Genomic DNA, 121,896 nt, shown 5'->3' on the forward strand with positions numbered 1-121,896 from the left:
CCCTCATTCTGATTGTTTTCCTGTATGTAATTCATCACTATTTGATATTATGCATGCATGTGTGCTCAGTTGTGTGTGCAACCCCATGGACTGTAGCTCTCCAGGCTCCTCTGTCCATGGAATTTTCCATGAAAGAATATTGGAGTGGGTTGCCATTTCCTATTCCAAGGGATCTTCCCAACCCAGGGATCAAACTCATGTCTCTTGCATCTCCCACATTGCCAAGCAGACGCTTTACCACTGCACCATCTGGGAAGACCATCTGACATTATAACATCTATTTATTTGTTCATTCCATTTTTATGTTTTTCTCACTAGAATGTAGACTCCTAAATGTCAGAAACTTTAGTCTGTTTTCTTAATTGCTGTATTTGCAGCACCTAGAACATTGCCCCATATATAATAAAACACTCAGGAAGCATTTTATTGAATGAAAGATGTTTCTTAATAAAGACTTCAAATCTATAAATACTGAAATGACTCTATTTTCTAATGACCCATTTTGAGCACAGCACAGGTTACCCTCTTTCCCAAATATCTCTTATTCATTCCACTTCATCCCACTAACTCCTATCCATCTTGAATTTAACTTAAGGATCCTCTCTTTTCCCAAAACTCCAGCCGCTCTGTGCTCCATAGCGCTTCACACATAACTCCTTCCTGTATGGAAGTCAACTGATGATGTGTCTGTCTCCCCCACAGTACAATTAATTCCTCCTGGGCAGGGCTGTGTATTCTTTAACTTTGTGTCCTTATTGCTTAGTAAAATATCTGACATATGGTAGAATCTTAGCAAATATCTGTTCATCAGAACTGTTCAATAAGTTTGAAGACTTCTTGCTACAGAAAAACTTATCAAGAGAAAAAAAAAATCAACCACTCAGACTTCCCTAAGCAGATTTAATAAGAATTTGGCAAAACATGATTCCTCCCAGCTCCTTCCAAGTTGTAAGAATACAAACAAAATTGTTCCTTGAATCATATATAATTAATGCAATGGTTATTAGAGCTAGATTATTTGTTTTAAATATGTCATTATGATGCAGTAAAGTGGTAAAAGTTTAGTGCTATAGATGTAATTTGTACATTGAGATCCATGAATAATTGATGCACACATCCTATTTATGACATTCTATAAAATTTAGAACATAATTTTATTTTAAATGACTGTAGAGATTTTAATATTTGTTAGTTTTTAACTTTGGATCATTTTGCTGTTGAATTCATGATCAGAGAAGCCAGGCTTAATGGTAAATGAAAAAAATTATTGCTAAATGAAAAAAAGATCCATTTCACATTGATATGCTTTATGGTGTAACTTGTAGCTATGTCTTATAAAGAAATGTGGAGATTCCTTATAGGAAATGGATAATTGGAGAGACAAGTTAATCCTGGAACTAACAAATAGAGAGCTTCCTTCTCAGGTGGCTAAGTGGGAAAGAACACACTTGCCAATGCAGGAGATGCAGGAGACATGGGTTTGGTCCCCGGGTCTGGAACCTCCTCTGGTGGAGGAAATTGCAAACCACTTCAGAATTCTTGCTGGGAAAATCCTATGGACAGAGGAGGCTAGTGGGCCCCAGTCCACAGGGTTGCAAAGAGTCAGACATGACTGAGCACACACACATAAGTGGATATAATAACCCATTAGGTGATTAGTAAAATCAAGTATTTTTTCTTAACTAGAGAAGTCTTTATTGCATTCATTTTCCATGTGTATAAAAGGTTTGTAGAAATTATGGTAACATTTGGACAAATGTAACTTGTCAGAGATACCTTCATTCTGTAAAAAATAAAACTTATTATCTGTGTATCTAGACTTTGTGTATCCCCTGGGAGAAGGCAATGGCAAGCCACTCCAGTACTCTTGCCTAGAAAATACCATGGATGGAGGAGCCTGGTAGGCTGCAGTCCATGGGGTCGCTATGAGTCGGACACGACTGAGTGACTTCACTCACTTTATGTACATGTATATATTCTGCAATACAGACATATATTTATGTGTCTATATTTATGCATAAGGCTTTCTCTCTCTATATATATATATATATATACAAATATATATACATATATATGTGTACATATATGTGTGTATATATATATATATATATATAGTATGGTTAATAACTATACCTCCCAGGGAATCATGACTTTTAGAAATCCTGTTCCAATGTGTTACTTACATTTCATGAATTGATTAGGTGTTTGTTTCTGTCTTCACCCATGCCAAAAGAACAGGCTTAAGACAAGGCAGCCAAACCAGATATGAGTTTACAAAATGCATTTGTTCAATTTATATTTGGATCTTCACCTAAAAATCAAAAAATCAGCCACCACCTCGTGGGTAAGTCCACCACAGAAAACTGAGCCAACTGGATATCATAATATTAACACAGATATCAATGCATATGAGTCTCTAAGGTCACTAAAACCAAATATAACTTAAATTTCTCTGGGATCTTGAGTAGGCATCAATCCCATTGACTCATCAATAAAGAGTGCTGTAGTGACTTCAGGTTTCAGAAAGTAAAGTGAGATACCTGGTACAATTCTGCCTTTGGGTGAAGGAAGAGGAAAGACGGGATATAAAGAAACAATTTTTTTTGAGGTGCCAGGTTTTCTTACCATTCTATCAAATAAGTCAGATTTTCTATTTTGTTCAAATTTGGAAAACACCATGTATATAGAATACAAGTTGAGTTGTGCAATTTCATGATAATTAGATAAACTTAATGCATCTGGGCCAAATGAGATACAGTCATCAGTTCATCAGTTTACAAACAATACGCTTAGGATATGAGTTTATTCATTCATTAGTTCAGTTCTTATTGATTATTGATGTAGTAGTGATGCTGAAGGCCAAATCACTGTTCATTCTTGCCATGGTTTCACATCTATTACAGAAGACAAGATCAGTAACTATATATTATTTTCATTTATATTTGGTTTATTTTTCTTCTGTGATACAATACTCCACATTTCCAACAGGAATCTTTATAGTTTTGCATTGAAAAATAATATTCCATCTAATTTAATGTAGCTTAGACCTATCAAGAAGAAAGAGCAAGAGGCCAACCTGCTGACTGACTAATAATTTTAGGCAAGGTCTCTTGGGGATTCAGTTTCTGTATGTGGCTAATACAGACCAGACATTTAGCTTTGCTTTTTGCTAAAATCAATTCCATCAGTTCATCTCAAGTGTGATCAAATTCTTGGGGAATTATTGGGTCTGGAAAAACCACAAGAGATGGGCATGCAAACCAGAGTATCAATTTATTTGCATGGTTGATGTACTTGGTGGAGTAAGCACTATTGATCAGGATAATGCACTAAGAAAACTGAATTAGAGATGAAAAACAGTTCCTCACATGCTCAGCCTTAGAATTATGGAAGTTAAGGATTCTCAAAAAGTATTCCATCCAGGTAAATTAATTGTTAACATAATATTTTTAAACAGCTTTACTGAGATATAGGCTTTCCTAATAGTTCAGTTGGTAAAGAATCTACCTTTAATGCAGGAGACCCTGGTTCGATTCCTGGGTTGGGAAGATCCCCTGGAGAAGGGATAGGCTACCCACTCCAATATTCTGGCCTGGAGAGTCCAGAATGTATAGTCCATGGGGTTGCAAAGAGTCGGACAAGACTGAGTGACTTTCACTTACTGAGGTATAATTCACATGTCATACAATTCATCCTTTTAAGGTGTACAACTGAATATTTTTACTGTATTCACCTCTAATTTTAGAACATTTCCAGCAACTCAGAAAGAAATCCTATACCTGTTATCAGTCATTATCCCATTCCCTCTTCCCCCCAGCCCTACACCTCGAGGCAACAACTAATCTACTTTCTGTTTCTACTGATTTGTGTATCCTGGACATTTTGTATCAGTGGCATCCTGCAATATGTGTTTCTTTGTGACTGGCTTCTTCACTTAGCATGTTTTCTTAGTTTTCCTATGGAGTATCACATATCAATACTTTTTTACCTTTTCAGTTCAGTCGCTCAGTCGTGTCTGACTCTTTGCAACCCCATGAATCACAGCACGCCAGGCCTCCCTGTCCATCACCAACTCCCGGAGTTCACTCAAACTCATGTCCATAGAGTCGGTGATGCCATCCAGCCATCTAATTCGCTGTCGTCCCCGTCTCCTCCCACCCCCAATCCCTCCCAGCATCAGACTCTTTTCCAGTGAGTCAACTCGTCGCATGAGGTGGCCAAAGTATTGGAGTTTCAGCTTTAGCATCAGTCCTTCCAAAGAATACCCAGGATTGATCTCCTATAGAATGGACTGGTTGGATCTCCTTGCAGTCCAAGGGACTCTCAAGAGTCTTCTCCAGCACCACAGTTCAAAAGCATCAATGCTTCGGTGATTTTTACCTTTTATTTCTGAATAAAATCATATTTTATGAATATACTAAATTTTATTTGTCTGTTCACGGCTGATGTATATTTGGGTTAATACTAATTTTGGGCCACCATGAATAATGCTGCTATGAACACTCACATACAAGTTTTTGGGTGAACATATGTTTTAATTTCTCTTGGGTATATATTTAAGATGGAATTGCTGGTTCATAGGATAACTCTGGGCTTTCCTGGTAGCTCAAATGGTAAACAATCTGCCTGCAATGCAGGAAACCCCAGTTTGATTCTTGGGTAGGGAAGTTCCTCTGGAGAAGGGCATGGCAACCCAATCCAGTATTCTTACCTAGAGAATCCCCATGGACAGAGGAACCTGGCAGGCTATAGTCCATATGGTCACAAAGAGTCAGATATGACTGAGCGACTAAGCACAGCACAGCACAAGTTAACTTTATGTTTAAATTTTGGGGGGCCTACCAAACTCTTTTTCAAAGGAATTGCCCCATACTTAATAACCATCAGCAATTATAAGCATTCTAATTTCTTGACATCCTCACCAGCACTTGTTATTTTCTATTGTTTATTAGTAGACATCCTAGTGGGTGTGAGGTAGTATCTCACTGTGGTTTTGATTTGCATTTCTCTAATGATTAATGATAGTGAACATTCTTTCATGCTTATTTGACCATTTCTTTCATGCTTATTTGACCATTTGTAGAGCTCCTCAACATTCAGAAAACTAAGATCATGGCATCCAGTCCCATCACTTCATGGTAAATAGATGGGGAAACAGTGGCTGACTTTATTTTTCTTGGCTCCAAAATCACTGCAGATGGTGATTGCAGCAATGAAATTAAAAGACGCTTACTCCTTGGAAGGAAAGTTATGCCCAACCTGGACAGCATATTGAAAAGCAGAGACATTACTTTGTCAACAAAGTTCCATCTAATCAAGGCTATGGTTTTTCCAGTGGTCATGTATGGATGTGAGAGGTGGATCATAAAGAAAGCTGAGGGCTGAAGAATTGATGCTTTTGAACTGTGGTGTTGGATAAGACTCTTGAGAGTCCCTTGGACTGCAAGAAGATCCAACCAGTCCATCCTAAAGGAAATCAGTCCTGAATATTCATTGAAAGGACTGAAGCTGAAGCTCCAATACTTTGGCTACGTGATGCAAAGAACTGACTCATTTGAAAAGACCCTGATGCTGGGAAAGATCAAGGGCAGGAGAAGAAGGGGATGACAGAGGATGAGATGGTTGGATGGCATTACTGACTCGATGGATATGGGTTTGGGTGGACTCCGGGAGTTGGTGATGGATAGGGAGGCCTGGCATGCTGCGGTTCATGGGGTCGCAAAGAGATAGACACGACTGAGTGACTGAACTGAACTTTGGAGAAATAGCTATTCAGATCTTTCGTCCACTTTTTAATTGGAGCATGTATTAACATTTCATTTGTTTTATTGACAAGCAATGTTATATTGTACAAATATACCACATTTTATGTATCCATTTACCAGTTGACAGATATTGTAGAATAATGTTTGTATTTCTATGCAGAATGTTGGTGATGTCAGCAGGATGGAGAACCAGGGAAGTGTGTACTATAGAAATTAGTTTCATGGGCCTAACTCTAAAAGAAGTAAAAGTGCCTGAAAGAACCCAGAAAATTTTATAATATGCAGCTAACATATTTAAAGTAGGGGGAAGGTGAGGCAGTCTTAGAAGTCTCTGCTCCCCTAAGAAGGTGAAGCCATCTTAGGCAAGGCAGCCAGCCTCTAGATAGTAGTTATACTAGAAGCCATGTGTTAGTTGCACTCTCTTTCCAGCTGTGTGTGTGCTTAGTTGCTTCAGCCGTGTCCGACTCTTTGGGAACCCATGGCCTATAGCCTGCCAGGCTCATCTGTCCACGGGGTTTTTCCAACAAAAATACTGGAGTGGGTTGCCGTGCCCTCCTCCAGGGGATCTTCCAGGAGGTGCATCTAATTTAAATCTGAACTTCACCCAATTACTGGAGAAACAACACCAAGGTACAATTAGCCCATTGCCCTTGGAGAAAAAGGACTGGCAAGCAAAAAGAAAGGTCAGGGTCTTCAGCAGGCAAGCTGAAATCTAGCAGATGGAGCATTATTGAGAAATTAGGCAGAAGTGAGACCACATCAACCAGGAAAAATGATCGAGAACAGAGATGAAGGTGGATCATCATTGTCGGGACAGTAGCCCAGAGCCCACCTCAGTCAAATTTAGTGATATTATTTCTATATTCTACCAGCTAGAGGGTGGAAGTTCACTACCTGTCTTGGTCAGACTTGGCTTTGGATCTGAAGTCTTGAGCATACATAGTAAAAAGCCTATATTAATAGCAACATGAAACAAGAGAAAAGCAGTGACTTCCAAGCCTCTGTAATCAAAAGATACAATGAACACTAGTTCATCTGTCTGTCAGTCTATCAATCATCCATCAATTCTTCTCATTAAAAGAAACTGGTAATTCCTCTTTTGAACCCTTTCTTTCAGCACTGGAACAGATTTCTGACCCTTTGGTCTAATACCAAAGCAAGTGGTTGATAGTGCTTAGATGCTATATTTTAGGCGGGGAGGATGGACCTTTAAATGTCAAAATCATCCCCAGTCTGCTAAGAAGATGCTACTATGAGAGCCTTACTGAGGGAATAGCAGGTTTTTGTCTCTTATCGCATGCTAATCCCTGGTCAGATGCTAAACGGTAGAATGTCATACCCAAATCCCATATAAATTGTTATTGCTGTATTTCTTTTACTATCCCTCCCCAATACTATATATTTATATTTATATAAGTTAAATGGGCAAATAAACTTTCAACTCGCTCTACAGTTTTCTTTACATAAGCTGTATTTCAGTCCTTTTCCTGATGTTACACCTTGAATATATTGAGTGAACTAACTCTGGAGACCCCTCGTTGTTTTGGTCAATGGTATTTTTGATAGAGACTTGGGATAAACCCTAATCTCACTGCTAATTATTTTATTCAATATTTAACCAAAATTATTATTTTTATCTGTATTGTGCTTGGTATAAGTCAAGAAAAAAATCCTGTCCTCAAAGAAATTACAGTCTAGGAGTAGCAGTGAAGAGGGAGACAAATAAATAGACAATGAAATGCCAAGTGATGAACAGGTAGATGCTTTAGAAACACAAAGAAGTACTTAACCCAATTCCAGAGTCTCAGACAGCTTTTGTAGAGGAAATGGCTTTCCCTAAGACTTGAAAGATGCATAGGCATTAGCCAAAAAGAAGGGGGGAACCCTGGTGCAAGAAAGAATGCCAAAAGGAACAACCTGTAAAAAAGCACTTCATACATTTAAGGGACTGTATCAAATAGCCAATCAGATTCTCTTTCTTGGGAAGTTTGAAGGCAGGTTGTGCAGAGAAAAAGAAGAATTCAAAGAATAGTGGTGTAAGCAGAGAAACAGAAACAGTTACAAAGTCATTTGCAGGCTTCAGAAAAAGAAGCAATAGCAGATGGCTGCTTCTAAAAGAACAGTGTGACCAAGTCACCAGAGACCTTCTTGTTGGACCGTAATCATCATTGCCAAACACCAGGTGTGCTGCTCTATTCTGAGGGACATCTGAAGTCTCTCTGTGCATCTGTTATAAGAGCCTACAAGAACTCTTTCCTTGCAGGAGACAAACCCACCTCAGAAATGACTGAGCAATGAAAATTTCAATAGTAGAACTTGAATCTGGGGATGGCTGAATGTAGTGGTTTAAATGATATCCCCAGAAACAGAACTCATCTCTTTCTCTTCATCTGCCAGCCCTGTTTTCCTTTCCATTGTCTTTATGTTTCCCTCATGCAAACTTCCTCCAAGTGGCCCCCACTAGTAGCCTCAGTTTTACATTTTACTAGTCAGGGGACCCCATTCTCCTAAGAGTTCCAGCAATAGCTTGGGTCTTGCACCTATCTGTGAACTGACCAGTGTGGCCAGGGACAGGTGAACCTTCTATTGCTCTATCCTAGGTCTGATGTTCACCTTAGATCAAGGTCAGACCCACCTACTCACGTGGATTGAAGTGTGGTTCCTCAGTGGAAAATAAAGACTCAGTCATCAGCAAGGGGTAAATGGAAGCTTAGAAGAGAGAAACAGCAGCTCCTTTCCATAAACTGTCCTTGTGTGTCCTTCCCTCCTTGTATATTTCAAACAAGTTTGCAGTAGCTGATGTCAACTCAGCACATTTTTGTGGGGTTATTTGTGGGTTTTTTATTTTTTATTAATTGTCTGCTCCTCATAGCCTAAAAATTCCTGGAAGAAAAATAATCATTTGAAAAATGGTCTTGTATAAAATAGGTTTTTACATGTATGACATGCAATTTGTAAATAGAAGTGGTGTAAATAGAAGAATATTACCCTTAAGCACATATAGCTAAATTAGCGAAGTGTAAACCAAACACTGCCACACTGCGTACCTGTGAAGACAGCATAGGCACAACCAGTTTTCAGAGCCTAAAGTAATTTAGGACTCCTCGCTCATCTTAAAGTTAACTGTATGCCTCTTGTTATAAAAGGATCATTCCATCGTCTCTGACTTTAAATAGACTAATAAAAATTAAATTGTCTAACTCAACAACTAAAGCATAGTTCAGTTCAGTTCAGTTCAGTTCAGTTGCTCAGTCGTGTCCGACTCTCCGCGACCCCATGAACCACAGCACGCCAGGCCTCCCTGTCCATCACCAACTCTCGGAGTTCACTCAAACTCATGTCCATCGAGTCGGTGATGCCATCCAGCCATCTCATTCTCTGTCGTCCCCTTCTCCTCCCGCCCCCAACCTTTCCCAGCATCAGAATCTTTTCCAGTGAGTCAACTTGTCGCATGAGGTGGCCAAAGTATTGCAGTTTCAGCTTTAGCATCAGTCCCTCCAATGAACACCCAGGACTGATCTCCTCTAGAATGGACTGGTTGGATCTCCTTGCAGTATAAGGGACTCTCAAGAGTCTTCTCCAACACCACAGTTCAAAAGCATCGATTCTTCAGCGATCAGCCTTCTTTACAGTCCAACTCTCACATCCAAGTAAGACCCTTTAAAAATTGAGTTGGCCTGGAATTCTAAAATTGTTAACAATCAATAGGCAATGTGTCAAGTTTGATAACAGAAATAATATACCAAGATTTAATCCTTCTGGAATTCAGAGTCTGTTAGCGGAGAAAAACAAATAAAACTACAAAATTATAGTACAGTTTTTAACTACAACAAAGACTGGTACCAGGTGTGTCTACAGAGGAAGAAGTAATTAAATACAGGAACGGGTGGTCTGGGCAAGGATTCCAGGAGGAGGTGATCACTAAACTAGATTTTGCCAGATAGATTCGGTAAGCGGCTCTGAGAAAAGGGCACTCAGGAGGCGGGCTGAGCGGGGTGCAAATCAAAACAAAGCCATGGTGCTGTGGGACAGTATACTCTTGTGTTTTACAAATTACTAGGGCAGGAATGGAAAATATGAGTTTAGGGAGCAGCAAAACATGACACTGGTATGACTAGCAGTTACTTGAGTGTCTCTTATCCAATCAGTTGAACAAGCCTATTGTAAGAATATTTCTGATGGTCAGAATCTAAACATTTGACAACAGGGCACTGATTAAATACATAGTAGAATATCAAATATGACCAAAAACGATGCTGCAGAAGGCCATTTAGTATTAGAGGAGGGGAGCGGGAAGGAGAAAGGGAGAAGGAAGGAAGGACTGAAGGAAGGAAGGAGGGAGGGAGGGAGTGAAGGAGAAAAGGAAAGAAGAAGAGTGAGAAGGGGGAGAGGAAGGAAGCAGGGGAGAGAGAGAAGAAGAAAGGGAGGAAGACAGGTGGGCGCCTGACTTAACATGACTTGCCAGAAATCAAAAGGCAGTCAGGTAACATCAAAATGGACCTTACAGTGAGTCTTCAGTATTTCTATCCTGATTTCTCTGTGAAAGAACTGCTAAGGGCTGATCCTAGAGCCTACCTTCCTTCTCTCTTAATAAGAGAACCTCAGTTTCAACTGGGGCACTGGGACATCTAGCCTAGAAAAACCAAAGCAAGCCTGTCCTTCCTGGCTACGTGCTCACTTTCACAAACTCCTTGGGTGATCTGGTGACTGGATTCTGGTCAATGACTTGGAAATAGGAGAGTGGGTTATGGAAAATATTTTTTCCTCCATAAAAAGAATGTGTTCCCTTTTCCAATGGAATCTTTTTCTTTCTATTATAGAGGAGAGAAAAGGCTTTTTTCCCTCTATCCTCCTAGGGTCTCTAACTGGGGCCCTGCATATTAGACAGTGAAAATACATGTTAATAAGAGAAAAAGAAATAGAGTTTATTAAGTATGTAGGCAGAAGAAATTCAGTGATGAGTAACTCAAAGGGGAAGTTAGAACTTGGTCTTATAGAGCATTTTCACAAAAACAATAAACGGGAAAAACCATAGCGAAAGAGGAGAGTGAAAAGGTTGGCTTGAAGCTCAACATTCAGAAAACAAAGATCATGGCATCTGGTCCCATCACTTCATGGGAAATAGATGGAAAAACAGTGGAAACAGTGTCAGACTTTATTTTTGGGGGCTCCAAAATCACTGCAGATGCTGATTGCAGACATGAAATTAAAAGACGCTTGCTCCTTGGAAGGAAAGTTATGACCAACCTTGATAGTATATTAAAAAGCAGAGACATTACTTTGCCAACCAAGGTCCATCTAGTCAAGGCAATGGTTTTTCCTGTGGTCATGTATGGATGTGAGAGTTGGACTGTGAAGAAAGCTGATCGCCGAAGAATCGATGCTTTTGAACTGTGGTGTTGGAGAAGACTCTTGAGAGTCCCTTGGACTGCAAGGAGATCCAACCAGTCCATTCTAGAGGAGATCAATCCTGGATGTTCATTGGAGGGACTGATGCTAAAGCTGAAGCTGCAATACTTTGGCCACCTCATGCGACAAGTTGACTCACTGGAAAAGACTCTGATGCTGGGAAAGGTTGGGGGCTGGAGGAGAAGGGGACAACGGAGAATGAGATGGCTGGATGGCATCACCAACTCTGTGGACATGAGTTTGGGTGTACTCCAGGAGTTGGTGATGGACAGGGAGGCCTGGCGTGCTGCGGTTCATGGGGTCGCGGAGAGTCGGACACGACTGAGTGACTGAACTGAACTGAACTGAACTGAACTGACTAGACGGACCTTGGTTGGCAAAGTAATGTCTCTGCTTTTTAATATACTATCAAGGTTGGTCATAACTTTCCTTCCAAGGAGCAAGCGTCTTTTAATTTCATGGCTGCAATCAGCATCCCCAGTGATTTTGGAGCCCAAAAAAATAAAGTCTGACACTGTCTCCACTGTTTTTCCATCTATTTCCCATGAAGTGATGAGACCAGATGCCATGATCTTTGTTTTCTGAATGTTGAGCTTCAAGCCAACCTTTTCACTCTCCTCTTTCACTTTCATCAAGAGGCTTTTGAGTTCCTCTTCACTTTCTGCCATAAGGGTAGTGTCATCTGCATATCTGAGGTTATTGATATTTCTCCCAGCAATCTTGATTCCAGCTTGTGCTTCTTCCAGCCCAGCGTTCCTCATGATGTACTCTGCATATAAGTTAAATAAGCAAGGTGACAATATACAACCTTGACATACACCTTTTCCTATTTGGAACCAGTCTGTTGTTCCATGTCCAGTTCTAACTGTTGCTTCCTGACCTGCATACAGGTTCCTCAAGAGGCAGGTCAGGTGGTCTGGGATTCCCATCTCTTTCAGAACGTTCCACAGTTTATTGTGATCCACACAGTCAAAGGCTTTGGCATAGTCAATGAAGCAGAAATAGATGTTTTTCTGGAACTCTCTTGCTTTCTCCATGATCCAGCGGATTTTGGCAATCTGATCTCTGGTTCCTCTGCCTTTTCTAAAACCTGCTTGAACATCTGGGAGTTCACGGTTTACATACTGCTGAAGCCTGGCTTGGAGAATTTTGAGCATGACTTTACTATCGTGTGTGATGAGGGCAATGTGCGGTAGTTTGAGCATTCTTTGGCATTGCCTTTGTTTGGGATTGGAATGAAGACTGACCTCTTCCAGTCCTGTGGCCACTGCTGAGTTTTCCAAATCTGCTGGCATATTGAGTGCAGCACTTTCACAGCATCCTCTTTCAAGACTTGAAATAGCTCAACTGGAATTCCATCACCACCACTAGCTTTGTTAGTAGTGATGCTTTCTAAGGCCCACTTGACTTCACATTCCAAGATGTCTGGCTCTAGGTCAGTGATCACATTATCGTGACTATCTTGGTCGTGAAGATCTTTTTTGTACAGTGCTTCTGTGTATTCCTGCCACCTCTTCTTAATATCTTCTGCTTCTGTTAGGTCCATACCATTTCTGTCCTTTATCGAGCACATCTTTGCATGAAATGTTCCCTTGGAATCTCTAATTTTCTTGAAGAGGTCTCTTGTTTTTTCCTATTCTGTTGTTTTTCTCTATTTCTTTGCATTGATCACTGAGGAAGTCTTTCTTATCTCTCCTTGCTATTCTTTGGAACTCTGCATTCAGATGCCTATATCTTTCCTTTTCTCCTTTGCTTTTCGCCTCTCTTCTTTTCACAGCTATTTGTAAGGCCTCCTCAGACAGCGATTTTGCTTTTTTGCATTTCTTTTCCATGGGGATGATCTTGGTCCCTGTCTCCTGTACAATGTCACGAACCTCCGTCCAGAGTTCATCAGGCACTCTATCAATCAGATCTAGTCCCTTAAATCTATTTCTCACTTCCACTGTATAATCATAAGGGATTTGATTGAGGTCATATCTGAATGGTCTAGTGGTTTTCCCTACTTTCTTCAATTTCAGTCTGAATTTGGCAATAAGGAGTTCATGATCTGAGCCACGGTCAGCTCCTGGTCTTGTTTTCGCTAACTGTATACAGCTTCCCCATCTTTGGTTGCAAAGAATATAATCAATCTGATTTCAGTGTTGACCATCTGGTGATGTCCATGTGTAGAGTCTTCTCTTGTGACGTGACGCGAGAGACGCCGGCCCCGGCGCAACGAACCACGCAAAGAGGTGCGGCCGTGAGGAGCTACCCCACGCCTGAGGCCAGGGCTGGCGGCCGAGAGGAGCTACCCCATGTCCAACAGGCGGTGGCTGCGCGGGCACAGGAGGGCCGAGAGGAGCTACTCCGCGTTCAAGGTCAGGAGGGGCGACCTTGAGGAGATACCCTTCGTCCAAGGTAAGGTACAGCGGCTGCACTTTGCTGGAGCGGCTGTGAAGAGATTTTCCACGACCAAGGTGAGAGAAACCCAAATAAGACGGTAGGTATTGCGAGGGGGCATCAGAGGGCAGACACACTGAAATCATAATCACAGGAAACTAGCCGATCTGATCACATGGACCACAGCCGAATGTGGTCCACTGGAGAAGGGAATGGCAAACCACTTCCGTGTACTTGCCTTGAGAACCCCATGAACAGTAACAAAGGGCAAAATGATAGGATACTGAATGAGGAATTCCCCAGGTCAGTAGGTGCCCAGTATGCTACTGGAGCTCAGTGGAGAAATAACTATAGAAGGAATAAAGGGATGGAGCAAAAGCAAAACCAATACCCAGTTGTGGATGTGACCAGTGATAGAAGCAAGGTCCGGTGCTGTAAAGAGCAATATTGCATAGGAACCTGGAATGTTAGGTCCATGAATCAAGGCAAATTGGAAGTGGTCAAACAGGAGATGGCAAGAGTGAACGTCCACATTCTAGGAATCAGTGAATTAAAATGGACTGGAATGGGTGAATTTAACTCGGATGACCATTATATCTACTACTGTGGGCAGGAATCCCTTAGAAGAAATGGAGTAGCCATCATGGTCAACAAAAGAGTCCGAAATGCAGTACTTGGATGCAATCTTAAAAATGACAGAATGATTTCTGTTCGTTTCCAAGGCAAACCATTCAATATTACAGTAATCCAGGCCTATGCCCCAACCAGTAATGCTGAAGAAGCCGAAGTTAATCGGTTCTATGAAGACCTACAAGACCTTTTAGAACTAACACCCAAAAAAGATGTCCTTTTCATTATAGGGGACTGGAATGCAAAAGTAGGAAGTCAAGAAACACCTGGAGTAACAGGCAAATTTGGCCTTGGAGCACGGAATGAAGCAGGGCAAAGGCTCATAGAGTTTTGTCAAGAGAATGCACTGGTCATAGCAAACACCCTCTTCCAACAACACAGAGGAGCCTGGTGAGCTACAATCCATGGGGTTGCAAAAGAACTGGACACAATTTAGCAACTAAAGTATAACAACTGGGCAGAATTCATGGATATAAAAAAAAAGTTATAGTCCCTGAGCCAAAAAGTGTAATACAAAGCGTCAAGATACGCACATATGAACTAACCAGAGAACAATTACAAAACAACTTACAGTATGACTCAGTGCCAACTAATGCAGCACTGATGGGAGTCCTCAAGAATCAACCATTGCTAACTTCCTCCTGGCAATACTTCTGGCCAATCCAGCTAACACAATGAAATTTTTAGGCAAGATGTGACAGTGAGAGAAGATTCTCATCTCAAATTCTTATCCTTTTAAAACACAGTACTGTCCCTGTTTAAATGCCCCTACAGGGAGGGCCTGGCGTGCTGTGATTCACGGGGTCGGGAAGAGTCAGACCCGACTGAGCGACTGAACTGAACTGAACTGAACTGAAGACCTTTCACTCAGAAAGGAAACAGACTATCAAAAAAGCATTGGGCTGGACCCTGGGTTTTAGTCTTGGTAAAAGCTCTGAACAGCTGTGGGACATCACAAAGTTTATTTAAATATCTGGCATTTTGATTCCTGATTTATAAATTAGAGTAATGATTCATTTAATTTACTGAGCCCTTAATAAATGAATGTTGTTTTAGGTGACAGAGATTTAGCAGTAAAAAAAGAGGCAAAGTCCCTGCCCCCAAAATCAGTAGAGAGACAATAAACAAATATATCCTCTAACAGAATGCAGTAGGAAGTCTGCTGGAAACACATAAAGCAGGCTAGAGAGGACAGGAAGAATGACAGGTGAAGGAGCAGGGAGCTGCTATTGCATATCAAGTGGATGAGAACACGTCTTTGATAGGAAGGCCATATTTCCTTCTCCTTGTGGCCTGAAGTGTATATATGTTCATGTGTCTGTGAACACATTGGCCCGCTTCTCCAGGGTCAGAGGAGAAGAAGTCAAATAACTGAAAATATGTCAAAAGTGCTTGGTAATTTACTCGGCAGTATGTAGACATAAGGTATTGTTATTGTCATTATAATTTCAGGTTACGTCTAAACTCCATAACTTGACATTTAAGATGCTTTACAAAACAATTTTCTAATCTACCTTTCCAGCTTTATCTCCACTCCCCTGTATAAACCTAACTTCCAAATAAAATTTTCACTTTAATTCACTTGGCAATTAATCATGTAGCTAATCACATTGCTTCTCCTATTGTTTCTTCTGTTCAAACCCTTTATTATTCTCATTTCCCACAAACCCTGTGTTCCTAATGATATTTTAAACTTGTGTATGTCAGTCTTCCTATAAATTCCTTAAGGTATTCAATAATATGATTTGGCTTTGCTTCATGTACTGGCATACTATTTATCATCACTCTGATAGTTATTATGCTTTGGAATATAGTGTTATACTCAATTTTGTATGGGTTTTGAACTGGTTTATTCATCATGGAACAACGTACCTTTGAGAAGCAGGATTTTTTTAAAAAATTCTGTATTGCTAAAATGAGCCTATAACTGTGGTTAGGACTTGCCTTAAGGACTACCTCAGTTCCATTCAAACCAATAAGCACCTCCTAATCCTGTGTGTCCACTTCATGACCACAATCCTAGCCATCCTTTGGCTTTTTCAAGGCCTTGGGGTTTCTCTTGCCAGTATACATTTGTTATTGTCTCTTGAATGACTTTCAAGTGAATTTTTATATTGAAAGAACTTCCCAGCAGTCTGAGAAATCAAGCTGAAAAGATGGATGAGTAAAATATAGTAGAAACTATAGGATAAGTACTAAGTGAAGCTTTGGTAGACATAATGATCCTACCAAAACAGCTAATCCCTGGAACCCCTGATTATGTTACCTTGCATCACAAAAAGGCCTTTGCATATATGAATAAATTAAGGATTTTGAGATGGGGATATTATTCTGGGTTATCTGGATTAACCCAAAATAATCACAAGAGACTTTATAAAAGAGGGATGCAGGAGAGTCAGAGTCAGAATCAGGGTAGAGGATAAAAGAGGTCTGAGTGATGTGGTCACAAGTCAAGAAAGGCAGGTCCCTCTAGAAACTGAGCAAAGAACAGTAAGGAACAGATTCTCACCTTAGAGCTTTCAGAAGGAATGCGTACCCCTGATGAACCTTTGATTTTACCCCCATAAAACCAATTTTCAGGCTTTGGACCTCAAAAACTATAAAATAATAAATTTGTGTTGTATTAAGCCACTAAATTTGTGTCAATCTGTTATAGCAACAGGAGAAAACTATTGCAAGAGACCTGGGTTTGATCCCTGGATTGGGAAGACCCCTTGGAGAAGGGAACAGGAACCAACTCCAGTATTCTTGCCTGGAGAATCCATGGACAGAGGACCCTGGCAGGCTACAGTCCATGGGGTCACAAAGAGTCAGACATGACTAAGCGACTAACAGGAAACTAATACAGTAGTTTAATAATTAAAAAAAAAAAAAATGCCCTGAGCTAGGGACCTGTCACAATCTAGCCCTTATCACATGTTTTTAGTTGTGTAATATCAGGAAAATTGCTCTACCTCAGTTTTCTTTCCTGTAAAGTAAAATTATTCCTGCCTTACAGAGTCATTATGAAGACAGATGAAATCATTCATATGAGCATTTTGTAAAGTATTTTGTGTTATGTAAACAGGAGGTATAAAACTTTAACTTAAGGCTTTCTTAACAAGGGTTGGGTATGAAAGGAAGACACCCATCCTTATATGTTACATCATAATCATTCTCAATAACCAACATGTTATTTTAGAAGTGGTAGAAGTAGCCTACTGCCGGGATGGCCAACCAGCACACTTGTCACAAACTTTTCTCTATTAACCAAACTGGACACGGCTAATGGGCTTCCCTGCTGGCTCAGATGGAAAAGAATCTGCCTGCAATGCAGGGGACCTGGGTTCAATCCCTGGGTTGGGAAGATGCCCAGGAGAAACGAATGGCTACCCACTCCAGTATTCTTGCCTGGAGAACTCCATGGAGGAGCCCAACAGGCTACAGTCCATGGGGTGACAAAGAGTCAGATACAACTGAGCAACTAACACACACACATAACATTCTTTGTGCAAGAGTCAAGACACAGCCTTAGACTCCTTCTTAACCTACCTTTAGGAAGTTGCAATCAATCATCTTGAGCTGGCATAAAGGAAGAAATTTATTACAATCCCTGACTTAGTGGTTTAGAAAGTTTGGGCCCTTGGCCAGCGGCACAAACAACCCCCTGTGAACTTGTTAGTAACCACAGATCCACAGGTCCACCCCAGGCCTACTGAGTCAGAACCTACATTTTAACAAGATCCCCAGGTGATCCCCATGAGTGAGAGAATCTCTTTTGCAGTGTTTTGAATTCCAGTTATGCAGTTACTACTGTGTGACCTGAAGCAAAGTGTCTAAATCATTGAAGCTTCAGTTTTCTCATCAGTAAAGTGGAGAATATCACTTCATTGGGTCCTTAAAAGAATTACAGAGGCTGCATATAAGGCATTTTGCACAGTGGCTGCCAACGAAGTCGGTGAACATTACCTCTTTTCAGTTTCATTTGCACCATCTGCAGCTGCTAACCACACTACACACCCATTCAGTGTTGCTGGAGCCACTTTGAGTGGACGCTTTCCAAAGCCATCCATGCCCAGCAGAGGGGAGTTGGGACGGCAGGGGGCAGGGGGCAGGGACACTGTCAGCAATGCCATCTCCAAATACGCGGGGTATCATACTTTTTGCAACACCGAGGAAACCTCGGATGGTCTCCTTGGTTTCAGATCTCTGCACTTGGCTCTACTGGAAACCGTGTGCTGGAGTCAAGACACAGCCATGGAGTCTGGTGACCTGTGGGTGGGAGCGAGGGCCAGAATTCCTGCGGAACTGCTCTGGGCCCCAGCCCTCTATCTTAATCTCCTTCTGAACTTTCCACCTGCTGCCGGTCTCCTTGCAGCAGCACCGCAACCCGCCAGCGGGTGCCCGGCCGCCCCCTGGACCGCAGCAGCCGCCGCCGCAACCCCTTCCCGCGGGACGGAAGGCTGGGCGGGGGCGCGGCGGGGGCGGAGCTCGGCGTCCTGCTGCCGCCGCCGGTGCCGCCGGTGCTTCGGCCGCCGCTGTCTGCGCTCCTGCCGCCCCTTCCTCGGATGCTCCGGCAGGGCAGACTGCCCGGCGAGGACAGATGGGCGCAGCCCGGGCCTGACGGACGAGCAGTCGGGGACGTGAACTCCCACCTCCAATTTGGCTCCGTGCCGGGCGGCGGCGGCTGCAGTCCCGGAGTGTGGGGTGGCCCCCGCGGTCTCCGCCCGGCTCCTGCGCGCCGCCTCTGCTCTTTGCATAGTAATTTCAGTTCCTGCTAGCACCCGGCTCCCTCCCGGAACAGGTCTGAAAAGGACCGCCGCTCCCGAGCCGCTGAGGCATCGGTGTGGCGCCGGGAGCCGCTGCGTGTGATATGCGACGGGAAGCCCTCGCCAAAGCGCAGGCAGCGGCCCCGCCACGCCGGAGACAGCCGGGCAACAGCAGGTAGGTGACCGGCGGCCGCGGGAGGAGACGCCCCCGCGCCACCCCTGCCCATCCTGCAATCCTGGGAGACCACAGCTTTGCGGTGTGCTCGGTACTCATGGGGGATGGATTCGGTCCTACATTTTGCCAGGTGATCCTTTTTGCCTGTTGCTCTCGTTCCCATCCCGTCCTGAGATCCTTTCTCGCAGGTGATGAATTTCTCGGCAAGGTCATTGCTCCCTTAGGCTCTGGCTTTGAAGGTAAACCGGCGAAGACGCCTGTTGTTCTTGGGAGAGGGGGATTTGCAATCAGGTCTGCACACTGTGAATATCCAAATAGGGGTGCGTGTGTGTGTGTGTGTGTGTGTGTGTGTTTGGCAATACTACACAGGCATTTTTCTCATTTTCCTACACTTACTCCGTTAAAGGTCAGCATACTATCGTTATATATAATATACACGCGTTTGTATGCGTGTGTATACACACATTACATATATAATTTTTCTTGAGATAGGCAGAGAGAAGGGCAGGCAGAGGTTGATAAAGGGAAATCATTGTAGAGACCTGTTCAACATCTAGAGGTGAACTTTGAAACCACATTAAATCAGGGTAGACTAGAGGCTATAAACAGTTCTTTGGAGATGGATTTTAGAAAAGAAATCACAGTGAAAAACACTGTCAACCAATACACACAAAAGATCCGAACGCCATCCAGGCAGATCGAAAAGATACAGGCAAAATTTCAGACGCAACAATGGGCAGTGAAAGAGTGGGGAGAAAAAGAGGGAGGAAGAATTTAGACACTGGAAAGTGATTTTGGCTGGCAGGAAGGCAGCAAAGTCTGGTCAGGTTTAAAGTGATTTTTAGAGGGGCCTTGGGGGAAATCTTGGCTTGGGGTGTAGGTAGTTCAAGGTTAAGATGATGTAAATGTCCTGAGAGTAGTATAGGTAGTGGGGAAAAGGTAATGGTTTGGAGGGGTAGGGGAGAAAGGAAGCTCTGAAAGTCATCGAGAAGCAACCACCTTTATTAAGGTATATACTCTTCTTCCTGTTAGAGCCTTATCTATTAATAAATATTTTTCACACCACATTTGTTAAAGATCCACTGGATCGTGTTTTCATTTTGTTTTTGCAAAGAATCTGGGTCACGGTGGGACTGGAGGAAGCAAGTGTTTACAACACCAGCAAGATTTGGAGAGAGAGTTGATTAAGGCTTTAGCTTCATGAAATATTTACACATCTCTTGCGTGGGCTTTTGTTTGCTCTTGTTGGTAATGCTGCATATTTTACTTTGATAATGCTTTGAGTATACTTCTTCTGAATGTGCTTATTTTCCAGTTATAAACTCTTCTCTCTTTTCCATTGTGTTCACCACTGGCCTGCCCTGAGTAGCAGCTGTGGGAATAAAGATATATGAGTCACAGCATAAAGAAGAAAATCTTCTCTGTTGCTATCTGGGAATGGCAGGAGTTTGTATTAGGGAATATTCTTTTCAAATAGGATCGCAAAGAACATTTTTCAAGAGCTTTGCTGCTTTTAGTTTGTTGGCAGGGTGGGGGGTAGGTTGTTGATTCATAAACAGAAAAAAAAGTAGTAATTGCCATGGCAAGCCTAGATGTTATATCACTGGAATTTATTCTGGAAATAGTGCAAAGGAACTTGTGAAGATACATGTGTGTGTGAGATTTCACCTAATCACTAACTAGACTATTGAAAATGATGAGGACAAAATCGCAAGTGCATAGCTTCATGTGGGAAATGGAGATCTGAGGCTTGGTCAGAACTCCCAATTGGAGGTCAGAGTGGGTTCCAACCAGCCGGTTTGTTTTTTTTTTTAATTAATTAATTTTTTTGGAGGCTAATTACTTTACAATATTGTATTGGTTTTGCCATACATTGACATGAATCCGCCCCGGGTGTACATGTGTTCCCCATCCTGAACCCCCCTCCCACCTCCCTCCCTGTATCATCCCTCTGGGTCATCCCCGTGCACCCGCCCCGAGCATCCTGTATCATGCATTGAACCTGGACTGGTGATCTGTTTCATGTATGATAATATACATGTTTCAATGCCATTCTCCCAAACCATCCCACCCTCACCCTCTCCCACAGAATCCTAAAGACTGTTCTATACATCTGTGTCTCTTTTGCTGTCTCGCATACAGGGTTATCGTTACCATCTTTCTAAATTCCATATATATGTGTTAGTATCCTGTATTGGTGTTTTTCTTTCCGGCTTACTTCACTCCGTATAATAGGCTCCAGCAGTTTTAAAATCTGAGTGATTTTTTAAAATTGCCTCAATACACTTGCCCAATATCCTTAATTATTTGTCCCTTCAAAATACCCTTGTTTGTGCCCTAAATAAAGTTGAAAGAATGTATTAGACACAGCTATCCTTCACTATATGAATTTCCAGTCACAAAATCTGCACCCTTCAGGGAAACACTAAAATCATGGTCATAGAATCATAAAGTCATGCATGATTGGCCTTGGAGGGTCAAGACACACAATTCCAGTCCCAGATCACACTCAAGCTTTTTCAGTGGCCGTTCTTTATGCGGTCACTTGTTGATTCATTTATGCCTTCTCCATATTTTTATCCTGAATCCAACATGGCCCTAGATTGTAGAATAGAAGTCTCAGCCTGTAAAACTCGGGAGGGAGGGAGGAAGAGCTAGTTAAGTGCTCCGATGGGAAGAGCACAGGGTGCTGTGAAAGTCACATTGTGGGAGAGGAGAGGAGTAAGGGCAGTCCCCAGGGATCTGAAGGATGAAGAAAGAGGACAAGGAGGGGCATTCCTTGTATAGGGACCAAAATATACAGAGGCCGAAGAAGAACGAGTAGTTCTAGGTGGCTGAGAACCTGAGGAGAGGAAGATGGAAAGATGGGGATAGAGAAGGAAGTGGATCCATCTTCAAACTGAAGTCCAGAAGAGCTGTTAACTCCTTTGATCCAGATGAGTTAGGTCAGTACATTCACACTGAGGCTCTGTGTTGTTCACATTACCCAAGTTTATCTCTTTTAAATGTCTGGAAACCATATTTACCTGAATTTACAATAGCCTGATTAAAAGGGATATGTGTCATTGAGAAAGTCAGAATTCTCTGTGCCTAAATTTCTTCATCCACGAAATGTCTACCACCTATTGTGCATATTGTGAAAATAAAAGAGAACGAGGGAATGGAGATTTGAGTTTTACAGAAATTCAGGGAATCTTATCTTTTGACCAGCAGTGCTGAGGGCAAAAGAATGGAAAATACTGTATATGCCAAGCATTTAATTGTCCCAGATGACTCCAAAAGCCAAAAAAAAAAGTAATGCAAGAAAAGTCAGAGGCCAATGGCCACAGATAATTATAATTTTTTTTAAGTAAAGGAAATATATATAGCAGTCCCAGAGTAATCAACTGGTCATAACCCACTGTGAGGTCAGTTTACTGGGTCTGATAGCATTTTTATTTTAAAAAAACAAAATGGAGTAAAACAATAGAAGGGTGAATAAATATTGTTCTTGTAGTAATATATGTGTGTATGTGTGTATATATATATATATTTATTTATACACACATTACCCTACTCCAGTACTCTTGCCTGGAAAATCCCATGGATGGAGGAGCCTGGTGGACTAATGTCTGTGGGATTGCAAGATCAGACCCAGCTTAGTGACTAAACCACTGAATAGCAAACTTGTCTTGAGAAAGGCAAGTCATCATAATTTACCAGTAAACTCATGGCAGTAAAGTCAGAAGACAGGGAGATCCTTGGGAACTAAATTAATTTAGAAAAGTTCAAAGTGGAGGTAGAACTTAAGGTAGTTTATGAAAGATGGATGGATCCAGGTGGGCAGTGAGGAAGAGATGGTGATATAGGAGGAGGAAGTAAAGAAGGAGGTGGGGATATGAGAGATTTATTTTAAAATCGTTTAAAAAAAGAAAAAACATGAGTATCAAGGTGGGGGGAGAAAATAACAGCAGAATTTCTGTTTAGACTAAAATACGACTCAAAAATTGTTATTTATTTTCTATCTAAGATTTCTTTTCTCAGTCCTACTACTTTAAGAAAGCTAGACAGAAAGGCCATAACATCAGTCACTTATGTGTTATTTTCTGCCATATTTTTTATTTTGCAATAATTTACTGGCTAAGCCTTGCTTCAAATGAATTTAATAGTTGAACTACTGAAATTATATGACACACCACAGTACAGCATGATTATTTCATTTCTCAGAACACAAATATAGTCTTTGGCACAGAGGGGCAAGGGTGATCAAGTGATTGTCTTACAAGGAGCAAACCCTGCTTCTGTTCTCAACACTCTTCTTTCCTGAGTGCCTTATAGGTGTAGCCTCCCATGCTCAATATTGGCAGCTCTGTGAAGATGAATCAGACCACCTGATACTCAGAATCCCAAAAGGAAGGGCAGAAACTGCAAGACTTTCTTTTACAGTTGCTCTGTGATTTGTCCATCATTTTAACTAAATCTGTAAATATATGTGTATGCATTTTGAGAAATTAACATCTACTGTAGCTAAACAGTTATTTTAAGAAGATAAAATCAGAGAAGAAAGTGCATTATATGTGTTTCTGAAAACTTTCAGTGGACTTCTCTCAGCTCTTGCTGTCTTTCCTAAGCAATAAAACAATCTTAGGAATTTGACATCCTCTTGAATAAACCTGTACCTTTAACCAAAAGAACCACTGACAGTTAAAAATAGAGCCTCATGTGCTTCAATTAGTTGATTTGGAAGGCAATCAAATATGGAAATTCACTTTTTATAAATATGTCTCGGACTTCTCTTTCATCTTTCTCCACTTCAGAATGTTTACATTAGTGATAATCTAACTTTTTTGCATGAGACAAGTCTGGTGTAATAAAAACATGCAGAGGCCGCATTTGAGTTGAAAAGGCATTTGTTAAATTTCATGGAGGAAGACATAAATATATACATATATATACATACTGTTACAATTCAAAGTACTGTCTTGAATGCCAGTGAGAAAAATTTTCACAGCTTTTGATCTGGGCATGTTACAGTTGGCAATACAATAGCAGCTTTCTAATTTTACATGCCTGTAATTAGACTGACATCTTTATTTTGAAGCTAGCAGCATAACTGAGGGCCTGAATTATTATTTCCAGTCAATAATAACTGACCCTTAGCTGGAGGCTTAGATGCTGTGACCTATGGAATCTGAATCTGTAGGTAGGGCTTAGAAATCTGTATTCTATAGTAGTTAACAAAGGATTTCAATAGCCAGTTGTGGACACTCCTGTTTAGTGTCCAGCCTTTACTTATAAGGAAGAGGAAAGATTACAGATGAGTCCCAGAGAAGTTAACAAATTGTCCTAAACCACTGGGGCAAAACAACCTAGACCCTCTGCTTTCTAATTCACTGATTCTCTGCAAAGGGGAGGAGGAGCAAGACCTGAAGTGAGGGTCTGAAGGGCTCCTGAGTGGTTCCGTTCCGTTCCATCGCTCAGTCATGTCCGACTCTTTGCGACCCCGTGGACTGTAGCCTACCAGGCTTCTCCGTCCATGGGATTCTCCAGGCAAGAATACTGGAGTGGGTTACCATTTCCTTCTCCAGGGGATCTTCCCGACCCAGGGATCGAACCCAGGTCTCCCGCATTGGAGGCAGACGCTTTTAACCTCTGAGCCACCAAGGAAGGGGGAGGGAAATCCAATTACTCCTGCCTCCTCCTTCCTGGATTGTGAGATCTTTGTCTCAAGGGTCTAATGAGGCAGAAAAATTTTGAGGATCTACTGTGTGATCTGAGACCAGGTACTTTCTTGGCCTCACAAATCAGATTCAATTTTAAAATGTTAATTCTTGGGTCCTAAACCTCGAAGATCCCCAAGCCATCCCTAGGAAGATTGCTTTAGTCAGTAGTCACTGCCTGTGACATTAGCAGAACCAAGCAAATCCTGAAAAACCTCAAGACTAGAGAGTGAAAATCTGTAACGTCACAAGCACCTTCAGGGACCTCAGGACTGTTGCTAATTCAGTAATGGAAAGCTGGACAGAGACCTCCAGAGCTCCTTAAAAAATCGCATTTGCATATACTAATTTTCTGGAGGGAAAGGAGTTAGAGAGAATACCTTTATTTTTTTTTTTAAGCCTGAATTGCAAATGGTCCAACAAAGTAAGAGATCTAGTTTAGGGGGTATTAATCAAGATGGTTTATGTGGCTAGAATCTTGATTTTTTTTTTTTTTTTCAGAATATTGACTTCTAAATAGACTCAAATTAAGCTAACCATATTGTCTATGGGAGACTCTTTCTTTATAACATAAAACTTGGAGTAAATGAAATGCTTGAGGGAGTTAACTGTGTTCAGTATATTTTCTGAGTAATAAGAGCATCTTTTTGTTTGAATTCTTGTTGAAATTTTTTCTAAAATCTAATACCCTATGCTTGTGTGTCTGCCTTAATAAGGAAAATATGGCAAATATTATCAGGATTCAGAATTTTGTATCGCCTCTGGGTTTTTATTCTGAATTATATCTGTGTAGGACAGGGCTGCTGAATATAACATAGGATTTTTGAACTGTTTTTTATTCATTCTGATGTAAGTATGTTTTCTCATGTATGTTTTAAAAATGTTTGTTATTGTTCAAAAATGCAACAGATATTTGATTCATTGTGGGTTTTACTTTGTTGGACTTTGATCTTTGCTTTTGCTATTACATCATTTTGGAACACTTATTTCTTCATCTGAAATTAGTTTCTCAATCCCCTCAAAACATGGTTTAAAGCTCAATTAATTCAGCAACTCTCCACGCTTCTTTAGACCTGTTTCTAACTACTGTTTTATACATGAATTTGTAATTTATCCTTACTTGTGTTATTCTCTAAGCAGGCCTTCCTTTGAGTCCTATAAATGATTTCTCCTTGAAATAGGCAAGCAAAAAATGAAGTGACTAGAATTTTAATGCTGATGATAATTTTAATCAGAGCTAAGGTTGATAAATCGATGTACATTTCCCCCTGCATCCTTGAATGAGTAAAAATTGCTTATGACAGATGGGTGTGGAGGACTGGCCTTGTTTTCATGTTGAACAAGTTCTGAAAGCAGTCAGAGAACAGAAAGAAATCTGTCAGTGTCAGGGTCAGGGGCTAAGCTCTGACTGAGTGAAAATGCCTCTGCCTTTTCCTTTCACTTGGGGGATGATTTCTTGCCTGTATATATAGATTCTCAGAGCGGGAGAATCCTTTGTTGTGAGCATCTGAAGGGCCTGGTGTGCTTCACTTAAACCTCTCAGACAGTTTTAAGGATGCATGTGTGTGCTGTGTATGTGTGTGCTAAGTTCCTTCAGTTGGATTCTTTAGTGCTGAGCCACCAGGGAAGCCTAAGAATGTAGGTACTAGATCAGAAATTGAGAACTGGCTAGCAGGAAGATCATGTTCTATCTGATCTGCAGGTATTTCTTTTTAATTAAGCCAATATTTAAAAATAACATTTATTATAAAAATGAAACACCAACCGACACTCTCTAAGCCAGAGTTGAGTAACAGTATGTGCCTTTATTACATTTCAGACTTTATTACACTTCAGACCCCACTGCTCCCTATTGTCTCCCTGACGCTGAAACTGCGCATAATCCCTTGTACTCAACAGCTTCCCTTAATTGTGCAAGCTATTGATACTGGGTTCTCAAAGCCTGAGCTAGATGTTTTCTGAGTACCACTGAGTTCTCCAGTGCTCTGAGTGTGTTCATGAAATTGATGGGACTCTACAGAGTAGAGAGATTATTGTGCAGTGTGTATTTAATTCCTATACACGCTCGTGAGAATCTAAACAGTTCTCATCATCAAAATATGTAGATTCTGTGAAAGGGTAATGAACGCAAACTGAGTTGACCTGGTCTGTTAAGAACAGACTAGTGGAAATCTTTGTTTGCTTGCATGCTTTTTACGGTACCACATTAGAAAATATAAAACAAAGAAGCAAAAAGTTTGATCAGTTACAGTTTTACATTGGATTGCTTTATGTATTGAAGTACAGTTGAATTATAATATTGTGTTACTTTAAGGTATACAGTAAAGTGATTCAGTTATACGTGTGTGTGTGTGTGTGTGTATTCCTTTTCAGATTCTTTTTCCTTCTGGGTTATTACCAAATATTCAGTATAATTCCCTGTGCTATATAGTAGGTCCTTGTTGGTTAGCTTTATATATTTTTAATGCACCATATCTTTGTTTTATACACAACTCTTTCTGTAGACACTACACATGTGTAGCCTCCTGAAAGACCAAAGCATGTCTCAAGCTTTCAGTGGATGGTGTATTCTGTTTGGTAGACTGGGCAGTTGAGAATAAACTGTCAGGGTGGTATTGACTTGTATCCCAGTTTGTGACTGTGCAACTGAAGAAGGGTCACCTAATGATGGTAGTTGGTAATGATTCCAACCCACGGCTACAGCAGCCCAAATCTCTGTGCAGTCTGACCACTACACTGTGTGGAACTGCTCTGTTAATATGGCTGAAAATGAAGTGACCCTGTCAGTGTTGATTTATTCATGTTACAAATAAAAGCAAATGCCGTTTGGAGACAACAGGCAGAAAACGCAGGCAGATCCCTGAAGTAGAGAAAGCTCTTCCCAGCTCTCTGAAATCTCTCCTACTTTCTCAACTTCAGCTGCCACTCTCCTTCCTCGTGCACACTTCATGCCTGCCACCCCCACATGGTGCCTCCCACTTTACTTCTAAAAACATCCCCGTACCTAATTATTAATCCCAAAGTGTCAGTGCTTCAGCAGCTTCACTCCAAGAAGACAATGCTGAGAATAGCATCAATGGAAGCCAACAGAGGACACGGTGCCACATCAACTGTATGCGTCCTTGGGACAGAGTGTGTTTCCTTCTAGAATACTGTCTAAGTCTTTAAGTAATAGGCATCATATCCCCTGAAGTATATTGATAATATATATAAAACCAGAGGTGTCCAGTGACTTAAATTGACTTACACTAAAACTTTTATGTTCTCTTATGAAACTATCCTCCTTTTCCCCTGGTGGTTATTTTGACATTTAAAATTGCAGCGATGGGCTTTTAAAGATCATCCCTCTGGGGTTTGTGGCTTTTGAGTGCTGGGTCCAGGTCTCAGGAGGGATGATAAAAGTTAGTAATCTGAATTGGACTGGGTTGAGAGTACATCAGTACTTCCGTTTGGTAAATCAAATAAAAACATTCCTCAAACTGGAAATAGGAATTCAGTTAGGAGCTGAAGTACAGAATGTGAGAAGGGATTGGCAGAAGGCCCTGATTTAAGGAAGATGGATGTTTGGATCATTTAGTAAGTTGGATATTGAGTACTTTATAAGTAAGACCCTGTGCTATGTGCTAGGGATTCAGAGTTGGATAAAACGTAGTCTGAATTCTCAAATAATTCCCAGACTACTGGATTAGATAAATTTATTGCTAAATGTGGCTCAGCAAAGTGTCAGCGGGCTCTTTTCCTGGTCAGGATCTCCAGGAATTCCCCCAGTAGACTAACAACCAGGCTCCTTTCTCAGTCCCAACCACACACACCCCCGTGCCTCCCTCTTCCTTACTTAGGCCCTAGTGATTCAGATCACTTTCCGTCCATCTTCACAGCTTCACTACCTGTTCATCACACCTGGGTTCCTTTTTTCCCCAGCCAGGCCAGCATGAAAACTGGGATTCTTTCCCCCCTACTGTACTTCCTTCATGAATTTGAAAATAAGAACGTAGACACATGCATTTTCAACTTTATCCTGCTAAAAACAACTAAGAAACAGGGGTCACAAGAGTGACCAAGATGGAGTAGATAGAAGATCAAAAATCTTCTGAGTTTCTGCCGGTGGCTAGTCTGAATACTGTAGGGAGTTTCCTCCCCATGAGTACGTAAGAAACTCTGTGTAACTCCATCCCCTCTCTTTATTCTCTATTCAGGAAAATATCTACAAATGCAAGTGAGGTGAATGAGAATAACATTATTATATAAGTGACTTTATTAATCGAGATCAGCATAGTTGACATTAGAGAGAACTGCTTTAATTATTCTTTTAATAAATCATTTACTGTCATTGATACTTTATCTTTGCTCATAAACTGTTTGTGATACACTAGTGAATTATTAGATGGTTTAAAGGTCATGGTTTTAGAGTATTGCTTAGATTCTCAGGGATCACGTCCACCCTGGGGGAATGACTTTGAGTTAGATCATTACTGGGTTGTATACCCACTTGAGGGTACTGAAAATACCTGGCTGTTTTCATAGTTGCTTGGAAAAATGCCTCCTACCCTCATGCTGTCTTTTGTTTCTAAGGTGGTGCTCATCACTTTCCCCTGGTTTTCCTCTTCAGAATTACGACCCTGGAATTCAGATGATAATCCATGTCTCTGCAAAGCCCTGGTGAATAAGCCCATCTCTGTGTGTTTGCCCCTTCTTACAGAACTTCCTAGCCTTGTTGCCTAGAACGTAGTAGTGCAGGGAGAAGGGGGATGGTACCTGGATTACAGAACTAACGATGGTGAGTGGAGAGAACAAAAGGCCAGCCAGACCCGAAAGATAAGAGGAATTTCTGTGGGATAAATAGGAGCAAGAGACCAAAGGACCCACTCAGGCCACTTTGTCATCTTGGTTCCGGCGGTGAGAGAATGGAATACGTTTCTTTTTATCTATTTGCTTTCCACTGTAAGGAAGCTAAACATGAGCAGATTATGCTGTGCTTAGTTTCTCAGTTGTGTCCTACTCTTCACGTCCCCATGGACTGTAGCCCACCAGACTCATCTGTCTAAGGGGATTCTCCAGGCAAGAATATTGGAGTGGGTTACCATACCCTCCTCCAGGGGATATTTTCCCAACCCACGGATCAAACCCAGGACTCCCACATGGCAGGTGGATTCTTTACCGTCTGAGCCACCAGAGAAGATTATAGGTTGGTATAATTAATGACCTCCAGTTCTTTCAAAACTTCATTCTTTAGGCTTGTCTGCCAATAGCAGCTGCTAAACTCATTTCTCATTTAAACAAATCTATGAGGTTTGGACTTCCCTGGTGGCTCAGCTGTAAAGAATCCACCTGCCCTTGCAGGAGATGTGAATTCAATCCTCGGGTCAGGAATCCTCTGGAGAAGGAAATGGCAACCATTCCAGTATTCTTGCCTGGGAAATCCCGCAGACAAAGAGCCTGGCAGGTTACAGTTCATGGGTTCACAAAGAGTTGGACATGACCGGGCGACTACACAACAACAGAAGGTTTGTATAATACTATTATCTCCCCCATTTTGGAGAGGAGGAAACAAGTTAAATAACATGCCCAAAGTCCCTCAGATACTAAGTGATGGAGCTGAGAATCCAGAGTTGTCTAACTTCAAAGGCTGCACCCTTTACCACTATGCTATATACCTTGCCATATATTAATATGAACATTATTAATACTGTGGGTCAAAATATGAGGAATGGACAGGATTTTAAAGACTGCTTTTTCCTATCTCAGATTTCATTTTGTGTTATTTAAAAAGAAAATGTGAAAGCTTCTAGATCAGTGATAAGTCATTCTTTTAGCAAATAGGGTGAGCTCAAGGACAAACATTTTAAGTTAAAACTTCATAAGTCATAGTATAGGCAGAAAAATTGCAGAACAAAATGTCTTATCAGAATATCCAGGTGACATATATGTCGTACATACGTCTTTGTTTCCTGAAAGAAAAATGCAATATATTGCACACAGTCACATGTTTGCACATGTGCACATACACACATATAACAAGAAAGAAAACCGGGCAAGTCTGTGTTTAGCTTTTCCTCTGGACTTTGGACCTAGCAACTATTTATAGAACTAGTGTTTCCGTGATTGATGTTTTAATCACAGACAGTCATTTACTTATGAAAGTGAGCAATTCCTTATTATAGCTTGCCGCTAAGTGTTCTAGTTGCAGACTGAAGGATGAACAAAAGGTAATCTATGCACAGGAGGCCCCTTTGAGACTAGTTTCGTCTTAAAACTCTATTTCTAATAAACTAATGGTGCTTGACAGGAGGATGAGTATACATAGATTTGTCTGTTTTGAACATGAAAATTCACTCTGGTTTAAAGTCATGATTTCTGCTTTAATTTTTTAAGTATTAACAATAAGCAATTGATTTTTTTTCTAGTTAAAAACAAAAACAAAACAGAAGTCCCCTACAGGCACTAGGCTTATTGCTGGACTCTTACCATCAATCTGGAATGTCTTTACCACTTGGTGTCGTTTCAAAACCCAAACTTTGTTCCAGAGTGTGGCACAGTAGAATGCACTTCTTTTCAAAGTATAAGAGATTTCTACCAGTGACCTGTGAGATGATCTTAGATAGTAAACATATTTACTTTGTATTGAATAGTTATGAATTTATCTTAATAGAAAAATACTTAAATTTTAAAGTATATATTTTTAAATATGCTATATGAAAAATATATCACTGACACAACAAACCTGTGACTTTACAGGTACCATTTCCTGAGGCTTGGCTAGTATTTTTAACTAGTGCACCAGTTACATTCAATTGAGTGAAAAATATTAAGTAAAAAATCATGTAGATAAGAGGGCTTTCCTGGTAGCTCAGTTGGTAAAGAATCCACCTGCAATGCAGGAGACTTTGGTTTGATTCCTGGGTTGAGAAGATCCGCTGGAGAAGGGATAGGCCACCTATTCCAGTTTTCTTGGGCTTCCTTGTGGCTCAGCTGGTAAAGAATCTGCCTGCAATGCAGGAGACCCGGGTTCGATCCCTGACTTGGGAAGATCCCCTGGAGAAGAGAAAGGATACCTACTCCAGTATTCTGGCCTGAAGAATTCCATGGGGTCACAAAGAAAACTATTAAGTAAAATATTTTGTAAATTAAAATATTAAGTGAAAAATCATTTAGATAAGAAGTACATAAAACAGAAATCATGAGAGAGGTACACAAATCTCACAATCTGTGTAGGTGGTATATGAAACCATGTCGTTGCCCTAGGCATCTCAGATTCTCTCTAGAAATGAGAAGGTTGGTCCAAAAATCCCTAAGATCAACTCTAACTCTAAAGACCAATTACTTTTAACAGGCTTGCATTTTTTTCTTTCTCTTTGGGCCCATTTACTGAATTTTAAGTCTTTCAGCCTTTTCTGGATCTTAAAGACATCCTTATCTGGCCCCCTCCTTTGTCAGCGCCAAGCACTCATGCATTCATTGATTTATGCCAGGTACTCCTGGAACAAATATTCTATGGAGAATTTACATACTAGGTAATGTGGGCAAACAAAAAAGCTACGCAATTCTATACCCTTGACTTCATTCTTAAATGAGTATACATGTCTGTGGTTCCCACTAAAGTTAAAACCCTCAGAAAGGCTGGACTTCCGTCATAATCTTTTCTTTGTACTTCCTGAATGACTAAGAGATCCTCAATGGAAAGTCCCTTCATTGATAAAAGCACATTATCAAGGCTCATATTACAAATTTAAAACATGTGCTGTGTAAATCCTGAGTAGGATTATATATGAGAATAGACAAAAAGGACTTTCTATATTTCATAGCTAGAATGGTCTATTGCTTGGGCCATTTTGAACATGAAGGGAAAAATATAGTACTTTTTCTGTAGAGTAGAGGGTAATACAGAAAAAGTTGTTGGTTGTCTAGACATTTTTACAGGTCTGAGTGAAATGAATTTTAACACATCAGGTGTTTTTTAATTCAGTGACATTGAGGGAGGAATTGAGTTTCAGCACTGTTTACTGTTTTTCTGTGTAATATACCTCCAAACACGTGATGCTTAGTCACTTATCATGTCTGACTCTGCCACCCCATGGACTGTAACCCTCCATGCTGCTCTGTCCATGGAATTTTCCAGGCAAGAATACTGGAGTGGGTTGCTACTTCCTACTCTAGGGGTTCTTTTCAACCCAGGGATTGAACCTGCGTCTCCTGCGTTGATGGGCGGATTCTTTATCACTGAGCCACCTAGGAAGCCCAAACACATAGTTATGGTATAACTACTATTATCACTATTTTTCTTTGGGAATTTGTCCTTGAGAAACAGTTGAGAAAGTATTGAAAAACACCTAAGTGTGGTGAGTAGAAATTGTCACAAACATCTGTGTGATGTCAGTAGAGTTCTTTTATGCTTGCCAGCAATTCATAAGGTTTTCCTATACTGGTAAAAAGGATATAGCTGTGGTTTCCTGCTGGGGTTTCTATATAATAGTGAGAAAAGCATCAGAGGATCAGTTCGTTGTGGTCGTTCATGCACTGCTGCTCTTTTCTTTTTTGCAAAAAACAGGAAGTTGAAGTTTACTCTTTACTCAGTTCAATTATGTTTAATAAGGACTTACCCATGTCCTCCTCTATAGGAGGATATAAAGATGAAAAATGCCTTTAAAGACAATAAACTCTTAATATTAAGAAAAAGTAAAGAGGTTGATGCACATACATTGTGATTAAAAACTGTGAAATTGTTTTCAAAATTTTAATGTTTATGTTTTTTCTTAGCATATATAAGATTCCAAGTGTCACACTGAAACATATTTTGAAGAAACAGCTAGTTAAAAACAGGTAGTTTTTAATGCTAGTAATTACACCAAAGTTCAAATTATAATAGTTTCTTAGTTCTGTATTCTCTAGTGATAGCCCAAAATCTTGATTTCCTAGCCCAGTAATTTTGAGGGGAATTGGGCAGAAGAGCATATAGTCCAAGTCCTTTTCTCAAAGACAAAGTAAAATGATGTACTTATACTTAATAAATCAGTATGATTGCACTTAACACTATTATACATTTAAAAAGAAAGCCATGCACAAAAAGAATATTTGTAACTAAGTATGTATTCTGAATGGGGCTTCCCAGGTGGCTCAGTGGTAAAAGAATTCACCTTCCAATGCAGGAGAGGCAGGAAATGTGGGTTTGATCCCTGGGTTGGAAAGATCACCTGGAGGAGGGAATGGCAACCCACTCCAGTATTCTTGCCTGGAGAATCCCATGGACAAAGAGGCCTGGTGGGCTACAGTCCATGGAGTCACAAAGAGTCAGACGTGACTGAGCGACCGAGTGTGCATGCACATGTATTCTGAATAAAAATGATTTAATGGAAACTTAATTTTAATCAGTTAGGAAAGCAGTCCTATATGGTACTGAGCATACCGAAGAATTGATGCTTTTGAACTGTGGTGTTGGAGAAGACTCTTGACAGTCCCTTGGACTGCAAGGAGATCCAACCAGTCCATCTTAAGGAAATCAGTCCTGAATATTCATTGGAAGGACTGATGCTGAAGCTGAAACTCCAATACTTTGGCTACATGATATGAAAAACTGACTCATTTGTAAAAGACCCTGATGCTGGGAAAGATTGAAGGCAGGAGGAGAAGGGGACGACAGAGGATGAGATGGTTGAATGTCATCACCGATTCAATGGACATGAATTTGAGTCTAGGAGTTGGGGATGGACAGGGACACCTGGCGTGCTGCAGTCCCTGGGATCGCAAAGAGTCAGACATGAGTGAGCAAGTAAACTGACTGACCACAATGGTGACATGAAATAATGGATTTATTATATATTTTAGACCTTGCACAATTGTGGGAGCTTATAGAAAAGTTAATGAAATGTAGTTGCTTTTGCATCTGGTATTGGGTCTGAAGTCATCATAGGTTAACAGAGCTGCTGTGTATTGTGTGTGTGTTAGTCAGTCATGTCTGACTCTTTGTGATCCTGTGGATTGTAGCCCACCAGACTCCTCTGTCCAGTGAATTCTCCAGGCAAGAATGCTGGATTGGGTAGCCATTTCCTTCTTCAGGGGATGTTCCTGATCCAGGGATGGAATCTGGGTCTCCTGAATTGCAGGCGGATGCTTTGCCATCTGAGCTACTAGGGAAGCCCTAACAGAGCTGTTAGTGGGAAGAAAAGCTGGATGTTACGTGAGGACGGGTAAAGGCAGACTGGAAGCTATGTTGAACAACTGTCCCATCCAGCCCCAGTGGTCTGGGAGAACTGTGGAAGGAGCTGGCACTCTGCATTGCAAAGCTGTTCGTGTACCTGGCCCAGAAGGTGAAGATGAGGATCTGTGTGCTCAGTCATGTCAAACTCTTTGCGACCCCATGGACTGTAGTCTACCAGGCTCCTCTACCCATGGGATTCTCCAGGCAAGAATACTGGAGCGGGTTGCCATTTCCTTCTTCATGGGATGTGGATTTGGTGGGAGGCAAAGAACCACAGCCTGGCTGTTACTTGACTTCTCCAAGGTGAACTGGAAGATCTGTGCCCAGCATCTGTTGCACCACATTGCCCTTCTGAGAGCAGTAACACTACGGCTTCACTTCTGCCTTCCAAAGCTCACCTAGAGTTTCCTTGTAGCCAAGTGTAATGAAGAAACATTTAGAGAAGAGAATTCTGGAAATGGGTTTTCATCTAAGCTAAATTGGCAGCTGGAACAAAACCATCATGGAAACTAGTCAATAAATAGAGAAATGTCTAAGGTCAGATAGCCCTTTGTTTTTGAGCTCTGCGAGAATCCTTTGAACTGAAGGACTCAGGTTCCAGTCTGCTAGTGGATTATGTTTAAGACATTCTTTTCTATCTATACAAATTTTCTTCTGCATGCAACTATGAGTTGTTGGTTTACTTATACTCAAAGACTAAAGCTTCAAAATTAGTATCTATAAAAAAAAAAGTTCCTGGATTCATGTCATTTAAGCCACTGAGCTCATCACTTCAAAATATATATCATCTTGCAATGCAGAAGTTAATGAGATTAACTCAGCACATGGCTGGATGATGTAATGATGAACATATTTTCTGCCACAATAGATTCCAAACTCCATTTTTAGATTTCCGTAGGTGCTACAGAAGGTACATATAATATAATGTTACAGAAAAGAAAAGGCTCATTTAGAGATAAGCTGCCTTCTCCACCTCTTTGCGACCCCATGGACTATAGCCCATCTGGCTCTTCTGTCCATGGAATTCTCCAGGCAAGAATAATGGAGTGGATAGCCATTCCCTTCTCCAGGGGATCTTCCCAACCCAGGGATCAAACCTGGGTCTCCTGCACTGCAGGTAGATTACCATCTGAATCACCAGGGAAGCCCAATGTAGCGTGTGTTATTTGCCTATTGTTGCAGATCCCTGCACTTGGGTTAGGGTAACAGTGCACTGTATATACAAAGGTGGCTAAGATTTACTCCTTGTGCATGCTCAGTCACTTCAGTCACGTCTGACTCTTTGAGAGCCTGTGGACTGTAGCATGCCAGGCTCCTCTGTCCATGAGAGTCTCCAGGCAAGAATACTGGAGTGAGTTGCCATGCCCTCCTGCAGAGGATCTTCACAACCCAGGGATCAAACCCATGTCTCCTGCATCTTCTGCGTTGCAGGCAGATTCTTTACTGCTGAGCCAGTGGGGAAGCCCAAGATTTACTTCTTACCAAGAATAAATCTGTAATCTAGTGAGAAAGATAATACAGAGATTCAAGTGAGGGAGAGGAGCAAGTGTTTAATGTGGGCTTAATATGGAAATGGAAATATTCTGGTTCTAAAAAGGTGAAGTTTTAAAATACTGTCCCACACTATGCATCTAGAATGACAAGGATAAAACAAAAACTTGACAATACCAAGTGTTGGCAAAGATGTGGTATAACTGGAACTCTCACATGTCACCAGTAGGAATACAAAATGGTACAGCAACTATGGAACGTATTTTGGCAGTTGCTTATAGAGTTAAGCATTCAGTTACCCCATGATCTGGCACCTCCATTCCTATTAACTTAAGTGAAATTAAAACCTACAGTAACCCAAAGATCTATTTCTAGTGACTTTATTCATAATTGCCAAAACAAGACATACTGAAAATATAGCTCAACTGGAGAATGAATAACCAAACAATGGCACACTTGTGCAATGGAATACTATCCAGCAGTGAAAAGGAAGAAATTATTGATACAACCAACAGCACAGATGAATTTCAAATATATTATGCCAAATAAAGAAGCCAGTCTGAAATACCTCTGTACTTTTACTGTTACGTGACAATCTAGAAAAAGCAAAGTCAGCAGTGGAAAACAAATGAGCGGTTAAGAGTGGGGGAGAATTTGACTAGAAATGAATGGTCAGTAGTCAAGGACTTTCTTTGTGGAGTGATAGGATAGTTTTGTATCTTGACTGTGGTGGTGGTTATACAGCATTTATCAAAACTCGTAGAATTGTACCCCAAAAAAGTAAATATTATTGTACATATTTTTTTTATTCTTAAAAAATAAATTCAGCTTTGAATCATGGTCCAGAGTTTAGCATCCTCTTTGTTCTGAGATCAGAAAATCAGGCCATATGGAGAAGATGCTAATCCTATTCTCTGTTTATTGACATAGAAAAATGTGCAGACTGAACAGATTTGTGCTCTGATGTCCAGAAATCTTGGGTTAGTTTAGATCCAAACTCTCTTTAAATGGATAGAGGCAGGGATCATGGGGCCCTGAATATCAGCTAAGAATTCTGTTGCCAAAAATGCTGTTACATTAACCATATGGTGGATGTAGGTGAGGATGTTGTGCGCTTGCTGTGTCTTCTACCGGCTGTATGTGAACGGGCTATGTCCCTTCTCTCACCAATCGCACGTTCACAGACCCTGAAGGTGATTGTCCACTCTGATCTTATTTATTAAGGTCTTATGGGAAGTGCTACACTCCATGCTGTGAGCACTAATACTGAGCTACTTAGAGTCTGCATCAAAAATGGAACTTACAACCTAGGGTAAGAGATAAGACATGATAAATCCTGTAATAGTAATACAGTCTCACTGGACTGTGGCTGTTGAGAGACAGAAGTCACCACTTCCTGCCAGGAACATCAGAAAGGTTTACTTTGAGGAGAAGATGGTGTTTGTCCTGAACTTTGAGATTCTTAGTTCCTAAGGTCTTTGAGAAATGGGTCTTTTCTATCTTATTTACTAGTTTCCTCCGTATTTCATCCAGTCCCTGATACACTATGTTTTATTGATACATCAATGTTTTATAATTAAATGAAATAAAAGACAGAGGTGGAGAACACACACCTGGGGGAAATGGGCTGAGCACAGAAATTCAGGCAAATGCTTGAGAGATGCATGTTTGAGAAGCTGAGAGTTGTTCTGTCTGGATGGAGTATAGGGGGCTTGTAGAAACCAATGTGGTGAAATCAAAATGGTGTTGAAATCAAACTGGAGGTATTCTTCAGTGCATGTTAAATAATATGAACATGTTTCAGTATAGGAAGCCTCTGAAGGATTCTGAGCTGAAAGTGAAGTGATCAGTCTTTTAAGATAATGTCATTTGACAGTGATTATAAGACAGTGACTATTACTGATTATATAAGCTGTATTGAAGCAAAGTGAAAAAGCCATACCTGAGGCACCTATACCAGCTCAAGCATGACTTGGAGAGCTCAAGGGTTGGAAGATCGAAACTGGAAAACAAGAGTCAGAAGCCCTGGGATCAAGTCCTAACTCTGCTTCTAAGCTATGGTATAACGGAAGTTCCTGAAGCCTCAGTCTTTTTAATCTGTAAAGGTTAATGTAGAAATTACAAGAAAGAATATCTGTGGGAGCTTTGTATATTCAAAAGAGCTATATAAATGTGAGAAGTATTGTTATTTGAGTCTTGGTTATAGGAAGGAAAGTTGCAAATATTTCTGGCAGAGCTGTGACAGGAGTTGGGGACTGCATAAGTATAGGGAATGAGGGATCTGAAGCTGTCAAAACCATTCCAGGATTTTAAGCCAGACCTGGCTGGGTGACCACTGGTGCTGTTAATATGAACAGAGATGTCAAGAGGGAAAGTTCATTTTGGCAGAATGATGTCGAATATGGGATAGCCAAATTCACCATCCAGTCGCTATACCATGTTGAGTTTGGGATACTGGCATAACATGCAGGTCCACAGTTGTAAAATGTAGAAGGATGGGAGCGTGGGGAAAGTGGTGCCTATAAAGAAGTTACAGCTATTAGATCAGCACCATTAGATACCCTAAGTGTGAAAGAGATTTCCAAGGACAGGAAAGAAGAGGACTAAAGAGAAAAATTCCTGATAAAACCCATGTTGAAGGGTCAGAAAAGGAAACAGTTTGATCTAGGCTACAGGGACTGTCGAAAAGTGGAAATGAAAGTCAACTAGGAAGAGTGTCAGAGAGAAGGGTTCAGTGGTGAAAACCATGCCTGGAGTTCTCAGCAGATGAGGAATAACATTCAGTTTCCTTATTTTAAGATTGATAAAATAATAATTTCCTTGCTGGCTTGTTGTGGAAAATAAATAAGACTTAGAGCAATATCTTACACATAATAGTCTTAAAATAGGAGCTGTTATTACAGCATTTCTATTGCTATTATAAATGAAGTCTCTTTTTCAGTATCTTTTAGGAATTTTTTAAAAAATGTAATTACCCAGGTCTTGTGAGTTTTATGTGTGTCATGTTCCTTTCTAAAACATAAATCATAGGCTAAATTTGCAGCATAATTAACATCTACCAACCTTTAAAGTATAAAACCTAGCTATACCATCATTTAAGAAAAGCTCCATACTGTCCTGACAAGAGCATACTATTTTTCAGTGACTCATGAAGGTGTCCTGCTTGAAAAAAATTTCTTCCATCCCTGCCAAAGTTAAATCAAAGCAAAGATACACAGGTTAAGAACCTGCCTGTCTGTTTCCTGCTGCTGCCCTAATGTGAAATGTATCATTTATATGGAATTAATGCTATATTTCAATCCTGAATGTGGAAATGTAAACTTAGTTAACTCAGAAAATCACTAGTGAAGGGGAAAAAAATTAAAAGAATATCAGTTTGATATATACACCTTTATATGGTCTATGAATAAGTGACCAGACAGCATAGAACAATCATAAAATCTATTTGTACCATGCTGATTATTTTTTAGATTTTTACCTAAGAGACTGAGCATCTCTGCTTTGATTCAGGTAAAAACCAGTTTACTTTTAAAACAGGGGAAAAAAATCTTCCAGGATCACATCTTGTGTCTCATCTCAAACAGACACCTTGAAAATGTACGCTATTAAAGAAACAGTGAGAAAGCACAGAAGGCTTGGGGACATGGCAGTTACTCTCGGGAACACTATCCAAGGCAAGGAACAGGATACTGTATCTTTTAAGATCCTCAGGGCTCTGAAATTCACTGGCACAGTGAACATAAGTCCCTTGGTTTTCAAAGCCAGATGTTCTGGAGCTTGTTTTCCTGGTGCAGGACCCCAAGCTCAGCCCTTTGTAGGCTTGGACCCTTTGCTCCTTGGGGAGGACCTCTGTGATTGTGAAATTCCTTCCATTCATGGCTCACCAGTCCAGGGGGATGAGTCCTGAGTACACTGTGTGTCTGCTTCTCCTCCTCATATTGCTGTGATTTCTCCTTTGTGTCTTTAGTTGTGGAAATCTTTTCTACACATCTTCAGGTTGTTCTCAAGGATAGTTGCTCTGTAAATAGCTGTAAGTTTGGTATGTCTGTGGGAGGAGGTGAGCTCAGAGTCTTCCTACTCTGCCATCTTAGCCACTTTGTATGATTTTTGATTAATCATTTAAACACATGGAGTAATGTGCCATTGAATTTCAGAGCCATGAGGATCTTGAAAGATCACAGCATAATAGCCCCTTATCAGCTTCTCTCTGAGTCCTGGCACAGGCAGCAGTTTGAAAGAAGCCAGGGTCAAACCTACTTGATGATCTTGGAGAGCCTCCTGGAAAAACAGGAGGCAACTGGGACTCCCCCTGGGAGCCTTCTTTGGGAACTCATTCTACCAAGATAACATCAGCGCTGGCAATCACTATTTTGGAATTCTTTCTATAACCTATTGGTGCTAAGGACACAGCCATGCCCCCCAGTAGGCCGTGCCAGCCCCCAAAAGACTGTGTAGCACTTTATTTATAATGAAAAAAATCTGTATTTAAGTAGACCTGAGCAGCTCAAAACCACACTATTCAAGAGTCAACTGAATACACAATGGAATATTAGTCATCCATAAAAATGAAAGCTTGTTATTTTTGACCACGTTCATGGATCTAGAGATTACTGTGAAAAAAGTCAATAAAAAAGCAAATACTGTATGATCTTGCTTATATGTGGGAATCTAAAAAATGAAAGAAACGAAATGAAACTAGACAAATAAACAGAAAACAAATGGGTGATTGCTAGAGGGAAGGGATGCAGGGCACAAAATAGGTTAAGGAGATTAAGAGGTACAAATCTCCAGTTATAAATAAGCCACTGGGATGTAATATACAGCATAACAAAGATGGTCAATAATATTGTAATGGCTTTGTATAGTGACAGATGGTTACTAACTTGTGGTGATCATTGTATGGTATATGCAAATGTTGAATCACTGTGTAGTATAATTCTAAAACTAACATAACATTGTAGGTCAACTATGTCAATTAAAAAAAAAAAACTATGGGACCTCCCAAAGAAATTGATAACACCTTTTTGTCATCATTTGATATGAGTTGCTGCCCCAACACTGAAACCAGGCACATTTTCTTCTATATAGCAATCAGTAAAAATCAATCTTATCATGGAACCAGCTCATCCGTATTTCTCTTCTTTTCTCTTTTTTTTAAATTATGAAAGTATGATAACACATTTACAAAAGACTTGGAAAATACAGAACGAAGTTACATATAGTCCCACTATATATTACAATTATTTTTAAGTAAATAAATTAAGATCATCAATCTTTCTTGACTTGAGGATTTATTATGATTTGCTGAATTTTCAGAAACATCTCTAAATATACACATTTCTTTCTGTACTTTCATTCTACATTTTAGTTAGTGATTTACTTTTTACTTATTTAAAAGTATAGGGCTTTGAAATAATTTCTAGAATAAAATTCAATTTCATAACTTGGCACTGAAGTCTATTCATAATAGACTTGGGCCAAGAACCATATTTCCCAATGAATATCCCAACCCATACCCCATTTTCACACAACTCCCAGCTCTCCTCCTTTACATACTCTTAAGTTCCAGGCATCATGGACTGCAGTAAGTCTATAATTTCCCATCTTTGAATCTTTTCTTAGGCTGTCTCCTCACTACCAAAGCTCAACTTTAAAACCTCAACTAACATCTTTACCATGTGCTATGAAATAGCACACCATCCAGTTTAGTAAGTTTAAATGTGTAAGCCACAGTAGACTAATTTCTACTAACATATTACCCCAAAATGTCAAGGCTTAAGGACGTAACACTATATGTATTTCTTAAAATCTTTACCAGCACTTGTAAAAAGCCTTTCAAGTTTACTGTCAATTGAACATTTGCCCTCTCATACTCTCCTAACACTTTCCTTTACAAGCCTAGTACGGTAGTTGTTCCTAGAGGTATATCTTCCTTAAAATGTTCAGTTCTGGAGCCTATCAGCCAGCTTTTCTGGCATAGCCCACCCCCCAAACTTAACATAATGCCTTAAACATCCGTTCCATTCCATTCAGTCACTCAGTCATGTCCGACTCTTTGTGACCCCGTGAATCACAGCACGCCAGGCCTCCCTGTCCATCACCAACTCCCGGAGTTCACTCAAACTCATGTCCATCGAGTCGGTGATGCCATCCAGCCATCTCATTCTCTGTCGTCCCCGTCTCCTCCCGCCCCCAATCCCTCCCAGCATCAGAGTCTTTTCTAGTGAGTCAGCTCGTCACATGAGATGGCCAACGTATTGGAGTTTTAGCTTTAGCATCAGTCCTTCCAATGAACACCCAGGACTGATCTCCTTTAGAATGGACTGTTTGGATCTCCTTGCAGTCCAAGGGACTCTCAAGAGTCTTCACCAACACCACAGTTCAAAAGCATCAATACTTCGGTGATCAGCTTTCTTCACAGTCCAACTCTCACATCCATACCTGACCACTGGAAAAACCATAGCCTTGACTAGACGGACCTTTGTTGGCAAAGTAATGCAATAGCTTTTTAATACGCTATTTAGGTTGGTCATAACCTTTCTTCCAAGGAGTAAGCGTCTTTTAATTTCATGGCTGCAATCAGCATCCGAAGTGATTTTGGAGCCCAAAAAAATAAAGTCTGACACTGTTTCCACTATTTCCCCATCTATTTCCCATGAAGTGATGGGACCAGATGCCATGATCTTTGTTTTCCGAATGTTGAGCTTCAAGCCAACCTTTTCACTCTCCTCTTTCACTTTCATCAAGAGGCTTTTGAGTTCCTCTTCACTTTCTGCCATAAGGGTGGTGTCATCTGCATATCTGAGATTATTGATATTTCTCCCGGCAATCTTGATTCCAGCCTGTGCTTCTTCCAGCCCAGCATTCCTCATGATGTACTCTGCATATAAGTTAAATAAGCAGGGTGACAATATACAACCTTGACGTACTCCTTTTCCTATTTGGAACCAGTCTGTTGTTCCATGTCCAGTTCTAACTGTTGCTTCCTGACCTGCATACAGATTTCTCAAGAGGCAGTTCAGGTGGTCTGGTATTCCCATCTGTTTCAGAATTTTCCACAGTTTATTGTGTTCCACACAGTCATAGGACTCCTCTTTAAATGTTTACTTAGTTCAGTTTTCCATTGAGTTCAGTGTTGAAATTCTTCAGGAATTTGAGACTAGCATAGTAGAGTAAAAAATAATAATAATTTGCTTTATAAGTATTTTTGTGGTATTTCTAAATCCTTATAAAATTAACAGGTTTTTTTTTTTTGTAAGTGGCTTTATTGTATCTAAGGTATTTATCATATTTAAAGCATCTTTAATGTAATGAAATAAAGCATATATTTCCCAGTCAGTACTTGGTGACTTTTCTTCCTTGAGGTTTTTGTTTTCTACTTATTCTGAAAGTCAAAAAACTCCTGGAACCAACGATAAGAGATAAAATAAAAATAGGAATGTATTTATAATGTATAAGAGGAGATGTACATAGAAAATGCAAATACATTGAAGCTGGAGTCACATTTTTAAGATGAAAAAAGGACAAAGGATCTATAGTGTTTTTTTAAAGTAAGCTTTCCAATTATGAGGTAGATTCTCAGATGAAAAGAACCTTTATCTGATGTGATAAAGACAGAATACAGGAAAGCACCAATGAAAGGTGAATTTTGCTGGAAGAGAAATATCAAAGCTGGTCTAAAGTCAGTCCCAGTCAGAGTAGGAGGAATCAAAAAGCTGAGGACAAGATTTCTGGGTCATCATGATAGAATGGTTATAATGAGCATCACCCAGCTGATACTGTTACCTATATAACTTTAACAAGATGATCCGCAAAAAACCACAATTTTGTTGAAGCAGTTCAGCTTTTGAAATGAACATTTTTGTGTTCTGCAAACCAGTATCCTTGACTTTTATTGATAATTCCTTTTACCACTTTTGTTAAAACATTCAGAGAACATGACAACTACTTATGTATTGTGTCCTCCTAATTTTTATGTGTAATTACATGAGGAAAATATATTCCTTCTATTAAAAAAAGGTGAGTGTGATTGAGCAACCTCTATGAAAAAGAAAATGTCTATCAGTTAAAGAAAAAGATATATAGATATTTTGCAAAAGAAAAAGGGAAAGAGCTGAAAAGATAAGCAACTGATGAAGTCAAGCTAGGAAATGATGTATCTAAGTGGAAAACTAGTGTATGACTTCCTTGTCCACTGAGGATAGATTAAGCACCTGGAGTAGCAGAGTTAGAGACTTAGGCAAAGAGTGGATGTTCTAATGAGCTCCTTGCTCATAGTGATTCCCTCCCGAACACCCAGTTTCTCTGCCAGTTCTTGGACGCTGAATTACTTTATGTGCCTTTTCCCCAATCCGTGTCAATTCCAATTTGTATAAAAGGTGAATCTTGATCATTTCTTTCGGAAATAATCATGCAGAAAGGACATAGTAAGATTTGAGAAAAGCAAAAAGAAGTGCATTGGAGGACAGAGTCAAGAACTGAGATCTTTTCAGTGCAGCCTAAGATTCCAAAATATTTTCCTAATTAAAATGTCAAGTTATGGACAATGATCTTTGGTTGTTCTGTGATTATGGAGTGGATGGAGTAAGGGAAGGGAGGTGGGGAAGGGGCAGTGGACTTGGAAGGTCACCTGGCAGTAAGTTTATTAGTAAGAAACTGCAAGTAGTTGTACTGTGACTAACACGACATATATTGCTGCTGCTGCTAGCCAACACTGTGTGCAAAGCCTTCTTTCAAGAGCTCACAACAACCCCATGAGGTAGATGCTACTTCCATCCCTCTGTTATAAGCTCTAGGCACCGAGGAGTTAAGTCATTTACCCAAGGCCACACAGTTCATAAGTGGCAAGCGGGGTGTGAATCCAAATCATCAGATTCTAGAAAATTCTTAACAATCTTGCTAATGGAGCCTCTCCCACAGAGAAACGTTTCTCAAAGATAAGGTCCACAGTAACTGAACTGCTAGTAGTTCTCTAACGCATTGTGTTCAGTCTCCTGCCTCCGCTCATGCTGTTTTCTTTGCCTTGAGTGACCTCCTCCCTTCCACCCGTTCCTTCACATGGCTAAGTCTTCACCCTTCAGGTCTTAGTTCAGGGCTCATCCTGCTCAGCAAAGCTTCCAGAACCCTCCTGAAGGTGGTGGGGTCCCTTCCCTCACAGACCTATATGGTGTCTTATGAGCGCCTTCATCACAGCATTTACCTGGTACTGTACTGACTCATCTTGACATCCTGGAGAGCCCAGCTAACTCATCCTTCACATCCAGTCAGGCACGGTGCACAGGAGACTTCATAGCTTCAGCATTTCTAGACCCATCCCGTCCTCTCTGTTCCTGTGACCATGCCCTGGTTCTCTCAGTACCTCCTGCAGTCACCTTCTGCAGGTCCTTTTACGCCCAGTCTCCACACACCTGCCCGTCAAGCCCTCAGTGACTGCCTGTTAGCAAGGGGAAAAGCCCAGCGCAGTCTCACTGTGCTGCTCCCTTTAGTCTCATCTCTTGACAGATGGCTGCTTTGCACTATCAGCCCTGATCTGGAACTCCAGCAATGCTCAACGATACGTTGTTCCAACCCCACCCCACCCTCGACCACTCCTGCCAACAAGCTCTCTCTCTTCTAACATCTGTCCATGAGTTGTTCTCAATGTGCACATGAAATGCCCTCTCCCCTTCGCTGACAACTCCTGCTCAACTTCCTTTTTTTTAAATTGACATATAGTTGATTTACATTATGAAATGTAAAGAAGGCAATGGCACCCCACTCCAGTACTCTTGCCTAGAAAATCCCATGCATGGAGGAGCCTGGTGGGCTGCAGACCATGGGGTCGCGAAGAGTCGGACACGACTGAGCGACTTCACTTTCACTTTTCACTTTCCTGCATTGGAGAAGGAAATGGCAACCCACTCCAGTGTTCTTGCCTGGAGAATCCCAGGGACGGGGGAGCCTGGTGGGCTGCTCTCTATGGGGTCGCACAGAGTCAGACACAACTGAAGCGACTTCGCAGCAGCAGCAGCAGATATACAGCATAGTGATTCAGTATTTTTACAGATGATCTCCAGTAGAGTTATTATAAGTTATTATAAGACAGTGGCTATAATTCCCTAAAATATAATCTATTTTATACTTGGTAGTTTGTATCTGTTAATCTCATGCCCATGATTTGTACTCCCTCCCCTCTCCCCCTTGGTAACCACTAGTTTGCTTTCTGTATCTATGAGTCTTTTCTGTTTTGCTACTTACATTTGTTTTATTTTTTAGATTCTATATCTGAGTAATATCATATAGTATTTCTATTTCTCTGACTTATTTCACTAATCATAATATTCTCTAGGTCCATCACATATGTGATGGATATTATTTCATTCTTCTTTATGACTGAGTAATATTCCATTATCTGTTTTTACTACATCTTCTTTATTCATCTGTTGATAGACATTTGAGTTGCTTCCATATCTTACCTATTGTATATGGTGTGCTCTGAACATTGAGGTGGATGTATCTTTTCTAATTAGTGCTTTTTTCTTTTTCTGCATATACCCAAAGTGGAATTGCAGGATCATATGGTAGTTCTATTTTTAGTTTTTTGAGGAACCTGCATACAAGTTTCCATAGTGGCTGCACCAATTTATATTCCCACCCACAGTGTACACAAGTTCCCTTTTCTTTACATCCTCACCAGTATTTATTATTTGTAGTCTTTTTAATGATAGCCATTCAGACTGGTGTGGTCATGTTGACATATGTTCCCTGTATATTCACTTTGATGAGAGTCTTTATCCTGAATTTTGTCAGATGCCTTTTCTGTGTCTATTGAGATGCTTGTGTGATTTTTATCCTTCCCTTTATTAATATGGTGTATCACATTGATTGATTTGCACATACTGAACCATCCTTGTGTCTCTGGCATAAGTCCACCTTAATCACGATATATGATTGCTTTTATATGTTGTTGGGTTCGGTTTGTTAATATGCTGTTGAGGATTCCTGCTTGACTTTCAAGGCAGCTTTGCTGTCACTTACACTCAGATTCCCTACGTAGGCCCTCACTCAGTTTCACCAACAGTGTGATCTCCTAATGCCCTGTATCTCACTGTTTCATGAAGCTCATTATATTATATTCCAATCAGCCCTGTTTGTTTCTTCCTTTCCCCAGGGAGGAACTTGCTGAAGGTGAGAACTGGTATATTTATCATGATACTGTCAGTGCCTGGGACGTAGCAAAAGCTAGATAATGTTTGATGAATGAATTAATGAGTTAATATACATGTTTAAATGTCACAAATATAAGTACATATAAATAACATTATTTCCACCTTTTGTGCCTGATGCCTTACCGTTTCTCCTTCCCCCTTTCTCCTCATTAAACCTGGAGCTGTTCCTGAAGTCTGCTTTGAGTGCACCATGATTTGTGTGGTTATTTCCACTGATTGCACAGATTGGAATGAGTCCTTTTCCTCTTGTGTTCCTGTTGAAATCTCTGGCACTTAAATTGCCTCTGTCCCCAGCAGATGCCAACTCCTATAGGCCGGAATGAAGTTTTGCTCATTTCTGTGTCTCTCTAGTACCTACCACAGGCCCAGCACTAGAGTATGTTAAAAAACTTTTAAATAGCTTAAAAAAGTAATATGTTTCATGTTTAATACTTCAGGCCCTTTATTTAGCTGTATAAGAGTCGAGTGGATACAAAAATAATTACTGTGAAGGTCCTGCCTTCATCTCATCTAATAGCCTTCAGTTAAGCAAGAGGTTTTACAAAGCTACATGCTGAGGCCCTTGGCAAGCTTTGTTAATCTTAATAAGATGTGTTCTTCTTAGGCCTGAGCAGATGTGGGTGATGTTCTTATCACTTTTAGAAAAAAATGGCCTCCATTACCATCTGAGTAATATAATTGCATGTATGACAAATTATCATATTAATGAATTCTTAAAAGCAAACAAGTCCAGCTCGTTATAACTTTATTAGGTGAATTTCCACAGATTTGTGAGATTTCTGACATAAATTCGTAATCCCCATGATAATCAAGTAGGAATAGCCCACTAAGCTACTTCAGGCCATGAAGAGGTCATTTTTAATGAAAAGCACCAACACATCTGCAAAGTAAGTTCTCAGGCTAGCGCCTACACATTTTGGATTGATCCTTTCTTAATGAATTCTTCTAAACCTGTGGGTTTATCCCAATAAAGGATGTGCACTGCTGAAGCAAGAGAGAACACAACTGCTCGTGGTCAGGCTGACAAGGCATGGTGTAAGCTTTCCTGGAGCCCATTTATTTTATTGTTTAAAAAGGATATAGAATATTTATTTTTATTAAAAACTGCTAGTCAAAGCAGTGAATAAAAATGCAAAGCAAACAATTCATGAGTTGAGATGGCATGGACATGATTCTCATCATAGCTAGTGAATAAAACTAACTTCAATAATAGAAACAGCTCTTCATTTATGTTAAAGTGATTTTGTTGGCAATACATTGCACATTATTGGTCTAATGTGAGATCTTATTTTCCCATTAACTTATGTCCACTCTACTTGATGATTTATAACTTTCTATTTGAAGGAAATAAAAGCACAATTCTTTTGAGGCATGTTAAACTTTTACCAGTGTTAACTGCACGCTTTATTTTTTCTTGCCAGTGCCAGGGAGGATACCAGGCCTGCCAGCTAGGCACTCTCTTTACCCTCTTAGACCTTACTACTTAACAAATAAAAACAAAGGAACAAAAATCAATGTTTGACAGCAAAGCAATACCTTATAAAGGGGCTATGCACCTGTACTGATGCAATGAGAACAGAGGGGAGGTATCTAAATCAGGGGTTGGGAAAGGCTTAGGGTGGGAGAGGTCTAAAAAAGTTACCCGGAGGATGAGATGCTGAGCTGAACTGAGGTTCACAAGGGAATAAAGAGTTAGGAAGAGTGCATTAGTTTCCTAGATCTGTCATAGCAAAATGCCACAAACTGGGTGGCTTGAAACAACAGAGATTTGTTCTCTCACTGTTCTGCAGGATAGAATCTGAGACCAAGGTGTCGGCAGAGTTGGTTCCTTCTGGTGGTTCTAAGAATCTGTTCCATGTCCCTCTCCTAGCTTCTGGTGGTTGCCCACAGTGCTCGGATTGTAAACATATCACTCCAGGCTCTGCTCCTGTCTCTTCACAGGAGCTTCTCCCCGGTATTTGTGTCTATGTCCATTTTCCCCTCTTCTTAATGAACTAGTCATATTGGATTTAGGACTTAACCTAACCCAATATGACCTCGTCCTAACTTGATTATATCTACAAAGACGCTAGTTGTGGGTTATGGGTGGACCTGAATTTTAGCAGTATTGACAGTACAGAGGGCATTCAAGAAACAGGAAGCAGCATGGATGCTTGCCTACGGTTGGATTTAAAGGTTCTGGAGATCCTAACAAGTTATGAGACTTAGAGGCAACAGGAGCTTCATCACAAAGAGTTTTGTGTGCCAAGCTTAGGAATTTGAATTTCCTCATGGAATGTGTGGGTGTCACAGAAGGATTTTAATTCTGGAAGTTACATGATTATATTTGCATTTTAGAAAAATCTTTCTGGCAGCAGTGCAGAGAATAGAAGAAGGTACAGATTGGAGATAGAGAGATTATATAGGAAGTCCTTGAAATAATTCTGGCAAGAAGTGATAAGTGCCTACATCACATCAGCAGTAGGGAGACTAGAGAGAAAGTGGTCCATAGAGGAGATATTTAAAAAGAAGGATCTCTAAGACATGGTGGCTAGTTGGGTGTGAGGGAGAAGAACAGAGAGACAAGAGTGGCTTTGAAGTTTCTGGCTCTGTGTGAAAAGATGGAGGTGACATTCGCTTAGCTAGTTGAGAAGAAGGAACATGATTAGAGCTCAAGGTGTGTTAGCATTTGGACCTACTTGAGGTACCAATAACACTTCTAACTGGAGGGCTGCTGTTTTGGAGATTGACTGAAAATTCTGACTTGAGATTTGAGATTCATGAACATATAAGTAATAGTGCCTCTCAAGTTGAAAGTAAAAAGTAAGACTAGCAGAAGTTCTGGGAAATGCCAACATTTAGGAAATTAACTGAGAAAAAAAAAAAGTCAAAGACTGCATTATGAAGGAGACTTCTATAGAAAAGAGAGGAAAACCAAGGAGAGCATATCACAGGTAAGAGAGCTTCCAGAAGGACAGAAGGTGTTCAGACTGTCAATGCTGCTGAGAAGTCTACAAAAACAAGGAGAGAAAAGTGTTTGTTTTGGGAAAATTCAATCATTGCTGGTTTTAGCAAGGGCAGTATCGATGGAATGACAGGAATAACAGAAGAAGAAAAAAAGACCATGGTGATCTGGAAGTGACTGTACAGGAAGGGAGGGATGTAGGGATCATGGACTGTCATTTCAAGATGGTGGATTGTGTGGAATCAGAGCTCTTGTGGAATCAGTAGCTCCATGGGGTTAGGGAAGAGTTTTCCCCTGATGGAGATTTAAACATGCTGTGAGTCAATTCAAGTGAGAGAATATGAGGTCTACAGAGTGGCCTTGGGGCAGAGGTGGAAGGTAGGAAACAAGTAGGGACATCTCTCCCAAATAAAGAAGTCTATGAGGACATGTTCTTAAGGCAGTTGTGGGATCTCTCACAGAGCTGCTGTGTGGTCATTGTGTTATATGAATAAAAGTCTTTCATTCTCCATGAAATGGGCATGTTTTGCTGGCTACCTTTCCCAAACCTTAGAACTATCACATGAGGGGACCTATCCTCCCCCAGGCAAGGTCAATTATGCCTCTCTCCTTGGGCTTTGCATCTGGAACATTTAATTGATGCAGGCAGGAGTTTGGGAGATGGTGGTGGGGGTGATTAGAAATAATTTATCCCAGTGACAGTTCTTTACCATACCCTGATTTCTTCCCTCTTCTACCCTGCTTCTGTAGCCTTCTCTTCCATTCTGTGACTACCCTGTGTCTTTTGATATAGACTTCCCTGTAGCTCAAACAGTAAAGAATCTGCCTGCCATGCAGGAGACCAGGGTTCGATTCCTGGGTTGGGAAGTTCCTCTGGAGAAGGGAATGGCAATCCACTCCAGTATTCTTGCCTGGAGAATTCCATGGACAGAGAAGCCTGGTGGGCTACAGTCCGTGGGGTCGCAAAGAGTCGGACACGACTGAGCGACTAACACACACACACACATAGTGCCAAACTCTGGGAACCACATGGCTTGGGTTCAAATCCAGACTAGCCACACTCTTAACTGCATGATTTGGAGCAAGTTGCCATTTAACTTCTCCGTGCCTCGGTTTCCACATCTGTGAGACTAGTGATGATGCCCATATACAGGGTTCTCTAGGAACTGATGATTTTAATGCTTAGACTGGTATCTACTCAGAGGAGGTGTTCGAGGTGTTTGTTATTACTTTTCTGATAAATTCCCCTTCTCTGAAAGCTAGTCAGGATCATCTGTTTCTATGTGCCACAAAGGAGTCTTTATGGATACCTCCTTCATTCCAAATGAGTAACATTATATGATACTATTACTAAACTTGAATATCTCATGGAATTAATACTTTCATAGGGATTGACCACTACAATGGTTTAGAGAGAGATAAAAGTTCTTATTTAAGTATCAGATAAAGGAGGTTAGCAAGAGACATTAATGGCATATTTGTTCAGAATTTTAGAGAACAAATATGGGTGAATTTTTAAAAACTATTTTGAAATGTGATAACTCCACATTGTCTATTGATAGAAATGAGATGGATATAATAGTTCCTTTCATAAGTTCATAATACAGTAGAAAATGCAGTGACCGGCACATCAGATTTGGAGGCTTATGTCACTTATGTCCCCTATAAGAAGGTAGTATTTCTCTCTGAGTCTCAATTTCCTCAGGTAGAAAATGCTCATGGCTATCTGACATTGAATTCTAGGGTAGTCTGTTAAACAGCAATATTGCAGCAAAGATAAGGAGGCTGATAAAGCGATGGGATTAAGATCTCCTTTAAAGGAAAATAGGGGATAGTGAAAAAAGCCAAAGAATAAATCTAACAAACTCTGGCAGTTAGAACTAAGGAAAAAAAGATACCCAAGGCAGTCTGGATCAAAATACAGAAGAAAACCAAGTAAACTGTGGGTCATAGAGGCTAAAAGAGACACACATTTCAAAGAAGAAACATTCATGTGTTGAACCTGGCTAAGAGGTCAACTAAGATGAAGCCAGAAAGTGTTTTGGATTCACATATGTCAAAGTCACCAGTGATGACAGTATGAGGCTGGGTGGAATGCAGGGATGAAGGTTTATGAGTCAAATCATGAGCAACTAGTGACAAGAAAATATTATATATCCAGGAGCCTCAGAACCCAAGGACAGAGGATGGAAAAAAAAAAGACTAAGGCCCAGCAGATAGCCCAGAAGACAAACATGACAATTTTTTCTTGTCTGATTACTGCAGACAAGTAATCGGAAGGTCACCATTGTGGAATGACTCTCCAAGGTCCCGTGACAAAAGGGGAAAAGCCAAGTTGAAGATCTGACAGATGGAGCAGTGAAGGGCAGGCAGCCACATAGAACAATATCTGCACAAAAAAGCACAGTGGTTCAGAAGCAGAAGAGTTCAGCCTGTGTTCCCTGGGGTTCCTCGCCTCTCTCCTGGAATACACAGTGTGTAGACTGCAGACTGTCCCTTGGGGACAGATGTTCTGCTTTTACAGGTCTCTCGTGCCTTTCCCTGGGATCATCTTGCCTCCCACCTAGACATAGACCCCACAAGGGCAGAATCTGCCACTTCTCCTGAGAGGATAGCCCACAAAAGGAGGGAACAGTGGCCACTTTCTTCACCATTTGGGCTGGAATCTAAAATTCCTAAAACATTTTGAGAATTCAGCTGTGATCTCAAAAGCCACTGTGATGGAGAATGGACACTTCTGAGGTCAAAACACTCCCCAACTTTAAAGGTTCTGGGAGAAAAATTCTTTGTTTGGGCTGAAGGCCCTTCCCAAAATGTGTGAGAAGCTTATGAATCAGAATGAACTGTTGAAAAGGAAAAAAGATATTTAAAAAGTGTTATGTTTAGGTCTGCCCAAACAAGCATGTGTGTGTGCTTAGTCACTCAGTCATGTCTAAATCTCTGTGACTACATGGACAACAGCCCACCAGGCTTCTCAGTCCATGGAGTGGGATGTCATGCCCTTCAGGGGATCTTCCCAACCCAGGGATCCAACTCATGTCTCCAGCATTGCAGGTGGATTCTTTACCGTCTGAGCCACTAGGGAAGCACTAGAATACTGGAATGAGTAGCCTATCCCTTCTCCAGGGGATCTTCCTGACACAGGAATTGAACCAGGGCCTCCTGCATTGCTGGAGAAGGAAATGGCAACCTACTCCAGTATGCCTACCTGGAAAATCCCAGTCGCGAAGAGTCAGACACGACTGAGCGACTTCACTTTCACTTTCATGTATTGGAGAAGTAAAAGGCAACCTACTCCAGTATTCTTGCCTGGAGAATCCCAGGGACAGAGGAGCCTGGTGGGCTGCTGTCTATGGGATTGCACAGAGTCGGACACAACTGGAGCGACAGCGGCAGCAGCAGCTCCTGGATTGCAAGTGGATTCTTTACCAGCTGAGCTACCAGGGAAGCCCCCAAACAAGCATATTTGACACATACTTATTTTTTTCTTTTTTAAAAAATGACTCAGTTATACATATACACATGTATGTATTCTTTTTTAGATTTCTTTCCTTTATAGATTATTACATGATATTGAACATATTTCCCTGTGCGATACAGTATCCTTCTTGTTTATCTACTTTGTGTATAACAGTGTGTATCTGTCAATCCCAATCTCTAATTTATCCCTCCCTGCCCCCCTTTTCTCTTTAGTAACTTTGTTTTCTGTGTCTGTGAGTCTATTTCTATTCTGTAAATAAGTTTTTTTGTACCATCCTTTTAAATTTCACATATAAGTGATATCATATGACATTTATCTTTCTCTGTCTGACTTACTGCACTTAGTATGATAACCTCTAGGTCCATCCATATTGTTGTAAGTGGCATATATTGCACTTTGGCACATATTGCAAGTTTGCCAGAAGGTTTGTTTGGGTTTTTCTCAGGAAAAAAAAAAGTGTGATATATTTGTATATCACATCTCTATATATGTATATACACCACATCTTTGTCCATTTATCTGTTGATGAACACAGGTTGCTTCTATGTCTTGACTATTGTAAATAGTGCTGTTATGAACACTTGAGTACATGTATCTTTTTGAATTAGGTGTTTTGTTTTTTTTTTTTGATATATGCTCAGGAGTGGAATTCCTGGATTATATGGCAACTCTATTTTTAGCTTCTTAAGGAAGCTCCAGACTGTCCTCCATAGTAGCAGTGCCAATTTACATTCCCACCAACAGTGTAGGATGGTTTCCTTTTCTCCGCACCCTCTCCAGCATTTATTATTTGTAGATTTTTTGATAATGACCGTTCTGAGGGGTGTGAAGTGATACCTCATGTAGTTTTGACTTGCGTTGCTCTAATAATCAGCAGTGTTGAGAACCTTTCCATGTGACTACTTGACATCTGTATGTCTTCTTTGGAGAAATGTCTATTGAAATCTGCCCATTTTTTTATTGGGTTGTTTGTTTTTCTGATATGGAGCTATATGAGTTGTTTATATATTTTGGAAATGAATCCCTTGTCAATCACATCAATTGCAAATATTTTTTCCCATTCTGTAGGTTGTCCTGTTTTGTTTATGGTTTCCTTTGCTGTGCAAAAGCTTTTACATTTGATTAGGTCATATTTGTTTATTTTTGCTTTTATTTCTATTACTCTAGGAGATGAATCCAAAAAAATTATTGCTGAAGTTTATATCAAAAAATGTTCTGCCTATGTTTTCTCTAGGAGTTTTATAGTATCTGGTCTTACATTATCATATCCAACCTTACTTTTGACAGATATTCTTATATGCTATCATTTTATGAGTATATCTTCCCTCTACCCATTATGGGAATATTAAGTATATGTTCAAACTGAAGTTGCAGGAGCACAGCTCCTGCTGCTGGATTCTTGGCAGGCAGAGCATCACCCAACCAACATATCCACTCTACAAATGAAGGTGGAAGAAATGATCCACCAGCTTTGACTTCCTATCATAGGGAGAGCGGAGAAGAGGCTAGGAAACAGTGACAATTCTCCTGACAACAATAATAATAATTATCTGTGACTGGTCTTTCCCCATTTATTTACAGATTACGAAGAATTCACATTATTTTCTAGTACATTTATGTTTCTTCTCTTTTACTTTAAGAGGCTGTGGGGTGAGTGAGGGGAGGATATACTTCTCATGTATAGCAGATTACTTGTTATTTCTATAGAGAGACATAAGAATAATGTCTAGTTTATCAAAAGAAACTAACCACCATTTATATTAGCCTCCCCCAAATGAAATACTTGGGTATAAATTTAACAAAATATGTAGAAACTCTATGAGGAAAGCTATAAGACTCTGGTGAATGAAATCAAATGAAGAGATAATTCCATGTTCAAGGATAGGAAGATTCAAAAATGGCAAAATGCAAGTTCTTCCCAACTTGATTTATAAATTTAATGCAACACCAATTGAAATCTCAGCAAGTTATTTTGTGATCTTGCCAAACTGATTCTAAATTTTGTGTGGAGAAGCAAAATACCTAGAATAGCCAACACAATATTAAAGAAGAACAAAATTGAAGGACTGATGCTACCAAACTTCATGGCTTACTATAAAGGTACAATAATCAAGGCAGTCTGATCTTGGTTAAAGAACAGACAAATAAATCAATGGAGTAACGAAATGTCATCAGAGTTCAGATTTTGGCCCATATAAATATAGTCAACAGATCATCAAGAAAAGAGCAAAGGTAAGCAAAAAGTTAGTCCAGATACAGACCTTGCACCCTTCACAAAAACTAATTCAAAATGGTGGATCATAGACCTAAATGTAAAATGTGAAACTATTAAACTCCTAGAAAATCACAGAAGAGAAAACTCAGATGACCTTGGGTATGGTGATGACCTTTTAGATACGACACTAAAGGCACAATCCATGAAAGAAAGAATTGATAAACTGAACTTCATTTAAATTAAAAACGTATGCTCTATGAAAGATGATGCCAAGAGAATGAAAAGACCAACTATAGATTGGAAGAAAATGTTTTAAAAAGACATATCTGGAAAATGACTGTTAAAATAAACAAATAACTCCTAACATTCAACGAGGAAACAAACAATCTGATTTTAAAGTGGGCCAAAAATCTTTAACAGACACTTCACCAAAGAAAATATACAAAGAGCAGATAAGCATATGAGAAGCTGCTCCACATCATACTTCATTAGAGAAATGCAAATTAAAACAACAACCATATGCCATTACACATCATTTAGAATGACTAAAATTCAAAAAAAACAAAATAACACCAAATGCTGGTGAGGATGTGGAATAACTCTCATTCATTGCTGGTGGAATGCAAAAAGTTTTTGTACAACCACTTTGGAAGATAGTTTGGCAATTTCTTATAAAATTAAACATACTCCTAACATACAGTCCAGCAGTTGCACTCTTTGGTATTTACTCAAATAAGTTGAAAACTCATAACTACACAAAAACCTCCACATGGATGCTTATAGCAGCTTTATTCATAATCACCCAAACTTGGAAGCAACCAATACATCTTTCAGTAGGTGAATGTAATGGTTTATCTGGACAATGGAATATTATTAAGTGGTAAGAAGAAATGAAAATACATAGAAGAATCTTAAATACAAATTGCTAAATGAAAGATGCCAATCTGAACAGTCTAAATACTGTAAAATTTCCAACTACATGACATTCTGGAAAAGGCAAAACTATGGAGATAATAAAAAGATGAGTGTTTTCCAGGGGTTAGAAGGAAAGGGAGGGTGCTTGCTTCTGCAGCACATATACTAAAAAAGAAGGGCAGGGAAGGGAGGAATGAATAGATGGAGCACAGAGTGAAACAGAACGCTGAAACAACTCTGTGTGGTTCCCCTTATGATGGAAACACAGCGTTATACATTTGTACAAACCCACAGAATATACAACACCAAGAATAAGCCCTAATGGAAACTATAGACATTGGATGATGTGTATGTGCAGGTTCATTAATTACAACAAATATGCCACTCCACTCTGGTGGAGAATGTTGATGGTGAGGGACATTATGCATGCATGGGGACAGAAGTATATATTAAAAAAATCTCTATATCTTCTTATCAACCTGCTGTAAACCCTAAACTACTCTAAAAAATATAAAATCTGAATTTTAAAAATTTTAATAGTATTACTCAAGATTAGAAAAAATTATCCTTTAAATATTATATATTCTAACATTTAGTTACAGTTATTAGTGATGGTTGAATTAATCTTAGCTCTCAACTCATTTTAGTTTATGAGCATTGGTCTTTAAAGGACTCTGTCTCATTAGTTAATCAAGTAATTAATTTGTCTTTTTCCTTCTACCCCACTTCTATCCTTTTCCTCATCATTCACCATAGCCCATCATGCCATTTTTAAATGTTTTTATAAAAAGGATATTATATCAATATATCTATTTCTATTGCATAAAATTTTTTAAAAAGAAACTACCTACTGAGGGTATCGTTTTCAGCTAGAATTCTTCATGTATAAATAATAAGGAAAAGGATAATCCAAATTCTAAGCAATAACAGAAGTGTAAGTGCAACAGTAATTAATGAAATGAATCTCTAATTAAGACAGGTTGCATTAAAATGTGATTTAGAATATCATTCAGTTCAGTTCAGTTCAATCACTCAGTCGTGTCCAACTCTTTGCGACTCCATGAAACACAGCACGCCAGGCCTCCCTGTCCATCACCAACTCCCGGAGTTCACTCAAACTCATGTCCATCGAGTCGGTGATGCCATCCAGCCATCTCATTCTTTGTCGTCCCCTTCTCCTCCTGCCCCCAATCCCTCCCAGCATCAGAGTCTTTTCCAGTGAGTCAACTCTTCTTCACATGAGGTGGCCAAAGTATTGGAGAGTATGGGCAAAATAGGCGAAGGGAATTAAGAGGTACAAACTACCTGTTCTAAAATAAAAAAGTCATGGGGATGTAATGTACAGCACAGGAGATATAGTCAGTAATATCACAATAACTTTGTATGGTGTATAAGCTATAAAAATAATAGAATCACTATGTCATATACTTGAATCTAATAAAATGTTATAAGTCAATTACACTTCAATAAAATGTTTTAAATCAATTTTTAAAAGATCAGTGCATAGATGGTAGAATAAATACAAGGAGTAAGAATTGTATAAAGTATAATTATACATGATTGAGAAACCTGTATGCAGGTCAGGAAGCAACAGTTAGAACTAGACATGGAACAACAAACTGGTTCCAAATAGGAAAAGGAGTACGTCAAGGTTGTATATTGTCACCCTGCTTATTTAACTTATATGCAGAGTACATCATGAGGAACGCTGGGCTGGAAGAAGCACAAGCTGGAATCAAGATTGCTGGGAGAAATATCAATAACCTCAGATATGCAGATGACACCACCCTTATGGCAGAAAGTGAAGAGGAACTCAAAAGCCTCTTGATGAAAGTGAAAGAGGAGAGTGAAAAGGTTGGCTTGAAGCTCAACATTCAGAAAACAAAGTTCATGGCATCTGGTCCCATCACTTCATGGGAAATAGATGGGGAAACAGTGGAAACAGTGTCAGACTTTATTTTTGGGGGCTCCAAAATCACTGCGGATGCTGATTGCAGCCATGAAATTAAAAGACGCTTCCTCCTTGGAAGGAAAGTTATGACCAACCTAGATAGTATGTTAAAAAGCAGAGACATTACCAACGGAGACCTTTGCCAACCAAGGTCCGTCTAGTCAAGGCTATGGTTTTTCCCGTGGTCATGTATGGATGCGAGAGTTGGACTGTGAAGAAAGCTGATCGCTGAAGAATTGATGCTTTTGAACTGTGGTGCTGGAGAAGACTCTTGAGAGTCCCTTGGACTGCAAGGAGATCCAACCAGTCCATTCTAAAGGAGATCAGTCCTGGGTGTTCATTGGAAGGACCGATGCTAAGCTGAAGCTCCAATACTTTGTCCACCTCATGTGACGAGTTGACTCACTGAAAAAGACTCTGATGCTGGAAGGGATTGGGGGCAGGAGGAGACAGGGATGACAGAGAATGAGATGGATGGATGGCATCACCGACTCAATGGACATGAGTTTGAGTGAACTCCGGGAGTTGGTGATGGACAGGGAGGCCTGGCGTGCTGTGATTCATGGGGTTGCAAAGAGTCAGACACGACTGAGCAACTGAACTGAACTAGTATATAGTAGGTGATAAATAAATATGAGAGAATGGTTCCTAAATTCACTGTTGGTATCAAAAATATTCTATTATTTGCTATATGGCAGAAGGACAAAATAGCTCTGAGCTCTGAGACAGGTAATTCTGTTTTTAAGCAAAAATTTCCTGGATTCAAGCCCCTTGAGACAGGTTAGGCTCAGAGAACCTTCCCTTAAAATTAATCCTAGCCTGGCCTAGGTTAATTGTAGACATTATGGAACTGAGAGCTCCTCATGAGACTGACTCACTGTTAAGATCAGTTAAGCAGGTTGGGGTTTTGATTTTCTCTTTTTTTTATGAAATGTGTTGGCAAATATTAACTAGTCTGATTAAGACTCAGATTGCATTACGGTGACAACATTACAGTTTGTTATTCCTGTTGATATGGACAAGGAGACAAACAAAGGTCTGTTTCACTAAGGAAGAAATAGACAGCCAAGGAAGGGGTTGCACGGTTACTTTTCCTAGAGCTCTTTGCAGGGCTGGCAGGAAATGAATGAGGAGGAAGCAGGGCTGCTTTCTGCTCCTCCTCCAAGGATGGACACAGTTCTCATCATGTCAGCAGGGCCACAGGACTGCCAGAGCAGATCTAGGCCAACTGTCAGGGAATCCAAATCTGTTCTCGAGAAGCAAGAAGAAAGCTATCTTATTGTCTTTTATCTCTGATTTAATTCCTTTTTTCCTACCGATACCAAAATTACTCAAATACAACCAGGATCAAAGAATGTGCTGACTCAGTCTGGCATTGAGTGGCTGCTGGCTCTAGGCAGGATGCTACTATTTTATTATTGATTAGAATATCTTGAATAATAAAATGTAGACATCCTTGATAAAGCTTTAAAATTAGAGATCCAGCATTTGTTCTATTATTCAAGTCACAGGGCCAAACCTGTCTTCTGTTTGAGTTCTCTTCTCAGACAAAGGCACTGCTTTACTCTAAAGCTGATTTCATTCCCCACCCCCATACCCATGTGTGATTGTACACACTGAGCGTGCACACACACACACAGACACAGACATACACAGAGGTTGCCTGGCCCCATCCTGGAAAGTGTAGAAGTCACCATGACACAGTGCTTGCCCTAGCAACTGAAGCTCCTCTGGATACATCGATAGCTCCTATTGCCTGTCCATGAACTTCAGACGATTTTAAACTCCAATGTGTTGTGGCTGTTGGATTCAATGCTACAGTTGGGATTGTCTGGGACTTGGGGACAAATTTACTAAGTTTGCAGATGGCATAAACTGAGATAGTCATGAAATGGATTTACCAAATCTTTTTTAGGAAAGATGGAGGATCTACCCAAAAGATGTGATTCCGTCCCTCTTTCCTATTTGCAGCATTTCTAAAGCTTTACATGTTAGATTCTGTGTGGGCACCAGAGGCCCAAGATGACCACATGGTTACCTCTTATTTGAAGTTCTCAGTTAAGCTGTCTGTTTTTCAATCTTTGGGTCACTCTAAAAGATAAATTTGATGGATTTTAGTAAACACTTCTTAAAATTTTATTTTATTGATGCATAGTTGCTTTACAACATTGTGTTTTTGATGTATGATTTAGTTTTATATATATAATACTTTATATATATATAAGAATATATATATATTGGCTTAAAATTCAACATTCAAAAAACTAAGATCATAGCATCCAGTCCTATCACTTCATGGAAAGTAGATGGGGAAAATGTGGAAACAGTGTCAGATTTCATTTTCTTGGGCTCAAAAATCAATGCAGATGATTACTACAGTCACAAAATTAAAAGATGCTTGCCCCTTGGAAGTCTAGCTATGTCAAACCTAGATAGCATATTAAAAAGCAGAGACATCACTTTGCCAACAAAGGTCCATATAGTAAAAGCTGTGGTTTTTCCAGTAGTCATGTATGGATGTGAGATGCACCATAAAGAAGGCTGAGCACCAAAGAATTGACACTTTCAAATTGTGGTGTTGGAGAAGACTCTTGAGAGTCCCTTGGACAGCAAGGAGATCAAACCAGTCAACCCTAAAGGAAATCAACCCTGAATACTCACTGGAAGGATTGATATGAAGCTGAAGCTCCAAAACTTTGGCCACCTGATGCAAAGAGTTGACTCATTGGAAAAGACCCTGATGCTGGAAAAAATTGAGGGCAAGAGGAGAAGGGAGCAACAGAGGATGAGATGGTTGGATGACATCACCAACTCACTGGACATGAGTTTGAGGAAATTCCGGGAGATAGTGATGGACAGAGAAGCCTGCCTGGTGTGCTGCAGTTCACAGAGTCACAGAGTTGGACACAACTTAGCAACTGAACAACAACAACAATATAAGAATATATATATATATACACACACACATATATATATTCTTTTTCATATTCTTTTCCATTATGGTTTATTATAGGATATTGAATATAATTCCTGTGCTATATAGTATGCTCTTCTTGTTTATCCAGTCTATATGTAAGTCTGCATCTAGTCAGCATTTTTAAATGGGATGGAATTGAAATATCAGAAGTATTGTTTTCGTACCATTTTATTTTAGTGGGCAAAACAACTTGATAAAAATGTGTGTACTGGATTGTGAGGTAACTTTTTAAAGATATATTGTGTCAAGAAAAAAGCTCGAAATCCACTACTACAGCTAATATATTGACAGAAAAAATTGTGATAGCCTAAGTATTCCATTGAAACAAAAATCCCATTAATTGTGGTTATTTTCAAACAATTAGACACATGCCATCAGGAAATCAGTTGAAATGAAAGTTTGAATAGAATGGCCAAAGAGTGATTGAAAATATGAAAATAAAATATTATTTTTATAAATCATAAAATAGTAAGTGCTAAGATAATCATGACTGCCATAGTGATATGACCGACCATAAAACTCTGAAAGGAAATTCCTTATGGGATTAGCAGAGTCCTGTGTGGTGTGGTACAGTGTGACCTGTCTAATACTCAACATCAGCAGTTACATTTTGTGACTCCATTGCCTTCCCCTCTTTATCCAGTCCCTGCAGTCTTATATTAAAAACCTAATTTTTACAGCCTTCTCACCAACACGTAGGCCCAGTTTCCAGTTTTTGCCATTATTCTCTCTAACCAGTTAGAATTCAAGTCCTGTTAATTCTTCCTTGAAAACATGTATTACATCCATGTCCTTCCTCTTTCCACTCCCCTTCTCACTGTTAGTCCAGACTATTGTTTTAACCACCTGTCCATCGCCTTGCTTCCCAGGTGGCACAGTGATAAATAATCCGTCTGCCAGTGCAGGAGACTTGAGTCAGGGGTTTAATAATCTCTGGATAGGGAAGATCCCCTGGAGTAGGAAATGGCAAACCACTCCAGTATTCTTGCCTGGAGAATTCCATGGACAGAGGAGCCTGACAGGTTACAGTCCATGGGGTCACAAACAGTCGGACATAACTTAGCCACTAAATAATAACAAAAAGGGTTATTGTGGGTTTTAAATGAGATAAAGCTGATGAAGTCCTTAGGACACAAGACCATCTGGAGCATAGTACATGCTCAATAAATACGTTTCCATATCATAACACATTGCTAACCTGTATGATAGAGTGTACATGCTTCCAAACAATACTCTTCGTCCCTTAGGTGACATGATAAATTTGTGTTGTCAAATCCTCCTGATTCAGACTTGCCACTGTAGCTGTGCTTGAGCACGGCAGCCTCTGAGGTGTCTGCGTTCTCCCTCAATCACCGTTTCTCCCATGCGCTCTCATCCTCTGCCGTGCCACATTCCAACTTCTGCATCACTCTACACCTTGTTTTCTGCCATCATTTGGCCTTTAGAAGTATGTGTGATGAGGTGTTGTTTCTTCTGTGTGTATCTCTAAGCATGAGATTTACAGGAGAGGTGCCATAGCAAATGAAAAGGTAAAAATGCCAAATATGATGAATTACATATAAGAAAAAATATGTTTGAAAGAGTAACAAATAGATGAACCATTTGTATTTCCAAACACAGTGGGGTCTGCATTTGTCTGGCAACTTTGATAAGCTAATTTGATTCTAGTTAACTGACCTTTGTTTTCTCAGCAACAGAGCAGATTGCAGGGAGACTGACTTATTCACCAGATTTGATATAGGCTTCAGAGGTTATCAATGTGAAGCCACCTTCTTCACCCCTGAGAAACTAGACCAGCAGATAAAGTGAAGCCTCTTACCTCTCTTTTCTCCCCACTCCTTTCGTCCTTTTGCACATCAATTTACCACACCCCTTTCCTCAATTCCTTTATACTTTTTCATGTCACTTTGTATTCTGCTTTGGTAATTTTAAAATAGTAATTAATCAATAGGTCTCGTAATATTTTCCCCCCAGAGAAGTAAAAATACTCAAGCTAAGAATAAATACTCAAGCTTTACATGCTATTAGTTGGTTAAATTAAGCTGACAGTTATACAATAGAATTTTAAATGAAAGGGACATGTATTGCCTAAGTTCCTCAAATATTTGATTTAAAGCTTAGTGCAATGAGAACTCTACTGCTACAGAAAAATATTCCTGTCACTCCACAAATATTTTTGAGCACCAATTATGTATTAAACCACAGAACAAGAGATTGGATTCTTTGATAATGCCTAATCATTTTCTTGGGGCTTCCCAGGTAGCTCAACTGGTAAAGAATCTGCCTGCAATGCAGTAGACCCCAGTTCAACTCCTAGGTCGGGAAGATCCCATGGAGAAGGGACAGGCTACCCACTCTAGTGTTCTTGGGCTTCCCTGGTGGCTCAGATGGTAAAGAATCCACCTGTAATGCAGGAAACCTGGGTTCGATACCTGGGTTGGGAAGATCCCCTGAGGGAGGGCATGGCAACCCACTCTAGTATTCTTGCCTGGGAAATCCCATGGACAGAAGAGCCTGGTGGGCTACAGTCCATAGGATCACAGAGAGTCAAACATGGCTGAATGACTAAGCACAGCACAGCACAGCCATCACTGTCTTGAAAATTACATGGGAATCTCTGTCGCTCAATCTATAGTTTTTTCTAATACTTGTGGAGGCTTGAAGAACTGTATTTTGTCCTATATGGGAGAATATGGTTCTAAATAATGGGGATCTTAACCATGAACCATGGATCTTAACCTTAATCCAACCAAAATGTCATTTAGGCATAATAACCTATTGTATCCTGCCCACTCTGGTTAAGAATTTCTGTAATAAATTTCACAGTTGAGGGATTAAGCCTTAGAAATAATTCATTATGAAATGAGTGAATACAAACTACATTAGCTTTTTGTAGGAGGGAGGAGAAAGACCAGGCAGATGGGGTTGTAGAGAGATAGGGTAGATGTTTTAACACAGACCTAGTTCCAGAAAGGTGTCTAAAAGAGAAGTTTAGTAAAATACCTTTGAGATGAATTGCTGTCTTTTTAAATAACTGTTTCACATATTGGGCTTCCCTGGTGGCTCAGACAGTAAAGAATCTACCTGTAATGCAGGAGACTCAGGTTCGATCCCTGGGTCAGGAAGATCCCCTGGAGAAGGAAATGGCTACCCATTCTTGCCTGGAGAATTCTATGGACACAGAGGAGCCCGGCAGGCTCCATGGGGTCAAAAAGAATCAGACACGACCGAGTGACTAACATTCACATATTGAGCATGCTAGCCTGCTGAAGAAAAGTCATTATTGCACAGTTGAATAATTTACCAGACTTGTAGAGGAAATCCAGCAGGATCACTGCTACAGGAAGGATAAGAAGCAGGAATTGCCTACAGTGGTCATCTTTGAAAAATATATTTATGCCAGAGTATTAAATATTGTCTTAAAAGTCAAAAGTTTTTCCTTCAAGGAAACAATAGCTAACTTAGAAATATTTAGAAATTCCTTCTATGTGGGAATAAATTCTGCCATCCCACCTTGCCTGAACCTTGATAGCAGGTATATCAAGCATACATCAAAACTATATGCTTCCCCCTTTTCTCCTTCCAACTGATATTCTTAAATATTGCCTTACAGTCATTCAAGAGCATATATAAATTTTCACTGTTTTTCTGCTTTCAGAGCCAGTTTCTCAAGAGAGGTATAAATATTTAATAACTGGCTGTCTAGGAGAAAAACAGCCCTCTGTTTATAGTTTGGCAGTTTCTGTGTTGCCAGTATTACAGTACTCTGTAAATACTCCCACCATGGCCAGTTTCAAGCTACATGATGTTACTGATAGAGTTACTGATTATGGAGATCCAGCACAGCACTGGTTGTAGGCCTGCTCTTCCCATCATTCATCACTTAGGTACCTTAGTAGTGACTCCATAATTTCTATATAAAAAGGAATACACAGGACCAATGCGATTGGAAAGAGAAGCTGCATATTAAGTGCACTGTTTTTATTGGACTCTACCCCGCTCAGTGTCTATGCTGAAAGTCTTGTACTTTCCTCCTATTTAGTAAATCCTATTCACTTGCTCGGAGAAGGCAATGGCAAGCCACGCCAGTCCTCTTGCCTAGAAAATCGCATGGACAGAGGAGCTTGGTGGGCTGCAGTCCATGGGGTCGCTACTAGTCGGACACGACTGAGCGACTTCACTTTCACTTTTCACTTTCACACATTGGAGAAGGAAATGGCAACCCACTCCAGTGTTCTTGCCTGGAGAATCCCAGGGACGGCGGAACCTGGTGGACTGCCGTCTATGGGGTCGCACAGAGTCGGACACGACTGAAGCTACTTAGCAGCAGCGGCGGCGGCATGTTTATTTGGAGTTAAGAGGCACAGACAGAGCGAGCAGTGGAAGAGCAGCTAAGAGGAGTAACCCATTCATGCCATTTGCCAACTTTCACACAGACACCCATTAAAAGTCTTCCAGGCCAGCTTTGGTCCCTGTTTAGTTTTGTTTTGTTTTGTTTTCAGGTTAGAGCTTCTTTATTTTTAAAAAAACTTTTTATTTTATACTGGAATGTAGTTGATTAACAATGCTGTCATAGTTTCAAATGTACAGAAAAGTGACTCAGTTATACATATACATGTATCTGTTCTTTTTCAAATTCTTTTCTCATTTAGGTTGTTACATAATATTGAGCAGAGTTCCCTGTGTTATATAGTAGGTTCTTGTTGGTTATCCATTTTAAGTATAGCTATGCGTACATGTGCTTCCCTATTCTTTAATCATCTTGTCAGCCTTCCCAACATCCTCCCAGGAGCTCTGATTTGAAATCTTGGAATCATCTTTGATTCCTCCCTAGCCTTGCTTCCCTCCCCCATGGCACCTCTGCCATAGTTTTCGTATCTCTTTTCTCTTTATACTCTTTATATTAACAACATTGATGGACTCTCCCTACCTTTTTAGGTGGCAGTAGCCTTGTAACTGATCTCCCTCCCTGGATTCTTTTCTACTAGTCAGTGTAATTTGAAATCCGCTTCATTTGTAAACTTTCTAATCGTCTCACTGGCCTATTGGAAAAGCTCTAGTAGCTTCCTACTGCCCACTGAAGAAACCCAAATTTGTTAACAAAGCCAATAAAGGCTTTCCAGTCTCCCTGATCTATGGTATCAGCTTTTAGCTCCCCATAGCCATTTTTATGTAACTACATACCAGTATTGGTTGTTTTATTTTATTTTTTTTAATTTGTTTTATACATAGCCTTGCATCTGATAAGTCTGGCACGCGTAACCATTTACTAACTGGTAAACAATTTTAGTGATACTCCTGATTATGAGTACACTATATTTGAATTTTCAGGACAACCTACTCCTCCTTGAACAACTCATGTCTGTGTCTTCTTTTTGTGGATTCTTCTGAATTCCTCCCCACTACAGTTGAAATCTCTTATCATTCAAGGGCAGACTCAAATTCATGTAGAACTTAAAGATATTAACAAACAAAAGAGGGCATAATATGTCCTAAAACAAGCAGTAAGAGAGAGAAATGACTGTGCCTTTTCAATGTCTTAAACCAGAAGCCAGAGACTGACTGGAGCCCAGAAAGGAAGAATGCCAAGGGCTGATGAGGAGCAGTGATAAGTAATTCCTAGAAAAGGCATGTTAATGCTGTTGAACCAGAAACATCAGAGTGACTATAAACCTTCTAAGGCAGCAACTACCTCAATGAGGCAGGTTTAACCCCAGATTTCTTCTTAGCTATCCAGTGGAGTCTCACTGTATACTTAGGACTAGAGGGCAGAACTGATTTAGTTAGACAAAGGAAAGAGCTGGTGTAATATCTGAAAATCCAAACTGAATCGAGAGAAAATAAGATCTGAAAGTGCAATGTTAGAGAAAAACATCCTTCTTACTGATACTCTTAGCAATGGGGAACCCAGAGTTTTAACCTGGGTTATAAAATAGGAAACCTCAGGGTTCTGGAGTTTGATTTGGTAGTAATAATATTTTTCCATTCTTATTCTTCTTTACATTTTTTACTAAGTTTACACTGTGGAAATAAGACTACAGGGTTTTAAAAGTTAAAAGAATAAAATTTTTAAAATCACCCATAAAACTACCATATAGCGACACACTAATATTTTCTATATTTCTTTCTAATATTTTTTCTGCATGTGTTTCCTCTACATATTACATTAGATATAAATTTCTTACAGCCTATAGCATCACAACTTACAATATAATTGATCAAAACTAGAGAAAATAAGAAATTATGAAATAATATGTATATTTCTATGATTTTCCTTCCAACATAAAACATTTGAATTTTCATCATTCACTAGCCTTTTGACACAGGGCAGGTGGAACCACTAGTTGGAGTTTGATATCCTTTTTCTTATATAAACTCATAATGGACTCTTTGATACTTTTCTACTTCAGTTTTACTAGAGTAAAGCAAAGAATTTCTAATTAACAATAAGAATATTAAATGTTATTTTCACTTTTTATAGCCATCTTCAGTTCAGTTCAGTTCAGTTCAGTTGCTCAGTGGTGTCCGACTCTTTGCAACCCTATGAATCACAGCACGCCAGGCCTCCCTGTCCATCACCAACTCCCGGAGTTCACTCAAACTCATGTCCATCGAGTCGGTGATGCCATCCAGCCATCTCATTCTTTGTTGTCCCCTTCTCCTCCTGCCCCCAATCCCTCCCAGCATCAGACTCTTTTCCAGTGAGTCAACTCGTTGCATGAGGTGGCCAAAGTATTGGAGTTTCAGCTTTAGCATCAGTCCTTCCAATGAACACCCAGGATTGATCTCCTTTAGAATGGACTGGTTGGATCTCCTTGCAGTCCAAGGGACTCTCCAGAGTCTTCTCCACCCCCACAGTTCAAAAGCATCAATTCTTCGGCGATCAGCTTTCTTCACAGTCCAACTCTCACATCCATACATGACCACGGGGAAAACCATAGCCTTGACTAGACGGACCTTGGTTGGCAAAGTAATGTCTCTGCTTTTTAATATGCTATCTAGGTTGGTCATAACTTTCCTTCCAAGGAGTAAGCGTCTTTTAATTTCATGGCTGTAATCAGTATCTGCAGTGATTTTGGAGCCAAAAAAAAAAAAAAAGTCTGACACTGTTTCCCCATTTATTTCCCATGAAGTGATGGGACCAGATGCCATGATCTTTGTTTTCCGAATGTTGAGCTTCAAGCCAAACTTTTCACTCTCCTCTTTCACATTCATCAAGAGACTTCTGAGTTCCTCTTCACTTTCTGCCATGAGGGTGGTGTCATCTGCATATCTGAGGTTATTGCTATTTCTCCCAGCAATCTTGATTCCAGCCTGTGCTTCTTCCAGCCCAGCGTTCCTCATGATGTACTCTGCATAGAAGTTAAATAAGCAGGGTGATAATATACAGCCTTGACGTACTCCTTTTCCTATTTTACCTATTCCTAATTTGATCACTCCTTTTTATTTTTTCGTGACCTACCTTTGTCTAGTCTTCCCAAAGCACTCACCTTGGTTTCCAAGAAGCAAAAACACTATTGTCATCATGTTTTATCCTTTTTTATGCAATACAGTGTCAAATGATGTGGTGGTGAGAACACAAGCAACTGACATGAGCAAGTTTAGGAAGAGCCACTGACTCTTGGTTTTTAATACAATGTAAGTGATAGAAACAGAATTGGGCAGGACCATCAGAGAAGGTTCCGTGAGTCATGATTCTCACCAGTAAAGCCTACCCTGAGAATGGAAAGCTCTGTAGCTGGATGGAGGTTATTTAGAGAGCTTCTGCTTTATAACCCTCCAATGAATGTCAGTGTTCACCAACACTTGCACGTTGTTGTTGTTTTGTTTACTTCTTTAGGCTCACTTCCCAGAAGTAGAATTATACATAAGCTTAGTAGGACTTCAGAAGTAACAGAGAGTGGAAATCAGAGATTGGCGATTTAATAATAGGCTGGTCTGGAGGACCTCATTGGGAAAACAATATCTGAGCAAAGACATTTAGAAGCCCTGTGCTGTCTCTTCACCTGATTTCACTCCCCTGCCCTCCTACTCATCACCAGCTGCCACACTGAGGTGTTCACCCTTACCCGCAAGTTCCCACCTTTGTACTAGCTGTGCCCTCTGCCTGGAGAACAAAAGATGAGGTTAAAAGTGCCATTGGTACAACAATGAACAGTTAACTACAGGAGATGAGAGACAGGACAACTAGTTTGGGTTGATGTAATCAGAAAAGATCCTAGGGAGACATTATCATTCCAAAAAGCTTTGCATATTTACCCCTCTCGCTGTCTTTAATATGCATACATCATGAATTCATTTTTACCTCTGATTTTGTGCTTTTGGAGGCAGTAGAGTGTGGGTTCAGACTCACCAGGATTTGAATTCCAACTATGCCACTTACTGAATTTGCAACTTTGGTGAGCTGGATTTCTCTGAACCAGTTTTCTCATCTGTAAAATAAAGATAATAACCCTCTTTGAAGCTTATTGAAAGAAGAGTAAGCAACATACAAGGCCTGACAGATGATGAGAGAGGATGTCACTATTAAAAGACAACTGGATCAGATAGTGAAGGACATTTTTTAAACTGTGTTAAGGAGCATGAATCTTATTTTATAGGTAATGGAGAACCATTAAAATTGTTTTGCACAGAGAACTGACATAGTGTATATTTGTTTTAGGAAGATAACACGAGCAGCAAGTAGAGGGTACGTTTTCAGAAATAGCTAAATGAGACCAAGTAGTATGATACTGCACGTGAGACAGTGAGACATGATAAATTCAGTTAAGCCTGGTAGAGACAAAAGAGGTGGATTTGATAACTGGCAATTAAAATGTTTTCTAAACTTTATATCTTAATATTTAGCCAATTATCAAAATATAAACAAACTGTTTTTTTTTAATCATTCTCATTGATGTTTTGACCCAATTTCCCAGAATCTGGCTTTAGGCCATTCTTGGATTTATTGTTTGAAATATATATGACTTGAGGACCAACTGCTCAAGCTACCAGGAATAGGAAAGGAGGGAGGGAAAAAAAGGAAATCAACTGATAAACAGGAGTCAGAGAGTCTGGGAAAAGAATCTTAAGTAAACTTTATTTTGTGGCCCAAAAGACATTGCTTAAAAAGCATTTCTCAGCTGTTGACTTTGAAAAATAATTACATCGCCTAGCTTGGAGCTTGTAGATAACCAAGATGGATAAGGAAATTATGGTTTCTTTTTAACTGGTTGCATTCCAGACTGATCTCCTTAACAGAACAAAGGGTAGATGGCAAGAGTGTGAAAGGATAGATCAGCACAAATCCATCAACACTGATAGAAAAGATTCAGGGTACAGATTTTCTCAGTTTTGCCTAGGAGGGGAGCACGAGCTTTTAAATTTTTAATTATTTTTAAATATGTATACATTCATATAACTTAAAATTTTAAAATACCAAAGAATATGAATGAAGTCTTCCACCCATCCTATTCCCGAGACACCGAGTTCCCCTCCTCTGAAAACAATTTCTTATTTATCCTTGCAGAGATATTTTATGTATACACAAGCAAAAGATACTAATTTTTCCCTTTCTAATATAGGTAGTAGCATTGGAAAAATACTGCTTTGTATCTTAGGTATTTTTTTTTTTAACTATCATTATGTTTTTGTCTTACTTGTTGTCTTACCTAACAATGTTTTGGACTATTCCAAATCAATATATAAAAGTTTCCTCATTATTAAATCTGACTGCTTATATAGCAAAGAATCTGCCTGCAATGCAGGAGACCCCAATTGGATTCCTGGGTTGGAAGATCCTCTGGAGAAGGGATAGGCTACCCCACTCCAGTATACTTGGGCTTCCCTTATGGCTCAGCTAGTAAAGAATCCTCCCACAATGCAGGAGACCTGGGTTCGATCCCTACGTTGGGAAGATTCCCTGGAGAAGGGAAAGGCTACCCACTCCAGTATTCTGGCCCGGAGAATTCCATGGACTGTATAGTCCATGGGGTCACAAAGAGTTGGAAACGACTGAGCAACTTTCACCTAGTTGAACTTATATGGACATGCCATAAATTTTGTAACTAACCTGCTCCCTATTAATGGATATTTAGATTGCTTCTAATCTTTTGCTGTTTCATGCAGTGAATAACCTTGTACATATATCAATTAGTACATGTATTTTACTCATAGGTACCTAAGGTGAAATTGTTGAGTCAAAGTGTATTTGACCTTGTATCTTTGATAAATAGTGCCAAAAAAAGTTGTATTAATTTGCATTCTCAAAAAAAAATTGCATTCTGACAGGTAGAATATGAAGAACACTATATTTGACCTGAGAGCAGAAAACTTTATCATTAATTCATATGTACCTGGAGTAAATTCAAAGGCTGTCACATCCACTCATGGTATTCATTCTGAAGATGCTGCTTTCTATCCAAGTGGATACATTTGTCTCCTAGATCAGTGGTTCTCAACTGGGGACAGTTTTGCCTCCCAGGAGACATTTGGCAATGTCTGAAGACAATTTTTATTATCACCAAATGGAGGTGAAGGTGCCGCTAGGGTACAGGCACAGGACCGTCATTCCTCTGTCCCTCCCCACAAAGGGTTACCTGGTCCAAAACATCAGTAATGCAAAGTAAGAACACCTACCATAGATCAATATCTACATCCTCCCGATTGTATTAAATAAATCTTACAAAACTGCAGCTCTTCAACTCTGTAACCAAATGAAATAATGAGACCTCTGCGCTTTCATAGTACATTTGCTTTTGTTTTTTTCCCACCATTTATGTTGTATTGAAATTAATGATTTACAGGAACTGTGAGCTCCTCAAAAAAGATGAATGTATCTTATTTATATCTGAATATCCAGCATCAAGAAGTTACTCAGTTTATTAAATGAGTGAATGGATGTAAAAGTACTTTCTAGTTGTCTCATTGTAACTTAAAGTGTGACTTATTTTATATATTTATTTTTTTACTCTTACTTGCTCACTTTCTCTTACTTTCAGTTTTCTTCAGACTTACACAAGTAATTTTTTCTAGCGGACAGAGGAATTGTACCAGGAAGTGTCAGCTGAATAAGAAGTATGGGCCCCTCCCCTGACTTAAACTTCCATAAACTCTGGTTTATTACCATATCATTAATCACTTAAGTATAGACTAGCTTGCTCATTTATAGCTTTGGGTTGAATTTGTCTTGTCTCCTCAAATGGACTGAAATCTTCTGAAGAGCAAAAATCAAAAATTTTAAGGACCTCAGTGAGGCCTAACTTAGGACTTTACAGATTATAAAGCAGGAGAGTGACAGGTTGGTTGGTCTATTTCGCTAATCACAACTCAGACCTCACCCAAAGAAGATTCTGACCTCAACAGGGAAACTATTCCTTCTCAAGAGCGAAACACCCATGGGAATTCTCTTGAAGTCTTGTGCTTAGGGCTCAGTGCTTACACTGAAGGGGGCATGGGTTCGGTCCCTGGTCAGGGAACTAAGACCTTGCATGCAGTGCAGCCAAAAATAAATAAAGACTAACCATTTAAAGAAAAAAAAAAAAAAAAACAGCTGAGTATCCCAGACTCTCCCAGCCGTGCAGGTCAACAGCAGAAGGTCTGTGCCACGAGGGATCCATCGGCTTCCTCGGTTGGCTTTCTCCCTCCTCCCCACCTTGTTCTCTAGGAGAGGATGAGACAAGAGGAAAGGGAGCAGGGCATGATCTCTGAAAGAATGAGATGCCATAGGGACATGACAAAGACAGGTTAGAACCAACTAGGTCCAAGATGGCGGAAGATTCCACTTGCAGTAAACCTTGAGTTTCATCACAGGCTCATTGTAGTATATTAGCATGTAAATGACATACCCACCAGTGCCATGACAGTTCTGAGGTGGAACAGAAAAGGCCAAGAAGTGGGCCGTGGCCCAGCTCCTAGAAATCCCTGCCCCTTCCCCAAAATAATTGGTATAGCCCTCCCACTTCTTAGCCTATGAAATGACTCAGCCCATAAAAAACTAACCACGCCGGATTTTGAATTTCTCTCTGTCTCTTTCTCTTGCACTCTCGCACACTCTCATATTCTCGCTCCTTCTGAAGTGGCCCACACTCCGCCCGTGGAGTGTATTTTTCTCTAAATAAATCCACTTCGTACCTATAATTTCCTGTCAGAATTCTTTCCCAGGTAAGCAGGAACCTCAAATCCACTGGCATTAAGAAGAGCCCTGACTGACGGTTGGGGAAGAGCTCTCTTTTCACATCTGTGTCCGGTCACCACACATCCTGCCATCAGAGACTTTTCATTGTCCGATTAAAGGCCCTAGTGTGACTTGAACTAAATGGAGAAAATCACTAGTAAGCTTTCCTACCGCCGGCTGCTAGCTGCGGTCTCGGCTCAGCAGCCCCCTTCGCGGGTGCCAGGCCTGGGGAGGCACGTGGCCCGAAGGGAAGTGGGTGGAGCCAGAGGCCAGGTTTTAATGAGACGCACCTGTGTGGGTGGGGGAAGGGTGGCCGCAGGCCTGCAAGGTCAAACGAAGCAAAGACAAGAATCCCTGTTTGTAACGCTCCGTGGTGCTAATGGATCTTGGAGAAAATTGGGGCTGCGGGGCAGCTTTGATCCTGTCTAACATAACAAAGAATTGATGCTTTTGAACTGTGGTGCTGGAGAAGACTCTTGAGAGTCCCTTGGACTGCAAGGAGATCCAACCAGCCCATTCTAAAGGAGATCAATCCTGGGTGTTCATTGGAGGGACTGATGCTAAAGCTGAAACTGCAATACTTTGGCCACCTCATGCGACGAGTTGATTCACTGGAAAAGACTGATGCTGGGAAAGGTTGAGGGCAGGAGGAGAAGGGGACGACTGAGAATGAGATGGCTGGATGGCATCACCGACTCTATGGACATGAGTTTGAGTGAACTCCGGGAGTTGGTGATGGACAGGGAGGCCTGGCGTGCTGTGATTCATGGGGTCGCAGACAGTCGGACACCACTGAGCGACTGAACTGAACTGAACTGAACTGAACACAGCAGTTTAAAATGCAAATGCAAAAAAAAAATGCAAATACTGACTGCTGGGTTTATGTCAACAGCTTGTTGTTTATCTCCCTTTTAGCCCTGAGATCCTGTTGCGTTCTCCTTTCAATTAAGACAGGCTTGCAACTGAAGACCTTCAAAGCTGAGCTGCGAGAGAAAACATTCAGATTCAAATATCTATAAAACAAAAGCCGGTAAATGATAAGAGACAGCTTGATTAGGAAAAAGTTAAAAAAAAAAAGCAAAACAAATGTTTACTCATTCTTCCCTAGAATGGTTCAAGTTTAAATATTTTTAAGACGTTTTTGAAACAGCAACTTTGATATTTAGATACCTTAGATACTTAGGTATCTTGGATATTTATAGAAATGATAAAGTTACTTAGGTAACTTTAGATATATATCTTCACAGGTGGGACAGTAGAGCTACTGAGGGGTTAATTTTTGAAGGTTACTAAAGCTTGAGTCTTGACTTTTGAGAAAAAAACAGAAAATGTCACATTTCCTACATGATCTAAAAAGAATAGAGCTCACTATTGTGTTTATTTTCAAGTTAGCTAAAACTTTTCTCTTCAAATAATGGTTGTTGGTCAGGGGTTTGGGAAAACATATTGTAAACTTATTTAAGTATTGGGACGTTTAAGTTGGCTTTCTAGAAATAGATTACATGGTTTCTACCTTCTTAGGTAAATGACTCCAAAATAACATTTTTAAATGATAATAATTCCTGATTGTGTATCTGTTATTTTCCAAGAACCAGCAGAGTATTTAAGTTATTTAAGCTCTATAACAACCCTGAGGCACGTAAATTCCATTTTGTGACATTTTTCCAAGGCCTCAGACAAAAGGATTTTAACGTGCAGTCTTAGAAAGTTTTCCAAACATGAATTTCCTAAAATTATCTACATACTTGTATGTGTGTGTGCACATATGTGTTTCTAGAAAGAGTACATAGTTTTCATCAGCTTCTCAGAAAACTCTGTGACCCTTAATGAATTCAAATTGGATAAATCATTATGAAGAGCAGGAATTTCTGTGTTGCCTAGTCTACCTCTATTAGCCTGAGCTAGTAAATGGTTTCAAGGCTATGTTTTCTGAGTTTTCTCTTGTTTCTTTCATTGTCTGAGTACGCTTCTTTCTTGCCCAGGTCATTGAGCTTGCCTTTAGAAGAAATGCCCACCTCTTTCCTGTGTAAAATTGGTTAACAACTTGGACTCTGGAGCCATATGGTCTGGATTCAAATCTGTTCTTTCTTACTGCTTGCTTGCATGACCTTGCCTCAGCTTCCAGTTCTGTAACATGGAACTCAGAGTAGGACCATCCACCTGGAATTGTTCTGAGTCAAATAAATTCACATAAAGAACAATGTTTGGAATATAGAGAACAGTAAGTGAGCGCTTGCTGTACTGTGTGTGTCTCATCAGTTGTGAACTTAGAAGTTGTCTTTTCAAATCATATTTGACAAAAAGGAAGGATATATTTGGGGTCTTCATGCTTTTTAAAGCCCATTTTTACATCTTTGTTTTTGTCCAGCCCTGCTTACCATGGAATTCAATGAGATCACAAGCCATGCATTTGTTTTTGTGAAAAACTGTGGAACAAAAGAAAAGCTGAATAGGGAAGGGATGCAGCCTGTTTCTCATGTGCCTTTATTAAAATGACCATTATAACCAGAAGTCTGGGACATTGTTGTTGGCACAAAGCAGAGACTACCTGTCTCTTGAGCCTTCTGATTGACTTAGATACAGTTCGAGGGGAAGAACCAGTTTTTCAGCTGCTATCTTTGAAGAGTGCATTTGAGGCAGCTATTAGTGTGAGGGTATGATTTTTTTAAAGAAAGAAGAAGCAACTGCTTTTCCTAGCCTGTGGGTGTTTTCCTGGGACTGAATCACCTCCCCCTAAAGCTGTGCACTGGCAGGATCTGCTGGGTTCAGAATGCAAATGATCTAGGCAAAGGTTCCAAGTAAAGGGAGCAAATAAAATCGGATTGAATAGGAAGCCAGATGATATTTTTTCTTTATCCTTGTTTTGAGGATTAACAGTCTCTTATCTCTCACCCCACTGTTCTCTGAGGGTCTTTGTGATCATCTATCTGATGGCTGCTGTCAGATGAGTGTAAACAGGGACACCAGGATCCCTGTAACACTTTCCTAATGTCACTAAAGAGATCTGATGACATCCCGGAGCCCTTGTTCTAGCAGCGCAGATGTTAAGTGGGCAAAGATCATTGCTGCCACAGGATTGTCACCGTGATCTTCAGCATATCGGCATCTTGCTGGCCCAGGACTGCGAAGCCTCTCCCCATTCTTTACATCTAATGCTCTTCCCGCCAGAGCAGCTTTGGAGCAAGTCACAAAGGGCTGCGATTCCCTGCTGCCCGTCTTATTAAGCGTGGGTGTCTGTTATGAAAATAGACAGCGTGGCTGAGTAGTGGAACCCACCATTTTCAGAATGAGCAGTGGCGGTGTCAGCTTTCAACAAGCGGAGCTTTTCATAAAGTGACCAGTTAGGAATGCCATTGTAGTCGGTGTTAGTACCATCCAGGCTGCTGCTAAGTTGCAAGCCATTTAGAGAAAGAAATTTCCCTCTCCTCTGAAGATACTTTTCTTTCCCCTCTTTTTTTACATTTTCTTTCCAGAGTTAGAGATAATAAGGAAGCGGCATAGAAGGGGCCCAGGCAATACTATTCATAAGAATTCAATACAACAGGAATTAGATTGGCCGCGAGTCAATCTCTGGGCCTCAGTTACCTTCCCTGTAAAAAGTCAGTAGTGTTTACCCTGCAGGCTTGCTGCATTGCTGGAACAAGGCTTTAAGTCTTTGTTCACAATTTTAAAGGCAAAAGCGCCAAAGGGACCTGCTGTCAAAAGTCCAGTTCTCCAACAGACCTAAAAACAAACTGACTCAATGATACCATCAGCTTCTGTGGAATTCATGCCCAATTCAGAAAGAAGTCATAATGCCCCAGAGAGTCTTGTAAGAAAATTCTTATTTGCTGCTGCTAATTAGATGAGATGATAAGGACTCCTTCCTTTACTAACCTCAATTTGGGTTCCTGTGAGCCCATTTCTTATTTAGATCTCAGTCTTGGGCTTCCATGTCTGACCTTGCAGAGTCCAGTTTTAGCAATCCTTCTAAGCCAATTTATAGAGAATACTCCCCCACATGATATCTGGTCATTCTTTGCTGTTGTTCATTCGCTAAGTCATGTCCAACTCTTTGCGGACCCCATGAACTGCAGCACGCCAGGCTTCCCTGTCCTTCACTATCTCCTGGAAGTTTGCTCAGACTCATGTCCATTGAGTCAGTGATGCCATCCAACCATCTTATCCTCTGTCGCCCCTTCTCCTCCTGCACTCAGTCTTTTCCAGCATCAGGGTTTTTTCCAGTGAGTCATCTCTATGCATCAGGTGGACAAAGTATTGGATCTTCAGCTCCAGCATCAGTCCTTCCACTGAATATTCAGAGTTGATTTCCTTTAGGATTGACTGGTTTGATCTCCTCGCTATCCAAGGGACTCTCAAGAGTTTTTGCAGCACTGCAGTTCAAAAGTATCAATTCTTTGGCGCTCAGCTTTCTTTCAGTTCAGTTCAGTTCAGTCACTCAGTCATGTCTGACTCTTTGCAACCCCATGGACTGCAGCATGCTAGGCCTCCCTGTCCATCACCAACTCCTGGAGCTTACTCAAACTCATGTCCATTGACTCCGTGATGCCATCCAACCATCTCATCCTCTGTCATCCCCTTCTCCTCCTGTTTTCAATCTTTCCCAGCATCAGGGTCTTTTCCAATGAGTCAGCTCTTCCCATCAGGTGGCCAAAGTATTGGAGTTTCAACTTCAACATCAGCCCTTCCAATGAACACTCAGGACTGATCAGCTTTCTTTATGGTCCATCTTTCACATCCATACATGACTACTGGAAATACCACAGCTTTGACTATATGGACATTTGTCAGCAAACTGATATCTCTGCTTTTTTAAATGCTGTCTAAGTCTGGTTTTGGAGAAGACTCTTGAGAGTCCCTTGGACTGCAAGGAGATCCAACCAGTCCATTCTAAATGAGATCAGTCCTGGGTGTTCATTGGAAGGACTGATGCTAAAGCTGAAGCTCCAATACTTTGGCCACCTCATGCGAAGAGTTGACTCATTGGAAAAGACTCTGATGCTGGGAGGGATTGGGGGCAGGAGGAGAAGGGGACTACAGAGAATGAGATGGCTGGATGGCATCAGCGACTCAATGGAGATGGGTTTGAGTGAACTCCGGGAGTTGGTGATGGACCGGGAGGCCTGGCGTGCTGTGATTCATGGTGTCACAAAGAGTTGGACACGACTGAGCGACTGAACTGAACTGAAGTCTGTCATAGCTTTTCTTCCAAGGAGCAAGTGTCTTTTAATTTCATGACTTCAGTTACTGTCCGCATTGATTTTGGAGCCCAAGAAAATAAAGTCTGTCACTGTTTCCATTGTTTTCCCATCTATTTTCCATGAAGTAATGGGACCAGATATCATGATCTTAGTTTTTTGACTGCTGAATTTTAAGATTGTTGCCTTCAGCAACAGTCCCGCTACCCTTGATGTCTCTTCTTAATCATTTTCCATCCACTGATCCGCCCCCACCCCACCCCCATTCACACACAAACCTACTCCTTGGTTATAAATCCCTACACATTTTTGTGTATCTGGAGTTGAACACAGTCTTTCTTTCCTCCTCCATGGGCTTTACCCCTATTGCAATAGCCTGAATGAAGTCTTCCTTATCATTTTAACAAGTGTCAGAATAAATTTTTCTTTAACATAGATCAAACTTTGCATGCGTACTTCGTTGTGTCAGTTGTGTCCAACTCTATGTGACCTGATGGACTGCAGCCCACCAGGCTCCTCTCTCCATGGGATTCTCCAGGCAAGAATATTGGAGTGGGTTGCCATGCCCTCCTCCAGGGCATCTTCCCGAACCTGTGTCTCTTATGTCTCCTGCATTGGCAGACGGGTTCCTAACCACTAGTGCCACCTGGGAAGCCCCAGACCACAGTTTAAATATGAGGTTTTTTAAAGAGGCTAATACTTCTTTGGTGCTTAACATGAGCCAAGACATTACTTAAGAGCCTAAGTCTATTCCTCACAACAGCTCAGTGAGGCTGTATTATTATTAGCCTGAATTTATGGATTACACTGGGTCCCTGAGATGTTAAATTACTTGCCCAAGCACACAAAGCTAGAGCTATGTGGTAGAACTGATATGTGGTGGAACCCAGGGGGCCTGGCCCCAGGGTTCACGTTCTTAAACACAATGCCAGACTGTCCTCAGAAGACTGAAAATTAGGTTGGGAAGTCTACTGTGTCAGTGCTCTTAAAACAAAGCTCTCAAACTTACCTGTCCATAGGAGCCAGGGTAAATTATGAAAAGCAATGAAGCAGACTAGGTGAGGAAGGGTTTGGTGGAGTCTGGAATGCCCCTGCCCTCTAGAAAGACAGACCTTCACATCGCCACCGTGTGTTGGTATCTGGAAATGCATTTCTTCTGAGGTGGGAGGAGGGGCGGGGAGAGGCAGAGAAACAGAAGAGAGAAATAGGGATTTTTATGAGTGACCTGTTCAATAGACAAGGAAAGGGAAGAGAAAAAGGGAAAGGGAAGAGAAAAAGGGAAAGGAAAGAGAGGGGAAGAGAAAGGAAATGGAAGGGAAAGTTGTGCAAGAAACACACACAGACAGACCTGCAGAAGGAATTTATTCAGTCTGTGGGCCACCTCATTTTTAAGTTGTTAAATCTTGGAAGGAAAGTTATGACCAACCTAGACAGCATATTAAAAAGCAGAGACATTACTTTGCCAACAAAGGTCCGTCTAGTCAAGTCTGTGGTTTTTCCAGTGGTCATGTATGGATGTGAGAGTTGGACTGTGAAGAAAGCTGATCGCCAAAGAATTGATGCTTGTGAACTGTGGTGCTGGAGAAGACTCTTGAGAGTTCCTTGTACTGCAAGGAGATCCAACCAGTCCATCCTATAGGAGATCAGTCCTGAGTGTTCATTGGAAGGACTGATGCTAAAGCTGACACTCCAATACTTTTACCACCTCATTCAAAGAGTTGACTCATTGGAAAAGACTCTCATGTTGGGAGGGATTGGGGACAGGAAGAGATGGGGACGACAGAGGATGAGATGGCTGGATGGCATCACCGACTCGATGCATATGAGTTTGGTGAACTCCGGGAATTGGTGATGGACAGGGAGGCCTGGCTGGCGTGCTGCGATTCATGGGGTCACAAAGAGTCAGACACAACTGAGTGACTAAACTGAACTGAACTGAAATCTTATCAGAATGGAATCCTACTGATTTTAAAGACATACTCCTCACTCTAAACCACCAAGTAATTACATCTTTTAAATAACCTATTTGTGTAACCTATTAGAGACTGTAGATTTCTGATATTTAGTTGGAGAGGAAAGGAGCAAAAGGAGGAGAATTGTTTCTTGAGTTAAGCAGTCTGTCCAGGGCTCATGGAGATGCAGTGACAATTACAATAGCATATATGTTTCAAGTAGTGTTGATTTCCTATCTACTCATGAATCAAGAGATTTCAAATTACATGTGTTAACCAAGCAATCTGGGCTTTACTTCTTAGATTGATGGATAATTTAACTACTACTAACAAAGCAAACAAAATGTTCCTTTAAATGTAAACTAGTATAATCAGCTCTCTGTGGGAAATGGGGATCAATTCGGTGACTTCTGAGATTTCAGTGAAGTCCCTCATCTTTTCTAAGTCTTCCAACCTTTAGTTTCTGGACTCTGAGGTGTTCATATTTTACAGTCCTCTCTGGCAAGCCAGGATTCTTGGCTCCAGCCATATAACAAGAAGATGTCCCCCAGCCAGATGTTCTGACCTTCCAACTTTTTATAGGAGGTGGCCAATGGACTTGTTTTTAATTACTTAAAGACTCATAAATAAGATACAACTATTTTATTTTCAAAAATAGCACTCTTTTAAATAGTGTTTTGATTTCTATTTAATGTCATGGCTTAAATTTGCTTATTATTTTGAAGTTTGGCAGGGCTTAATAATGGCCATTTTGGAGGGAAATGGGATCAATTAACACGTTTTTGTGCACCAGGCTCTGCACTGTGTCCTGAGGAGTGAACAGAAAAGAATCGATAAGATTGTCCCCTTCCCTCCTGGGACTTGAAGGACTTCTGGAGAAATGAGACATTTATACAAGCAACAACAGTACAAAAACAGTACATGAAAAGCAGAATACAAAGAACACAGATGGCCATAGCTGTAGAATTTTGAAAAGAGAGAGATTTTATAACTTAAAAGGCCTTAGGAGCCTTCAGAAAGGATGGGGTTTAAGTGGGGTTTTGAAGAACAAGTATGCTTTTTGAAGATGAGGAGGTCAGAGAGTAGTACTAAAGGTATAATAAAGATAGATGCCAAAGAGGCAGAGGGAAAATAAGCTTGGGGCACAACAAGTGACTGCAACAGAAAATTCTAGAAAGGAAGAAATGGAACTTGAGGAAGTGATTTGAATGAGCAGAAAGCAGTCAAGACCAAGGATGGGAAAATATTTAACCCATCAATATGAATAATGAAGTTAGAAGGAAGAGCTGTTTGGGAAAGAAGATAAATTGGATTTATTGTTAAATGTCATATGATTGAGCAATCAAATACCATTGAACCAAAATACAAAAGTATTTATTTTCAAAATCTGGGCCCAATCAGATTGACCTTTGCCTTACTTTGACCTTAAAGCTGGAGTTATGATTGTGCTGTTTCATTTATTACCCATCACATGCAAAAAGTAGGATCTTTAAACTTTGGAGCTGGAAGAGCCCTTAGAAATCATATAATTTATTTTGCCAGTGAGTTAATTTGGGGTGCAGAAAGTTTTAGTGATTCCCTTCTCCAACACCACAGTTCAAAAGCATCAATTCTTCGGCGATCAGCTTTCTTCACAGTCCAACTCTCACATCCTTACATGACCACGGGAAAAACCATAGCCTTGACTAGACGGACCTTTGTTGGCAAAGTAATGTCTCTGCTTTTTAATATACTATCAAGGTTGGTCATAACTTTCCTTCCAAGGAGCAAGCGTCTTTTAATTTCATGGCTGCAATCAGCATCCTCAGTGATTTTGAAGCCCCAAAAAATAAAGTCTGACACTGATTGCCGAAGGATTGATGCTTTTGAACTGTGGTGTTGGAGAAGACTCTTGAGAGTCCCTTGGACTGCAAGGAGATCCAACCAGTCCATTCTAAAGGAGATCAATCCTGGGTGTTCATTGGAAGGACTGATGCTAAAGCTGAAGCTGCAATACTTTGGCCACCTCATGCGATGAGTTGACTCACTGGAAAAGACTCTGATGCTGGGAAAGGTTGGGGGCGGGAGGAGAAGGGGACGACAGAGAATGAGATGGTTGGATGGCATCACCGACTCTGTGGACATGAGTTTGAGTGAACTCCGGGAGTTGGTGATAGACAGGGAGGCCTGGCGTGCTGTGATTCATGGGGTCGCGGAAAGTCGGACATGACTGAGTGACTGAACTGAACTGAACTGTTGAGGTCATAGAACCTGTGAGTGATAGAAGTAATATTAAAACAGTCATCTGCTAATTTCTGAACCATTGCTTTGTCTTCATCACATAGTCTTGTTATTCTTTCTAAAAATATGTTTATGCATAAATTCATGAATAAATTTTCATATATACTTTTAAAGATTCAGATATAATTGTTAAAGTATATGCAGATGACACCACCCTTATAGCAGAAAGTGAAGAGGAACTCAAAAGCCTCTTGATGAAAGTGAAAGAGGAGAGTGAAAAGGTTGGCTTGAAGCTCAACATTCAGAAAACAAAGATCATGGCATCTGGTCCCATCACTTCATGGGAAATAGATGGGGAAACAGTGTCAGACTTTATTTTTTGGGCTCCAAAATCACTGCAGATGCTGATTGCAGCCAGGAAATTAAAAGACGCTTACTCCTTGGAAGGAAAGTTATGACCAACCTAGATAGTATATTAAAAAGCAGAGACATTACTTTGCCAACCAAGGTCCGTCTAGTCAAGGCTATGGTTTTTCCTGTGGTCATGGACTGTGAAGAAAGCTGATCGCTGAAGAATTGATGCTTTTGAACTGTGGTGATGGAGAAGACTCTGGAGAGTCCCTTGGACTGCAAGGAGATCCAACCAGTCCATTCTAAAGGAGATCAATCCTGGGTGTTCATTGGAAGGACTGATGCTAAAGCTGAAACTCCAATACTTTGGCCACCTCATGCGACGAGTTGACTCACTGGAAAAGAGTCTGATGCTGGGAGGGATTGGGGGCAGGAGGAGACGGGGACAACAAAGAATGAGATGGATGGATGGCATCACCAACTCGATGGACATGAGTTTGGGTGAACTCCGGGAGTTGGTGATGAACAGGGAGGCCTGGTGTGCTGTGATTCATGGGGTTGCAAAGAGTCGGACGCGACTGAGCGACTGAACTGAATACTTGTTAAAATCCAAAATTTTCCCACTTTTTGGATACCTGCATCTCTTTTTCCCTATTTCTAAGTCACAAAACTCCATTTGCTACCTTATATGTCTCATTATGTATATTTTTGGAATTTATATAATTATACACAAACACATAACACATATGTATGTAGAGTTGTTTTAGGTCATTGTTTTACAGAAATGAAAGCATATATTCTTTTATGTACCTTGCTTTTCTCATTCAGCCATAGCTTGGTGAAATTTCTCCCAAGTGAAAAGTTATAGCCTCACTAGCTATTTATTTTAATGGTTGTCTAATGCTCTACTGTAGAGCTATATCATGATTTATTTTGCCTCTCCACCTATTTAAGGAGACCAGTTTGAGATTTTTGCCTCTAAAAATAGTTCTTCAATAAACATGTGTGCATGTGTTAGTCACTCAGTGGTGTCCAACTCTGTGATCTCATAGACTGTAGCCCACCAGTCTCCTCTATCCACAGAATTTTACAGGCAAGAATACTAGAGTGGGTTGCCATTTCCTTCTCCAGGGGATTTTCCCAACCGAGGGATTGAACCCGGGTCTCCTCCATTGCAGGTGGATTCTTTACCATCTGAGCTACCAGGGAAAGCTTTTTAAATAAACATACTTATACATTTATCTACATATGCTGGTATTTTATTTCTATTGATAGGATCACTGAGTGAAGGACATGTGTATTTTTAGTTTTAAAAGCTAAACTACTTCCCTAAGAAAGCTGCAACAATACACATTTGCACATACAATTAACAGAATTAATAATTAATAGAATTAATACTTCCTTTCACAAGGTCTTCCCAGGCCATGGTGTTACAACATTTTTTTAAAGTTTTTGCAAGTGTAGTTGGTATAGAGTAAAACTTCATTGTTTCTTTATTTGCATTTCTTTGATTAGAAATGAATTTGATCATCTTTTCATCAGGTTGTTGGCTATTGGATTTCCTACCTTATAAAATGTGCTTCTATATCCATTTTTCCAATGGATTATTTTGTCTCCTTTTAAGTTTTTAAGAACTTCTACTATATTTCAGATATTTTTGCCTGTCCTCTAGGGTTGAAAACACGTTTTTAAACCAATTGTAGTTGTTTGTGTCATCTTTTGCCATGCAAAAGTTTTGTCATTTTTTTTTTTAGTCATCTGTGCTGATGTTTTCTCTCATAATTCTGGGTATATTTTCTGCCTTGCTCAAGAAACCTATCTACCTTTCTCCTAGATATATTTATGAGCCTATATTTTCTTAATAGAATTTTTTATTTAAATATTTATATTTTAACCTTTAATCTCTCTATCTAAGATTTATTTTTGGAACTCGTATGAGAGAGAGTTTTCTATTCTTTCAGATGAATAAAGAGTTTGCCAGCCCCTTATATTAAATAATCCATCCTTTTGTCACTAAATTGAAATGCCTCTTTTGTCATATATTAAATCCTCTTTTATATCTGGATCTATTTCAAGATAATCTAGTCTACATATCTGTTTGGGCTTATTTCTTATTTTAATACTTATTCATTTGATTACAGTTGCTTTATAGGATTTTCTGATATCTGGTAAATCAAATTACACAGATGACTTGAAGTAGTTATCAAGTGCATATGTAAGTATTAATGTGTTAAAAGCTTATTTTCTAGACAGCAATGGGATGAAGCAGAAACTAACATCAAGATAATACTTGTATAATTAAAATAGTTATTCTGTAATCTTTCTTCCCAAGATCTGTATTTATATCAACAGTAATGGAAAGAAAAGATTTCATGTGCTTGTGAGATCCTATACAAGTGACAAATCAGTATAGTTTCAACCCTCAGATACTGTACTGTATTAATGGTACTGTTTCCTTGATTCACAGATTGGTCTTTCAGAGGAATCATCTGATTGCATCTTCACTGTGAGCTTCGGCTGCTTCCCTATAGGAGCGCTGTCCAGGTGCGAACTCCAAGGTTTCTCCCAGAGATAGATTCCATGGGGACTGCACCTGACCCTCTGAGATCAGCCAAAACATCCCTGATTGCAGCTTCTGGAGAAGAAGAGGATCTGGGAGAGGTGCAGGCTGCCTCGCCCCAGCTTCTACCAGAAGTCCTGTGTGAGAACACCAATGGCCTTTCCAGCACTCCTGCAGAGCCAAACCTCAGCCCCAGAACAGCTGCTAAGTCCCTGATGCAGGCCGGTGAGCATGTGCCCACGCAGCCAGCCATGTCCTCTCCTGACATTGTCAGTGAGGTGGGGAAGGCATCTCCCACACTCAACTCTCCTGGCAATAATCAGCTGTCAGGGGGCAGAGAGCCCACAGCACCAGCCCTGTGTTCTGCAGCAGGCAAGGATCTGATACCTGCAACATTTATAATGCCAGCCAATCAGCACATCCACCCCACTGTCCCAGGCAACCAGCCCAACACCAGCCCCCCATCAGGGCCTGAAGATACCCTGGTGATATCACAGAGAACTGCAGATGAAGGGCAACCTGAGAAGTCAAGTTGTCTGGTGGGAGTCATCTGTGGCAAAGATCAAGTGCCCTGTGATTTTCCTTCTCAAGAAACAATGCAGGGAATGGTGCAAACTGAAGATACAGCAGCCAGGGCGTTCAGTCCTACTTCCGCTCCTGTAGGTGGACCCGAAGCAGAAAGGCAGCAAGCTGTCTGCACTTCCCAGACAAGGTCCTGTGGCTCTCCAACAGCAGAAGATGGATGTTCGGGGAACAAACCGCCTTCTGCCGCCACCTCAGACACCCAGGCCATGACTTCGGTGATTCCTCAACCATCCCACCTCCCTAGCAATGGATCGATGTTTCCTCCAGATCCAGAGAAGGTGCCACTGGCAGCAGAGCCTCAAGTGTCAAGGTTTAAAGAAGCCAGTACGATGACCAGCCAAGCTGAAAATGAGATCAAGGAAACCCCACCCAGGGCTCTGCAAGATGCCGAGGTGCAGGCAGTGGCGAGTGTCCAGACCAGATCGGCATCCACCAGCCCCAGCATCCTCGCTGCATTCTTAAAGGAAACCCCTGCTCCAGAGCGGTTCGAACAACAAGAGCAGCTGCGTGTCATTTGCCATGGCAGCACGAGCCACACATTGGAGCTGTCTGAGAACACCCTAACCCCCCAGGGGGCAGGTCAGTGCCGTGACCTCATGCCAGCGGTGCACATCCAGACAGCTGCAGCTGTTTCTGCAGCTTTCCGAGGAGAAAGTAAATCAGGGAGCCTACCAGGGGAGGTCCTTAAAACCTCAGCCATCATCGTGGCATCCAGTGATGCTCAGGAGACGTGTAAAGAAGACCGGAAATCAGTGGGAATAACCCTAGCGGGGCAAGAGCTTACCTTTAGGCAGCTTTCGGGTACTAGTTCTACCTCCCTGAAAGCCAGCCCCAGTGACCAGATTTCTGTTAGCGCAGGACATCAAATTGAAACAGGTCACGGATTAGGGAAATGTGAAACGAAGCCATCTGAGGTTGCAACCACCAGTGGCCACAAACCAGACCCCGACTGCAAACTCTCCGACTCCGGTGGCCCTGCCAGCAGAGCCGACCAGTCCAGAAGCTTGGATCTCACGAATCAAGGGGGTGCAAGAGAGAAGAAGATTGCGTCTCCTCAGATAATGAAAGAACAAGAATCTCCTGGCATTGATATCCTGGAGGTGAGGGCAAGGGCAGAGGCTAAAAGCCTACTGCTCAATCCTAAATCTCAAGAAAGTGGAGGTGTGGCATCAGGTGCCAGCCCTACACCCTCCCCAGTTAGAAGGAGCCAGGAGGGCACTGGGGAAGAAAACAGACAGACCAAGACAGCCGCCAGCCTAAGCCTGCCGTCGGATGCCATTGGGGACTCTAGTCCTGGCTCTGGCAAAAGGACCCCTTCTCGCTCCGTCAAAGCCAGCCCCCGCCGGGCCAGCCGGGTCAGCGAGTTCCTCAAGGAGCAGAAGTTAAACGTGACAGCTGCTGCCGCCCAGGTAGGACTCACTCCAGGAGAGAAGAAGAAGCAGCTGAGTGCCGACTCCAAGCTCCAGTTGAAACAGTCCAAGCGTGTCCGGGACGTGGTGTGGGACGAGCAGGGCATGACCTGGGAGGTGTATGGTGCTTCCCTGGACCCGGAGTCCCTGGGCATTGCCATACAGAACCATTTACAAAGACAAATAAGGGAACATGAGAAATTAATCAAAGCTCAAAGCGGCCAGAGCCGGAGGTCCATCTCCTCAGATACTTCTTCTAATAAAAAGCTCAAAGGCAGGCAGCACAGCGTTTTCCAGTCCATGCTGCAGAACTTTCGACGCCCCAACTGCTGCATTCGTCCTGCTCCTTCTTCTGTGTTAGATTGAAAAGGAACGTGTCCGGAAGCCCTTGGATACTGCTACAGGCTTCAGAGGTGTCCATCTGTCTATGTCAGAGCTTACTTAATATTTTTTCTGAGGGACCAGGAAGAGAAAGCATTAACTCACAGAAATTGCTACTAAGAATTGCAGGGTCCTTTGCTTGGGGCTCCATAAATAAAAAATATCACTTCAATTTGAAAGGAAGTGAAGAAGTAAGCTTCACTGAAGGTTTACAACCTTAATTAAGAGGAAATAACACTCACTGTTTTTTTTTAATATGATGTTTTTAGAATAACATGCTCATTACACATGTGTCATTTTATATTACTGCCTCAATTTATCAGACTATGGTATTTCCATTAAAACCCCTGCTTTGTATTAAAAGTAACAAAGACACTGTTAGCAAAAACAGTTATACTTTGTAGTCCATTGCAATAAGAATGCTGATACCACACAAAATTTAAGTAGGTGATGAGAAATATCATGGGAAAAAATGGAAACAAATTTGACTCACTCCTCCGCTAGAGGACATAAATAAAAGTACTTACATGCATAAAATGCCAAATATGAAATAATATTTGTAAACATCTGCATATAACCCTTTTTATAAACCTTGTTATACCTGTTAATAAATGTAAGAAAGTTATATTAGGAAAAAAGTTAGCAAACCATTTGAATACTGCCCACATAAAACATGAATTTATGTATATATATTTTCCTGCACTAAGGGCAAGGGTCATCTCTGTGATTGTGCTTAGATTAAATTCATATTTCCTTGCCCAAGAGGAAATACATGTGACTGAATTCTTGAAGAGAATTATCATATTATTGATAATACTGAATTTTATGTTGTTCAGCTATCTCTAATAACATTCTGCTGAGAATGTTAAAGTTCTGGTAAGGAATTATAAATAGCCAATTACCAAACACTCCTTTTTTTGTGTTGAAAAAAGGAAAGTCTCCTGAGTAACAAAAACAACAGGTTTAATTGTGGCTCCTGTAAACAGGATGCAGTTTGTATTTCTGTTTTGATTTGGTTCGGTAGCTTCTAATAGAAAATGTAGTCAAATAGAAATGAGCTCCCTTGCTGCTTTTGTATGCAGAATAGTATCAATTGCTTAAGACTAATCTGTGGTAAAAGGGTAACCTTTTCAAGCCTATTAATTTTAAGAGAAATACCATCATATCTCATCCTTCCAACCCATTAAAAGAAGCTGCCTTTACTAAAACATCATTTGAACTTTGGGTGGGCTTAGTCCTTGAGAACATAGGCACCTGTTTGAACTGAGCCCTCACCTGTCTCCATAATGGAAGCATGTCCTTGGGGTCCATGAGTATTGTGCAGGGCACTGGCTGGGGTGACCAGCAGTGGCTTGAGTGGGGCTAGTGGGGAAGAGAGGAGTGAGCCCTGGAGGTTGTTGGTTTCCACCTTGCATTTAGAGAATCACTGTTAGTGATGAAGGGGTGTTGGCTGCTTTCTCTAAACTCACTGCCTTGATGAGCCAGAAAAGAATTGTCCAGCTGTGTACTATCTCTCCAGAGATTCATAAATGCCACTGATGTAGTAAATGCAAAGTTTCTATTTTTTTTTAATTTGGATTCTCTTTTGCAGATTCTGAACATATTGCAGGAGGACATCAAACCTAAACTTTAACACCACAGGCTACATCAGACATAAATTAGTCAATAGTCATCAATTTCTTTCAAAGTAATTGGACTGTCTATGAAGCGTACATAAGCAGACCACAGAGCCATTCTCAGAGTCAGAGCCAGAGAATGGCAATTACAGTTGTTAGAATTGAAACTTACAATGAATTTTTTAATAAAGCACATTTGTTTCTTACCAGTTGGCCTCTAATAAGAAGGTTATCTAAGTAGAAATTACCATCAAATTAGCAGCCAAAATTATTATTATTGAATTAAGTCTAAAACTCTGTCTTTGGGCCTTAAATACCCATTGGCCGTAGTGCTCATGTCACTTCTGTAGGAGATGCCTTTGCCAGAGTTTAATCTCCCTCCTGTCTTGCTCACTGACTGTCTCCCTCACACGTGCTGTGTACACATAGAGAACAGCCTCTGTACACAGTGGCAGCTGTCAACAGTACCCACTCCAGACGGGTGGGCCCAGGTCACCCTCTGCTCTGAACTGGCTAGAACAGGCTGTCCCTGCATTAAAATGGGAAAAAAGGAAGAATTTAGCATCTGGTAATAATATTAGTTTTCATGAAATTGGAGTAACCATGTGATTTATAAATAGTGAAAGGAAACAGAGGCCAAAGAGAGTTGTAGATGTTGTTGTCACACATTAGAGGCAAATTAATAAAATTCAATAAATTAAACTTAATATGTGCTAGAGTCACTTTGGTTTTTCTGGGGACTGAAGCTAACCCTTACTTCTTAATCTTCAATTTTTTATTTTCAATCTTTACACTCTAAAGATTGTCACAAAATGTTACAAAAGCTTTCTTCTCACTTACTGAAATCTTATAGAAGGAAAAGTCCTGAAAAAAATTGTCACAGAAATAGCTCATCAAGTAGATAAATAAGACAGGAGCCTATTCAAAATAGTGGTGTTTCTGCATTATGATCCCCCAAAGATTCTCAGGATAAAACCTTGTTTTGAAAACACTCCTTCACTTGGATCTATGACACATACACATTCGGGACATCATTTGTGATTCCTTAGGTTCACTCAACAAGTGAAGTTGCAGAACAATTTTCATGGCAGACTCTTTGAACTTGCTCTGCTATTCGTTACCTGCGTGACACACACAGTGTTGAAAGCTGTTTTTTCCCTTATTTCTTTTAGTTATCTTTTGGTCCTTTTAAATGTATTTTAGTTGTTGAAATAAATGGAGGAAATACTTTATTAAGTAAATCAGTATAAGATATTTTTTAAACCAGCAGCAAAAAAGAGATGACTTAGGCCATCCAAATGTTTAACATGTGAAGATGTGTACCCAGTGAAAATTTTTAATTTAAATACTGATTTTTCTATTTTATGACTACAAGAAAAATGTGACCACTTCAGCTGCCATGTATCTATTTATCTTCAGTGTTTTTCTAATTATGTCTTTCTGGATTATTACCCTTGATGCCATAGACCAACTACTTTACATACACTGAAATTCTAATTAAGCTTTGTGTTTTGGATCAGTGGCACACGTTAAACGTTTTGTTAGGTCACAGTGGACTAGAAATCTTTTTTGTTTGCATCCAAAATGAAATATTTATAACAAAATATTACGGTGTTTTCCTACCTTGACAAGTCAGCTATATTGAATATAATTTGATTTCTGATGATCTTTAATCTTTAGAATGGTTTAATATTTATTATTTTGGATATCAGTGTTCTCCATGTTATAGGTTAAATATCATAACTGGAATAAATTGGACTGAATATGCATGTGTACCATATACCCTAGAGGTTGAATTTTGGAACCAAATTCTTAATAAGAGCTTGTCATCTTAAGAAAGCAGAAGAGGAAAACTGCTTTGGGTTGCATCTAAGAGTATTAAGGTTTTTATTGTTCTAGCTTATTCTGATAGTCTTCTTCTCATCTCTGGGATTTCCTATCATTTGGGAAATATCTGTATATACCACATGAAGACTAGAATATGATGTGACATTAAGATTTGTTTACAGAGGACCTATGTGAGTAGGCTATTAATGTAAATTGTTTGGCCTCTGTTGTATCCTCTTTGTTACTGTTTTGCTTCCAAAATGTGAGAAACTGTCTTTTCTTCCTCCTACATATCGTGCAAGTGTTTAACAATTTGTCCATTTCTAGTACAACATAATTTACCACAGCCCTTGTCTACTTTTTAAGAACCAGTATAAAGGAAAACAATACATTAGGATAAGGTTTGCATATATATATGTGTGTGTTTTTACTGAATATCACAAATGTCACTTGTAGCCTTGTGTCGGCCTCTACGTGTCTGATTTACTAATCATCTACAATGCTGCCATGGAGATTACGCTGTTTACTCTCTCCAGCTTTGTCCTAAGCGGTGTTTGAGAAACGGAGCCTATGAACTTCCCTTTGTGATAATAATGCAATGAACTCAGCAGTATCTTGGATAAATAAACTGACCATCTTGTCTCTATCCCTGTTCTGTCTACACAGTGAACCAGAAGTCTGGCCCTCCTCTGCCTCAGTGCTTGCTATTTTACATTCCTATCTGAGCATTTTGTTTTCTGTTAGCAATGCTCTTGGTTCCATGTGTGGCCCTTTGGGTTGAATGTCCAAAGGTGGGTCAGCTGCTGCCACCTGGCAAATAACAGGTGACGTGCCAGATCTCCTGTCCAACTTTGTAACTTTATCCTTCTTAATGAAATTCTGCAGCCAGCTGAGTAATTAAAATGTCATTGTGTAGACACATGGGCTGAAGGATATCTACAAAATTTTAGACATTTTTTTGCAAAAGGGGAAAAATTAGTCTTGTAAAGACTGAAACAGATTTCCATGAACTTTACCCTACTGTTGGGAAAAATAAATTCTCCTTGGCTACAGAAATAAAATAAACTCGATTTTCAATGACCAAGGACATAAATGAAGATGGATTGAAGTGGAAAAACTCTGTCTTACAAATCAGTGACATCTACCAGAGTTCATTACAGCTACTTTTAACTGTGAACATTCACCAGCTAAACTGCTCACTTGCCACAACCAAATAACCTCTCTCAAAGTAAATCCAGTACATTGGTATATATGTGTAGACAGAAACAAAGAAAACAAAACAAAATAACCCTGAAAAATTACTGTTGGCTGTTAGGTAAATCAAGGTGATAATCAAAAGGACATTTAAATAACAGCAAGCCTTGGTGAAATGACTGTGAAGGCCAGAATGGTGCAACAAGGTATTATTCCCAAGTTTGGTGTGTTTTTCTAAGACCTAGATATCTCAGCTACTCATCCTGAGAATAAAGACTGTTGATAATGAATTAAAGTCAAGCAATAATGTGCCAAAAAGAGGCAGTTATACCACCAAGTGCATCTATTATGGGCACACCATTATATATTTATGGTTTGCTCCTTGAAGACTGACCATAATCCATGGGATAAAATAAGCAAAGGCATAATTTCTGCTTTCTTGCTGGAAAAACTTATGTGGGAGCTCCATATAGAGGTACAGCACTAGTGAACATTAGATCCTGTGGTTAACAGCTCTGTTTTAACATTAGTCAAGACCAAAGGAATCACCAAGAGTCTTGCTAGCTTAAAATTCAAAACAGCTTCAACCAGAAACGTGGTTGAAATGGAAGGTTAAATGTATAGTAATTACTCTCCCTGGACACTAGCCTACAAGAAATCAATTCAGTTAACTCTGCCTGGAGGATTACCAGATTTAGCTATGAAAAAAAATGGGTTCTCAAATGAGGAACAGCTAAAACGTGAATACTCATATCAAAAATGGCCGGAAATAATGCCTTACAGAATATGATGTTGCAGATGGGTGTTTCTAAATACTAATTCTTCACCAAGTATTCTTTTGGGTTCAAGCTCGAAATCAACTGGCTGGAATAAAGATCACATTTTTCCAATTCAAGCGACTTAGCAGCAGCAGCAGCAGCATTTTATACTTTAGAAAAAGGTACTGATGATCAACCAGCATGATGATAGTTGTGATGACAAATACCCTAATGATTTAAGTGTGTTAAAGAGAATTGAGTGGGGAAGAAACACTAACTTCTTTCTCGATCTTTTAAGATATGGGAGACCATCTGCTTATTTTGGTGTGAAAAGGATAGCTTGCTTTTTGACCTTGCTGCTAGCATTACTCTGTGTTCCTTTAAAAATTAAATTATTTTTAAGCAAAACTTTTGAGAAGTTAAACATTTTTTTTTATGGTTCATATTGTTTTTGTGTTATGTATAGAGCAAACTATGAAATGAGCAGAAGGGGTTTACCATTTAGACGTCTTAGCATTTATTTAACCACAACTTTGAGTAAATTATTTTGTAAAATGTTTTCCATCATTTCTGATGTTGGTAACTTGGAAGATTACAGTATTATTTTCACACTCCCCATTCCCTAGAGGATTGGAGAGACTAAGTCTTGTTTATAAGGACATCTGGAAATACCTTTCCCAGGTATTTGAGAAAGGTCATCAGGGCCTGAAAACCCAAGAAGGAAATATACTAACAATTACTAAACTTCTAAATGTATTTATCTCTGCTATACTAACATGTAAACACTATATTGTGCATTACCCTGTAGCTGGTTGTGGTACATCAGTACATTCTGTAAGTATGTACAGTCTATGAGCAGTTGGTTTTCTATTTTTATGTGTAGGAAAAAAAACACGCTGCATCCCATTTTAAGGCCAAGTTCTGTCATCAGATAGGCACAGGGCCGAAAGTGAATAAACCCAACAAAAGTGTGCATGTGTGTTAAGTGACAGAATTTGTCCTTTCGCTTTTGAAGGTCAGAAAGGGCTGTTGTTTTCTTCTTTTAATCATCTCCCAGAGTAGATAACATAATTGTCACAAAAGCTGAATGCAGTCATCAGTACATTGGCCTGTTACCAAATATGCCAGGGCTAATTCCCCACGCCATTAGTCACGGGTAAGGTCAGTTCTTTGACCACTGGGTTGATTTACATTCCTCACACATCTTCTCTGTGTTGTGTGATTAGGATGTACATACTATGGGTGTGATTGTGTACATACCTTGTATGAATTATCTAAATTCTCAAAGCAGTGGAAAGCAGGAAGAAGAAACAGTTATTCAAAAGCCTCAAAAGGGCTAATCAATGTGTATTATCATTTTCTACACATAAAAATGTATACATAACTGTAAATAGCTTACCCACATATATATGCACACATAAATGCATTTTATTCATCCTGGGTACATTGAAATCAATCACAAATTAAAACAACTAATTGAAAACTACATCTTTTCATGACTGGTTTCACACGGATTGATATCAGATTAGATGCTCCCCATTTAATGGTGTTACTCCCTCGTAGCACATTTGGTGCTTAGAAAAGCCCAGCCCCACTGAGTCATGAAAATCTCGGTGATATTTTACTTGAGACACAGACAGGTACTTGAGCAGCGTCAAAGGTTTAGTGCTGTTCTTTAAGTACCTAATTTTATATCTGGAAATGACAAATACTGTGGAAAACCAATTATGCTTCATAGACTCGATTTGTGCATTTAGTGGCATGTTTATTTGCACGGGCTCATAAAAGCTCTACATTGTAGAGCTGTATCCCTAGCTTTCCAAAAGAGTATATAATCACTCAAGGTGAAACATGATTGCAGGCATTCTTCTCTTGAGATTGGCAAAACAATGTTTAGCTACACCAAAGAAAGGTCAAAGAGTAAAGATTTTATTTTTAAAAGTTACAAATGATACTGGTAGCATAACAGGATGTTAGCAGTTGGGATTTCCTTAAAATGGACTCAAATAAATGACTGTTATTGACAATTGGTGACACTGTGTGGACTAGATAACAAGATTAGAGTCATTAGCCAGCAAATGTCAATACTGGACAACAGTAGTCAATTTATCACAATTCCAGTCAGTGAATCGATGTTGTTTTAGTTTCTCTCATTTCTTCAAAAAGGAAGTACTCTATTAGACGTCAAAAAGTCTGATCTGGTCCTTAAAACCTAATAATATGATTTGATCCTGATATTTTGACACTAATAATTATGTTGGCTGGATATTAGGTTGAAGTTATGAAAAGAAATGCTAGATTGCCATCAACAGAAACTTCTGTGTGGCAAAGTACAAATATAACCACTTCTCAATAGAAAGGCAATTATACCATTTCATTGGTACTCATATTTTAAAGACTGAATGTGCCATCTTTAAATCTTAGATCAAAAAAGGTTAAACACCATAAAAATACTACACTTACAACTACACCTAGCTGTGTTTTTTAACTAACAAAAAAGGACGTTATAAAAGTATACATGAAATCTTGATGTCAATATTTACTGTTGCTTAAAAGATAAATTTAAATTTATGTAATTATTTTGGAAATCATGTATTAAGTGCTGACCAGAAAAATTATAAATGTCAATATAAGAATCATTTATGTGTATACTCAGTGGAGAAAGACCAAAAGTGTAGTATGATGTTAAATCACTGAAAAAACAGTAATAAAGTGAAATTCCATTTATGAATCTAAAGTTATGTCTTTTCATGATGCCTATAGACAAAGATCATTAAACTGCTTATTTAAGAAAGTCCCCATCCTCTGTAAATTAACCTATCAATAAAATTTCATTGCCTAGGAAGAAAGATGGAATATTATGATTTACATGAGGATAGATCAAGATTTTGAAATTACCTACACATTCACCCTCATTTTGGATTTGAGTTTTGAATGGATGAGTGAATGAAATTCAACTGATGACTTAGTTTTATCCTAAAAAAAATGTCAAATATGATTTTGTTGCTTTTTTCACTTTCCATAATAAACGTAATATAGATTAAGAGATACAGTCTTTGATTTTTGTTATTATTGCTCTGCTTTTGCTGACAAAGTTGTTCCTTAACCCTGGGATGTTTATAATGAACTGATTTTCAGTGTGACACACTTCTGCAGTGAAGTTGAAAGCATTTACACTGAAAGTATCAATTCCTTTAATTAAAATAGAATCCCCATGCCTGCAGCTCTTCCAAGACACTGGTTTTTCCTGCTCAGCATGGCACAGTGGTATGTGTATACATGCCCGTGTGGCTGACCATGTGTGAACTTTCGCTCAGTGAGAGATGATGAGAGGTTGATGTTCATGGAAGTATAGGCGGAGGCAGGGTGCAGGGTGCATCTACTCTTATGGAAGCATAGAAACCTATATTCAAGCTTATATTGTCTCATGCCTCTGCCTGTGGCCACCCAGGTGTGTTGCTGTGGGGTTTCAGCTTTTCTGCCCGCTCCTTGGTAAATAAATCAGCATCCTGCAGTTTACGTTCCCAGAAGGAGACAGAAAACCCAGCCATGGCCTTAAATCCAGTTTAACCATTAATAAAACTAACACTATAGTTAGATCCCTTTTTGCCTCCTTGAATTTGTGTTCAATTCATTGAGAACTGGTGAGTTGGCTAGATAAAACATTACGAACTCCAAGGCTCAGATGGGAAAGAACCTACCTGCAATGTGGGAGACCCAGGTTTGATCCCTGGGTTAGGAAGATCCCCTGGAGAAGAGAATGGCAACCACTCCAGTATTCTTGCCTGGAGAATCCCATGGACAGAGGAGCCTGGCAGGCCACAGTCCGTGGAGTCACAAAGTGTCGGACACGACTAGCACTTTCATTTTCTTTCAATCTTAAAAAATGATTCAGTGAACTTTCCATGAACCTTAAACAGTGATTGTTTCAAAACTTCCAAGGGCCTTGCTCTCCATCCAATGACTATATGTATAAATACACACTATTCCAGCCTAAAATGATGTCCTAACTCGTGAACACTGAGACATTCATTTTGGCAAATGAAACTTCATACATTTCCAAAGATATAAATGCTATTTGTGAAGAAGTTAGATGATGCAAGGATCCTCAGCAGGGCTGAGATGTTTTATCTTATGCCTGTAGCTGTTTATGTGCCACCAGCAGGCATTCCTATCATTAGGTGCCATTTACAGCCAACTGTTCTTACACACCCACATCTTTAATGTTAAATAGTAAACACAAAACAGCCGTAGCATAATCTGGCTTCACTGGACTGACTGTGAATTCAAAATACTTATTTCTTGTAAAGAGTACACCTTTTGTAAACCATACAGGAACTCTTTAAGTCTAACATATATTCTTAATGAACTCATGAATACCAATATTGTTTAATTTTCCTTAACACCATTCTAGACTATCAGTAAGCTAAGTTACAGAGTTCTAAACTCTTTAGACTCTTTGAATCATCTTAATGTCCTATAGCCAGTTTTTCTAAAAATATCATACAGGACTAACATAGTAGAAATTCATATTATCAGGATGGAAGCTGCAAGTGCTCAAAGAAATTTCTGGTGGGAGTACTGGCTTCCCAGGGATGATATTTTCCTACGCCTTTTTTTTTTTATTCCCACTTGACACCTCTCAATCAAACGACACAAGAACCTTGGCCTGTCATTCAATAAAAGAAAAACGAAACCTAAGCAGAATGTCACTGTCAAAGATATTCTAAGTGTTTAGAAGCAAGATAAGACTTCTTAAAAGGCTGAAAGTATTTGGTTATTATCTGTGTTCTTTTTGCCTAAAGTCAATACAAAGAGTAATGATCAAGGGCTAAATATTCTGCTGGGCACTTCTACATTCTACCTTGGGAAGTATTGTATAAAACTCCGCATTTTTTCAGGGTTGGATACTTGAAATGGATGTTCAAAAAATGGATGTTCAAAAAGATATCATGGTAATTACCCCGGCTTAGAACCAAAGAATCCTGGGTTCAAATTTCAGCTTTAAAACTAAATTTCTTGGCCCAGTCACTTAATCATTTTGAGCTTCAGTGAGTTCACCTGTGAAATGGAGATAACAATACTTTGCAAAATTATGAGGATTAAATGACACAGGGAGAACAAATGTTAGTTCCTTCAGCTGCTCCTTTAAGTTTTGTATTCTTTGCTTGAACTTTACCATTAGATTATAAAAAGGCTGGCATTTTGCCACTTTCTTCTATTTAGTAATCTTTTTAATAAATCTAGAAAAGCACTAAGACTGGTTTAAATATGACTATGACATACCTAAATTGTCACTTTAAGCATATTTCCCTTTTTGTTCAAAACATAAGGTTAACACTATTCCAATGTTTAGAGTTACCAGATCCTTAAGAATTAGTAAAAGATTTTGATTAGTTTAACTTTGTCACATCAAATATGATTTTCAAAATATAAAGTTAAATGCTAATTAAAATATTACCAATTCAAAAAAGGAGCAAATGGGAGAAATAATTGGTAACTTTACATAAATATTTGAAACTTAGATATGATAAAAAAGATCCTATATGCAAATTAAGAGAGGTGATATAACTGACAAAATATTGGAATCTAGAAAAATAGGAAGAACACCTACAAGCCAGTTACAAAAAGATGAATACAACAGAGAGATTCGTCAAACAGCACAAGGAAGCATCATAAATGTATGAAAATATGCTCAACTCCACTAACAAATCTCTACCACTCACAGCTGAATGCTGTTGGAGGAGACCTTCCAGATTTACAAAGGCTGAGTTAGGAGCTTTACATGCAAGAGTAGGAAGAGAGTGCTTCACCTGTATTAAAAAAAAAAAAAATCTGCAAGTTGGAGAACTCTGGAGATGTGTGCATGGGAGGGAGGGAGAGAGAATCAGTGTGTGTGCATGCATGCACCCAGAAACAGCTCGTGTTTGCTTGTAAGGGAGGCAGGGGCACGGGGAGAACTCTTAAAAGAATCTGCAGAATGCCCACCAGCGTAGGTTCAAATAAGCTCTTGCCAGAGAGTGCAACACTCAGCAAAGTATGAACTTTCCAGATCCCCTCTGTTCCTACCTCCCCTGGTCATCCAGATCATCTGGCAGAAATAGAATCTTTAAGGGGTGTAGAAGCAAAAAGTCAAATCACAACCCCCTTCTTAGCGTGGGTCTCTGAGGCTGATGAGGAGGGAACTTCCAGCTGTAAACAGAATTATGATTATTCCATGAGACTGGGCATTTAAAATTTGCTTTGAGACTGCATTTGCAATTTGAATGAACTGTGCCTGCTGAATCGGGAAGGGTCCCCAAAGCTGAAACAGATGATGTCACTATTAGTGACCTTGCCACCTGATGGAAAGCTTTGTGTGGACAGAAAATACTGGAAGTTCACATGACTGAGCCCTGCTACCTGCTTGGCCCCTGAAAACAATTGCATTTGCAACTGCCACTAGTCCAGAGGCTCCAAATCTACCCCAAATTTTAGAAATCGGTGACATCAGACGTTGCGTGGGTCTTGGAGGCAGGGTCCCAGGTGATTCCTCTTCTACTTATCCAGACCTGCTGCTGCTGCTGCTGCTAAGTCGCTTCAGTTGTGTCTGACTCTGTGTAACCCCATAGTCGGCAGCCCACCAGGCTCCCCCATCCCTGGGATTCTCCAGGCAAGAACACTGAAGTGGGTTGCCATTTCCTTCTCCAATGCATGAAAGTGAAAGTGAAGTCGCTCAGCCGTGTCCGACTCTTCGCGACTCCATGGACTGCAGCCCACCAGGCTCCTCCATCCATGGGATTTTCCAGGCAAGAGTACTGGAGTGGGGAGCCATCACCTTCTCGGCAGACGCACTGAGGTAGGCAGAATCCTAAGAGGGCCCTGGAGATTCCCTGCCTCTGATAAGCACATGCCTTCCCTCAGTTATTCAGTCAAGCACAGCTGTGGGGGTGATTTTGTAATTAAAGTACCAGGTCAGCTGACCTTAAAATAGAAAGATTATCTGCATGGGCCAGACAGACATATTCTGTCTGGCCTGGGGGAAAGCAAGCATCCCATTTGGCTGGCAGAGAGGAGGCCAAGTGGCAAAGAATTGGGACACCTTCGAGGAGCTGGGAGTCTCCTCGCCAGCTGACTAGGAGAAGTAAAAACAGCAACTCAGCCCTACAGCCACAAGGAAATGAGTTCTGCCAACAGCCAATGAGCTTGGCAGAGGACTCCTAAACTCAGGTAAGAATTGCAGCCTGGACCAACACCTTGATTTCAAGCAGGCAGGACCTGGAAGAGAGTCCAGACATGCTGGACCTGTACTTCTAAAAGTGGCGCAGTGGTAAAGAATCCACCTGCCAATGTAAGAGAGGCAAGATGTGCTGGTTCAATCCCTGGGTCAGGAAGATCCCCTGGAGAAGGAAATGGCACCCCACTCCAGAAATCTTGCCTGAAAAATTCCACGGGTGGAAGAGCCTGGCGGGCTACAGTCCTGTAGGGTTGCAAAGAATCAGACAGGAATGAGTGACCAAGCAACACACAGCAGAAATTGTTAAGATAACAAGTGTATACTGTTTTAAGTTGCTGAGTCTCTGGTAACTTGTTATATAGCAATGGAAAACTGATACAACTCTCAATTAAGGATTTGAAATTGCCAAAGACAAGTTGAGAAGTCAAGAACTTGTTTCTATCTTTGCCACCCAAATCAAGACACAAGAAGCCTTCCATTCTGGAGTATCCATTTTCCTGAAACATCTGATGGGAGTTTTAATGGGTAAGTACCTGAGTCACTTTAACAATGAAGCAATCCTGGATGTTTTTAGCTGTGCTGGTTATCTCCCCTGTGCTCTTCACCCTGATGAATCCTGCTCTGCGCACTTGGAGGCTGACCTAGACAGACGGGTACCACAGCCCCTGTGCCATGCTGCTCCCCACAGCATCCATGTGCTGGCTGCAGATGGGTGGCAGGGAGAAGAGAGAGGAAGGCTGGGACATTTATTTCCCAGATTGGCCCCATGCGTTCTGTCATGATTGACCAAGCCAGAACCCCTGCCGACAGACCTCTCCATTAGGTGACTCCTGGTTACTTCTCCTGCCCTTGACTTCTCAAGCCTAGGACTCATGTGCTGGGGACCCCCACCCAGTCACTAGACCCCTGGTCCTCCACTATTTTGTGATTGCCCTAAAACCTACCTATATTTGTGTAAATCTCTTCATAGAATTCTCTCCAGTCATGCTATTTTTAAATGCCAACTGTTTCTTAACAGAATTTGACCGTTAGAGTAGTCAAAGTGTCCATTTTTAAATGATAAAATGTAGGATTTAAGATACATTTCTGTATCTTTTGGCTGGCTATGTCCAGCTCTGCCCCTTGACCTTCAAGTATTATTAGTTTCTTATTCCCACCTCCTTGTTAGGATACTGCATAAAACTAGAAAGCCATTTGTTGGTGTAAATAATGTAGATCCTATGAATACAAGATTTTCTTGACTGTATGGTGTGTATGCTTTGTCACTCAGTTGTGTCTGACTCTTTGTGACCCCAGCCTATAGCCCCCCAGGCTCCTCTGTCCGTGGGAATTCTCCAGGCAAGAATACTGGAGTGGGTTGCCATGCCCTCCTCCAGGGGATCTTCCCAACCCTGGTCTATTGCAAGTGGATTGTTTACAGTCTGAGCCACCAGGGAATGTCATTTTCAGTAAAGGAGAAGCGTCCTGGTGTGAAATAGGTACAAGGGTGTTACAAGATGCCTCAGATACCAGTGCATGGCAGGGCTTTTAAGATAAATGCTTAATGAAATGATATGCCTCATCTTCCCATCTGCAAAACAGGACAATTAGTATTATTTGTCCCCGACTCACAATTAAATTTCATATATAAATGATTATACTTTAGTATTTTTTCATATTATTGCTATTAATAATAATAACTAAGGTGTATTGATGGTTGACTACATACTAGTCTTAATTCTAAGTTTCTTAGACACATTTCCTATTCAGTCAGTTCAGTCGCTCAGTCGTGTCCAACTCTGCGACCCCATGGACTGCAGCACGCCAGGCCTCCCTGTCCATCACCAACTCCCAGAGTTTACTCAAACTCACGTCCATTGAGTCGTTGACGCCGTCCAACCATCTCATCCTCTGTCATCCCCTTCTCCTCCCAGCATCAGGGTGTTTTCAAATGAGTCGGCTCTTCGCATCACGTGGCCAAAGTATTGGAGTTTCAGCTTCACCATCAGTCCTTCCAATGAACACCCAGGACTGATCTCCTTTAGGATAGACAGGTTGGATCTCCTTGCCATCCGAGGGACTCTCAAGAGTCTTCTCCAACACCATAGTTCAAAAGCATCAATTCTTTGACACTCAGCTTTATTTATAGTCCAACTCTCACATCCATACTTGACTACTGGAAAAACCATAGATATGCTGTCTAGGTTGGTCATAACTTTTCTTCCAAGGAGCAAGCATCTTTTAATTTCATGGCTGCAGTCACCATCTCCAGTGATTTTGGAGCCCACCAAAATAAAGTCTCTCACTGTTCCCACTCTTTCCCCATCTATTTGCCATGAAGTGATAGGACCAGATTCCATGATCTTAGTTTTCTGAATGCTGAGTTTTAAGCCAACTTTTTCACACTCCTGTTTCCCTTTTGTCAAGAGGCTCTTTAGTTCTTCTTTGCTTTCTGCCTTAAGGATGGTGTCACCTGCATATCTGAGGTTATTGATATTTCTCCTGGCAATCTTGATTCCAGCTTGTGCTTGTTCCAGCCCAGTGTTCCTCATGATGTACTCTGCATATAAATTAAATAAGCAGGATGACAATATACAGCCTTGATGTACTCCTTTCCTTATTTGGAATCAGTCTGTTGTTCCATGTCCAGTTCTCACTGTTGCTTCCTGACCTGCATACAGGTTTCTCAAGAGGCAGGTCAGGTGGTCTGGTATTCCCATCTCTTGAAGAATTTTCCAGAGTTTATTGTGATCCACACAGTCAAAGGCTTTGACATAGTCAATAAAGCAGAAGTAGAGATTTCCTATTACTCTTCACAATAACTCTGTGATGAAAGTATTATTATAGTCCTGCCCATTGTACATATGAATGATAAAATGCAATTTGTAGATGAAATGCAAAGAGATTCAGTGCATATACCTAGTGGGTGGTGACACCAAGATTCAAACCTACTCAAGCCTGGTGTTATTGACTTACATCTCACAAGTTCACTAAGGCTGCCTTACTGTACATAAAATGCTGATGACCAAAAAAAATAGGGGCAATATCAGGATGTTAGATACTACTTCAACAGAATCTAGAGGTTTTCTCATGATCTATCTATTGGCCCTTACAAAGTTGTATTAACTCAGGCTTCCAAAGTGTTATGTGATGCCTCTCTCAAAGGAACAAATCTTCTCTAACCAAGGGAGGAGTATTAAGAAAAGGGAACAATTACTTCTAGGAGAAAATTAAGTTCTCTCAAATGTATTTCCTCTAAATAGTGTATATAATATTGTAAAATAATTTGCCTCCAATAAAAAATAAATTAATTACAAAAAAAAATAAAAAATAAAAATAAATAAATAAATAGTGTGGAAATGGGAGGGAATTTTAAAAAAAAACATATTTAGGTATCAAAATATCCATTCATACTCTATGCGAAACTCATATTCACAATCACAAGTAACTTTATGCTAAGGCTGCAAAAAAACAGGAGAATGCTTACTGAAACTGTATAAAATTACATGCCCTTTTCTGGGAAAAGAAAAAAAAAGGATCCAGGTGTATGGTGGCATTATTTTATATGCAATCTGAAGTACATTAACACAAATTGATTGAAAGTTATTTCTTGTCTCATAGCAAATGAGATTGCTTTTTACCCTCACAAGTGTTTTAATAATTAATTATTAAGTTAAATTTTTATGAACTTTAGAAATGTAACTCAAAATATATGAACAAGCCTTGAGCATATTTTAAAATAATTAATACAGTTATTGGAAGGTATAAATTTTTAATTATAGCCACCTTTGTGAAAAAACCAAGGCCCAGTACAACTTCATTTTTCCCTTGAAGGTGAAATGCTCATTTAAAGATACTTATTCTAATAACATTGGCCAAATGTATGGACTGAGACATTTAAAGTAATTATGAATTTGTAAGTGATGTAATAATTTCATTTTGAGAAGGTTTTTGACTTAATCTTCTAAGGCCTTTGAACTTCCCTGGTGGCTCCTAGGTAAAGCGTCTGCCTACAATACAGGAGACCGGGGTTTGATCCCTGGGTTGGGAAGATCAATTGCAACCCACTCCAGTACTCTTGCCTGGAAAATCCCATGGATGGATGGTAGGGTGCAGTCCATGGGGTCACAAAGAGTCGGACATGACTGAGTGACTTCACTTTCATTTTTTTCCAAGGCATTGGATAACTTGGAAGAAATATTCTCAATTTTAAAAAGGTAAAAACAGATCATTTCTCCTTCTGAGAACTTTCCAGATTTTGCTTTAACTGGGGGGATTTTTCTACACTAGGTCAAATGTCAACCAGAATCTTAATCCAAGAACCTATTACAGACTTAAACAAAATGACATCAAAAGAGACATTCTTTCATTCAGTAAACATAAATTAGACACCTCCACCAAGCATGTATGTGACATTGACAAACAGGTGTGTTGAATACGTGAGTTACCCACACTCTAACCTTTAATAGCTCCCCAGGTATGTAAACCACGAAGCACAGCACTATCAAAAAGGCCACAGTGAAACTATTATCAGTTACTATAGGAACCCAGAAGATGAAGCTCTGACTCTCTCTCTAGAGTTCAAGCTAGAAGTTAGAGGATGGAAACAGGAGAACACAGTGCATAGAATGTCACACTGTACATTTGCACCCCTGTGTAGTTATGGTAACTTGTACTGAAAATGAAAGTGAAGTCACTCGGTTGTGTCCGACTCTTTGTGATCCCATGTCCGTGGGATTCTCCAGGCAAGAATACTGGAGTGGGTTGCCATTTCCTTCTCCAGAGGATCTTCCTGACACAGGGATCGAAACCAGGTCTCCCACACTTCAGGCAGACTCTTTACTGTCTGAGCCACCATGGGCTTCCTTTGTGGTTCAGCTGGTAAAGAATCCACCTGCAATGCAGGAGACCTGGGTTCGATCCCTGGGTTGGAAAGATCCCCTGAAGAAGGGAAAGGCTACTCATTCCAGTATTCTGGCCTGGAGAATTCCATGGACTGTATAGTCCATGGGGTTGCAAAGAGTCGGACATGACTGAACTTGTATTATAATGTCACAAGTTATTTGTCAGTGGACATATTATACCATAATATTGGTAAGGTTGAATGTACATTCTCACACATGCACACATTTATCGGTGAGCTGTGATCATTTTAAGTGAGTAGTACCATGAAAAATAAGAGAGTGAATGAACACTTAAAAATAGTATCTTTACTATATAAAACATGTATGAGTAGGATATGAGGTGATATATGGTGAGGTGTGATAAGTAGAAATGAGCCCTCTTCATCCAAAACCCCTAAATCATGTTTGGAACCAGCAGTTGAGGGCACTACATCATGACCTAATATAATGTTTTAGAGTATACTTTTTTATAGAAAATAAAAATGTGAGGCCATTTTTTCCTTTCACTTTGACACTACTGAGTTCATGATCTCTGAAACATGAGCATGACAAGGAATACCATATGTCAGGGTAGGATTAAAAAGGTCTACTGGTGTTCAATGTTTATTAACACAAAACAGTAAGTCACATGACATTCTTGAATGGAGATGCCACGTGGGTCAAAATAGGTGTGAAACTGGAATGTCAGTTGCTCATTGTATTCACCCTGGGCCTCTGATAAAGTCCAGCCTGAGGTGCTCAGACTGCCCCCTAGGACTTACAGTGTGAGGAGGGGTGCCTCGCACAGCCATCAGGGTGTGGTATGTAAGCGTTTGAGGTGGAAGCAGTGTAATGGCCGCGCACCTGTGGTAAGACAGCAGTGGTGCCTCTAAGAAGTCGGTTCAGACCACCGGCCTCCTCACTGCCCACATCTTGCCTACTGTGATGAACCTCAAAATGAAATGCCAAGAAGCAACAGAAGTCAATCAGAAATCATGCCATTAATCAAAAACTCTCTATCATGTCCTTCCACGTTAGAAGAGACAGTTATTTTCCAGTCTGGAACTAAAGGGTTAGAGGTTGCCCAGTTCTGCCTCATGATGCTTATTTGTCTGTGAAGCAAGTTTTCATCACAGAGAGAGGCAGGTTAGTGTGGCCTGGGTTTTCTTTCTGTCTCTACTTCCACTCTTGGGATACTGGAGAGTCTTCAAAATGAAAATTCTCTAAGTTTAATGTAAAAGGGTCAGAGAGAAGCAAACCTCCTCTTTTCACTACTGACTATTCAGTCTGCAGATTTCAGTTTCTCCTCCCATAGTATGAATAGGATTCAAATCTGAGTCCTCTGAGCCCACATCATTGCCTATAGTAGAAGATGGTATCTCAAAAATGTTGTTTGTAGCTATCAGCCGTACTCCTCATTCAATGCCCCTCCATCTGGGCACATAGTCCTATATTCCTTTACGATGAGAGGGAGAGGCAGAAACCCCGTCCTTTTTATGATTTAGCATTGGATATCTCATACCATTGCTACTGAGAGATCCGTTAGTCAAGGACCAGATTCTAGGGAGAGAGGGAGCAAGAGAACATAAATCCCACTGAGAGGAGTGTCAATCATCTTGTAAGAAGAGCATGGGAGACTGAATAAACATACTGATGCGACCATCTTTAGAGCATATAATCTTCAACCTGTCACACCCTCTCTCCAAGTAAGAAGGGCCCAGTCCTTAGAGATATAATGGCTGTTCTCTTCTTCTGCTTCTCAGGGTAGGGAAAATAATTTTATTTATTCTCTTACAAGGATGGGCAAAATGTTTCCTCTTAAAAGAAGTGAAAATTGCATTGAATATATTCATATCCAATTGGAAGTATATAAACTTGCTTCTGCCAAATGAATCCATCAGTGGGAATAATTAAACCAAGGTTCATGTAGGAATTGGCAGAATTACGAGGGAGATTGTGGACTCAAATTTCTGATAGGTTGCTGTAGTCTGTAAGAAGTAAATATTTTATCTTCATCCTGTTTATGGCACAGAGCTGTTGGAATTTCCTAAGTGATGAGAGCTTTAAAAATGTCTTTTGTTCTGTAACTTAGATGGCTTTTGGACCAAAACCTAAGGATGAGGGCTAGTTGCCAGGGGAACTAATCATGTGACTGGAGTTTTACTCAGAGAAGGATTCTTGCCTGGAGAATCCCATGGACAGAGAAGACTGCCAGGCTACAGTCCATGGGGTCGCCAAGAGTCAGACACAGCTGAAGTGATGACTTAGCATGCACACACAGAGAAGGAAAGGCTTCCCATGAGAGTCTCTTGGACAGCAGGGAAATCAAACCAGCCAATCCTTAAGGAAATCAACCCTGGATATTCACTGGAAGGACTTGTGCTGAAACTGAAGTTCCAATACTTTGACCACCTGATGCGAAAAGCCAACTCGTTGGAAAAGACCCTGATGCTGGAAAAGATTGAGGGCAGGAGGAGAAGGGGGTGACAGAGGATAAAGATGGTTGGATAGCAAAACCAACTCAATGGATATGAGTTTGAGCAAAGAGATAGTGAAGGACAGGGAAACCTAGCATGCTACAGTCCATGGGGTTGCAAAGAGTCAGACACAACTCAGCAAATGAACAACAGAGAAGGAAGAGGGGCTGGAAGCTGGTTCAATCACCAACGGCCAGTGATTTAATCATGTCTATGTAATGCAGCCTCCAGAAAAACCAGGAAGGATGAGAGTCAGAGAGCTTCCAGGTTGGTAACATATGAAATTTCAAGGAGATTGGTGAACTTGGAATGCACATGGGAGCTTCGTGGCTTCCCCATTACCTTGCCTTATGTATCTCTTCCATTTGGCTATTCCTGAGTTGTATCTTTTTGTGATAAACCAGTAATCTAGTAAGTAAAATGTTTCTCTGAGTTCTGTGAGCTGCTCTAGCAAATTAATCAAACTCAAGGAAGGGGTCATTAGAACATCTGACCTATAGCTTGTTGATCAGAAAGACAGGTGGCAGCCTGGACTTGGACTGTTTCCAGGTAGAGAGTGTGAGGATTGAGTTGAATTGTGGGTCACCAGAATTGTTTGGTAATCTGAGGAAACATCCCCCACCCCCGATACACATATCCACTAGAATTGGCTGATGATTCTTTGAGAACAATTTAGAACCAAAGAGTACTTTACTTGTTATAATATCAGTAACTAGTAATTTTATATCCATCATGAAAATATGTTCAAAAAGTATACAATAAATAATGCTTTATAAAGCATTTTTAAAATAATTTTTATATTTTTTATAATAAAGGTAACACAACATTGTAAATCAACTATACTTCAATTTACAAAAAGAATGCAGTAGGTAAAACTTTATTAGAAAAAATACTCAGCAGTTTATTGGGAGGTTAAGTCTCTTGAAACAACTTCCCTGTAGGGACAGAAAAACAGTGTCGATAATTTGGCTAAAACACCCTTTGAATCCCAAACTCAAAAAAAGAGAAAGAAACAAGAATTAATTTAAAACATTTATACCACATAATGATCTAAGACTTGGTTATTAGTAAGAATGGAATAGCATTTCATTTTCCTATTATTAAATACAGAGTACAGAGTAAATTAACAAAAGAGTTGTAGACTATGGACTTGAGTAAATTATTCTAAGGGAGGAAAAAGAATTTTTCCACTATCTGTCTGAGTTCTTACCTGAGACCTCTTTAGTAAAACACAGATTAATAAGAAAAAAGCAAGCAGGTTATTAGCATGTATACTTCATGAATACATGGAAGAAACCCAGGGAAAAAAACTGCATCTCTCTGAGGTAGGTTAGAATTCGAGCTTACATATCATCATAGGGAAAAGGAAAAGGGAAGATAGACCTTTTTGAGCAGGGTAAATGATTTTTAGGAAAAGTGAGTGTTCCCTTAGATGAACAGATTGAAGTTATGATAGTGACAAAGTTTGTCTGGGTGTCTCCTGTAATGAAACTCCTCAGAAGAGGATTTATGACAGTTTCTTTTGGAGGATCTGTCTTTAGGCTTAGAAGGGTGGTTCAGAGAGAGCGTGTCTGTACAGTTGCCATTTCTCAAGTATCTACAGTTCAAAATAATCAGTATACTAAATGGCACATTCTGAGGTGGTGCATTCTGCTACCCTTTATTATCAAGAATTTCTAGTAAAATAATTGATACAAGTACCTGCCTTCTAAGTGTTTGAAGTCCCTTAAGTAGGTGTTTTTTTTTCCCCTTAATTTCTGAAATCTGTTAAATACTTTAGGTTTTCTACATTCAATCATCTATATTTCCTCTCTCTTGCAAGAAATTTTCAGTTAAGCAACAATAATTTCAGTCAAACCTTTGTTTAACATACTGCATTTTGAACAGACATGGTCTGAAGAGAGAACTGGTCAAACTTGAGAGCAGGGAAGCAAAAATAAAATCTTTGTGGCTGGATCGTCAGTTCTGTGCCCTGAAAGAGAAAATGTAGCTAGGTTTCCAAGGTCCTCTCTGGAATTTGAGACCTTGATAAAAAGCCTTTTCCCTCTCTATGGATTGGGGGAGACTCCTGCAGAAAAGAGAGAGCCTCCCTACCCCATGCTTGAGACCCCAGGGTTAGCTCAGACCAAGGTGTAAAAGCTTGGAGTGCCTGAGCAAAACCAAGCTGTGACTGCCCTCTGCTGGACAGGCCTAGATGACCAACTTTTCTGAGACCCCATAGGACTAGATGCCGGTTCCCCTTCATTCCCCCTCCTGCCTACTAAGCTCATCAATACTCTCGCCAGGCTACTTGCTACAGCCTGTATGCCACCATGCTGGCTCTTTCTTCTCCTGAGATGTGTACTGTGGCTTCTTAGGTAGTGCTAAGTATGCATTGTATTTTTACTTTCCCCAATTTTTAAGCAAGGTGACATTCTGCTGCAAGTCTGAGATACCATTCTCTCCTCAGTTCCACCCAAAACTCCAATGTACTTTATCTCTAGGATGTAATAGACTACCAGCAAATATGACTACTTTGCAATTCACTAATTGCTCTTTACGTTTGCTGAGTTCCCTTCTGTGTAACAGATGGCTATGAGCTAGTGATCTTAAAATTGACTGAGCGGAACAGAGAATAAGAATAGAAAACCATTGAGTTAGAAAAAGAGAGCTGAGTTCCAATACTAACTTTATCACTCTAGGCCTCATTTATCCCTGTCAGTATGGAAAAAGATGAACTATATTACTATTCCCAATTTAAGGTCCTTAGGCCCCTGCTGCTGCTGCTGCTGCTGCTAAGTCACTTCAGTCGTGTCCGACTCTGTGTGACCCCATAGACGGAAGCCCACAAGAACACTGGAGTGGGTTGCCATTTCCTTCTCCAATGTGTGAAAGTGAAAAGTGAAAGTGAAGTCGCTCAGTTGTGTCCGACCCTTAGCGACCCCATGGACTGCAGCCTACCAGGCTCCTCCATCCATGGGATTTTCTAGGCAAGAGGACTGGAGTGGCTTGCCATTGCCTTCTCCACCTTAGGCCTCTAGAGAGTTTAAAATGTAATCACAAAGATCTGGGAAATATAAATGGCCTATGCATATGTTAGCCAAAACATCATATTTCTAAAGACATAATTATTAGTAAAAATATATAATTTAATATTATTACTTTCGGTTCAGTCGCTCAGTCATGTCCGACTCTGCAACCCTGTGGACTGCAGCACGCCAGGCTTCCCTGTCCATCACCAACTCCCGGAGCTTGCTCACACTCATGTCCATCGAGTTGGTGATGCCATCCAACAATCTCATCCTCCATCATCCCCTTCTCCTCCTGCCTTCAATCCTTCCCAGCATCAGAGTCTTTTCAAATGAGTCAGTTCTTCGCATCAGGTGGCCAAAGTATTGGAGTTTCAGCTTCACCATCAGTCCTTCCAATTAATATTCAGGACTGATTTCCTTAGGATTGACTGGTTTGATCTCCTTGCAGTCCAAGAGACCCTCAAGAGTCTTCTCCAACACCATCATTCAAAAGTATCAATTCTTCAGGACGCAGCTTTCTTTATAGTCCAATTCTCACATCCATACATGACCACTGGAAAAACCATAGTTTTGACTAGATGGACCTTTGTCAGCAAAGTAATGTCTCTGCTTTTTAATATGCTATCTATGTTTGTCATAGCTTTTCTTCCAAGGAGTAAGCATCTTTTAATTTCATGGCTGCAGTCACCATCTCCAGTGATCTTGGAGCCAAAAAAAATAAAAGTCTGTCACTGTTTTCATTGTTTCCCCATCTATTTGCCATGAAGTGATGGGACCAGATGCCATGATCCTAGTTTTCTGAATGTTGAACTTCAAGCCAACTTTTCACTCTCCTGTTTCCCTTTCATCAAGGGGCCCTTTAGTTCTTCTTCACTTTCTGCCATAAGGGTGGTGTCATTTGCGTATCTGAGGTTATTGATATTTCTCCCAGTAATCTTGATTCCAGCTTGTGCTTCATCCAGCCCAGCATTTCACATGATGTACTCTGCATATAATAAGCAGGGTGACAATATACAGCTTTGACACACTCCTTTTCCAATTTAGAACCAGTCTGTTTTTCCATGTCCAGTTCTAGCTGTTGCTTATTGACCTGCATACAGATTTCTCAGGAGCAGGTATGGTGGTCTGGTTTTGTTGTTGTTGTTGTTATTATTACTTTGGCAATAGACTGATTATTACTTTGGCTCTAGACTAATACATTTGGTTATTTTTGCTTTAATTTGTAAATTATCTACATAATACAAAAATCTTGGGACCACACCCTTCTGTGGATTTAAATGACTTTATCATTTAATCCAAAATTTATCTGATATATCACCCTCATCCGTATAACTCTCAGGTACCTCCTTAATCATTTCTCCCATAGTTACTTCTGAGAATACCTGGAGAGTTGCACAAATACCCACAAAGCAATGAACTCCTGTTTGCCTTCCTGTCAACCCAATGATAACTCCCCTCTGCAAATCCGAGATTGTAAGCACCACCACCTTGGTTGAAGATGCTGTCTAGGGAGGTCTGCCAGGCCCACAAGGTTGTCTGCTTGACTTTCAGTGCTACAGGACCCTTGAGTTACTGATAAGCTTGTATACCCTTTAGTTTTTGTTACAATGAGGTGAAGCCAGACTCAGCACAGAAGGAAGGAGAATGGCTTCTCCCCATAAAGCCCAGATAAAGCCATGGACGCTAGCTGTGCTGAAAGCTAGAGAACACATGCTGTCAACCACTGTCTTACAATCTCTGAAGCCCCATCCAACCCTTCTTCATTCTCCTGGACAGGAAAAAGAGGGGAAAGCATTCTCCTCTCCAGACTCTGTTCCCCACACATGAGTTAATCCACTAGGACATCAGAGCTCTTGGTGAAACAGATTAATTCAAGGGAGTCAGTGGAGGAAAAAGTAATCAAATAAAATCTTAGTGGTGGTAAAATTTGAGAACTCTGAGCTGGGTGATGCTTAAGCCCCCATTCGGTACTCTCTTGATGGTATAGCCCTTCCGGCATCAGCTTGTCTCACCAGGAATGTGGGAGTTTCCTTTATTTCCTTTCTTGGAATACTTCGTCCCTGTTATTGCTGTTGCCCAACTCTTTGTGGCCCCATGGACTGCAGCATGCCAGGCTTCCATGGCCTTCACGACCTCTTGGAGTTTGCTCAGACTTACGTCCATTGAGTCAGTGAGGCCATTTCTACTGCTCTGATCTGCCACCAGTTCCACACTTGTTCTTCATTCTTTTTTCCTAACATGCATTATACATCTTTTCTAAGCAGCACAATTTCTATTGTTTGTAGTGATTTTATTTTTCCTACTTAGATGTCACCAGAGAATAATTTTTTATTAATGAGCTTCTTTATATATTATAAAAAAGACAATATCCTCAAATTTGAGTGCTTAGAGATAGAGTCTTTAGAGATATCACCTTATTTTGTGATATCATGCAATATATGTGATAGATCATTCTAATACCATTTAGAGAACAAAGAATATGGACTATTTTATTTGTTGCCAATAAAATGGCAAAACAAAGATTTAAAACCCGTTCAGTCTTCAAATCCATTCTCTTAATCTCTGCTCAGAAAAGCTAAGAAAAAAGGAAGCAAGAAAGGCCTTTGCAATCAAAATAAATTTCACATAATCCATGCACTAAAGCTTATTAACTCTTCTCTAAGGGAATCTCTCAGACTCTGAATCAGAGCCTAAAATACTCATTCTAATCCCAATCCCATTTCTAAATTATCTGTTTTCTAAATCTATGTCGGATAGAAAACAGCCTGTTGACAACTGTGAGAGAAATAAATTATGTAATTATCAGATTCAGAGAAAGGAGACAGGAAAGTTATAAAAATTAGTCTGACAAGCTGAAAAATTCCCAGAAGGGTAGGACTGCTTTGAGGCACACAGTGGTACATTCTAATAACAGATGATTGCAATAGTTGGTGTTCATAAATTCTGAGGGCATTTTGTCACCCTTATACCCTACTTATAATAACTCCATTAAATTTTCCAAAAGACATGAATCAGCAGCTGCAAGTTCTCGTTTATACGCTTTATTTTAAAACTTAAAGATAACTTTCTGCGTTGAGTATTCTAGCACCACTGTTAGAAAACAACTGATTTTATCCAACATGAAAGTTGAATTTTTAAGAGTATATAAATCCATTTTTGTAAAGCTCAAGAAGAAGCAAAGTAAAACACTGTTCTGTTTAAAAATATGTGATAAAATAATTTTTTAAGCCATACATTATAAAAATAAAACTTTTATACACAAAGGAATAATGGTCCTAAAAGTTGAGATAGTGCTTTCCTCCAGGAGACAGGGAGATGAAATAAGCAAGTAACCCAATTCAAAAATAGACAAAGGATTTGAATACACATTTATCCAAAGAAACTATCAATAAACCAATCAGGACATGAAAAGATTCTCAACATCATTCTTTACTCATTAGGAAAATGTGTATGAAAACCACAATAAGACACCATTTCTCACCCACTAAGGTGGGTATTGGTGATGGACAGGGAGGCCTGGCGTGCTGTGATTCATGGGGTTGCGGAGAGTCAGACACGACTGAGCAACTGAACTGAACTGAACTGAAGGTGGGTATATAAAAAAGACAAACAGTAGCAAATGTTGCCAAAGATGTGCAGAAACTGGCACTCAAACGTGGCTGGTGAGAATGTAAAATGACAATTACATTGGAAACCAGATTAACGTTTCCTAAAAAACGTTAAACAAACTTACCATGCGACCTTGCAATCCCAGTCTTTCATATCTTCCTAAGAGAAATGGGTAAATTCTATGATACATAAAATATCTCAATAAAACTTTTTTTTTAAAGCATAACATTCTTTTTTATGTAAAGTCTACTACATTTAAGGCCTCAGTAGATAATGTTTTCCATATCCTGCAGGTTTTAAGACTTTGTATTTTTGTTATCTTTCTATAATGATGTTGTTTTTAAATGCCATGTACTCAGTGAGTGATATAAACACATTATAAATTTCAGTTTTCTAATAAAAAATAAATTTAAAAAAAATTTTTTTTAAAAAAAAAGCATAACAGATTTCAACTTTTTCCTCTAACAGTTTAGTAGACTACCCACATTATTCAAAGCCCCTGTGAAATTGTTCTTAATTGAAGCAACACATGACTGTGCTGTTCATCTCCTTCTAGTTTGCATAACTGACAGGTGGAAAGGAGAGGCTTAATTACCCACAAATTACTCTCATTATCATTCCTTCCAATTTAAACAGCCAAAGTGCCGTTGTGAGTAATGTCACTAAAAATGTGCCAGTTTGCAGTCCTAAAAACAACAGGAAAAATACTGATGACTGGTGACCTTTGAGTCATTGGCCATGGTAACATGGGCACAGTCAGCTTGTAGCTTTGACTCTGCCTTAGATCAGCTAAAATATGTCACATGTTTTACCTTAAAGTCAAAGAAAAGGAGTTGATAGTAATTCTTATTTAAAAGAAAATGATCAACTTTTCTTGATTCACCTTTAAAATTATATATGTAGATGATTATCTACAAAGCAAAATAGAAAAGTAGATGAACATGAACATGGCTGAAATGCATCAAATCCAAAAAGAAAAAAGAAGATTCACTTGGAGACATACCTGCTATTCTTCTGAGAAAGTGTTCTTTTGGTTCTTCACATAGAACTTGACAAGGTTCAACACGTCCTCTCATTCGTATTTCCCTGGAGACTCAGGTGAATGTTTCTGTGATGGTTGTTTTGAATGGAGACATACTCTAAATTTATGTCTAGTGTATTATTGCTCTGTGGAGTTTATGGTGCTTGTTTTTTTTAATACGACTGTTCTGAAAGCCTTTTAGAAGAAGACCTAGGATGAACTGAATGGCTTTGTTTATGCTGTTTTGGAGAACAGGTTCTTTCTGCCCTGCAAAATGGAAAAGTTATTTGGGGAAACACAGCATAGACGGGCATATTTTTTCTCAGACCTGTGGTAATGTTATCATGAGGCTAGGAACTGTCAGACCAAGACAGCGAAGCCATTGAGAGTGCCATTAGCACTGAAATGCACACAGCCTAATTTTCTGTTACTGGTGATGCAAAAGGAAAATACCGCAGAGCAACAAGAGAATAACATGAATTATTTCCCTTTTTATTTAGCACTTTATATTCAACCAGACAGAAAGGTAAAGAGCAATGGAGAATTCTCCATTTACTAACAAAGCAATTTAGATTCATTAAACATCATTGGCCACCGCAGAAGAAGCATCCTGGACTTAGACATTGTTCAAGGACTTCCTTTTTTTATGGAATATCTTCCTCTTCAATCTTCTCCTGACAAAATTCATTACTTGAGTTTGGAACGGAGAAAGGACATTAGTGGGGAAAATGGGGGCAATCTGAATAAAATCCGTCATTTAGTGAATAGTATTGTATCAGTGTTAATTTACTAATTTTGCTTATTGTGCCAAGAGTATGTAAGATGTTCACCTGAGGAACAACTGGGTGAACGGTACAAAGGAATATTCCTTTGCAACTGTTCTGTAAACCCAAATATAATTCATAACAAAACCACGAGAGAATGCAACTTAAAGAGGGTTACTAAAGGTGGAACAAAATTTCTACTCTTCCTGTAAGAACTGGATCAGATATCTTCCCCCTGACATCTGCTTTCATCCACTACCAGTGAGAAGTGAAACTATGTTGTTAGGAGCCCTAACATCTGAGTAGCCAGGATAGGCCTGAGATCTTGCTCAGGCCTAAATTTCGATTTCCTGGAGACAGGCTGGAGGCTAAGTTCACAGAAACTCCTCCCTAAGAAAATCCCGCAGGCACCAAAAATAAGAAACGCCTCCCTAGAAAAGTCCCGCTGGCGCCAAAAATCAGGCCAATCAGAGGAAAAAGGGAAATCCCCCAGCAAAACCCCATGCGCACATGAACTGGCCAATGAGCTTTTGAGCGCACATGAACTGGCCAATGGGCTTCTGCCAGCTTGATCTTTTGAACAAATATGTAATCTAAGACTATAAAAACGGCTGTGACCTGGGCTTGGGGCTCTTGTCCGCACTCCACTGCACTGGAGGAGGCATGAGCCCCAGCTCAAGCTAGAAATAAACCCCATTCTTGCTTTTGCATTGCTGCGAGTGTCTTATTCTACCAGTATGGGGGGACCGGACTCAGGGCATAACAGTGTCACATACTCTGATGGCCTTTTGTTTGTTTACAGCACATACCACATTCTAACATTTATAATCGATGTCCATGTTTGATCTCCCCTGTTAAGAAGGCAGAAAGGGTTGCTGCTGCTGCTGCTGCTAAGTCACTTCAGTCGTGTCCATCTCTGTGTGACCCCACAGACGGAAGCCCACCAGCCTCCCCCTTCCCTGGGATTCTCCAGGCAAGAACACTGGAGTGGGTTGCCATTTCCTTCTCTAATGTGTGAAAGTGAAAAGGGAAAGTGAAGTCGCTCAGTCGTGTCTGACCCTTAGCGACCCCACGGACTGCAGCCTACCAGGCTCCTCCATCCATGGGATTTTCTAGGCAAGAGTACTGGAGTGGCTTGGCATTGCCTTCTCCGACAGAAAGGGTTAGGACCCAAATAAAAAGTGAGTTTAAATCCTAGTTTATCAACCTTGGGTGAATGACTTAGCCTCCCTAAGTCTCAGTTTCTTCATCTAAAGAAGTAAGATTAACCAGGTAACTATAGATTTGATGATCTTACCTGCATAAAGATCTTTGGAAAAAGCCCAGCAACTCATAGAAGCTCAAAATATGTATTTATGTATTGATCCCATTACCCTTATTATTAGACTATGTTTCTTGGTATCAGGGACATTTTCATCACAGTTCACAGTGACTTGAAATATGGATGCTCAGAAATGAGCTCGTGAATCCAAGTGATTCCAAAATATGTTTTTTCAGGTTGAAATGTATGTCAAACATTCTCATTTAACTCTCTATTCCAGTAATTTATTTCTCTAAATTATTATTTCACTGTTTACAGCATTCTCAATTCTCAAAAGTACACATGTATGCTCAATTATATCTAGCCCAAACCATTGAAATTTCTCATGAAACTACTATAGGAGAAAAGGGTTTGTTTTTCATATAAAGTTATTTAGTAAACCTTAAATGTTCCCCTTTTCTATTTCTCTCTCTGAAGCAAGAATTTACCTCTCACTACAACTCAGTAACCTATGTCACATTCTTGGGCTTGTCAGTGCCTGTTTCAGGGGACCCTGCTCAAAATCTGCAGTGCTGGCTCTGGTGTGATATCTTCACTTCCAGTCACAAAGCAGACTCTATATATTCTAACCCTACTCATACCTGTGTGTTTGGGGATTTATCAAAACTGAAGAGAGCTGGAGTAAAATAGCATGACATTTTCACTTACTTTTTATATGAATATTCTGAAAACATTTATTAGCATAAATCTAATTGTTTTCTAATTCATTCATCCATTCTCTTTGACAAAGGGTGATTGATTATTTAGTACCTACCAGCCACTAAACAAAATACTGAAAATATGAAAAAAAACCCAGTTCCTACCCTAAATAAGATCGTGTCCTCTAGACAGACAAACTTGTAAACAGCTCATTAAAATGCAATGTGGACTGTGCAATAAAAGGACGTTACGGAACATTATGGGATCATAAAAGAACATTTCAGTCTGGGGTGGAGAGGCGCAGCATGACTCCAAAGCATAGTTCTCAGCCAGAGCTGCCATGGAAATTATCTGGGCAGCTTTAAAAAATACTGATTCCTGGGAGCCACTTCAGTTCAGTTCATTTCAGTCTCTCAGTCGTGTCCGACTCTCCGCGACCCCATGAATCACAGCACGCCAGGACTCCCACTTACATACATTCAATTATGATTGGCCTGGGGTGTTTTCTTAGGGAATAGGATCTTTTCACACTCTACTGTCCTTAAAGAATGAGAAGAAACTAGCCAGGCTAAGGACTGGGAAAGTGAGGAAGGGCATGGAGAGAGGGTATGTCAGAGAGCAGCATGAGCAAAGCCGTTGGGGCAAGGAAGAGGAAACTGACAGGCATCCCAGTTTCATGAAAGGGCAGTGTTATAAGTAGGCTTTCGATGTTCTGAGGGCAGAGGTAGGAAGTGAGATGAGAGGTGAACAAGGAAGTCACGTGCTGCTTCAGGATAACAGATTTGGGGCAAAGAAATCCCATGGTCAGATTTACATTGTAGATAGCTTCCTCTGCTAGCTGAGTAGAGGGGGGGATTTTATTGAATTGGCCAAAATATTCGCTCCAGTTTTTTTGTACGATGTTATGGAAAAACGAACAAACTTCTTGGCCAGCCCAATAGATAGCCATGACTGGAGGCAGGGAGAAAGAATCGGGATGTCCAAGTGAGATACGAAGGCAGAGTCTTGCGACGGCATTAGGAAAAGATTCCTAAAAACTGTTTGGAAAGTCATATTAGCTGGCCTTAGAGATTGTTGGGGTGTGGTGAAAGAGGTGAAAGGAGAAATCTGGTGAACGGGTGAATAGAGATTACTTCCTACCGAGACAAGTTGGTGATGGCAGTAGGTTTAAGAGGAAATGTGATCTGCTCAGCTTGGAACACAGTGCATTTGAGATGCCTGTGGAGCTTTGAGATGGAGATATTGTAGTAGGCCACCTGGTCCAGGTTTCAGGATGGATGAGAACATGGATCTGGACTCATTCAAGGCTGCTTTTGCTTTGCCTGGATCCTGAAGCAGCAAATGAGCAATGCAAAGATAGGGGTGTGACAGGCTGACATAGTTCCTCATTGTCTCTCTTTTATCTTAAGGAGACGTATTGCAAATGCTGTGTCTTGGCAGTGTATGTGAACAATTTTTCCACAAGAATTACAGATCTATGGGCTTTCCTGACTTTTATACCCTCAGCCAAGTCAGCACTCAGCAACTTATGGTAACATTCGAAGCTCCAATTCTGCTGTTGCACAGACCATATTACACAAGCCTACTATCTGGGTTCTGAGGCTTGAAGTTCTTGCTTTGTTAGTACCAGAGAAGATGCCTTATCTACCCAAGTCAGTCTGGTCACATATATCTCATAAGTTCTTTTAGTTATATCTCAATAGGCAATTATATTTGGAGGAGTGTGGATAAATGCTAAGCCTCCCCATGACTTCAATACCTGGTTATAAAGAAAGCAAGTTGCAGACCAAATTCTGCCATAAACACAGATATTTATTAGTGTTCCACTCTCTACTCTTGTAACAAACCACCCTAAAACTTAATAGACTATGTTAATAAAAACTTGATCAGTCCATCTAAGAAAGAAATGGAAAATTTTCTTCAGGCCAAATTTGAGGATTATAACTCAGGACGAGCACCTCAGAACGCTCTGAGAACTCTACCGCCCTTTAGAAGTCAAGGCACAGTTATATAACTTTTTTGAGACAGCTGTACATTAGGTGACATACGATTGACAGTTTACATAATCCAGATCTAGGCGCCATGTGACCCCTTATGACATGAAGAAGGAATGGTATCTTTAAGGAATCGCCTTGTTGATGTTAGGGGAATGTTGCTCCTTATGGTTGAGTAGGTATTTCTGCTGTTGGGAAAGGATACACAATGCAGAGTGTGGGGAGAGGGAAGGCCAAAGGACAGAGAAATTTTTTGTTTTAATTATTTTTATCTTGCCATAAAATAAAAATTTTGTTTCAAAGCTGAAATAACAATCTTACTATTAATATCTCACAGTTCTGAGGCACAACTGATCTCAGCTGGGTGATTTTTTTTCCTTGGGATCTCTCAGTTGTCATGTCTGCTGGGGTTCTGGAGCACAGACAGATTGAATATCCATGATGGCTACTCACATGGCTGGTTTGAAAGCTGGCTTTGGTTGGGAGCTCAGTTGGGGCCACAGCACCTGTGCATGTCCTCTTTATTGTAGCCTGGCTTCTTCCCACCACACGGCATCTGGAAGCAGGGCAGTTAAGGTCTGTACCCAGAAATGGCAGAG

At 40.2% G+C, this 121,896-nt stretch overlaps 1 protein-coding gene across 1 annotated transcript; it reads left to right on the plus strand.

Annotated features, from left to right (window-relative positions):
* The first annotated feature begins 18,666 nt into the window (after positions 1–18,666).
* GPRIN3 (GPRIN family member 3) lies at positions 18,667–97,431 on the plus strand. The gene is made up of 2 exons (XM_055434774.2): positions 18,667–19,106; positions 86,521–97,431. Exon 2 carries the CDS (start codon positions 86,634–86,636, stop codon positions 88,971–88,973), a length of 2,340 nt encoding a protein of 779 aa, XP_055290749.2. The 5' UTR covers positions 18,667–19,106; positions 86,521–86,633; the 3' UTR covers positions 88,974–97,431.
* The last annotated feature ends 24,465 nt before the right edge of the window (positions 97,432–121,896 follow it).

The sequence above is a fragment of the Moschus berezovskii genome, chromosome 5 (genome assembly GCF_049115385.1).
Source record: "Moschus berezovskii isolate FMDL1 chromosome 5, NW_MosBer_1.0, whole genome shotgun sequence".
NCBI classification, from domain to species: domain Eukaryota; kingdom Metazoa; phylum Chordata; class Mammalia; order Artiodactyla; family Moschidae; genus Moschus; species Moschus berezovskii.

Bases quoted from the DNA above. Each gene is read 5' to 3' on its own strand.
- GPRIN3 (XM_055434774.2), top strand. From the start codon at position 86,634: ATGGGGACTGCACCTGACCCTCTGAGATCAGCCAAAACATCCCTGATT.